We start from the raw sequence: 144,179 nt of genomic DNA on the forward strand, positions 1-144,179 counted from the left end.
TCTTTACAGTGGCCAGTAGGGGTTGAATGGTGTAGTTGAAAAAAAGATCTCAGGTTTATGGATTTCATCTTTAATTTTGAGCCTTACAACATGGTTTTTATTTTGCAAATTATGGTCTCTGTTAGGGGTGAGAAGGATGGAACAGCAGGCTGTGCTTTAGTGTGACCGACAAGACATTATTTTATATCTGTTAAACTGTTGTCATTGGCATTATTTACAGATTGAACCACAGAAATGGAAGCATGGAAAAGTTATTCCCTACAATACATAACTTTGTTTCACAGCCAGATCTGCCCTTCATTTGTGATTTCTGCTTTCAAAAAGCTATGATGGTAACGGTGAAAAGACTGGCTTCAAAACATTACTTCTTTCATAACAACTGCGTCAACACAATCCACTGATGAAGACCACAGGGCACAGCTGAAAGCTGGTAAGTGCTGATTTCAAGAAATCAGGAGTGAACCATCAGCTTTATCTGGAGTATGGTTTGAAACTGCTGCTGTAAAATAATTTGTTTTTTTCTTCTTTGTCAGATGAATAAACTGGAGTGCTGTGCAAAAGTTTCGAGCCACCTGTCATTTACTTTTATATTGTGAAAGGAAAATTGTAAATAGGTGCAGTTTGAAAGTCAGTATTTGTTATGACCACCTTTATTCTTTGACAGAGCCTGAACTCTCTTAGGTAAGCTTTCTTTATGATCCCACACTGCCTCAGTAATGTTTAGGTCCAGGCTCTGTGGGAGGTCAATCCATCCATCCATCCATATCCTGGAGACCGATTCAACCACAGAAATGGAAACTGCCTGTTAGTAAGAAAGTACAATTCTGTCTGTTATGCATAGAAAAACAGGTTTGAATAACTGCTTATATAATTCATAGGAGAGTGATAAGTGGCTTGACTAACAAAACATTGCTTCGACAAAGCAATGTATGTCCAAAGAAAACTCTGAACCCCATCCAGAAAGCCTGGAGAGCTGTTGTCTCTTTTAAAAAGAATGTCTGGCTCCTTTTATGTAAAATCTAACAAAAGAAAAGTGGTCTTTCCTTTTTGTGAAGCTTGGTTTTTAGCAAATATTCATTTATAATTTCCAAATTTTTCAATTAGGCGTACCATGACAGTATATTTAGCCCTACTTTGGGCTGACATGGAACTGAGTCACCTCTTGCACATCTTCGTCCAGTAATTGCTTGCAGAGTATTATTGAAAAAGATTTGTATCAGTATTTTTCATAAGTCAGTGTCAACTATTTTAAAATATGCGCTCGCAAAAATCCACTATGTGTCTCATAAGTTCTGGCTTATCCTGAAATATTTGTGCCCAGATTAGATCAAGCCAAGTCAAACTCTTGTTCTTCCTATCTCAAATTCTTCCCCTTGTGCGTCGCCTACACTCTTCTTTTTAATGTTAAATGTCAAATTAATATTCAGCATTTTCAATGTCACATTAATAAGCCGATATTCCATCTAGCTCATTTGCTTTATTGCGTTTTTCTCACTTCGCACCTCACCTCAGTACCCTTCGCAGGCTTCTCTGCTTTCCATAAAATCCCTAACCCTCCCATCCTCCACCCTTCTCCATCTCTACCGCCCTCTCCAGCTGAAGTGCTGGCTTGACTAATTAAAAGCCTTAATCAGGATTCATAATTAGGTCTAATCAGTGCCTTGTACATCATTCCCTTGCATTCTTCCTTCGCTTGTGGTAAGGGCCGAGATGCTTATGAAATAATTTAGGCGACTTAATGTGTCCAAATGCGGAGCTGGGAGCAGGGCTTCAGCTAAAAAGAAAAGGAGAAGAATATGATTGGGACCAGGCGGCTGATTACTTCCCCTTCCTCCCCCTCTGCTTTTCTACTTCACACATTCAAATTTGTTCTCTCTCCTTCTCTGCCCTTTTTCTGTCTCTTTTTCCTGGTATGTGGTGTCCTCATGACAAGACAGTAGGGTAATAACGGAGACAGCCTTTCAGATTACAGCTCCCTCCTCTACCTCTGTATCCACCTGCTTCATTACAGCTGAGGCCACAGCACACTAAACCCAGCAACAGCCTTTCTGCTCTTTACTGCCTTCTGTCCACCTGAGCTCTCATCTGTTCGAACGCCCGATACAATGCATTACAGAAATAGAAAATTACACCGTTCATTATTCAAAAGGCCGCTGCTCAGCTAAGACTGCAGCCTCCCGGTTTGTTTCCGTGTCCGTGTGCTGCTCTCATCGCATCTACAAAGCGGGAATATGATCCTGCTGCAAAGTAGCTGCTCCTTTTGAATTTTAGTGGTCTGTATCATGCTAGCTCGTAGAGTCCCGACCGTGCAGAATGTTTCTCCTGTGCCTCTGTGTCGGCCTCCTGCTGTCTGAATAAGAAATTGTTAAGGGGGAAAAAAAAAAAAATTAAAAAAGAAAACACCAAACAGTGGGAGTCTGAGAAAAAAGCTGCATAGAACAGATTTCAGCATGGTGCTTATTCTACCCTCTTTGTCTGTGCTGTCAGAGCCAGACCATTTAAAAAATATACACCAGGTGCCCAGGTATGTGTTCCTGCTGTGGTACACACATGTAATCGCAATTACGATGACAATGATTTTCCAGCAAGCCATACAGAAATTTGTCAAAATTATGACGTGCATTGTTCTGCGCAAGCTATTAGGCCTATAATGGAGTGGTTACCTTGGCGACTGTAGATCAAACAAGGTAGTGCAAGAGGATGAGGGTTATTAAAGGTGAAGAAAAAGTACAATTGGTCTCATTTTCTGAAGGAGTTGCTTTTTTTCTTTTTTGTGGAGAGTTGTGTGATGTCCTGGTAGGTGATGTTAAGATTTGCTTATGTACTACTCAGGAAGCTAAGTGTATCTGCGGTGCAAATTATTGTTAGGCTCGTAACGAAACAGGAACATGTTAGATTGCATTTTATATCTTTGCATATATAAGAATGTCCGGAACGTAGCTTATTAAAAGCATCCTAAAGAAAGGAACTCTCCACACACCCCAAAGAAGAAAGCAGAAGAGGTTTAAAGCATCATTCGAAGCAGATGATGGAAATTGATGATTTGGGGAGAACTCAGAGACTGAACAGAATGAACACCAAAATCAGATAACGTCAGCTATCTGTTTAAAACCAGTCTAAGCCTGCAAGAAAATGGACTGACTGACAGCCAATGTCAATGGCAATGACAGAGCAGATAACCTTAGAAACCTAAAGGAGGTTGAGACCACCCTTGATCTAAGATAGAGGTTAACTTGAGGATCGTGAAAGCTTTTAAGAATCCCTTTTCTCCACAGTGCCTATTATAAATCCTGCCATTCAAGAGATGGGGGATCAAATCCATAACGTTTGCAGTAGGAGGCCTTATTCCAGTAGATAGTTATCACCTCATTCGATGTATGCAGTTGAGGCCTGGTGAATGGAAGTACAAGGCAATGTGTTTCAGGTTAGTACAACTCCAGGTTCGGATGCCGGAAGGGTGGGGAGGTCATTGTTCAGCAGACTCTCAAGAGTGACGTAATAAAAAGGCAACTGGACTTCTTTAGGCTTGTAAGCACATTTCAACTCTCGTCCAAAACAAAAGGTAGAGAATCTGGTTAACTCCTAGTGGGGGTTTTCCAATTTGAAGTCCTGAGGGTTGTCGACCTTCTACTGATCATCTGAGTCATCAATGACTCCAACGTGTAAAAAGCGGTGTGGGTCCTTACCATCATCGAAACCACTGCGAGACCTTGCTCCACCCCATGGTGTGAGCTATTGAAGACACCTGAGGCAAGGTGTCAATAGCGCATATGACATCACACTTTGCCTCGGTACTAGTTTTGGTTAGAATATACATTTTTGTCAACGACAAGTTAGATTTCATCATCCTTCTTAACCAAGCTGCCAGAGGTCTCTGTTATAATTTGTGTTGCTCTCTGGTACAGAGATACATGAAGCCTGGTGCTTATATAGCATTACTACTATAAGTTTAAGAGTTTTTTTTAATCACACACCATATTTACACACATATGCACACAGCAATTCAAGACACACAGTCATATGGATGTATCAGGGGTTCAGTATCTTGCCCTTGGGGCGATCGTGGCTCAAGAGTTGGGAGTTCGCCTTGTAATCGGAAGGTTGCCGGTTCGAGCCCTGGCTCGGACAGTCTCGGTCGTTGTGTCCTTGGGCAAGACACTTCACCTACCGCCTACTGGTGTTGGCCAGAAGGGCCGATGGCGCGATATGGCAGCCTCGCTTCTGTCAGTCTGCCCCAGGGCAGCTGTGGCTACAACTGTGGCTTTCCTCCACCAGTGTGTGAATGTGAGAGTGAATGGGTGGATGACTGGACGTGTAAAGCGCCTTGGGGTCCCTAGGCGGGACTAGTAAAAGCGCTATACAAATACAGGCCATTTACCATTTACCCAAGGACATTTTGACATGTGAACTGGAGGAACCAGGTATCAAACCACCAACCTTCCAATTGGTAAACAACCCAGTCCACCTCCCAAGCCACCAATGGTTCGATCATATCAGAATCAAATTTAAGTCAGGACCAGACATTAAGTGTACTTTACTCTCCCAGCTTCTTAGTACATCTTGCAGGCTATTGCCTAATTTAGCGACTGAGTGTGTTATGTCTGCTGAATGTCTACTCCACCTTTCATCTCAACTAGAATACTTCTAATAACGAGAATGCAGCTGACACAGACAATCCAGACAATTTGCAGATAGAGTTCATATATAAAATGGCTTTGTATTAATGCAGTGGTCTGAATGACTCAGTTCATGTAACTTTTAGTTTTCAGAAGAAACTATAGAACACATTTTTTCGCATAAAGAGAACAATGAATTTTGTCCCTATTTCTCATGATTACATGGTTTTAGCACTTTGCACTGGTGGTGCCAAATTTAATTTTATGCATCTCCACCAAAAAAGAAAGACAAAAACAGAACTGTTTGGCTCAAAGTTGGTATGACTGATGTCATTTACAATTGAAAGGATAACCGGAAATAGCAGAAAGTGATGGATACAGCCAACAGGTGTTATCTATAAATGAACTCAATTTTTCTAGCAAAGCCAATCAGCATGTGGGCTGAGTCTCAAACAGCAGCCGAGTGGTTGAAATAGAGAAATTTGACAACAACACTCTTTTTCAACCACTGAGGCGGTGACACGTGTTCTGCAAGGGCTTTTTAATTTGTGCAACCTACTTATTTCTACTCATGTTTGCTGGACAGCTGTTAGTGAGATGAACAATCCTTATATGTAGGACTGATTCCACCTTGATTGGCAAAATTAAAATGTTCCTCAGATTTTTGTTCAACAATAACTTAATGCTGTGACATAAGCCTTCTTTAATAAGCAAACAAACTATAATTAACTTGCTAATACATTTTTTCCCTTTTACTTAAGAACTATTTGAAAAGGTGGACTCGCATTTGAACGATCTGAATAGTTTTGTTTTTTGACCTCTGTTTTTTCCAATAAGCTTTAATAGAAGGAAACACATAACTTGTGAAGTTACAATTGAAAGGAGGACAATGCAAGGACACTTCAGGGAATAGAAATGAATCACACCCAATCAGATAGACCTTGTGACAACTGTTACAGCTTGGTTGAACAATGTCATCTTGAAACTGTAAAATGAAAAGTATGCGGACATAAATTACTGTACTCGAGAAAGATCTTAAACCGCTGCATCCAGAAATCTTAATGTTTACCACATCAGAGCATCATTTAACGTTCACATTTGATAAATACTTCAATCAGCTAAGACAAAAGCAGAGATGATTGGTACCATCCATCTTGCACCCTCCTCCATTTCAGCACATAGTGTTGCATAGAAAGCGTATTATGGTGCACAGAGGCCAATAAAGGCTGTTGTTCCACTCAGCTGTGGTCTTTATTGGTTATGGTAATGGCTTTTATGTCTCAAAATGAGTGTGACACTGAATTATTGATGTTTAAATGTCCACATGGAACCAGTAATTTTGGGACCGTCATTCTCAAGGAAAAGAGAACATGCGCGTTTAGGTTAAACCTGCAGTGTGTTGAATGTACCGCGGACGGAGGATTGCATCCCATTCTGAGGTCCTGTGAGTCTATTTATTGCTCATTGCATCAGGAGGGAAGAGACATGAGCGGAATGCGCACATCTCCATCACAACACCGTGTAATTCAACAGTTTAAAAATTCAAATGCACTTTAAATAAATGCATGAGGCCTGCACCTGCGGACGCTTTAGAGTTACAAGCCTCTCGGTGTACGTCTTTGACTTCACGCTGGGCAAAGCTAAAACTGATGTAAGTTTGGTGAATTGTTTTTACCCAAACACATGATCACACCTTGAATAAAGGCCATAAAATACCCTCTTTTGTCCTCTTTATTTAAAAAACCTCACTGCATTTGCAGTCTTTAGAGAAAGAAAGGGGCCAAAGTGGAGCTATAAACTAACAACACGTTCTCACTCCCAAAGCGTAACATTTTACGCTAGGTGACAAATTGTCAACCACGTTCCTAAATGACGACCTCGGAAAAATGAGGAAATATGAGAACCATATGGACTCAATCTACACATGTTCGCCCTTTTTCTTCAAATCGCTTAGAAACACGCTATTTAACATCATTAAAGTCCTGGTTAAGGTCAAGAAAAAGGTTATGGTTAGGGCTAGGGATAAGGTTAGGTTTAGGGCTGGAATACAGGGCTGGAATGTCTATTACCGCAGGAGCGTCATTGCACTGGATTTTGGCCATAACCCGCCACGTACCATAAGAACGCCAAAGGTCTCCTTTCGCGTTCCTCGGGAACGCCGCGGGACGTGACAAAACGTCGGCATGTTACGCCTCGGGAGTGAGAACGGGCTCAAACTAAAGGTCAAAATCATTCCGAGGCTGGTTGGTGTGCAAATGAATGATCAAAAGTGTGTGTGTGTGTCTCGGGGGTAGAGTGTGGGTGTGTATTTGCTGGATGCAGATGAACTCCCCAAAAAGTTTTTCCTTTTTGAGTCTGAAAGCATGATTTTGAGTCGAAGCATCGTTATTAGTTGATGTCATGTGACTGTGCATGGTGGTCCCATTGTCCTGCTGATGTGACACACACACACACACACTCTCTCTCTCTCTCTCTCTCTCACACACACACTCGGCTGTCTGAGCAGTCATTTTCAGGGGTATTAGAAGCCCTGTAACATGGTGGGCCATTAACAGCATAGTAATATCACAAGTTGACCCTTGACCTTCATAGCAGCTTATATCTCCTTGCTGATAGATGCAGGCTCTGCATATAGCGCTCTGTGCTGGAAATGAACTGACATGTGGGAGAAGAGGGCAAAATCCCTCCATCTTAAGCCTCGCCGGAGCGAATAGCAGAGCAGCTTAGGAGGCGCGGGAGAGTGGCAGAGAGACAGACAGAGGAGCTTTGATAGAAAGTGGAGAGAGGGGGAGATGATAGGATAATGAGAATGGAGAGAACAGATTTTTTCTCTCTTTTGTAAGGCTGCGGTTACATTCCCTCTACCAATCTCAACCTTGTCACCCTAAACCCGGCGCGATTGGGTTTCACTCAACCACATGACATCACCTGTTGATTTGATTGCAGAGCCTCGGTGATATATAACACGTCTTACTCTTTCTGCCCCCCTTTTTTTTATATGCCTTCTTCTTCTGCCCGTACATGCTCACCTCATCATTCCTGCGACATTACTCATCTGCTTCTCACTTTGCTCGCTGCTTAACAGAATTCCCCCTATTTTGAGATTGCACCTTAATGTGCGCGTCTTTGATTTCCGCTCATCTATCACAACCTCTACCTTCCCCATAATAAAGCAATGCCCAGTTTCTCGTTTCTTTTCCGTGCCACGACATTCGACCTTTTACCCTTTCCCCTTCAGCCTTGGATCTTTTCCTTTCCCACATTATTTTGGTTTCCACCCTCGATCGCTGTGCCCTTAAGCAGCGGTGGAACCAGTTTCCCATGAGGCATGAGTGGCAGCATGACCGACAGTCTACCTTTACCTAACTTCGTCTCTTCCAGCCCTCCCTCCTCTGAAATTTTCCACCGATTTCCCCTCTAACCATGCACCTCCCAACACCCGCAAATGACTCAATGCCCACCTGCCCTGCAGCCATCATCTATCAGTCAATCTGAATCTCACAAACACACACACACACACAATGGTGTGTGCACCATGGAATACACACATAATCACTGTGAAGGACTTAAATGACAGCTTTAACCCTCGGGGATATGCTGAACTTCTATGCATGTCTTTTTATATGTGTGTGTGTGTGTGCACACATATGGCCAGGGATGTCTGTGTACATGTAAATGTAGTTATGTCTATAAATATGTATGATAATGCACAGAGAGGGGTTGTGAATAAAACATGGAACAGCCTATGGTACTCTTTATGGATGTTAATCTCCTGCCTGTGATTGTGAAGACTTCACAATACCTTGTTCAAATGTCACCGTATCGTGTGAGTTGTGTTGAAGTGAATATGTGCTCTTTGACTGTCCTGTATGATAAAAATTATAATAAGAATGACTGTTGAACATATGCACACTCTGGGCGTATAAGGAATATCAGGGATATTATTTAAACAGTCACCACAAAAAGTTGGGCACTAAAGTTTAATTATATTATTAGATGGCAGGAAAAAAGTTCTGACATCAAACAACACTCTGAGGACTTTTATTTGCAGCTCAGGTACTTGTAATTCTGCATGGATAACTCATTTTGATAGACATTTCTTTTTTTTTTACTTGATGCGTGTAAACATCATAACCTGCTTATAATGACCTAGATAAGATGTTCTCCCAGTTATGAAAAGCCTGATTATCATATCTGGGATACATCTATATTGATATCATACTTTTCTAGTTTTTAGATTTGAAAGAATGAGTTGTTGATGGAGGAAATTAAAAAGTGTTTAAACTTAAAAATTAACAATTCTGTTAGATGGTTCATAACTTTGGCCCAGACTGAAATCTGTCAGCAACCATCTGACCTGGCTGACCACAAAAGTTGGTTTGGGCACTCTGAGCGGATTTAGATCAGTTTGGTGTTTTCCAGGCTCTTCCTAGTCTTCCAAACAGGCCTAAATGATTGCTCTGCTTGTGAAATACGGTACTGTGCAAAGGTCTTAACCCTTTAAAACCGGTCGGAGCGGGCACGCTCTGTTTTGCGTAACTATTTTTAAATCTCGGTAGCTCTGCAACCACGTAAGCTAGCGCAATAAAAAAATTTTCATATGAAACCTGAGGAGTTGTACTTACATCTTATGCCATCAGCTTGTCCTCGGTCACAGTTTCCTTCCACATATAGCTTTGCAAAAATTGCATAAAAAGCGCTTGCAGCAACAAAAACATAATATTTCAGAAACACGCTTTGCCGATCCGATCAGCTGTTCGTAACACTTCCTACGTCCGTCAGCGCGAACTATTGCATGTCCGCCATGACCTGCCCGAAACCGGAAGTGACGTCATTTTGCGGAAATGTAGTTTTTACCATCGGGGCCTCATGAGCCTATACTGGTGTTTTTGTTATGTTTGACTTTATGACTTTCTGAATAGTTTCTGGGATGCTTAGGACTCATATTGCACTGCTGGAAATAGTTTATTTTGATGCATATGCTGCTTTTTTGCAAATTTGCACTATAATATTTATTTTCGTTTTTCCTGCAGTGTATAAAAATTGGTGTATTTCAAAAATAAAACTATGAAGACACTTACTATTTTGTGCAACTTTTTTGTATTTACAGTTTTAAGGGATAAGCCTCTTAAATTTCTCTAACTAGAAATATATTTTAAAAAAACAAAAACGATTTTCAATTTTTTGGTAGTTTATTGCACTTTTTTGCAATTTATGTAAGTACTATGCACTTAATGCATGCATATTATTAAAATTTAGGCTGTAATGGTTGTATTGATGTGTATCAACTTGAAATGCTCCCAAAAATGGCACTACAGCATGTAAAAATATAATATAAGCTCTGGCGGACTTGGTTCTATGGTAGGTCTTAAAGGGTTAAGCCACGCCCATTTGTATGTTTTGCTTCAGCAATTTAAAGAAATTTGTCCTAACATAAATATGTTGGTATATTCATGTTTCTGCCAATTTTGACAGAGTTTGTGTATTTCCAGTGAGCTTAGAGTTTAATATTTGGCATGACCACCTTTATTCTTCAAAACAGTCTGAACTCTCTTAGATAAGCTTTCATGTAATTTCTTAAAGTAGTTTTCGGGAATAGTTCTCCAGGCTTCTTGAAGGACATTCAAATCTCTTCTTTTTGGATGTTAGTTGTCTTTTGTTGTGTTCTGTGTCAAAATGATCCCACACTGTTTCAGTAATGTTGATATACAGGTTCTGCGGAGGCCAATACACGACTGATTGTGTTTCTCTAACCAGATCTGTTTTTACTGCATTGGTAATGTGTTTTTGGGATGGATGGCAAGCTGAAAAATGAAGCTTTTTCCAATCAAACGTTATTGCGTTGTGAATCAAAATCCGACTTTACATTCTGCATTCATAATTCTAACACCACTGGCTGAAATGCATCCCCAAACCATGACAGAGTCTCCACCATTTTTACAGAGAGCTGTAGACACTCACTGTTGTACCTCACTCCTGATCAATTTAAGGCGAACTATGGCTACAAATGATTGATCTTTTCCAACAGACTTTAAGGGCATAAAGATATAATCTATATTTTGCTCATTGATAAGTTGCCTGTTACATGGGAGACACAACATGAGTTCATCACTTGAGTTAGGTGCCTTTTTCATGCCTGAAAGATTCATATGTCAGTGTTAAGTGGCTTAGCAATCAAAAAGTGCTCCAAAAAAAATTTGAAAGCCCTCCAGAAATCCTGAAGAACTCAAAACCAGGTAACGTCTGGCTCCTCAGAAGCAAAATATAAAGATAAAAGGGGTGGCTCAAGACTTTTGCACAATAATGCATGTCAACATGGACTTTCTGTAGATGTACCACTCGAAGCTTTTGCTGCTCTCCTGATAATATATGTTAAAGACTTTGGAGTTTTCCCAACTTTTTCAGCTTCATTTTTGTTTCCAGGTCCAAACTCGTACACATAGGCTAAGGCTTTCATGTTTTGGGTTGCAGTGTGTTTTTGTCCCTTGTTTTTTGAGTTGACACGAGCCCCAGAAGACCCTTCAGCTGTCATTCTATCCTTCTACGGGTTTTATAGCAATGTTGATGTGGAGCATGGCTTTAAGCTTAGCTTTTAAAACCTGACGACATACTACAGCTTAGTGTGTCTTAGACAGCAGTTTTAATGCTTCAGGAAACAGTCACTGCCGGGCTTAAAATTTCATTTTGATGACAGGGAGGAAGGTTAGGGTCATGGCTTTTTTTATCATAAAATGATCAACCCATGCAGCGATGTACTAATCACTAACCTTTTGTTGTGGATGTTGTCATCTCACTAATTTCAGTCTGCAGTTTTCTCCATTTTTAGTGTCTCCTTCCTGTTTTGTCAGGGTAATTGACAGCTGTGTGAACATAGGTGCTGTACCTACATGCTGACCTTCAGTTATTAGGAACAAATTAATCCTTTTTTTTCTTTTTCTTTTTTAGAAGATACCTGTACTTCTGTGATTTTATATTCTCCTGAGAACCAAGAAAAAAGGATTCGCCCCATCGAACTAGATTGTTCCATTGGCATATCAATAGCAAGCAGTGTTGGGAAGGTTACTTTTAAAATGTATTCCATTACAGAATACAGAATACATGCCCCAAAATGTATTCTGTAACCTATTCCGTTACGTTACTCAATGAGAGTAACGTATTCTGAATACTTTGGATTACTTAATATATTTTCATGCTGTTTACAACTACATGAATGTACTATTGCTGTGATTTATTACTGTTACTGAAGGTCCGCGGCTCCGAACCGTAGTAAAGGGACCTCTGGCTAATACGGTGGGTTCTGTGTCGGGCTCGTAGCCGAAAAATAGCTTTACTTTGTTGTCTGGGTCAACTTTGCTAGCAAGAGACAGAGAGAGGCGTTGAAAGGCTGCTCCAACAGAACTTATTGTTTTTGGAGGAAAACACGAACACGGTGTACAGTCGAGTCTTAATAGCTTACTTACAACTGAGCTCGTCAGGCACTCTTCTTGGCTGCAGTGGTTATTATTATATTTACATGCTTCCAGCTCCCGTTTCTGCTCGATGACAGCTCGTACTTTTCCTTTTTCTCCCTCCCTCGCTCACAGACACATAACGTGTATGGCAGTCCATTCTCCCTGCAGCACGGACTACACTGCCTATGATGCTACATTCTTTAGAGCTATACCTGTAGCATTCTGCCTATTAGCTTAGCACAACAACAACAAAAAGGCCTCTCTCACCCAGGAAACACGCAGAGAGAGAGCGTCACCCTGTAATCATGGCAACCGTAACGCTGCCGCCTGCAACAGCAGAACGTAGCTGTCAAACAAAACCCAAACAGTCCTGACCCGCCACAGTATGAAACAGGGAAGTACCGCCGTGTAATCCATTTATTTCAACAAAGTAACTGTATTCTAAATACCACCTTTTTAAACGGTAACTGTAACGGAATACAGTTACTCATATTTTGTATTTTAAATACGTAACGGCGGAACATGTATTCCGTTACTCCCCAACACTGATAGCAAGGATGTCGTCTATTTAGTAAAACAGGACTTAGCAGGGTAGCCTAAATAAAGCAAAAGATATAGACCGAAAACAAATGTCCATTACAGAAGACACAAATAAATAGGCTGGTTCTCAGGATGATACTAAACTAATAATTGCATCAGCCAGGACAGGGTGTAGCGTCTTCAGGTGTCCCATAACCAACCCACTTACTAACTTTTAACTTTTACCATTCTTAAAACCTCTTATTACAGCTGCCGCTGGCTGATAGTAATACCTAGAAAATCAGAGAAAATCTTAAAGGATTTGAAAGAATCTGGAGCTATGATTTGGGAGACCTAAAGCAGCAGGTTGGCACACAAATTAGTTAACTTTGTCTCAACTTTCAATGAGTCGCCAAGCAGATGGGTTTGCTGTTTGTGCTGAGTGATTGTCTGGACTTCTGGATGCTGAGGCAGCTGTTACAGACATATTTTTCTCAAGGTGAACTGTAAGTGCTCTGGGGATATGCATACTTTATCATCAAGTCAATTTCAGGTATCCTCTTTTTTTTTTTTCTTCAACAGTTATTTTTGTCTTGATGCGTGCTCAATCATCCAGGTAAGAAAATCCCTGAAAGCTGATTCTGTTTATGTGGGTGTAGCATTTACATTTCTACCCTACATGTGTCTAAGTGCTTCCTCTGAATGCAACTTCAGGTTTTATACCTTGCCTGAGGATACTGCACACTTCGGCATGGAGACTGGAGCAGCCAGGGTTTGAACCCCGAACCTTCTGATTAGTAGGTGACCTGCGCCACCTGACGAGGCCCAACCAACTGAACCAAATCTCATAGTTTAACTTCAACAAATACAACATCACCTTTAGAGGAATCTATAAGTGGTCTTAACCAGTTCTGAATGGTGATACATACACTATGCATGAAGCTTTTATGTCCTGGTGACAATTGAAATTAAAGGTCTTTTAAATTATGTTTCCAAATAACTGCTCATATATGTGCAGTGTTGGGGAGTAACGGAATACATGTACCGCCGTTACGTATTTAAAATACAAAATATGAGTAACTGTATTCCGTTACAGTTACTGTTTAAAAAGGTGGTATTTAGAATACAGTTACTTTGTTGAAATAAATGGATTACACGGCGGTACTTCCCTGTTTCATATTGTGGCGGGTCAGGACTGTTTGGGTTTTGTTTGACAGCTACGTTCTGTTGTTCCAGGCGGCAGCGTTACGGTTGCCATGGTTACAGGGTGACGTTCTCTCTCTGCGTGTTTCCTGGGTGAGAGAGGCCTTTTTGTTGTTATGCTAAGCTAATAGGCAGAATGCTACAGGTATAGCTCTAAAGAATGTAGCATCATAGGCAGTGTAGTCCGTGCTGCAGGGAGAATGGACTGCCATACACGTTATGTGTCTGTGAGCGAGGGAGGGAGAAAAAGGAAAAGTATGAGCTGTCATCGAGCAGAAACGGGAGCTGGAAGCATGTATATATAATAATAACCACTGCAGCCAAGAAGAGAGCCTGACGAGCCCAGTTGTAAGTAAGCTATTAAGACTCGACTGTACACCGTGTTCGTGTTTTCCTCCAAAAACAATAAGTTCCGTTGGAGCAGCCTTTCGATGCCTCTCTCTGTCTCTCGCTAGCAAACTTGACCAAGACAACAAAGTAAAGCTAGTTTTCGGCTACGAGCCCGACACGAACTCGCCGTATTAGCCAGAGGTCCCTTTACTACGGTTCGGAGCGCGGACCTTCAGTAACAGTAATAAATCACAGCAATAGTTTTATAGTTTCATTTTCATATAGTTTCACATTCACTTAGAACTTCTAAATCTAAGTGAATGTGGCAAACATGAAAACATTGCACCTGCCGAAACATCAGCATTTAGATTGAAGCGCCGCTCTGTCTGAGCATCGGTTTGCAGAGCTTCTAGCACAGCTGGAGGCGTTTAGTGTTATTTAATTAAACGCTTTTACAGAAATACCTAAAACTTTTCATTCTGGGAACGATGAGAAAATTGAACAAATTGGACCCAGATTCATTTCAGAAACAGTTAGATTTCGGTTGTTTGACCTTCATTACAAAAACACAGCAGAGCATGTGCCGTTTTTAGCTGTGTGTGGGAGTTATGGAGTTCTTTTTTTTTTGGCTTAATGATGGGTGAAGCGGTTTCTTTTTGACTTCCTATACAGAGCCAAGCTAAAGAATAAGCTTGTTAGGCATAATAATATTAACAACAAAATCCCTGCAGAACATTAAATCATCCGGGATCTTCAAGAAAACACGCAAACCTTGAAGAAGGACAGTTGTACTGGCTTTGGATCTAAACGGCGATTTGTCTTTAATGGACAATTGGTTTTACATTAAGAAGTCTATGACCTTTCCTGGCTTCGGTGAATGTGGCCATTAACTCTCCCAAACACAACTCCACATTTTTAGATTAAATGCAAGAACAGCCCGATCCAGACGCAAATGCAGACATAGATAAATACTGAGGTAGGGTTTTGTCTTCTCTGTTTTGTTGTCTATTACAAATATGAGCTTTTTTCCCCCCTTTTTTTCTGAACCAGAATGAACAGCGCAGAATAATTGAGTGATTCGTCTTGATCAACAACATTTTAATTATGTTTTGTCTTGCAGGGCAGCGAAAATCAGACTCGCTTCCCTTTTATTAAAAACAACATTTCTTACATGAACTGCTACAAAAACACTTTCTCTCACTAATGCTGGTTGTCAGCGCACCATTCATCGCCGTCGCGCTAATATTTATTTGCATAAAAATTAGAGAATTATGTAAAATAAAGACCGGGTGGAGGGGAGGAGGGGGGCACACAGAGGGCAGGTCATTTAAGAAAGGAGGAGAATGAGACAAATGTTCCGCTGACGACTGGGATGGAGGGATAGGAGATACTCCCCACGGACCCAAATGAGACAGTGTAATGAGTTGCCAGGCTTTGATACAGTCTTCCTCAAATCAGCAACACACTCATCCAGACAGACAGGGTCTTACTAATACATTCTGCTGTAGACGTTTTTCCCAGCTTGCTTCCCTCCTTCCTTCTTTTCTCTCCCGGCCTCGTCTCCGTCTCTGTCTCTGTTCCAGCCTATCAGACATGACAGTACCAGCTGGCTCCTGGCAAACTCACAGCCAGAGGATATAAGCAGCATGTGTGTGTGCGCGTGAGTGTGTGTTTATGAGCTCGTGTGTGTGTGGTGAGGGCTGGTCGGGTGGGGGAGTCAACATATCTGTGTTTTTAGGGTGTGCGTCCACACTTCTGACAGGCTTGGGGTTGTGTTTGTGTGGCAGATTAGGTTTGGGTGTCTTAAGTGTGGAAAAAAAGAAAAGCGGACGTGTTGATTTGGTGTCACGGAGTCTGAGTCTGAGCGATCTGAGTCACAGGTGTGCCGGTTACTTTGGGGTGGGGCTCAGAGTAATATTTAATTCCAATAAAGATAGTTGTCAACACTTGCTTGAAGCAGCTGTGTACTCTTGTGGGTGCTTGGCATTTGCTTCACTTGTCTGACTCACTGAGCACATTAAAAGCCACTTATTTGCCTTTGTTGCCGTGTAGCTGTGTGCCGGCGGAGATGATGCACTCGCTCTTGCTTTTGTACTTCCTAGCATTTCACCAAAGTTCTAGTATTTTATATAAATTTCCGAACTGTTTTCTTACAAAACCCCCCAAAAAAGTCAAACATCAAACCTATTCTGCATTAGCAGGCGTTCACGTGGTTGCAGGAAACCTTTAGGGCTTATTGAAAACCTTTAAGATGAACACCAGATGCGTCTGTAATTTTGACACTTTTCAACATGTTGAACCCGACCCCGAATACCGCTGGCCCTCCTCACCTTTCCTCCGCTGGCCCCTTTCGTTCCCCTCCATTGATTAAATACACATATTTCTCTTTCCATCTGCCCGCCCATACCTCCTGTTGCCTTATAAAGTTTTGACCTAGATCCATAACGGGGAGGGAGAACATCCCCGTCGGGGGGGCACACAGACATATCCCACTCCCCAAACCCCCATCGAAAATGTGTATTTTTAGCTACTCACTGAAGCAAACCTAAACATCTTTTCAGAAGTTACAGCTTCATATTTGTGCGTTTGCTTGTGTTTCTTCCATCTCCTCCTTGGCCGTTTACGGCCTATTACACCGAGTAATGAGCAATCCCAGAGATTAGAAGCTACTCATACTAAAAAATGCAAAAGCCAACATCCTGGTGACTTTTAAATATGCTCGTTATGTGTTTCGGTTTAATTCACAGAGAAGGTTTGGCAGCAGATTCCCAAACCAGGATGAATCTGGGGTTAAAGCAGCGCTTCAGTACAAATCATAATTGCAGCTTAGCAGCTCAGCCAGACATTAAGAAAGAGCCCCTAATTTTAAAAGACCACAATGGAACTTGATGGAAACCAACAGCATCCCATGGGTCTGTCCAGACGGGGTCTGAACCAACTCTCTATTGGTTGAAACAGGCCAGACCTGATGACAGACAGGCAGGCCAGAGCTGACAAACTGGGGCTCACATGTTACATGCTGTTTGTTCTGTACAGACTCCAAAAATATGTGAGACATGGAAGCATGGGGTGATATTCAGACGGAGGAGAGGAGAGATGGGAATTGAGTAGGAGTGAATGAAATGAGAGGAGGTGAGAAGCGGAGGGGAAATGGGTTGACACTGAGTAAGAAGAGGTGGCAAATGTTGCAGGGAAGGTGGAGGTGGGAGGACATTTTCACATATTCATAAGGAAAGAGTTTGTGAGTTTTGGAGAAATAGTAAAATGGTTGCAGTTTTCTTTATGTGTCGATGTGCTCGTCTCCAATCCAACCCTCATTGGAGGTAAAGCAAAAAGCACAATATGAAGTCAAAACGTAGCGGAAGGAAGCTGAGCAGGCGAAACATAACGTGGAATTGATGTAGAATACACTTCCTCAAAAAATTTAGAGTTTAGCATCAAGTCAGTTAAACCTCTGGGATATTGATCTGGTCAGTTAAGCAGCAGAGGAGGTTGTTAATCAGTTTCAGCTGCTTTGCTGTTGAGATGATATTAAACTCAGGCGCACTAGAGGGGCAGCAATGAGACAACCCCCAAAACAGGAATAGTTTTACAGGTGGAGGTCACTGACATGTTTTTTCACTAGTGTTGCATTTGGCTAGTGTCAGTGTCACCACTGGTAGCACGAGGCCATATCTGGACCCTGCAGAGCTCGCACAGGTCCAACACATCCAGGATGGTACATCAATATGTGCCTTTGCCAGAAGGTTTGCTGGGTCTCCCAGCAAAATTTCCAGAGCATGCAGGAAATTCCAGGAGACAGGATCCTTAACCCATCAACAGGACCAATAGCTGCTCCTTTGTGCAATAAGGAACAGGATAAGCACTGCCAAAGCTACATAATGACCTCCAGCAACCCAGTGGTGTGAGTGTCTCTGACCAATCAGAAGCTCTATTGGGCCCTGTCCTCACTGCCTGGCACTATGTAGCCTGATTGGCATTTGCCATAGAATACCAGAATTGGCAGGTGCCCTGAGTTTTCACAGATGAGAGCAGGTTACATTGCTCAGCATGACCGGTCTTCATGGTTGGTCACTGATGATCTGGGACGACACATCCATGGAGAGATCCACAGACCTTTACAGGCTGGGCAACAGCGTCCTGACTGCCATTAGGTATCAGGATGAAATCCTTGGACCCTACGCTGCTGCAGTGGGTCCTGGGTTCTAACAACAAAGCACAGCCACATGTGGTGAGAGTATGCAGACAGTTACTGTAGGATGAAGTAACCGATAACACTGACTGACTTCCCACACTCGCCAGACCTAAATCCAAGAAAACACCTCTGAGACATTATGTTGATGAAATATAAGCAATGTAAAAACAAAACGTATTGTAATACTCTATAAAAATTAAATATAGGCCGACCTAAATTAAATATAGGCCGTGTTGTTCCATAGCACCCAAAGTAGAAAATAGTGCATTTAGAGTTGTTTGGTATGTTATGAAAAGGTATGTTTATAAAAGCAGGGATCAGGGCAAATATTCTGACTGAAGCTTTTTGATCAATAATTTATGTCCTTTCCATTTAATACTATTCTATGCTGTCAATTTTTAATGGAGGTTTTTTTTTTTTATCATCAGTAGTAAAATAGTACAAATGTTACAATATGTGTGAAACTGCAAAGGGGGGGCTGAGAAGAAACACAAGAAATAAATGAGAGCAAGAAGTGCGCGTGGGGTGAGTGGATAGCTCGAGGCCAGTTGGCAGTGACCGTAAGTGCTTTCATTGCAAGGTGCTGCTTCTGTAGCTGAGCCCTTGAGCCAGGTCTAACAGCAGCACAAATGGATAATGTGTTAAGCACATTGCTACATTTTCTGCGAGGGACGCTGACATCTGAAGCTGGGAAACTGAATCGGGGCTCAGGACTTGGACAAGGTGCGGATAGGTGAGGGCAAGCAGGGCAGCATGGAGGTGGGCCTTTTGGAGGCGGGTAAAGGGGAAGATGTTCAGCCACATCGCGGTTAATGTCCTGACTGAGCAGCTTATCGCATTCCAAAGCATTATCCCCGGGGACTCGTTTAACTGAAGGTGCAAGCCCTGGTTTCTATGAATCACTCGCAACGTAACACTGCTCATTACTGCAAAGACTGACTGCGGTGCGACCCTGGGAGGTCTCAAGGGACGGGTGGTGACGCCACTGGCAGGGTTACGACCTTTGTGGTTGCACCGGTCGACTCATCACCGCCACCGTGCATCCCCAGGCCGTCGAGGGAGCCTCACTGGACGTTTGTGCAAATGCACATACATTGCACCTCCAATGCGCCTTCTTGTTAGCTGCAGATGTAGTTTTGATATGTTGCTGTTTTTCTCTTTCTGTTTTCACTGAGGATGCTCAATAATTAGTTGATTGGTGTCTTATTTCTAAGGAAGCCTGATAACTAAGTGTCTCTGAGGGAAGTGCGTGTGTGCGTTTTCAAAAGAGACAGAGAGCGAGAGTGGCAGCGAGCAGAGTGCTCAGTGTGTGCTTGTACTTTCTGCTGCGAATGTGTTCCAGATAGTGGTGCTGATGGCTATCTTTCGGAGAGAGCTCTATTGATTTGGCTGGGGTAAATAATTGGTTGGGTCTACAAGCTGTCATGTTCGGCCTGATTGCTAAGCATTGGTGGTCTCAAGCAGTTATCTTCCTCCATATCCCTCTCTGATCCTCCTCTAGCCTCCTTAGTCTATCTCTATATTTATTGATAAGGACCCTATATGGTCATTCTCCATCCTTAACTTTGGGCAATAATCCCTGTGCCAAAGCACTGTTTACAAGTTATCTGCTCTCTACTCCTTGTAGTATTGTAGATGGAGGGCAGGTACAATTTAAGGAGGCGAAATGAGGAGACTACAGAATGAGGACATTCGGAAGGGTCAGCTGTAATACAGCCTTTCATAGTGTGCCCTAGTTTTCCTTCATAGTAGGCTACTGAAAAGTGAGGTGTGTGTGTGTAGGGGGCTTCCCTGGAAACTCAATTTAAAGCACTTATAAAGAAAATAAAATGCTCTCCGTAATCAACATGCCAAGATAAAGTCAGATTTAGGACATAATCAGAAGTTTTAAAAAAGAAAAAACATCTTTAAATTGACAAAATAAAAAGAAATCTGACTGCCAGCGCTGTGGTCTGTGTCCTGCGCAATGGGAGGCCTGGGTGTCAAGTTTGGGAGGCCCTGGACCACATGAGGCAGCCTCTCACGGGGTCACTGAGCTGGAGCGATGAGAAGACCATTAGCGACCCCGCTTGAGTGCCTTTGGGAACTACAACCCCCACTGAGTCCAGAACAAGAGAGTTTATTATCCCGGCAAACCCACAAGGGTTTCTTTTGAATGGAGAAACGCCTCATTTGCTGCAACCGGTGGATTTTTGTCCATTTTGAAAACCTGTACCAAGACCAACACTGCACCCACATAATCCCTGAAAAGCCCATAGGGAACCGCTGAAAGGTATCCCATCCCAACAATGACTTAGCCATATTTAATTATGGGTTTTGTAAAGTATAAATGTGTCATGCCGGGGGAAAAAACACGAGTTGAATAGCAGGACTGACACAAAGTGGCAGGGTTTAATGGGTTTAAAACGTTTTTATACCATTAGCTGCATATTTACATGTCATATATAGTAAAACTGAGTTCAGACTGGATTACATGTCATTCATAGAACTGCTTTGGAAAACAGCGTTATAGTTATTTTTCACACTGTGTGCTAAGTGTGCCCTATTTTAGGTTTTTAACTAAATTTCTTTCTTTTTTTTAATGCTTGTTTAACATGGAGCCCACAGCTAAACAGCCCAAAGCAGTGTTGCCAACTCCTCAGTAAGGAAAATTGCTATTGGTTGTCGCTAAATGACGTCATCACCTAATTTGCATAATTGGTCATGCTAATGTAATTGTAACCTACGCTGCTGGAGAGAGAAATAACATCGTGGAAGAGACATAAAGTGAGCAAAAAACGTCCTAAATGCATTTAGAATTTATTTAGAACTACAAATTAAATTTCTTTTAGCAATTATTGTTTTTTTTTAATGTCACAATTCCAACCCTGCTCCTTTATCCTGGCTTGGACCGGCAAAAGTGACCCGAAATAGGCACTCTGGTGGAGTTACTTTGTGTGTGTGTGTTTATAAGTAGTTTTAAACCTGATCCACAAAACAGCATAAGAGTAAAAGAAGAACTGACTGCATTACAGCACCCGCTGCTTGTTGAGAGTAAAAGCGATATGCGTCTTTTTTTAGGGGTCTGAAAACTCGCTAAATATAGCGACAAAGTCGCTAAGTTGGCAACACTAGCCCAAAGCTAAATAAGCTCACGGTGGCAGCTCCTCATGGAAGTTTCGGGAAGAGCATAAAGCTAACCGGGAGCTGAAGTTAGCGGGGGACGGTAAACTTCCTCTGCCACGTCTGAGCAGCAGCAGCAGCACTTCCTCCGGAGCTCACAGCCGCGGAAAAACGACAGGAACACACGTGAATTAATTAACGGTAAATTAATTAAACGAACATTTTTCTCTCTTTCCCTGACTTTTTTACACTTTTGGTTAATTTTGAGAGAGTATAAGCTGAAGTAGACGACAGGTGTTCGCCGTCACTTCTGTTGAATTTCGGCAAAAGTAAGGAGTCAAAGTTTTTTCCTTTTTTTTTTTTTTTTAAGGAAAGATTGAAAACGCACATTTCCCCCCTCTCATTCGTTTGTTCGGTCCCAGCCTGAAAACTTCATCAGCGTTAATTGTCGCACGTTGCTTCTTTCGCGCAGCGGGTGAGATAATAACCGTGAATCCGAGTGGGGAGGAATTTAGAAAATCAAGTTCTCACTGCTGTGGCTCTGTAGGAGCGGTTTACACAAATCACACTTTTACAGAAAAAAAAAAGCGCCCTCAGGCTGTGTTTATATTGCTTTATCTCAACTATGAGTGTTGCAGTGAGTATTACACTATTAAAAATGAGATCAAAATATGCGCAATGAATAGTTGTGGAGGGGGGGCTTTGCTTGCCTTGAGAGGGGTGCATTCTCCTCATTCCTCTTGCTGTTATGTATACACAGACAGATTATCTCGTGCGAGCAAATCCTCATACTGACTCTCCTTCCCGTGCTCTCTGTTCCAGAACTGCCATGCTGCCCAGGCTCCCTTTCTGTCTCCTAATTTCTCTGCCAGTTCTCCTGGTGCAAGGGAGCACAACTAATTCATCCAAGAAGAGCGCCGATGCCCAGGCCGGTCCAGCATCTCGCCCGCCGCCACTGCCTCCTCCACCTCAGGGTGACCCGAGCTGGACCCTAGGTCTGCGGCTCTACCAGGCCCTCCGCTCCGACTCGAGCTCCGTAAATGTCATCTTCTCTCCTCTGCTGGTGGCCTCCTCTCTCGGAGCACTGGGGAAAGCTTCAGCCGGTAACACCTCCAGCCAGGTCCAAGGTATCCTCAACACACCGTCCCCCGACAAGGCGGGGACGCGGGTTCCCGAACGTCTTGCCGAGGCGTTGAAGAGCGTCAGCGAAGCCAACGGAACCAGCTTTCACCTGCACGCATCCTCGGCTGTATTTTCCAAGCAGGTCTCTCCAGTCGACCAGGCCTTTGTGAAGCAGAGTCAGGCTAGGTTCAGAGTGCAGCATCAGACTCTGGGGAAAGGAGACTCCAAGGCTGACCTGAAGCAGCTTCAGGACTGGGCTAAGGCCGGCCTTAGTGGACTGGAAGGCGCTCCTTTGGAGGCCGAAATCAAGTCCAAGGCCGGAGCTTTGATCCTGGCGAATGCAGTGCGTTTAAAAGGTGTGTAGAAACAACATTACTGTAAATTAAATTAGTGCAGGGTTACTGAAATATTAAATAACAGCGAGCATCCAACTGTGGGAGCGAAAAAGCTTGATGTCTTTTCCCGTTTCAGTTGAGAGTATGGCGTGCAGCATTTTTAGTGATCACACAGCACAGACAGTCTTTGCTCGCTCTGTGGCGCGTGCCAGCAACCCCACCTGTGTGCGCCCTGCATCTCCACGGGTGTGTGCGCGCGTGCATGCGTCGGACTCCAGCTGGTGGACACAGCAGATAAAGGATGATTCTGGGGTCTATCACTGAGAGCTTATTCATCTTCCATTGGGGGGTGATGTGTCATCTTAAATAATTGAGTAACAAGTGTCCAGACTCTCTCTCCCGCGATGTCATGCCTAACATCTGTGCTCGGAGCGCTCCAAGTCTGCGGCGGCACAGCTTGGCTCGGCTCGGCTCTTTGTGACAGGCTGCAGTGGTGGAAAGCAGTCAATATTTCTGCACGGACGCAGTCGGTTAGAAGCTCCATCTGCGATTTAACAGTTGCATCCCAAAAACATATCCATCTAAATCCTTATCTGAGGTTCATTATGGCACGCTAAATGTGCCAATAAATATCGCATTTTATTTGCGAGGGTCGGCAATATTTGTTCATCCGCACTTATCATGAGTCAAGGAAATGCCTTATTTTCCTTTTTCTTATGTTTTTCCCTTTTTTTGTGTGATTGTGGAATTTAATCTACCATCTCCTCCTTCGTGTCTCAGAGCACAGCCAACATTTTGAATGCCCACTGACGTAGATTCTCATTTTTTGTTGTTCGCGGTCTCCACAAAAGATGCTGATGATGATGTGTTAAATATATCCTTCTGTCTCGCTTGTTCCTTTTTTTTTGCAGCGTTGGTCTCTGTTTTTGTGCTTTTGTCACTCTCTATCACATGTCTAATCTACCCCTGTCTCCTCTCCCTCTCCTTCCCACATGTCTCCTGTTCACATCCTCCTTATCGGTGTCTATCTGCCTCTGTTCCTCCTCCTTCCTCCTGCAGGTAGTGCCTTTTTTTATTTTTTATTAGGTAGAAAAAAATATTTCCTGAAGTGAAAACAGGGATCCGGCAAAGATAGACGACCCTTCAGAAATAACATTCCCTGACAGACTATTCATTGATAAGCAATTTAATTAATTCTCTTTGTTTGATATTTTTTTGACTTCATTACAAAATTAGTTTTGTTTTTTGGTTTTTTTCTGCGAGCCCACCCTCATTGGTCGGTTCATTAATTTCGTGGAGCAAATATACAAATTAGATTATGCAGCAGATTGCAGCTGCAAATTAGATTACGGAAAATTGGATTCCTTTAGTTTTGATTTATAATTTTCAGCGTGGTCGATAGTTTGCTCCTTTCTCAAACCAGCAGCTCCAACTTTTGTTTTTTTTTCCTTATGTTTGGGATTCCGAGGACTTAAAGCAGTTGATGATGTGTTATTAATGGGATGTTTTCAGAGATCTCGGGTGTTATTTTATTTTTAGTTTGGCACTGAGCAGGCATCTCCATCCGTCCGTCCGTCCCCCCTCTCCCCGCTTTTGTTTGTTTCCCTTCTCCCTCCCTTCACTTAATTATTGAAGGAAGAATTTTAAAAGAAGGAAAAAAGCTCTTTGCTGTCGCTCCTCCCTCGGTCTGTACAGAGCTTTCAAAGAAAAGGAAGGTCAGGGCCAATTAGTAGCGGAACATGTTTATAGCGGAGAGATGCGAAAAGCAAAGAGGGCCAAAGAGAGAGGGAGAGAAAGAAAGGGTAAAATTAAATGAATAAAAAGGGGAGATTTCTGGGTGGAAAGGGGCAGAAGAAAAGCAAAGAGATGGGAGTGATTGGAGGAAACTGAGAAAAGTAAAGCGGGAGAGGTTGGCCTGCTGAGAGTGAAAGAGGTGGAGGGGATTGTAAAAGGGTCTGCCTTTGGGAGTTCCAGTCCACTCTGGTTAATTAATTCATGCTTTGTTTTGCTTTAGACAAACACCAGTGACAGCAGAGGAAAATAATACTGGATAAAAACAGTGGAGTGAGACTTATACAAGATAATGCGACAGCACTGGGGGACTGAAAAGGGAGAGGCGGCACATGAAGCCCCAGCTTCTTTAAACTGTAATAACAGCTTCTGAAATAGCACAACTGCACGCAATCACGAGTCGATGAGGGAAGAGAGCGAGCCGCGAGCTCGCATCGATTCTCCGCTGGGTTACGCTTTAAGTTAACAGGACGACTCGGTAGCTGTGTGAGCGCCGCGCAGTTGTCTCGCTGTTTGTTGCTGACAGCTATTAAAAGGTTCAGGTTTAAAGCCGCCGCTCTGCTGCTGCTGCTGCTGCTGTTGTGCAGGTCTGTTTGGAGGTCGGCAGGTCATTAACCTCCCCGTGCTTGTTTTTACACGTGTGTACTGTGGAGAAAATCGTTCATCGTCGTGACATCATTTCAACAACACGGTTGCCGCTTCAGGTAACCTTCAGCCGGCCGCTTTGGAATTCCAAAGCGTGTTTCCCAGGAAGCGGACTGAATGCCTGTGATGCGTGCTAGCATGCCCGGGAGGGAGAATCACACGTCTTTTCTGCTGCGATTTGTGTTTGGCTGCGATCCATTCGAGTCTGGTTGGCTTTTGGAGATGCCACCCATAGTGTTGAAACAATTAGTCAGGCAGCAATTAATAAAAAAAAAAGAATAAGTGTGGAATTTAATAATAAGTTAAACAGTTTAAAGAAACTGACAAAGTGTAGTAACGAGGCCTAACAGTAAGATTGTGAAAACAGTCTTCCTCGTCTCTGTAACTTCCAAGTCTGAAGATAAATGGAGCCAAACATCTTTGAGGTTCACCATAATGGTGTTTGTTGCTTTTATGATTATTTACTTATTTTACTTATCCAGAATAACTTTCATCCAACCAACTGTGTGATCCTCAGTACATAAGTGAGTCGGTGTTTCTTTGTAACACTTTGGTAATGAAGTGAGTGTTTTTTTTGTTTTGTTTTCTTGTGATTAGAGAAAGAGATTTGCAGATAATGGACTTTAAACCAGTGGATGAATAGATGATGGCTGAATATGTCTTGTGTATATAAGTGTTCCCTACCAGTGAGGTAACACAGTGACGATGCTATGGCTGTATCCCAATTCAGGGTCTGCAGCCTTAACCCTTTAAAGCCGGTCGGAGCGGGCACGCTCTGTTTTGCGTAACTATTTTTAAATCCCAGTAGCTCTGCAACCACGTGAGCTAGCGCAATAATTTTTTTTGCATATGAAACCGGAGGAGTTGTACTTACATCTTATGCCATCAGCTTGTCCTAGGTCACAGTTTCCTTCCACATATAGCTTTGCAAAAACTGCATAAAAAGTACTTGCAGCAACACAAACATAATATTCCAGAAACACGCTTTGCCGATCCGACCAGCTGTTTGTAACACTTCCTACGTTGGAATAGACGTCAGCACAAACTTTTGCATGTCCGCCATGACCTGCCCGAAACCGGAAGTGACGTCATTTTTGCGGAAATGTAGTTTTTTACCATCAAGGCCTCATGAGCCTATACTGGTGTTTTTAAAAGTTATGTTTGACTTTATGACTTTCTGTGTTGTTTCTGGGATGCTTAGGACTCATATTGCACTGCTGGAAATAGTTTATTTTGATGCACATGCTGCTTTTTTGCAATTTGCATTGTAATATTTATTTTCGTTTTTCCTGCAGCATATAAAAATTGGTGTATTTCAAAAATAAAACTATGAAAACACTCAAAATAAATTTCCTGTGGTAGGAAACTATTTTGTGAAACTTTTTTGTATTTACAGTTTTGAGGGATAAGCCTCTTAAATTTCTCTAACAAGAAATATATTGCACTTTTTTGCAATTTATGTAATTACTATGCACTTAATGCAGACATATTATTAAAATCTGGGCTATAATGGTTGTATTGATGTATATCAACTTGAAATGCTCCCAAAAATGGCTCCACAGCATGTAATAATATAATATAAGCTCTGGCGGACTTGGTTCTATGGTAGGTCTTAAAGGGTTAAAGTACGCAGCCTCAACGATCCTCAAGGGCCGCGTACTTAAAGACCGCTAAGGCCGGAAGTGCGAGGCTTGTGAAATGGGACGGTCTAGCCTCCGTCGTGCTGCCCAGGTTGCCTAGCAACCATGATACTAACAGCTGAAAACATTTCATACAGCTTTGTTTGACAGACATGAAGGAGAAAATCTTTTGTTCATTTGTTTGTTTGTTTCTACATGAGCTTTGATCATTCTCTGATTAAGCTCAGCTATTGAACGGCGTTTTTAAAGTAAAGGCTTTAAAACCAAGTTAGTACAAACGTCACTAATGTCACATAACTTTGCCGACATGTGGCCAACAGTAATGTTTTTAATGTTCTTCGTTATTAAACACTTGCACAGAAATAAGTGACATAATATTCAGTACTTACTTAAAGTTTACTCTTCGGGCGCCCCTCATCCGCCGTTTTTTTTCCGGCAAAATTATCCACACCCACCACCGCGCTATGCATTCTGGGATATGTTGGGTCACGAAGTCTACACCGCCACGTCCTTAAAATTCAGGGAAATGAGGGCCGCATTTCGAGCAGCCTTCGAATTGGGACAGCCTTCGTCGCGTCGCCGTGACGTAATCGGCCTTAAAATGCGGCCTTTAAGGCTGCAGACCATGAATTGGGATACAGCCAATGTTGCTTATCTGGTTTCATCTTGGTTAATTTGTTAGCTTTTCCGCTACACTTTAGTACCAAACAGCACTGTTATTTTGACCTGCTGCTGGTGAAAAGGTGAGAGGCTCACAAAAGTCTTTAGAATAGAAGATAATTGTTGACGGTGTTGATATTTCTGTAAGGGAAAAGTCATTTCTCCAAAATGGGCAGCAGATGCTGCATCCACAGACTGTATGATCAGAAACCAGAGTGCAGGCTTATTGGTTGGGTGTGTTAGTCACATGTAACTGTAGTTTGTTTTTGTAAAATACACATAGCTGCAAGTTTCTTGGGAAAATGAGAACAAAATTGCACAAAATTGAGCAGAAGCAGATGCATTGTGTCTTGTTTTGTTAGTGAAACCCAGTACAGTGTATATTTATCTTAGCACTGTGTAGGAGTGTTTTGACTAAATCAGGCTGAGCATGATTTATTTTCCCCTGGCATCTGTCTTCACAGCTTTTGGCATGTGAGGTATATCTTTTTGTCTTAAGGTAAATTATGGGGCACAGTGTCTCGTATTGATCTCTCCTTAAAGTTCTTGTGCTTGTAAGTGTCACCTTGTGCTCTGAGAACTTGGTCTGTTTTTCTTTAGAGGAATTAAAAACAGGACAAAAGACGAGTCTGCGCACAGTTCTTAATAGAGGTGCTTAATAATAAAAACCAAGCAATCAGTCTGCAGGCTTTCACATTGCCAATTGAGGCATTTCATAGTTTTTGGCCTCCTTGAACCTTAGCTTTGTGTGACGAGAGCGCTGACCTTTTCAAATGATTTATCGATAATGAGAATCATCATTAGTTATAGCCCTAGCCGGCCTCATGTGTCGTTCACAAAGAGCGCGATGGGTACAAGTCATAATCTGCCGACCTCTACGCCCCATCCAGTGTCCCCTGCTCTATTGAATGGACCAGCAGCTTTCAGAGTGTGTTGTGAGGTTATTACAACGGTAATTCCTCCACTCTTAGCTCCTCTTAAATTGACAGCTGTCAGGAGGTTAGCAGGGCCAAGTGGGGATGTGTTGAACATTGAATAGGGGTCAGTAGCCTTAAGGTCTTCATAACTGCTGCAGTACAGCACTCTGCCTCAGCAGCTTTCAGGAGGGTATACATTTTTTAACGGGCAGTACACACAGATGATTCATGAGCGGTGCCAGCCAGTGTCGCTGTATATGTATTTTATGAACATGGCATTGTTTAACCTATTGTTCACTTTTTCTCCTGTTTCATTGTTTGTTTGTTTTTATCCCCTCCCTCCCCATGCAGTCCATCTATATGAAGCATGCTGTATTTAAAACTGCTTTTTCTTTCTCTTTGCTCAGGGCTGTGGGAGAGAGAGTTCAGCGAGGAAAGCACAGATCGTCGTACCTTCCTGGGAAAGAAATACACCAAAGTGGTAATGATGCACAGAGCAGGTAAAAAAAATAATAATAAAAAGCTGTACGCAGTCTGTCACTGCTCTATTCCTGCCAGGGAATAAATGCAGCGAGAAGGAATCCAGCTCTAAAAGGGACGTGAATATTTGTGAGGTCCAATGTGCCTCGCTCTAATTTATCAGTGTGTCCCTAATGATTTATTTAGCACATTTTCCATATTTTATGCATTGTCTTAAAACGGCAACAAGGCAGGGTGAGTTTCTTCTAGGATAACAGTTAAGAGATGTGGAACGGATGTATATTTCTTTTAATCTCATCTATAATGTCACTTTCAACTAGAGCTGGGCGATATATCGAGTTTTTAAAAAATATCGATATATTTTTATACGAGATATAAGATGTGACAATATCCTTTATATCGATATAGTCTATGTTACGTTATAATTATACTTGTGGAGCCGCAAGTTTGCCTCTCTTTCGTCCACTTTTGTCTTTACGCAACGTTACTCGGCCTCGCCTCTCCTTCACTGAACACAACTCCCCCTCCTCCCCCATCGCTTCACCTGCAGCGACAAGATGGACACGGCAAATCTCCGTTAACGAGTTACTGCGCTTCGCCCCATGCGTGGGGCTGGACGCCGTCAACATGTTAGCTAGCTAACCACGCTAACGAGCTAACCACGCTAACGAGCTAACCACGCTAACGCCATGCAGCCCAGAGGCGCTGCACAGCCTAAAATCCTTTCATTTTCTCAAAAGTTGACAGCGCGCCTTATGTATGAATTCTGGTTGTGCTTGATGACCGCGAACCGATTTTATGTGGTACACAGCGCTCAGCAATCTGTCAAAAATGTTTTAGTACGACTTTGCTAAGCTACGGAGCTGCACCGCTTGATGGATTGTCAGAGCATTACGGCGACCGAGGAGCCTCGCGGAGTGATACGCACTGTGCTTCAACGTAATATTACCGTCTTGTGTGTGTATAAGGACCATAAATGGCACCTGTTAAGAGACGTGGTTACAAAGAGGATTTCAAACTCAATGCTGTCAGTCACACAGTAGAAGTTGGGAACAGGGCAGCTGTGAAATCTGTCTTTGTTACTATGCTCAGCGTCTTTTAGTTTACATTTTGACTGCACAATTATGAGCTTTTTGTTACGCACAAAAACAACATTGTTTTCTTTTATTTATGGAGCATGATTATTTAATAAATGCTCATAATTTATTTTTGAGTAAATTTTATGTACATCTATGCTCTATGTTAATAAAAGTGCCTGTGTGACATCTGGGACACAGCTTTGACTAAGAACTCTCTTTTTGTTCTTACTTTATGGCTTTAAAAAAAATATCGAGATATATATATTGGGCGATCGTGGCTCAAGAGTTGGGAGTTCGCCTTGTAACCGGAAGGTTGCCGGTTCGAGCCCTGGCTTGGACAGTCTCGGTCATTGTGTCCTTGGGCAATACACTTCACCCGTTGCCTACTGGTGGTGGTCAGAGGGCCCGGTGGCGCCAGTGTCCGGCAGCCTCGGTGGCTGTGGCTACAATGTAGCTTGCCATCACCAGTGTGTGAATGTGTGTGTGAATGGGTGGATGACTGGATATGTAAAGCGCTTTGTGGTCCTTAGGGACTAGTAAAGCGCTATATAAATACAGGCCATTTACCATATCTTATATTGCCGTCCAGGTAAAAAATATCGAGATATGAATTTTGGGTCATATTGCCCAGCCCTACTTTCAACTCACGAGTGAGACTTGTGTTACGGCTGGCTTGTTGTCGTCCTGTCGCAGCTTGCGTTTCCTTTATGTATGAAGCAAAACTAACTCCAGCATTCCCTCTGCGAGTTCACTCGGTGATAGAGGGAGGTGGCGCCGAACGACTGCAGTGACACGGCTGAAAGTGCAGCTCTGAACCAACTTCCAAGAGAACTTCTGCATTAAACTGCTGCTAAAAAAAGAAAACGTTACTTCACAGCACTGCTTCTCTCCTTGACTCTCTGATCTTTGCCTGCCCCCTGCTGTCCCCCTGCTACAGGTTTGTACCGCTTCCATGAAGACACTGACAACATGGTGCAAGTTCTAGAGGCGCCTCTGTGGGGAGGCAGGGCCAGCGTCGTGCTCCTGCTGCCCTTTCACGTCGAAAATCTGGCTAATTTGGAAAAGCTGCTGACCCTGGAGCTGCTGTCCAAGTGGCTGGAGAAGGCCAGTGTAACCAGTGTGGCCATCTCTCTGCCCAAGGCAAACATCACTAGCACGCTCAGTCTGCAGGTTAGTTCAGCAAAGTTTGTTTTGGTACAGTGGCATAAAAAGATTCTTGCATGTCCTTTAAATTCAGCTCATATTGCCTTTCATTGTCATATAAGTCTCAAACAGGTCATGCTAATGCAGTATGGCATAAGTATGGCTCTGAAGTGCTTAAATAGAAGATTGAGTTAATCTTATTTCTTGGAAATGCATTTAGGAGTCCTGGTTACACCTTGTACTGTTTCCATGTGTTAAAGAGACATCGGTAGGCTTGGATAGTTTTTTTTTTTTTCCCCTTATTTTCCTAATATTTCACAACTGTATTTTTATGCATTACTTGTGTTTTGTTTATTTTTCATTATTTAAAAAAACCTCTTAATTAAAGCTGTAGTTGAGTGATGTCATCGTTGCTATGGATTGTTAATTACCGTTGGCTACCGAGGTAGCAAGGCTTGAAGTAGGAAGAATGACATCCTGTGTCATTAAAGCCTGGCCGTGTTGTGTAACCACATACAATGCAAGCACGTTGATGTTAACCTACAAGAAAAGAAGGCTGCTGATGCTGCCGCTGCTAATATTAGTCATTTTTAGGTCTGCTAGTTTTGCTAATGTTAACTGGTTACAAAATCAGGAGCTAGAACCCTCCAACCTCCGTCCATAGATTGTTGCTGAAGGAATCTGTGGCCCTGCTGTAATGGACACTAATGCATTGAGAGGTGAATGAAGAAGATGTGCTGATGATGATTAGCGAACTGGCATTTTCAAGTGTTACACTCTTTAGACAGGGGCGCCACCAAGGAGGGGCCGGGGGGCGCTGACCACCCCCCAAAATTTGCCGGCCCCCTCCCTGGGCATGCCTGTCCTACGTTGGTAATAATAAAAAGAGGTAAAGGTAAAGCTGGCACCAATCCCTGGAGAGATCACCGGTGCATCTCTGGGCCAGCAGTTCACACTCTTACAGGATCTAACGCTTATTTTTTCTTTCCTCAACAAGTTCTGGGAAACTGAGAGAATGAGCCTTAAGCTGCTTCTGCTCAGCTCTGCTGAGGATCATTAAAGCGATGGTTGGGACTTCCAGTCAATCAGTCAAAACAGATGATTATGGATGGACAACATGCCACATTCACCCCATTCATGTTCTTCTATACTTTTCGGTGCTTCCTAGCCAACATTCACACACATTTATACTCCAACGGATGCATCAGAGAGCAACTTGGGGTCATTGTCTTGCCCAAGGATACTTGGCATGCAGTGGGAGTCGGGGATCGAACCACTAACCTTCCGATCAGTAGATGACCTGCTGTACCTCCTGAACTACACCCACCCCAATATCTAGGCATATAATTTTTTTCTTTCTGTTTTTTTAAGTAACCTATATTTGACAAGAGCATAATAAAAGTGGAAATTCTGTTTTTGATGTGCCAGTATTTTTAGAGGCCACCCCTATGAAAGTAATTCTGGAGGCACCGCTGTCTTTTAGGTATAACTTTCCCCAAATTTCTTGGGTCACAATTTCCTCTAGCTTCTATGGTCACGATGCTGTTGTCCTTTTTTTTTTTTTTTTCTGTTTTCTTTCTTTTTTTTTGCATTTATACCCAGACCAGTAGACCAAGTTGTTTTTTAAGTAAGTTTAAAGTGCGGTGAAGTGGGAGCTGTGCAGCTGTTTCAAACCCTAGTTGAATTTGACAGAGTGGATCCCTGCGTACAGCTTCAATTCTAGTTTCTTCTTCCATTCATTTCCTGTATCTGCGCACTGCATCATTTTTCACTCCACCTGATACGCTTTCTCATTTCACCCAGCAATGCAGTCATCATTCTCATTGTTTCTTTGCCTGCTTTATCCTTCTCTGGATTTTCCGCATCTCTTCATTATTCCCTGCCTCTGTCTTGGCCGGCTGCTTTTCCTCTCTTCCTATCTGTCTACCCTTTTCGCACGCATATTGGCACCCCCTCCCACCCCATCCTTTGGTCTTCCTGCTCTTCCTCTATGCTGTGTCGTGTTTCTCGCTTCTATTTTCCTTCTTTTTCTTTCTCCTTCCATTCGGAACGTGACCACTGTGTCTTACTTAGTTTTGTGCCTCCTTCTTCGACTGCTTTTGTTTTTTCTTTTTTACTACTGGCTGTAATTGAAGCCTCAGTGCAGACGTTGGCTAAGGTGAGTTCAAATGTCAGTCCTTTCCACTATTCTCTTCTCACTCTTGAGGTGAAGGGTGCCCAGGTGTATCGAACCTGGGCACCCAAACCTTCCTGCTCGGGGGCTATGCCACGGCCCAGCTGGTAATGTGGATCTCTGCTCCTGCTACTCCCAGGGCCAGCAGGTAGCTGGTCTAAGATACTGAGAAGTGAATAGGACAGCCAAGCGGACAGAAAGCAGCTTAGTGGCAGCTGATGCTAATGTGAGTGCAATAGGGTTGTTAAGGTTCATCCAGGTCAAACTGGAAGCTGCTGACTGGGAGGCTTGAGAGTTGTCGGGCTGGTGGAAGAGCACGTATTTGACCAGGCCGAGAGGTGTCTAACAGGGACACAGAAACATACAAGCTGCTAGAATCACACGGGCCTTTCACCTTCAGGAAATTCCTGCTGAGGGGGGGAAAGTGGAAGGAAAGCTTTCTGGTCAGGTTTGTGGAATTGACATTAGTTGCAGTCACATCAATAGTTTAACTTTAATACTTTTCACTTCTCTTTGTGAAATACTGTTCTTCCACGTGATGTTCCATGAGCATCTTGTAATTATAAAAAATCTAACTCAGATTTTCCTTTGTGGCTCCAAGTAAACTGTTAAAAAAAACAAATAGAGGAACATGGCTGAGATTTCTAAGTATCTTGAGCAAAGCACAGGAAGTAGCCTGTGACAAACAGCCAGTTTAATTGTGCTCTGTTATTACTAATGCGACGTTATTATTATTGACAACTGATGGAGCCTTTCAAAGAAGAAGTTTGCCATTGAAACCAGAACAGCTATGCGGAGCGCTGGCTCTGAAGGACAGGCTGCTACAAGAATCTTTGCACCTTTGCAAGAAATGTAGGATAAAGGAATTTCCTACCAGAGATCTATGCAGGTATGAATGCAGCAAAGCATGAATAAGGAGAGTAAAGAAAGGAATGGCATTTAAGATCCTTGATAGCCATTAAAATATTCCTAGATTTAACTCAATAGTGGATTTCTAGTACTCACTCTTTTCCACCAATAAGATGTAGATGTGTTTAATTTTTACCTCATATTATCTTCATAAAATTGAAAACTGACTTGGGCTTTCATGGGGTCTGATTGTTGGGCCTGGATCTGTTAAGACTTGACTTCAGCCTGGATCTTTTTTCCAATCTCTAACTTGAGCTACGTCAGAAGCAACGAATTTAGCGAAAACACAATGTGTTGTACTTTGAAAGTGTGCATACTGCAGAGCAAGTCATATTATTGGTGAGATAATCTGATTAAATATACTCCAAAAGACACCAGCAGAAGATGCACCGTTGATAGATCCAGTTCTGTGATGTCCACTGAGTGAGGAAAAGCCTCAAAGCAGCCACACCCCTTGTTATAAGACTATAAGGAAAAATGTTTTGTCGCAGTGCTGTTGGTATTGAGAGTTGGAAAACTGGTTTCAGAAACTAAAAATATTGTACCAGGCTGTACGTATATTATTTTCATTGCTAACGCTGAGCATTTTAACATCAGTTTATGGAGTTTACTCTCCTCAAGTGGCCATTAGAGGAACTGCAGCTTCTGGCACCATTTTTTTCTGGAGGTTGCTTTTTTCACCATTTCAAACTTTTATTACTTGAATTATTTTTTTTTTTGCATCTTTTCAATGATTTGCTCTACTTTGAAAAATTGCTTAATCTTCAATCTGACTACACCCAGAGACCAGTTGATAACACAACAGTTGTGGATGAGCTAGAGAGAAGTAACAGGGGGAGGTTAGTTTAACCTGACAGAAGCAGAAGCATCCCAGTAAAACCCATTTCCCCACGGCAGTGGACACCGACTGCAACCTTTGACGACATCCTATCCATATGTATGCTGTAACCTCATCATGGACTGATGAAATCCACTTTGCCCTCGTTCTACTTTAGCAAACATCTCTGTAGAGCTGTGCTACCATGTTATTCTGCTAGCTGCGCCCCAGAGAACAAGCTTTTGACATTAACATTGTCAGGAGACTCCCGGGAGGAGGATGTAATCTAGAACTAAAGCTTGAAATGACTTCTGACACGCCTATGACTTTGCCAGAGAAAGAGCAGAAAGCATCCTGTTGCACAGACCCTCCTTTATTTCTTCGAGGCAGTTTTACAGACAGAAAAAACAGAAAACGAAAAACTTTGATTGTCTTAAATAACTAAAAGTAGCTGTACAGTGTTCTCATTATGCAACCTAATTATGGGTGAGCACGTTTTGGCCCCGTTTGACTCGTGATGAGTTGTCTTCCTCCATTTGCTCTCTCAAGAAAAATAAGCGCATTTGAGAAATCATTGCGAAAGGACTCAAGCTCCAAACAAAACCCTCTACCCACTGATCTCATTGCGTCTGCCTTCCCAAACCCTCTGGCCAGCGACAGTTCCGCGTCTTCACTGGCAATCATTTTTCCAATTGGGTCAGCCAAATAATTGCTCATCACCGTGCGTTAATGCTGTTTACCACTTTGTCTGTCAGTGCCACGGATGGCCATGGAATCCTTAGATTAGAGGGCAGCATTTGGAAAAAACGATGATCTTAGCAGTGTGTGTGTGTCTAAGACTTTCATCTTGTGTGCGTAGCAAATGAGCACAAACAAAATCGCGCACCTCTGACTCATGTTGAGCGGATTTGCCACATCCAAAAGCATCGTTCGCTCCTTCACCCCAGTCCTCCCCGTTGTATCAGTCACAGGGATCTAAATCCTTTTTGTAGGTCAAACATGTGCCTCTTGTAAACCATCGCTAAGCGACTGAACCTTGGCTCCGCTGACCTAAATGGGAGTGACACTTAGAGCAGGGCGATATGACCAAAAATATTTATCACGATATACATTTGAAAATTTGCGATAACGATATAACTGACGATGTAATTGACACTAGACAAAATACTTTTCAACTCCTCAACTTTATTGGATGATCTGATATCCTCGTGTTGGTGTTGTTCCCAGATCATCATGAAAATGTTGTTCCAGGTTCAACATTGCAAGTGACCAATCACATTATTGTGACGTTATTCTTTTGCGCACCAACCCATTCGTGCATTTATGAAATTCCAATGTTGCAAGGACAATATCAATTCTGCTTAGCGTTTATTAAAGGGTTAGGGTCAGGGTTAGGGTCCGTTGATCGGCGGACAAAGGCGGTTTCTCGCAGCTTAAGTACAGTTTTTTGTTTTACGCCGGTTTTTCCCGAAGTCGCAAAAGTATGACATCACAACATTCTGATTGGTCACTTGCAATGTTGATCCTGGAACAACCTTTAGTATGATGATCTGGGAACAACACCAACACGAGGATATCAGATCGTGCAACTTTATTAGTGCAAAAAAAAAAAAAATCAACGTATTTTCACTTAAACAAGCAGCTGATTTTTTTATGTGAATTACAGTTGTATAAAAATTTAACAGTGCAAATGCAAATTCCTCGCTGACAGTTTAACCAAAAGGCATTTTCAGTGGAATTTGGCCGACATATCCTCAGCATAACCATGTATAATATCCACAAAACTTAAAAAGAGGTTATACACACACAATACGGTAATATTATGTTGAAGCACAGTACGTATCGCCTGCCTACGATAACCGTAATACTCCAACAATCCATCAAGTGGTGCGGCTTTGTAGCTTAGCAAAGTCGTACTGAAACATTTGACAGATTTTCGAGCACCGTGTACATAAAATCGTTTCGAGGTCAGTAAACACAACCAGAATTCATACATAAGGCACACGGGATTATAAGGGGCACTGTCGACTTCCAGAAAAATCAACGGATTGATTTTAAGTGTGCCGTACTTTCCAAACAACACGGTAATAACGACGGCCTGCTAGCATGCGCTACCAAAAACAGTGCTTTGTTGTGTATCTCACGGACGAAAGCTAAACCAGTTCCACACCACTGAAGTTGCAGCATTTTTACAAACCAATTCTGATTCAGGACTCTTTGCTTAGGCTGCTGACCCGGCCCCGGACAAAGCGGATGAAGATGGATGGATGGAATTCTGATTCATCCGTTTCATTCAACAATCAACTTTTGCTCTTCTCATTCTCTGTCGCCGCCATGCTTTTTCCACCGTGTGCGTATGAAAACAAAGGCACTGCACATATGCTCCATATTCTATCGCCATATTTTATTTTTCTATCGTTGCCCAAAATTATACCGGTATTACCGTGAACGGTATGATATGGCCCAGCCCTAGTGACACTGGCCGGGAAAGTGAGCAGGAGAGGTGGGAGAGAATGAGAGGGGTCAATGATTGCTTGGGGACGAGGTGGGAAGCACACGAAGACCCATACAGAGCAGCAAAGTGTGGCATTTCTCTTCCTTTCTGTCTCGTTGGTGGTGGCGTTTTTCTCCGGTGAAGAATAGGAGTGTGACGGGGTCTGCAGCCAGAGACGGAGAACCCTCTTAACAAGCTTTGCCCAGAGGTCACGGAATAAACCACCCTCATTCCTTTTCTCTCTGATCCACTGCTGACCAGGCCACACACATGCACGCACACTCACTAATGGCCAAACTTGAGCTCCTCGGTGGCTATATCTCCGATTGGTGACTAAGACATACGAGTGTTCACCAGAGAGCTCACTCAGTCATGGATAATGAGGTCAAAAGGCCATCAAATATTTACAAGAGCGCACTCTGCAGTATACAGTGTCGAGGGGCAGCTGTTTTAGCACAGCTACCATAGCCCTGCATCATATGAATTAATCAGATGTGTTTCATGGCCATTAGTTAAACATCTCGCTGAAAGCTAAGGCTTTATTTTCCTTTTTTTCTTTTTCTCTTCTCCAGTAAAATGGTCTCATAGAATAAAGCGCTACTCATGTGTCGGTGTGAATGAGACACAGAGCGCATTGACTGTGTAGAAGAGGTAAAAGCCCATGTAAATAAGATACCAGTAGGAGTGATGCTGATGAGACCTTAATAAAGCGATGGTGAGGCTTTGAAGCCTCGAGAGCTGATAATGTGTGAAAAAGAAAAGGCTTTCTTTAAAGCCTGCATCAAATGTGTCCATGAAATGGTGCTGCGATGATGCCAGTGCCGCACACTGCACGCTTCAAACCACCCACGTGGGGATGTTTAGCTGAATTAAGCAGAACGTGTTTGGAGTTACTTAAGGTGGCAAAATCTGGGAAATCAGCACCAACACTGGTCCTTTATTTCCCAAGGGGTTGCCATAGTAGATGGATCTGCATGTTTTGATTTGGCGCAGATTTTATGCCTATTGCCCTTCCTAACACAAGCTTCGCTTTTATGGTTTGAGACAGGGACAGCTAGTAGTTTACTAGCTTGTGAGTCTGTGTGCCCTCCTGGTGTGCAACCACAGACGTTTCAGGTGTATGGAGAAAGCGTTAACCACAAGGAGATGATAGAAAATTAGAAATTCTTTTAGTTTTTATTTATTTATTCGCTTTGTTGGCTTTTAATATAGAGCTGAGCCAAGAAGGAAACAAAAGCAGAGTGAGGAGGATGATGTGCAAAAAAAAAAAAAAGCACTCCAGCTAACAGTGTTCATGTAGCATGTGCTTTTAACAATTCCACTCACTTGAAATGTATGGGAAAGTGGAACCATTGCTATAGTGTGGGAGAAAGTGTAAAAGGCAATGTGAAAAGATAATGAGGAGCACTAAAATAGAAATGAAATAACACACTAATGCATAGTTGACTGACAGAAATTAAAGTGTTTTGATAACTGATGAATTATTTCGGTGATTACGGTGGAAAAATGCCAAAGATTACTTGTGCCAGCTCCTCATTTGTCAGGATTTCGGTGTCGTCCCAGCACTTTTCTACTGTTGTTGTTGTTCTAGTAGGAGTTTGGAAAGATAACTTTGAATAGTGAACCTCATTATTTCTCTGTGTTCTAACAGTTTTAGACCAAAGACTCTAAAAGTGAAAGTTGTTAGTTTAGTACAAAGTACATTAGATTGCACAGTGAGAATCATTTTATTATCCAGTGTGTTATCTTTTGTCCAGAGGCACAGCTCGGCCTCACTCTCACCTACCCTTTGCTTTCTGTAGTCCCTCTTCCTTACCTGCTGTGTGATCCAAATGAAGTGGGTTTTTTTTCCCATTTTACCTGCTTTTCTTCTCTAATTGTCAACTAAAAAAATCATATTTTGCAGGATTAGAAGAGAAACATTGGCTTCACTATTTAGTTTCTGAAATATTAGATACAGTATGCAGTTCACAGACATAAAACGTCACAAGAAAATAAGAATTTGCAGTGAACACATTCAGCACTACAGACAAACCACTTGTTGTTGTTTTTCTTTTCCATTTTAACTGTCGAGGTAAAACATCTCTGTGTTGGTAGAAATAGTCTTTGTGTGGTGTGAGGTCTTCATAGAGTTGAGTCATCTTAAGGTCTTTTCCCCAAGTTCAAATCGCATCATTTGCATACAACAGCTGAAAGGAGCGCTGCCTAGCAGCGACCTCCCTTTTGATCTTTGCTTTTTTTCTCTCTCATCTTTTTTCTCTTTAACTTCATCATTATTAAAGCTGTTCTGCTTTTTTTTTTTTAAAGCATCCAGAACGACTGCTCGCTGATAGAGCTGTAACGCGTCCGTGTCCGCCACAACCTTAAAACCCCCCCACAGGTACACCCGACAAGCTTCTTAGTGGGCCCGACCACCGAGGTGAAATAATGTGATGCTGAGTGTTGCATGCCTCAGGGCCATGCTACCTCGGGCCTGGTTAGACTGCACTGCTGTAGGTAAAGGTAGCCCTGGCCACACATACGCTCTTAGATGAAATCTCCAGGTGACAATGCCTGTGGCTCCCACTCGCAGACAAATAGCTCGTTGATGTTGTGCGCGAGGCATCAGCAGTCCACCCAGTGCTGTTCCATCTAAGATTCATGCGGTGCGTGCGAGAGAAAGGGCAGCCAAAGAGCACCTCCCAGAGGTTTTTCTCCCCGTATAATGCAGTGCCACACCTCTGCAGCGCACAAGGCCTCAGTGGGCTGACATGCCTGCTTCTTCTTAATGTGCTGCCACTGGGTCCTCTTATTTATGTATATAGATAGGTATAGATATAGAGATAGAGAGATGGATATAGAGATAGATAGATATGGATATAGAGATAGAGATATGGATATAGAGATAGATAGATAGATAGATAGATAGATAGATAGATAGAGATATGGATATAGAGATAGATAGATAGATAGAGATATGGATATAGAGAGAGATAGATAGATAGATAGATAGATAGATAGATAGATAGAGATATGGATATAGAGAGAGATAGATAGATAGATAGAGATATGGATATAGAGATAGATAGATAGAGATAGATAGATAGATAGAGATATGGATATAGAGATAGATAGATAGATAGAGATATGGATATAGAGAGAGATAGATAGATAGAGATATGGATATAGAGATATGGATAGATAGATAGATAGATAGAGATATGGATATAGAGATATGGATAGATAGATAGATAGATAGAGATATGGATATAGAGATATGGATAGATAGATAGATAGATAGATAGATAGAGATATGGATATAGAGATAGATAGATAGAGATATGGATAGATAGATAGATAGATAGAGAGAGATATGGATATAGAGATAGATAGATAGATAGATAGAGATATGGATATAGAGATAGATATATGGATATAGAGATATGGGGGATATAGAGATAGATATCTATCTATCTATACATATACACACACACACACACACACACACACATATATATACATATATATATATATATATATATGTGTATATGTATATATATGTATGTATATGTATATGTATATATATATATATATATATATATATATATATATATATATATATATATATATATATATATATATATATATATATATATGTGTGTGTGTGTATATGTATAGATAGAACCTCTCTCATAGAACCTTAGGCCACAATTGTGCACATAGGTGGAAAGAATGTGTCATGAGTGACAGAGAGAGATGCCAGGTAGTTTCTTGTTAAGTAACTTAGGGGAGGAAAAAAATTGAAATGATCTCCAATGGAGACTGACAGTTTGCAAGAACATTGTAAAGCGGGGTGAGTAGGCCTGCCCAAGAAAAAGGAGAAGGATCGAGTTAGAAAAAGAATGGGATAACACGGAGGCACGTGGGCCAGATGAGGTAAGGAGACGCTGGGCGAGTGGCAGAGCTGCAGAGGAAGACAGTGATGTAGTGGAACCGTGTGGGGTGGGTGGGGGTGAGAGAAGAGTAGAGGAATAATGGATGAGGACAATAGAAGTGCATTAGAGAAGGAGGTGGTGCTCGTGCTCTGTGGACACGAACGCATGAAAACACTGGAATTGGAGTGACAGATGCCTACAAATGTATATATACTGTATATACATGCACTTGTTTTGTGTTTAGGTTTAACCTGTGATGATCGGGGTGATTTTTTGTTTTCGAGCATGCACATCTTAGCTTTTAAACGAAAAGCAGATGTTCTACGTGGTTTATTGCAGTTTTCTATTAGTGTGTGGTTTTAAGACGTGAGCAAAAACAGTGTGGTTTCGGTTCAGCGAGGGAACACCCACAGAACAGCCGGAAGATCTTAGTTGTTGTCTGCTAGTAAAAGACGTTTCCAGTAAGGAGTTTAGTCAGCTAAAGTTTAAAAAAAATGCCGGAAAACAGTACCGTCACCCACCCATCTTCCCCTGCAGATATTCTGTAGCCGTGGCCTCGCACGCATCCGCACAGATGAGTCCACACAGCCCCACGTCCACACCCACACATGCTCTCATCTGGCCCTTGCAGAAGCCTGTCACTGTGAGTGGCCCTCTGCCATGGGAGGATAAACTACCTGTCATGGCGACGACTTTCTGTGGAATTCATATCAGAGGCAAAACAAAGGAGGTGTCGAGGTCACGGGGCATCACTCTTAAATTATTCATCCCCTGCATCCTCCTTCCGTCTCCTCTCTGCCTGTCGTCCACTTTGTTCTGCCAGCTCACAACAAGGGCAACTGTCAGCCTCTTTTTCTATCTCACATTTTTGGGTATATAAAGTAAATAAATATTATGGTAAGTAAAGAAAATGCCGCTTGTGAAAAGTTACTCATCGAGTGTTTTTAAGCACATCTTTATGTGTAAGTTAATCATATTGCAGGGTTTGGTCAGGGCACCGCTCGTCCCAAACTTCTGAATGTCAGCATCATGAAATTTTAAAATCTGCTTTCCCTCCTGCTCCTTGTTTGGTCCCCTCGCGTGCATAATTGATCAGCATCCTGGCAGCTGCACTTGCAGAGCGTGTTTATCTACGATGGCACCAAGCTTTGAGAACTTGTTTGAGAACTTACTCAAAGCAGCCAATAAAGTCTTATCATCTTTTTTTCTCTCTCCAATTGCAGAAACAGTTGGTTACTTTAGGTTTGACCGATGCCTCGGACCAGAAGTTGGCTGACTTCTCTGGGGTGTCAGCCAAGAGCAAAGGAAAGCTTCACCTTGGTGGCGTCCTCCACTGGGCTACCCTGGAGCTGGCTGCTCAGGCAGGGAAAGAAGACGCTGACCTACAGGAGGAACACATTGATCGGCCGAAATTGTTCTACGCCGATCACCCCTTCATTCTCTTCGTCAGAGACAGCGCCACGGGAGCCCTGCTGCTGATGGGAGCTCTGGACCACGCGGAGGGAGAGCCCTTACACGATGAACTGTAGCACCCTCCCTCCTGTTGCGTTATCCTTCTTTTCTCATCTTTGGTGTTTCTTTTCTTTTCGCATCCCCCTGTCAAAGACTGCACACTGGTTTCTGAGTGGAGACATTGTCATTCACTGTTGCACACAATCACATCAGACTACGCCTGGCTGTCAGACTGACACCCCGTAGTCTCACACTGACTGACACTGACACGACACCGCCATACTCGACAGAGTCACACTTGCACAGTATCACCAACATGGCATATAGAACAAAAATACTGTAAGAGACATTACTAAAGTTGACGGATACACCAAAAACACTAACTTTGAGAGACTACTTGCCTTTTTTTCCCCCCTCCTTCCCCACACACACACACAAGGACTCGATCATCAAGTCAACACAATACGAGATGACAAACACCAACATGCTTGACAAGCACAAGTAGTTACACTGACACAACATAAGCAACCGACAAAGAACTTCAACAAACAGAAGCTCGCAGTGACACTTGAAACGCATTTGTGTGTTTGCGCAGTGACCGACACATCAAGGGTAGCCCTGTGGCCAGTCTCTAAGCTAGCAGGGACCAATGGCGGGGTCCCCAGGGCTACGTCCAAGGAAGACTGATGGCTCAGCCAAGTGCTTATTGATGAGCCAGCTTAATGCTAATGACTGTAATGCGTTACAACGCTTGTCAACAACACGGAGAGGACGGGGAACCTTTTAATCTCTTAATGCCATCGTGGATCAATGACACCATTATGCTGTTGGAAACAAATGTAACTTACATCACTTGATGTAAATGTAACAAGTTTATATTTAGAAAGATTACACAAACTCTATGACGTCTCCATGTTGAATATATTTTTTAAAATTTAGGACAATGTTTGAATAAAGGGCTGTTTTGGGGGGATTTTTTGAATTCTTTATTGTCTCATCATCTGATCACTGATTCAAAACAAACAAAAGTGTCCTGTTGATATGTCAGATGTCTGGTACAGGGTTTTTTTTTTCCCCTCAACTTCCACCCTGAACTAAAAGGCCTTGCATGCACCGCCAGGGTCTATGGAAGTAGATTTAAAGCCCCAAACTGAATCACTTACTGAATTTTAGTGGCAACACATGATAGAATTGCAGTGAATTTGAAAGTGTAGCAGCGACTTTGTCAACACAGTCACAGAATGCTCCCCAACAACCTCAGGTAAAATGTGTTTCTTCCATTTCCACCGATAAATAATTGAGAAATCAAATCTATGGTTGAATAAAAGAAAAAGAAGTCCCCTGCTTGCCGTTCCTCTTAAAACAGCGTTCGTGTTTTGGTGTCTTCGGTGTTTGAAGTGTTTTATTTAAAGCACCCGAACATTTTAGGAGACTTTTGCGTTGCACCGGCCGCCCATCTGTCTGCACAAACAAAATACTTGATGTGTGATGGTTTTATCCCAGATGTGTTAAAAGCCTAGCGACAAACACAGAAAATGTAAATGTGAGATGCATCTGTCTTGTTGCAGTGGTCTAGAGGCACACAGCTGGACTGTCTGATTCACAGCATTCGACAAAATCCCTCTCAGGACCACTGTGCTATTCCATCCTTGTTCCTAAATTAGCCACCTGTACAGGTCTGCTCGGCAACAGTGCGCGGCGTGCATGTGTACTGTTCCTGTGAAGCCGCGCACCTATAACAATATCCTCTCTGCAGTGGCCGTCTGTGCAGCACAGATTTCTAAAGGGCACTATATAGCGGGTATACTTCATACTGAATAACCCGTGGACTCGATTCAGACAAGCCGATGATGGATCAGTGGTCGTCTGCTGTGAGCTCATCAATCCTGCTTATTCTAACACCGGCTCCCTGCTGGCTCACCTTCACATTTCATTCAGAGCACCTAAAACCGCATGCATGTTCCACATCTGCTCCCAGGTAGCCAGACATAATCAGATTTTTAAAGAAAAGGGTAAGAAAGCCGCAACTCGATGATGTGGAGCTGTAGCATTCAACCTAGCATAAATCAATGTAGTAATTCGTGATTTGAAGGGAGTTCTGCCAACTAATAATATTTATCCTCCCTTTATAAAGATGTTTTAGGGTTTTCCATTTATTTAGTGTAGTTAGGACCTGATATTTACATCTCATTTAATGTAAATTTGGTGGTATGGCTCTATTTTGACACACTCCTGTGTGTGAAATGCAGTAGGCAGGGACATGGAAAGTGGGAGGCATAAAGACCTCGAGCACAGAAGTGATCCAGCATCAGTGACAATATATTGTTCAACATGTGACACTGATTAATTCACACACGGGACGAAAGAAGGAGCTCAGGTGAAGGTGGGCTGCAGCGACTTGTAAAGGTGCAAGTGGGCAGGTAAAATCAGCTTAAATAGCATATATGCTCATACACAGTGGCCAAATGGATATGTAGAAGTGTGCTAACAAAACCATCACCTGGTGAGGGCAGGCAAGATGGAGTTATTGCCTGTCTGAATTAATTCTGTGTCTCATTTCTGACTCGTTTTATTTTTCTAGTGCCCAGTTATTTCACAAAAAAATTTCCAGTGTTTTAAAGCAACAGTCCGTGATAACTAGTTCAAGTTAAAAGCACCTGAAAGAAATGTTCAGTTGCCTCAGAGTAGTGTCTCTGGGAGCACTCTGGCAATACAGAGCAGCAATATTTTTGGGCAGGAAGTCAAGGCGAACTGCTTCATGAGCACTACTTAATAGCTTGACACCATTGCCGATGGTAGTCTCCTTTCAACCATTTCACCGTCACGTGACAGAAAAAGGTTTCGAGAACATTTAATGTTTAATCGCCTGTTTTTAAATAAAATATAATGTGCAAGAGCGACACGAACTTCCTGTCTCCTCCACTGGCCTACGCGATGGGTTCAACCGTCGGACAGTCCAAGTGGTAGAGAAGAGAGCGTTTAGAGCAAAAGAGCACTCACAGTAGAGCCATGGCAGTTATGGTGCAGTACTTACCCTTTAGAGAAAATCGTAGAAGTGACTCTTTATAACTGTGGGTCAACTTTCTCAGTGTATCGCCTCGCTCTTGTTAAAAGCTTGAGATGGGTCATCAGTGAGAGGCAGGCATGTTGTACATGGAAAGAGAGGTTTATGTGGTGAGCTGGAAGGATGGCTTTCTGACATTCTGAAAAGACACACAGGTGGTCAACTTCACACCATTTATAGATGATTCACATGGGGATTTAAAGGGAACTGATGGAATAAGTGATTGCGTATCAGTTTTAATAAAAGTTTACTTTTTTACACGTTTCTTGCACTGGGTTGGATTGAAGGTTGCCTTCAAAATTTCATTAGCTTTCTTAGCCCTAACCCCACGGGTTAGAGCAATCCTATTCAAATGGCGGCCCGCGGGCCAAATGCGGCCCAGAAGCAACCTGCGAGTGGCCCTGCCTGTGGTTCTGGCAGAAACACAGAGAAAACGCAAAAATTTATTCATTAATTAATTTAAAAAATAAAAAAATAATAAATAAAAATTCCTACAGCGTAGTGTAGACTGTGAATGCAACACTCTTAGTAGCCTAGCAATATTTAACCCACAATGCACCGTGATGTAAACATATTAAACAATCATCGTAATATATGATGCGACAACAGCATGTCTTTCTCACTCCAAAAGCGCAAAATTGACAATGAAAACTGTCGGTTTAACCCTGCCTGGACTGACAAATACTTATTCATTTTACCGAGTTTAATAATCTTACAACCGGAGTTGTACTACCATGGTGAGGGTCCTGTACAGCCCAAGAGACAGCTGCAGCAGCTTCCCTTCGTGTTTACTTCTTGGCGAAGAAGAAAAGGCCTTTCACAGATTCTGAAACAGTGAAATACTGCATGCGTGGTGGATGCGGTGAAAAGTGATGAAAAAATTAAAGTAAGTGTGACATCTGCTATTAAAAACGTACCCCTGTAGGACAGTTCAAATATTCATAGAGTAGAGGTTCTGGCGTCAGACGAGTTTGAAATGCTGTTAGATGACCTGAAGAAAACTGATGTAATGTCTATAGCAGGAGATCACAGACAGAACTGATAATGCACAGTTGTGCGTATATGTCCGTTTTTTGGATGGGAAATTGCTCGGCTTACTACCGTTAGAGGGACACACAGCTGGCGAAATAATGTTTGAGAAGATTTCAGCTCTTTTTGAGGAAAGTGGTCTGGATGTGTGTCTGTATACTTGTGACGGATGGGGCTCCATCCATGGCAGGAAAAGTGAGTGGTCAGCGAAATATTTATTTTAATTTGAAAGGGAATTATCAAAATGTTTTTTTTATTATTATTGTTATTTCAAATGTGCAAAAAATAGTTTAGTTATAGCTCCCTCTTTTTTAAATGGACCTTTTGGTGTGCATTTGTGAGAGGTCACCAGATTTACAGGGGAAAAGGAATAAAAAAATTACTTGTTTTTCAATACAGTTGTGTGGGTTTGAAATTGATCATGATCTGCTGCTTACTGGCTTCAAAAAAAATATCTGGCCCAGATAAATTCCTCGGTTTGAAAATCTGGCCCAACTAACTTCGTAGTTGAATAGCCATGGGTTAGAGGTTTCTCTCCTCCGATTAAAGAATTAACTCTAAACTAGCACTGAACTTTTAAGAACAAGTTATGCGTGGCTTTCAGAAAAAAACAAAGGAGCTTATAGCATCTGGTATTTCAATTTTCGCATCCAAAATGACCAGAGTTTACCCCGCTTAACTTGGTGGTCAGGGTAATCTGTCCATAAGCTGCTCTGTCGAGCAAAGACCGGCATTTTATTGACTCAAATGGTACATCGGGCCATCTCTGCGCTCACTCAGAAACTCAATCCTCCCAATGTGCTCCAACCTTAACGCTAGCTGTAACCTCATGGGTCAGAGGATCCTCTGCTGTGAATAAAGAGTTAACTCTAATGCCAACACTGAACTTTAAAAACAAGACATGTATGACTTTCTTTATATATATAAAAAAAGACAGTTGACAATCAGACGGGGTCTCCCATCCAAGTACTGACCAGGTCCCTACCCAGCTTAGCTTTTAAGCTCTCAAGTGATCCAACATGGTCAGTGCAACCTGCTATTAAGCAGCTCCTTTGGGTACAAACAGGCAATTAATGGATTCAGACAGTGAAAATAGCTGTCTGTGTAAACCTGACATAACTATAACCCTAGCTGTAAACCTAACCGAGGTCATAACCCTAACCCTGTCCCTTACATCAGCGGTCCCCAATCCGCGGGCCTTGGACCGGTACCGGTCCGTGAGTCGTTTGGTACCGGTCCGTGAGAGTTGAGGCTCAGGTGTGAAATGTATAGTTTTCAAGGTTTTTATCGGTTTTCAGCGTTATTTTGTTATCGTTTTTATCGTTAATTCGGTTTTCCTTGGTCTTTTCACGTGTGTTATGAATAAATTTTCTTTTTTCCGTACTGGTACTAGTTTTATTTTGTTGTATTTATCCACGACACCTTAAACGCCGGTCCGTGAAAATATTGTCGGGCATAAACCGGTCCGTGGCGCAAAAAAGGTTGGAGACCGCTGCCTTACATCATGGGTCAGAGGTTTCTCTGCTCTGACTAACTTTGGCTATACTCTATACCCAAAACTAAACTTTAGGAGCAAGACATGTAAGACTCTAAAACAAAAAGAAAAAATTAGAACAACTGTTTTTGGTCATCCATCAAAGCACTAGCCAGCCCCTATCCAGCTTAGTTTCTGACATCAGAAATAGCACACGCTCAAGGAGGTATGGCCATAAGGAAGTCCCAGGCTTTTCTAACCCAAGTCAGCCAAGTGGAGGCTAAATCGGCTAGTCTTTTAGCATCAATTCATATGTAAATTAGGTTACCTGAGAAGTGGGGGAGTGGGGGTGTGTGAATGATTGCTGATTTCTAACTGCCTCTTTGTTTGTGTGTGGGGGTGGGGAGCTGCTAAAAGCTGTGAACTTCCTTTTGTGTTGAGGTGGATGCAATTGTCATCTTGCGGAGGTTTACTAGGGTTCCATCACTACATGACTGCTGGTCAGCAAACCTGGGAAACCCACAGTATAACCCTAACCCTGCAGTATATTGCAAGTAAACCTGACAAGTTTGGGATCAAGTTTTGGGTGGCTTGCGACCTAAAATCCAAGTACATTTGCAATGTCTTCCCATATCTTGGCAAGGACCCCAATCGTCCCAGTGGGGAGAGACTGTCTGAAAATGTAGTGATGAGGCTGATGGAACCATTCCTAGACAAGGGCAGAAATGTTACCACGGACAATTTCTTCACATCGCTTTCACTTGCGCAAAAACTTCTTAGACGGAAAACCACCATCCTCGGCTAACTCTCATATGGCTGGGAAGAAGGCGAGAAAAGAACAGTTGCTTCGGACACAACCCTCCACACCTAGCCCTGGAAAAAGAGCCATGTGTTAGGTCAAACACAAATGCAAGAACAATCATGCCACTGTGCGATGTGTTCACTGCTACAGATACACGTGTGGTAAATGCAGACTACAGATACCATGGCAGTGCCAGGATAGTGAGTGATTGCTGAAAATGTTGAAATGTACTCACTCACTTTTTATTATTATTTGTAAATATGTGTACAAATGGTTGTTTTTTTGTACTGTTTTTATCAATAAATTTCCGCAACAAAGGAAATACACCCATGTGTGTTGATTTCTCCCTAAGATGGCAAACTGGAACACAAGTTTCCTTGTGGCCCAGGAAACTAACCACTCCAAGTGGCTCAGCATGGCCCCACCTTATTTACCAAACAAAAGCAGCAGTTCACCGGTGAATACAAGATATTAGCTAAAAGCCATTTGGCTGGTAGGCAGGTCTTAAAGGTAGAAAAGCCAAATGGCTGCTCTCTGGGATAAGCTGCTCCTTGTTTAACAGACTGGAAATTTTACAGATTCAAATGGCTGTCTCTGATCTCATTCAAAAGCCCAACCCACCCAAAGTACTCCAATGCAAACACTAATTATGGTGATCCATGAACAACACCAGCAAAGGGATATCAGATACACAAAGCGTGAGTAGGCAGGTGAGCTGATGGAGTCTGTTTTACAAGGAAGGATTCCAGGTCAAAAGGATTAGCTTGACAGAGACAGATAAGTAGATCTGACAAGAAACCCACGGAGGGAAGCTCCCTGTAAACACTTATTGTGCTGATTTTAACTCAAGAAGAGGTTTGAAAGTCTTTAGTCATCGACTGATCTCTCTGCAAACCTCTCCCAGATAGCAAGGAGACATTGAACAGATGTTGATTTTCCATCTGAACCATCAGAATCGTCATGCTTGAAATGTCAACACAAAACCAATGTTGAAACAACATTGAAATACTGATGAAACCTGACACTGACATTGAAATAACATTGATTCACTGTTGTTCTGTCATCGTTGATTGTTGATCTATTTATAGTTGACAAGGTGACAACAATCACGTTGAAAAACCATTGATTTATGGTTTCGCGGGAAATTAAAGCTGCTACCACTTGGACTATTCCATAGCCCCCCCTCTCACAGTGGTACATCCCTTCAGGTAACCATTGTCTTGTACAGTAGAGCGGGACATTAGATTTACTCTCAGCGGAATTGACCGGAGAAGGCATCAGTTCATGCACTGCACTGGCCTGCACCACGATTAATATAAGGTAAGAATGAATGACTTTTGTTCTATTCGTTATTTCCACGGTTGCATTTGAATAACAGTAAAAAACAAACAAACTTGTTAATGTAAAGTTTCGGACAAAATGTGGGAGCCCTGTGACTTTAGGCGGTCTGAGCTGAGCTGTTGTGGTTGCTAAACACTTCCACTTTCCAAAATTACCACTTACACTTGATTGTGGAAGATCCAGGAGGGGAAAATGACATGAACTGCCTTGTTGCAATTGTGGTTTTTACATTTGAAGTCAGAGAGCTCTATAGAAGAACCCATTCTTTCTCAAATGTTTGTGAAGACAGGCTGCATGGCTTGGAGCTTGATTTTTACACCTGTGCCAATGGGGCTAAAACACACTAATATGCCCTGACAGGCAGGTTGGAGCTTTACTGACCAATGGGGCTAAGCTAGCCAGAATAGTCATTGCACTGTCCCTGCAGTATTCCAAGAGGAAGCTGTAAGTCAAGTCGAGCTTTTCTGTGTGTCAATATGTGAACTGTTTGAACTAGATGGTTTAAATATTGAAAGGTGGGATCCCCCTTTCAAATCACAAGCCTATAAAAGTATTTTCAAGACGAAATATAAAACAATAGCTTTACTCTGTCACTGTTGTCTGTTGTCTTTCTCACCAGGAGATAGTTAATCTGCTCGAAGCAGGCTGTCTGCGGCAGCCAATATTAATGTTATTGATCATTGTCAGCTCTTGTGTTTCTTCCAACCTCAGATCACACTGTGGTGTGCAGTTTCTTTGCTTTTCTTTTTCCAGTAAAAGCTTCTTTTTTCATTAGTCCCCTTCTCTGTTCTTCTCCCCAATAACCTGTCTACTTTATTGCACACAGTCCTTAGAAAGTGACAACTTGGGAAACTGAATCAAAGTTTCAATAAAGCCTGGACTGCTGCAGGCTTTGACAAGTAAGGTGGATGGAGTGTAGGAGTACAGAAAGAGACTGAAGAAGGACATATCGGTTCCAGAAAGATAAATAGTTCATGAAGCTGTTGACTCCACCATTTTATTACTTTTGGCTAAGAATTTTCCACCCGCCTGCAGCTCTTTCTGCCCACAAATTATTCATCGCACTTCCCACAGGCCTTAGCTGTCAATCCCAGGATTAGGGGTTTGTAGGGAAGATGGGAGCTGGAAGTTTGTCGCGAGATCAGGTGCATGCATACTCAGAAAGAGCTTGATAAAACTATAAAAGCTATTATAATACCATACAATCGTTTCAGCTACACTTTCAGACAAACTCTGAATGCACAATCGAAGAGAAACACAAAATTAATAAATATATGGATAAGAGACTTCAGTTCAAATCAATTTTATTTACATATCACCAAACCACAACAGCAGTCACCTCAAGGCTCTTTATATTGTAAGGTAGACCCTACAATAATACCTAGAGAGAAAAACCCAACAATCATATGACCCCCTATAAACAAGCACTTTGGCGACAGTGGGAAGGAAAAACTCCCTTTTAACAGGAAGAACCAGGCTCAGTGAGGGGCGGGGCCATCTGCTGCGACCGGTTGGGGTGAGAGAAGGAAGACAGGATAGAAGACATGCTGTGGAAGAGAGACAGAGGTTAATAACAGATATGATTCAATGCAGAACACAATTAAAAATGAAAGGGTTAAAGAATACAGAAGCAAATTTGAACAAATGCAAGAATTTAGTCTTCATGTAAATTTACATGTACTATTAATTTGGTGCATTTAATTGTATATTTTCTGAGTGATTTATGTGTTTTTATTTATTTATCTATTTTTATTTAGTCATTTCAGGTGCTCAAGGACTTAACAGCATGACCGCAGTCACCAATAATTTGCTCCTGATGCGTTCCCCAGCAAATCTTTAAACAAGGATCACTCATAAAAAATGCATAAATATGGATAATGTGATAATGTTGGGAAGACATGCATTTCTTACAGTTCATATTTTAGGAGTCAAAATGTTCATTTGAAGAAAAGTAGCTCGCAGCTCAGTTTTGAAAAGTTCGGACTGTTATGACTGTTTTGACAGTGCGACTGTAATCTTTTCGCTGCATCTGTCATTGCATATTCAGTGTGTGCGTTTCCACTCACATGCTGTAAACCTCAGACAAATTGAAAGTGCAGAATGTTCACACTGGGTTGGTAAAGCCATCAACCTGGAAATGGAAACCTTGTCAGCGGTGAGGAATTGATGGTCATGGCTTCCCAGCCACCCACAGTGACTCTCTCCGCAGGATTAGAACAACATTATTCATATTGCAGATGAACATTAGACTGGGATATCGCTCAAATCACGACATACCGTATGTGCTCTACCTCAATCCAGCCAGTGTTTGTGAACATGAACAGCTGTCATCCAAAGCCAGAAATAGCACACTTCCAGGACTTACCTGCTGCGTCGAGCAGACTCGCTGCCTCAGCGGTGCTTCATAACCAGATTTTGTGAGCCGGCAGATGTTTGCTTTATGTTTTTCTATTAAAGCTAAATGATTAATTATTCAATTATTCAATTATTTATTATAAATTATTAAAGCTCATTTTTGAATAGAGACAATACCAGTGTTCAACCAAACTTTTTTCCAGTATGTAAAAGCGATTGCTGTTCTTTCCCTTTTTTTCCTTCCTCTGATGCACTACATATATGTAATATTGTAATATTGTATGAAGTATATACAATAACAGGGCAGCATGGTGGTTAGCACTGTTGCCGCACTGTTGCCACACAGCAAGAAGGTCCTGAGTTCAATTCCAACATCAGGCCGGGGTCTTTCTGTGTGGAGTTTGCATGTTCTCCCCGTGTTTGCGTGGGTTCCCTCCGGGTACTCCGGCTTCCTCCCACCGTCCAAAGACATGCAGCTTGTGGGGATAGGTTAATTGGATAATCCAAATTGTCACTAGGTGTGAATGTGCGAGTGAATGTGAGTGCGAATGGTTGTCTGTCCCTGTGTGTTGGCCCCGCGACAGACTGGCGACCTGTCCAGGGTGTACCCCGCCTCTCGCCCTATGACAGCTGGGATAGGCTCCAGCGCCCCCCGCGACCCTGAAAAGGATAAGTGGAAGCGAATGGATGGATGGATGGATAGATATATACAATAACTTCTTCTTCCACATCATCACCCAACCTGTCATAAATACAAATGCAATCTAACATGTGTTCAATCTCAATATAGAATAATATAATATAAGCTCAGTAGGTAGAGTGGTCGCCCCATGATCGGAAGGTCGGGGGTTCGAATCCACTGAACGGCTACCCTGAGGTACCCTTGAGCAAGGTCCCGTCCCTACACACTGCTCCCCGGGCGCCTGCTTAGTGGCTGCCCACTGCTTCACTGAGTGAATGGGTCAAATGCAGAGAAAAACAAGTAATTTCCCCACGGGGATCAATAAAGTATACATTATTATTATTATTATTAGATTTATTGTAGCTTTGTCCTGATTTCAGTATACCAGCAGGTCATTGGGTCAAGACAGTGTGCACAGTATATACTTCTGTTTTTTTCTTTCTTATTTTGTTTGTTTCTGGAGATGAAGGGAAAACAGGCAAAAAAGTGTTTAGTAACCAATTCGTCAAAGATTGCACTAATCCCCTTATGCAGTGGTGGTAAATCAAGCTACAGGCATCACCTTAGTTTAAATGATAAAAAACAACATTTAAATATTAATATAGAAAATTTCCACAAGTATCATACCTAGCAGAGATGGGCAGTAACGCGTTACAAGTAACGTGTTACTGTAATCCGATTACTTTTTTTCAAGTAACGAGTAAAGTAAGGGATTACTATTGCAATAAAGGTAATTACATTACTGTTACTTTCCCGTAAGAACTCTATGTTACTGCGTTACTAACTAACCGCGATTTTTTTGCGAGAGTGTCTCATGACAATGATGTAAGCGAGTGCGACGTTCGTCGCACCAGCTGTGTGCAGATCAAAAATGGATAATATAACGAGTGCGACAGAGTATGAGCGTGCAGCGTTTAAAGCGTGGAAGTACTGACCTTACTTTGAGTTTGATTCTGTAAAAAGTGACAAAAACATTAGTGTCCGTTGTGCGTGGGAAGAAAACTGCTTTTTACAGCAAAAAACCTCCTAAACTTCCGAGCAAGCACCGAATACGCTGCCGCTGGAAGGTGAAATTCACAGAGAAACTGCCGTATCCTTCCACTGACCGCCGCGACACACCTGCACCAGGGTAAACCTCCGCCTGCCCCACTCCTGCTATACAGGTGAAAATAAAGCAACTGGACCACTGAGTCTTTGATTTTATTTATTTTCTGCTGTGTTTTACTTGCATCTATTTGTGAGTGAGTGTAAACACAAAAAACTATTTTATTTTATGTGCTGGAATGTGTAGAAAATAGGTTTAAATGTTAAACAAATTTCTTCCAGTCCAAATGTAAAGTGTCTTTACTTTCTTTGTCTTTAGAGGCATGTAAATTGATATGAAATTTGTGTGTTTTGTGTCAAAATTAGCCTAATAATTATATGCAAATTATACTTTGCATATAATTTAATGTTTGCTTGATGCATAAAGTTAAATGATTAAACTAATTAAACTAATAAACTAATAAAACCAGTTTTAAAAGAGATTTATTTTCATTTTATAACATTTTATATGATTGATTATGCAGAAACAGTAGAATTGGGCTGAAAGATCTATTGCTTTATTACTTATTTAGGGTGTAAATCCTGTTTTGAAAAGTAACTAAGTAACTAATTACTTTTGAAAATAAGTAATCAGTAAAGCAACGGGATTACTTTTTTCGGGAAGTAATCATTAATTAGTTACTAATTACTTTTTTCAAGTAATTTGACCAACACTGATACCTAGCCCGAGTGCCGACCCCGACCTATGCTCTGACAACCCTCACTAATATTTAACACAAGAAGTGCGCAAATAGGGAGGGAATAGTATTGTATTTTCTGTAAAGTCATTCAGTTTTTTCCACTTTTTAAATGTACTTTAGGAAGTTTGTAGTGCAATGGAAACATATGCAACATACAGGCTTTTCTTATTTGCCCTGTTTGAAATCCATTTTATACTTTTAAATATAATTTTGAGTATAATTATTCTTTTTTTTCATGATTTAAAAATGTAACACATTTTAGGCAGATGTACAACATAAAAGTGAAATCAGAGGTCAAATGTTACATGATAATTTTTTATATGCTGACAATACACACCACTTGTAAGAATCATAGTTTCTAAATTACAAGGATTTCAGTTGACCTTTAAGACCTTAAAGCCTGTTAAGCCTGTTAGTTCTTCATCACGCTGTCTGTGAACAATTAGCCACCACAAAACTGACGGGACAGTAAGGCTGATATGCATAGCTCTGTTCCTATTTAGGCTATATATAAGTATAGGTTAATAATAGACATGGTCAAATAATTCGGGTTTTGGTCTAAATGTGCTCCATGCAAGAAGACTAGTTTAACTGTATCATACTTGACACATGAGACTATGTGAGTGTTTGACTCCACATCCTCAGTGTGATTTTCTTTCCTGAAAAACCAGAATAAATTGCACAATACATTTTTTAAGCAACAACTTGCACAGAAATGCCAGATTAAGCAAAAAGATACAAATTTAAAGTTAAATATGCAAATTTATTATTATTATTATTATATTTTTATTTTATTATTATTATTATTATTATTATTATTATTATTATTTTTTTTTTTTTTTACATTTTTTAAAAGAAAGTTATTTGATGGTCCAGGCTTTACAGAGTTAAGAAAACCCTCTGACATCTTCTAATTTTCCTAATTTCACTCATATTTGTCCCTTTACAGCGTTGGTCGTTTATTTTTTTAACCTAGCATAAATTATGCAAGCAATTTCAGTGAAGAGAATAGGCAGAGAAAAAAATGCCAGATTCTGAGAATATGGTGGCCAGGTTGAGATTGCAGGCATGTGCTCAGTGAACCTGCACAGTCACTGTTCTCTCATCAGTTGAATTAACAGAATTAATTATGACTCTCTGCCTGGGAACACTCTGCTGGCATTTACATGCGGTGACCCATAATCCCTTCTCTGCAGTGTTTATGCGTTTGTGTGTGTTCATGCACCTTACCCTTGAAAAGAACAGCTGCTAAGCATGGACAGTGATCACACACACACATACCTACAGTCACACAATGGCGCACGCACATTTTGCTGTACCTGCCTGTTAGCATTATTGGACAAGACAGCTCCCTGTGTAATTTGCATAGTGATATCATTTGGATAATATTGCAGCTAGCTTAGGCGCCACCTGCTTCTGTACTGAAATTGCTGGTGAAAAATGGAGGCCAGGTGGGAACAGGGGTGTGGGGCTTCATGGAGCTAGAATGCAACCATCTCCAATTATGATATACATCGTTATAATTGGGGGATGCGTGTCTTTGGGTGTAATTGTGCAAATCTTTTTTTGCCGTTTGACTGCGGTGTTTGCCCTTACGTGTTGACATCATCATAAACTGAATAAGCAGCTTTCTCTCACTCGTTCACTCGGCTCCATCGTGCATTCAGATTTTCTAAATCTGTACAGTTTCTGAAATAGTGAAATGATAAAGTCCCATTGACTTTGACTGGAGAGCCAGTTGTCTCTCACCTCACTCTTAGGCAACGTTCACACTGAAGGCTAAAGCGCATCAAATACGACTTTTTTGACCCTATGCGACCCATATCCGATCATGGTATGACAGTGTGAACAGCAGAAATCCGATATTTTCAAATCTGACCTGGGTCACTTTCGTATGTGGTACTGAATCCGATACATATCTGATGTTTCAGAAAGCGACTGCTCTTTGAACGGTCATGTCGCATTAAATCCGTCTTTTACGTCACTGACACAAGACAGATGCCAATCCGGTCGTTAAGTCTGACGTCACTAGCCGTGTCTGGACCTAAACTCCGCTGCAGGTCCATATATCAAACGGTCACTATGGCATTACTGAGAGTGGAAAAACTGTCTAAAGTCTTTCATCTTTAATAAAATGATCAGCGTTCTGCTCTACCAGGTGTAACAATTGAGTTTAACATCCAGGCATCCATGAAAACGGAATTTATGACATTTAACGGAGTTAGAAGTTAGCAGGAAGTTAGCTCGCTAGCTTCTATCTAAATACAATATAGCATGTCCTGACTGCGGGGTTTTGGAAACAAATTAAAACGTACAGCTCTTTTATCACTTCCAACATAAATGAAGACAGAAAACTAAACAGCAGTGACGTTTGTAGGGTTACTGAAGTTTGGCTAGCTGGTATATAATGATGTGCTACGTGACCGCTAGCGACACAGCTATGTTAGCATAAACAAGCTAACTTTTTTTCCACTGGATAAAAGTTAACGTGAGTGTTCTCGGTGGTCAGGAACAAATGTAATCGCATGGCAGGATGCTGTAAAAGGACCAAACTTCAGCCAGGAGACCAACTGAGATAATCCATCCACAATACGAGGTTAGTCATTCATATACTGCTGCATGGGCTGGGCTGTAGTTACATCCTAAGGTTTTAAAAACTGAGCTTAAATAAATGATTAGCGGTAATAAAAGCCGAGGGAGGTCAACAGTGATCACTGACTGTTTTAGGAGCTTTTTGAGATTAAATAGAAGAAAATACAAAACATTAAACATGTTAACAACACAAAAGCCATATTAAACGCAGACTACTTTAGGCCCGGAAGTAGGATTCGTCACGTCATCACTTGAAGACAAACAAGAAAGCATGGCGGCCATTGTTAAAGCACGGGCTCTCTTTTTTTCTCAGTGTCCTTCTTTCTCTAACTAATTTGTCAAAATCCTGTCGGTTACGACTGTGCAGAAATTGATAGACTGCTGCAACAACACCTACTAGCTCTGTAGCTGCTATTTTTACTTCCATGAACAGAGCGCGTTGTGTGTGACGTCTTCTTTTGCGCATGCGGGACGCTTTGAGGGCCGTGAACCGTTCACACTAGAGCGTGTTTGGTGTCAGATTTATGTGTAGTGTGAACAACCAGACGAAAAAAAATCAGATTTGATCAAAAAATCAGAATTGAGCATTAAGACCTGCAGTGTGACCGTAGCCTTAGAGGCCCAGTGGCAGTATTACCACATGCTCACCTCTCACTTACATACTGTCATGAGTTCAAGTATATCATGCACTTTCATGATTTAGTTTTTGTACTGTAAACATTTTCCTGTGTGCCAAATCATTCCATACTGCAGAGGGACAGCTTTACTATAACAGGTTAAATGTCCCTGAACTGTGGAAAAACTTGTATGACAGAGATGATTATGACCGCTTGGATCAATTCCCAGTGGTAGCAGATTAGCTTCCATCTCAGGTACGGCACTTTTGTGGCCTATTAAAGTGGCTGCCCAGTGTTTATGAGCTGTCTCCCTTCAGCTTTCTTACCCAACATCTTTGCCTCCAACTTTTTATCTGTGCTAGAAGCAAGCTCGAGCTCAAATCCAATCCAATCTTGCAGAATTGGCATAACTTAGCTGCTTTTGTTCTCTGCCGAACCGTTCCTGTGACTTCAGAGAGGAGGTCGCCATAACAAAACAGCAACTGGAAGAACCTCTTTGCCCTCACAGCTTTCACTGACCTCCCATCCCCCTCCTATCCAAATGTGGCTGCAGCGGAGTATGGAAACAACAGATAACGACTCAAGCCCTGTGAGATGTGTTATGGAGCTCTTAATGAAAGAGTTGTGCCCCATTGAGCCCTATAATGAATGTTCTGACATTGAAAATCCCAGGAGGAGCAGCTTAATTCCTGGGAGTAGGTTCAAGCAGCTAAACACACTTTCATAGAGAAAACAGTGACTAAATGATGCTTTAAAAAATTGGCATTGTGTAGTTAGTTTGGTATGCATGTATCTACGTGGCCCCATCAGAGAAAGGTGTTCCAACACTTTTGTTCCGGCTCTTTATGCAGCCTTGTCCAGCTTGTCTGATACCTGTTTAGCTTTTATCCTGACTAATGGAAATGTCAAAAACACTGTAGAAAAGCTGGACTGCCCATTCTCCTCAGAAGCCAAAAGATGTGAAGCCGAGATTGCTGCCAAGCCTCGTCAAAGACGCACGCACACCCTCACGCACACAGTCAGAGTGCTATGCGGTATTATAACTGATAAGAGCTTTTGTAGATTTTAGTAATGATGTCCCTGAATACCAAGTGAGCTGCATCTAAAGAGACCCACAGGAATTAATAAAAATGTCTCCAAATTCATGGCCGCAGTGGTTTCCTGCTTTTGAGAGATCACAAAAGAAAATCACTGAATGCCACAGTTTAATTATGTATTTCAGGGTGTCTCTGGATGTATTGCTCCTTTTTGGAAATTCTGCATCCCCATTCTGGTCCCTCTCTTTGTCTTTCCCCCATCATTCCACGTCACGCTTTCATTTTTCTTTTACTTTCTCTCAGCGCTCATTTCCATTTCTTTTCCTCTTTTTTTTTTTCTTATTTCAAATTTCTCATTCAGCTCTCATCCCCTGTCCTTTCTGTCTTGCCCGGCCCCCTCCTTTTTTTGTACCCTTGTGTTCTCTTTTATATTGCTGCCTCTCTTCACCAGTGCTCTGATTCATTCCTCCTCTGCTTCACTTTTTTACATGGGCAGGTGGCAGAGCAGCTGGCCTACTATGGCCATGTGTCAGAGACAGTAATCACAGAGGAGATGTTTGACGCCGCTGTGCAATTTGGCACAGTGCAGGGTGACCCCACCCAGAGCTGAGCAAGATGACCTGTTTGGATAGCCCCTTGGTTGCCCCAAGCACCGACTGGGAAAAGAGCATCAAGGACGGCTTACCTCACACCTCAACGGCCTCACAGGTGGGCTGCTCAGGGGAAGAGGGGGAGACGGTTGGCTGTCAAATGACACGAGGTGGCAGATCTACAAAAGGTTGGCAGCTTTGTAAAATGAAAGAAGAAAATTTGTAGGCCACTTAAACCCTGCATTAATTGGAAACAGCACAAGTACAACAAAAAAAGTTTTTGTATTGGATAGACTGAATCTTTCAAGATGCTTCGTTGAAAGGCTTGGTGGGCAGATGGTTCAGTTACTTCAGAATCTGCTTTTTCAGTCTATAATAGCAAAGCATAGTCATATGGTTTATGTGAAATAATCATATGGCTATTTAACGATTCAGAAAATCTAGACAGCTTGGAATAGATCCAGTATTTGGAGATCTGCATAATGCTTGTAATTTTTCCTTTATACACCACCACAGAGGATTTGAAACCAAACTACAATTGTATTCTCAAAATGCAGAGTCCATCCGTCCATCCATTCGCTTATCATTTTCAGGGTCGCGGGGGGCGCTGGAGCCTATCCCAGCTGTCATAGGGCGAGAGGCGGGGTACACCCTGGACAGGTCGCCAGTCTGTCGCAGGGCCAACACACAGGGACAGACAACCATTCGCACTCACTTTCATTCGCACATTCACATCTAGTGACAATTTGGATTATCCAATGAACCTATCCCCACAAGCTGCATGTCTTTGGACGGTGGGAGGAAGCCGGAGTACCCGGAGGGAACCCACGCAAACACGGGGAGAACATGCAAACTCCACACAGAAAGACCCCGGCCTGATGTTGGAATTGAACTCAGGACCTTCTTGCTGTGCGGCAACAGTGCTAACCACCGTGCCGCCGTGCTGCCCAAAATGCAGAGTTTTTATTTTTATTTGAGGCAGATCCGGGCTTTGTACAGCCAACAGGCCACATCAGGTCCTTCTTTTGTCCCTGACATCATGCAGTTTGCCCTCTTTCAGCTTCCTTGCTGGCTTACCGTTCTTTCTGATTTTGTGTGAAATCAAGTTCACTGTAAATGTTTTGCATCTGAAGTTTATAACCAACGTTAGATCGCAAGACACGGGCGTCTTGCTATTTATTTACTCAAGTTCAAGGTAAAGCTGTGTTCTTAGTTTGCTGTCTTTACAATTTGAATCACTATTACGAGACGCACGATCTGATATCCTCGTGTTGGTGTTGTTCCCAGATCATCATACTAAAGGTTGTTCCAGGATCAACATTGCAAGTGACCAATCAGAATGTTGTGATGTCATACTTTTGCGACTTCGGGAAAAAACGGCGTAAAACAAAAAACTGTACTTAAGCTGCGAGGAACCGCCTTTGTCCGCCGATCAACGGACCCTAACCCTGACCCTAACCCTTTAATAAACGCTAAGCAGAATTGATATTGTCCTTGCAACATTGGAATTTCATAAATGCACGAATGGATTGGTGCGCAAAAGAATAACGTCACAATAATGTGATTGGTCACTTGCAATGTTGGACCTGGAACAACATTTTCATGATGATCTGGGAACAACACCAACACGACGATATCAGATCATCCATTACGAGACTGAGCACATGGAGAAATACAAGAATTTGACTGACGCAGAGCAGGAATGGATATCTGAATGTTTGCAACCAAAGCTCCAAAAGAAACAAGGACTTTTTTATTTACCGAGCTTCGCACATCCAAGGACGGAGCAGCCAAGACCAGCTTTGCAATTTCCCATAAAATCACAAAGAGCGGTAAGCTATTCTCTGATAGGGAGTTTATCAAAGAGTGTCTGGTAGCCTCTGTTGTGCTAATATGAACTGAGAAAAATTATTTGAGAACGCACCCCTCAGTAACAAGATGGACCGAGCACATTGTAGTAAATCTGGAGTTTCAGTTAAAAAGTAAAGCGGAGAATTTTGGCCTTTTCTCCTTGGCTCTCGACGACACCTGTGATGACCATGACACCCCAGTCACTCATCTGTATATGTAGGACAAGTTTGAGATGATCCAGGAGCTGGCAGCAATGCTCTGAATGAAAAGTATTACAACAGGAAGTGGTTCAATCACGGAGGCCGATTCCTTGGATGGGCTGGGGCTGAAATGGGACAAACTGGCAGCTGATGGCTGTCAAAATTTGACAGGGAGCATTTTTGGACTATATATAGCTCATACTTCATTGTTGTTTTCCAAAGCTATTGTAACTTGCTGCTTCTAATGGCCCGGAGTGAATACATAATGCATAAAGAAAAACTACACCGCACTGCTTTGCATTGTAATTTCACTGTAATTGTAATTTTGACTTAAAATGATAAAGGGGAAGTGATATTAGTCTTCAAAGCTTTGCTGGTGATAAGAAGATGAGACAAGAAAATACATGTAGACATAGACAGACTTCTAAAAGAACCACTGCTTTGTTCTACCGAAGAGAAGAGCTCACAAATTCTGCTTATAAGCAACAACTTAAACCAAACTCTGTGCCTACAAAAGAAGTAAACACCTTCAAGTGAATGAAAATTGCTTTGAGGACGGTGAAAGACAACTCATTTTGTAATGTAAGATGCTAATACGCTGGAATCAACTCTGATGCACTTTGGGTCAACTCCTCTCGGTCTGATTATTCTTGACAAAACAGACTAATAAATATTACAATATACAGTTTGTGCCAATACATAACAGCTGTCTCTCGAGTAAATTCATCACTGTGAGTAGACTCTAACTCTACCCTTATTTTGTGATGGTAGTTATTGTTCTGCACTACAGTCTCAGTGAGTTTGATGTAGCGACACTTGAACCAGTTCTCTACCTGCTGTAGTTTGTTTTTAAGAGTGCTTGAAGCTTGCAGCTTTTCAGAGCAGGACAAGAACTACTGCCGCTGGCTGCAGGCCATGATGGAGAAGTTGGAGTCCATCCAACTGCTGAATTAGAGGATCTTTGGGGATCACCACAATAGCAACCTGGTCAGCCTAACACTGGGAAAAGTAAGACAGTCACTCACAGTTAGTTGGAAGCAACTGAATGTTAAAAATAAGAGTGGGGAAATTGTTCACTAGTAAGTTAATTGCCTTCTCCAATTGTGATATGCATTACTATATCTGGGAGATACTTGTATTGGGGTGTAACTACGCAAACATTACTGCCATTTGACTTTACTGTTTACACGAGCATGGCAAAATTATTATAGCTGAATAATCAGATTTCTCTTTTATCATTGTGTCAACCATGCAGGAGAAGATATTGGTTCTGTGGATCATCGCTTTTGTTTATTGTGCAAAAGTGCAACGACTTTGAGATAAAGGAAAGAAATAAGGAATTGTATGTGACATGATACTTAATCACTTGAATGCCAACACAGGTTGTGCAGTTCTCACACTTTTTTCTTTATGCACACACATGCAGCGTGTTAACGAAGATGCCCTGCTGTTCAGCTCGGCCCAGAGTTCCCTTTCAAGGCTTCTTACCTGGTTTCTGCAGACTGACCTGTAATGCATCTCTCCTCCGACGAGCTACTGAAATAGGGCAAAATAGTGATTAGCCAATGCACAACAGGTGTGCCACCAATCTGACATGATGCTGCCCCCTAAAACATCCAGCTCCACCTCTCCCATCTGCATCCAAGTAACGGCTACACCCTGTCAACAGACTGTTTAATTTAGCAATAGCTATCACCAAAATAGCAGCCTGGTCATAACTAACAAAAAGGGAAAAGCAAGACATACACATGAGACCTAGCCAGTTAGCAGCATCAGATAAAACAATACTCCCAGAGTAAATAAAGGTGGAATAAAGGCTAACATCCTGAACTCAAATCAGGACTGTAGCACATGAAAAAGTGCGAACATGTTTATTTATTTCATATATTGTTGCTTATTGTCAGCAGTTTAGACTAGCAGCCATCCATTTTCCAGACAGCTGACAAGAGCTGGCTAAACAAAAACAACAACAGCTGATTTTAAGCTAAGATTACGCCAGCTAATGTTAGGCTCAAATGTCCTTAAACTCACACTTTGCCTTTGATAAACAGTTAGATTACATTTTTTATATTGTATGAGTAACTAAGCATCAAAGCTGAACTGTAGATCCACTTCAAAGAAAGTTTTACTAATACCGGCTAACAGTAGCTAACAGTAGCTAACAGTAGCTAGCAGAGGCTAACAGCGACACTAACAGCAGGGCCAACAGAAAAGTTCAGGACACCCTGAAAACACAAGTAAGATTCACTGACTCATGGACTCCTTTTACAGCCTGTTGCCGAGTAAATAAAAGGTTGATGCTTCGCACTTTGCATTGACAGCTGAGGTTAACGTTGGACTGACAGTATGCACAGATATGCAAATTCTTCAAGGCGGATCCGTTATGCAGTCTAAATGGATTGTTTTTGATCTCTTTTGGCTGACTAAAACGTGTTTGACCTACAGCAACCATAGCTAGGAAGTATGCACTTGAACTGGAAAGATAAGAAAACTCAGTCCACTGCAATGTGCAATCTGCTGACACCTAGTGGTGAACATACTGTAACTTTAATGCACGATCTGATATCCTCGTGTTGGTGTTGTTCCCAGATCATCATACTAAAGGTTGTTCCAGGATCAACATTGCAAGTGACCAATCAGAATGTTGTGATGTCATACTTTTGCGACTTCGGGAAAAACCGCCGTAAAACAAAAAACTGTACTTAAGCTGCGAGAAACCGCCTTTGTCCGCCGATCAACGGACCCTAACCCTGACCCTAACCCTTTAATAAACGCTAAGCAGAATTGATATTGTCCTTGCAACATTGGAATTTCATAAATGCACGAATGGGTTGGTGCGCAAAAGATTAACGTCACAATAATGTGATTGGTCACTTGCAATGTTGAACCTGGAACAACATTTTCATGATGATCTGGGAACAACACCAACACGACGATATCAGATCATCCAACTTTAACAACGTCACTTTTAATCGGTTTCACTATAGCTACCTAAAAATTACCCGCTCACTCGTGCAAAACATTTCCTCTAGAGGAAGACAGAACATCACAATAATGGATATGGTGAAATCCTCTCTGACAAAGTGTCACATTGACAGCCAACAAGTGATCTGCCTCATGCGAAATGCCTTTTTTAGACGTTTTCTTTACATCGCAGCCAAAGAAACGCTCTTTGTTGTTCGCAAAGCTCGAAAGGTAAACGCTAACAGACAACTCGAATTCAAGCACGCGCAGAAGTAATCATACAGCGTACTGTTGCTTTGTGATGGTTCAATTCTCATGCTAATTATTTCAATCAGTGTGCAAAAATGCCACTGCTTTTCAAAGAAAAAACACACACTCGAAGCACAAACGCATGTTCATACAGAAACTGAAACTGCACACCCCCAATTACAACCTCCTCTACCTGACACCGCTCCATGTTTCCTGGATAATCAGACAAAGATTGGATAATCCTGACAGAAATCCTTTTCATTCCCTCAGCCCCCTGCAAATTCTCATTTTGCAATATCATTTTCAGTCAATACGCCAACAATCAAATGCATTTCAAGGATTTAAAATTCCTAGACTGTCAAGTCTGGCCTGTGGGGGTAAACTTTTTTTTTTTTAAAGCTGTATTCTTAACTTTCCAGATTGACTAACAATGAAGTCACAATAATTTACTCTCCGTGACTGTGGAAAAGGAGAGTTAGAGCATAAATATGTATGTAAGTAGAGAACACAAGTTATATTATAGCTCCCGGGCATACAGATTTCCCTCCCATGCCAGAGTGAGTGGTAACAATCATGCAAAGCACTTTTGCTCTGAGCAGGGCTGAGCCTCAAACGCTGCTTACATCCCCTCATTTGAGGTTCCTAAAAAGGTCAGCTGACCCACGAAAGCATGCGCATTGAAGCGCACGCTAAAATTGTTTCGCGTACAGCACGATCAGGTTTGAGACGAAAACAGCGCCACAAAGTTTGAAGAATAGCACGCAGGTTTCTTTGGCGTACAGTTAACCTTCAGTGCTCTGAAACAGCTCATTATTTTACTGTTTTCCTCCATCGTTTTCTGTCCTTGTCTTGTTTATCTTCTCTGTTTAAAGGCTAATGGAGGGCATGTTGCTGCCGCTGGGTTTGAAAGAGTGTTTTGATGATGGCCAGCTACCTGCTCTATGCTGAGCTTGACTGTTCCTGCTGTTAGAACTGATAAATTTGAAGTGAACCGTGAAGCTGTTGTCTCACCAGTACGCTGGCCTTTAAAGTCCCTCATTATCCATTATGAGCTCCTACACCGTTCCCCTCTTTCAACCACCTACTTGCTCTTGATTTATGACCGGTCGCTTTATACCTTTTCCTACATGAAGTTATTTCTCACCTTGCACACCTCTTTTTCAGATCCCAAGCGGCACATACTGAACACACACAAACTTGTCCTGCTTAGGGATGCAGATTGAAATGTATTTAATGTCAGTGCAACGAGCAGGTTATACATTTTATTCCAAGTGACTCAACAGCTGTTTTCCATGAGCTTTATAGACACAGAGAACCTATGAGTGCCACTCTCTCTCTTTTTCTTGCCGTTCCCATTCTTGCACTTTGTAGGTACGCAAACATCAGAGAGCAGTTCTCTCTCGAGATGAGATATACGATTTTACAGCATCTGCTGTGTTTTGAAAGGAAATCCTTTTTTCTGCATGATCTGCGTTATGTCACGCCTAAGCGTAATCCAGTGAAAGCCTCGATGCGGCTCTGTGATGTGGGATGTCTTGAATGTTATTTTTGAACAGATATTGTGTGTGCAAGTTGGTGGGCAACGTAGCGATGTATATCGCAATGGAAGGCCTACAGCACAGCCCTGAGGACGCCACAGAGGATAAGAAGCCAGTTCAGAGAATGTGTGTGTGGGTGCCTTTGTCTTTCCGTTCGCCTCCCCGGGGACGTTGTCTGAAAGGTCACACAGACTTTATCTTTTGATCTGTGATTCTCTGTTCAAAACACCATTGAAGCTCTAGCATCTGCTTCCTGACTCTGACTCTTGAGAGTTTTTATTTAATGAGGCACTGGGCTCGCCACCTCTCACCTTCAACTATCCACATTCTTTGTTTTCTTTTTCTTCTCTCCCTCTCTGTGTACCTCCATCATCTCTTCAATTCCATTTCTAAACAATCTTTTTCAGTCCATGCTTTTATTTTAACCTTCCATTGTGCACCATTTCTAAATGGTCCGGCCTTCTTCTTTACTGCCTTTGTCTCAACTTCTTATGTTTCCCTATTTTCACATTCCAAAGAATTACACTTAATGGCCAGAAATTGATGAGGATGACGGACACATCTGTTTTTGTGCAAGAAGCGACCTTCTGCTGTGCCAGTCTGTTGGATGAGCAGCTGCGGGGGCAAGAGGTAAAGTGTAGCCAGAGGTCGAGTACACTGCCAGTTTGATGCCGCATCAAAATTCTCCAAAGAGCTCCATGAACGGTGCAGCAAAGGGTGTAAAACATATTTCGTACACACCGATCTGGCATACCATTATGACCACGAACAGGTGAAGTGAATAACATCAGGGAATATATCAGGGAAAAAAGTGAACATTTTGTCCTTAAAGTTGAAGCGTTAGAAGCACGAAAAACGGGCAATTGAGAGTCATCGTGCGAGTTTGAGAAGGCCCAGATTGTGATGGCTAGATCAGCGGTCTCCAACCTTTTTAGCGCCACGGACCGGTTTATGCCCGACAATATTTTCATGGACCGGCCTTTAAGGTGTCGCGGATAAATACAACAAAATAAAACTAGTACCGGTACCAAAAAAAAGAAAATGTATTCATAACACACGTGAAAAGACCAAGGAAAACCGAGTTAACGATAAAAACGATAACAAAATAACGCTGAAAACCGATAAAAACCCTGAAAACTATACATTTCACACCTGAGCCTCAACTCTCGCGGCCCGGTACCAAACGACTCACGGACCGGTACGGCCCGGGGGTTGGGGACCGCTGGGCTAGATGATTGGGTCAGAACATCTCCAAAACTGCCGGGGTGTTCCCACTCTGCAGTGGTCATTATCTATCAAAGGTTGTCCAAGGAAGGAACACTGGTGAACCAGTGACAGGGTCATGGGCAGCCAAGGTTCATTGTGGGAAATGAAAGCTAGCCCGTGTTTTCCGATTCAACAGACGAGCTACTGTAGCTGAAATTGCCAAAAAATGTGATGCTGAAAGGTGTCAGAATACACAGTGCATTGTAGTTTGTTGCATATGGAGCGTAGGTGGGCAAAGAGTGCACGAGCATCAGAACTGGATCACAGAGCAATGGAAGAAGGTGGCTGGTCTAATGAATCATATTTTCTTTTACATTATGTGGATGTTCGGGTGCGTTGCTTACCAGGGGAACACATGGAACCAGGATGCACTGTTGAAAGAAGACAAGCTGGCAACGTCAGTGTGATGCTTTAGGCAATGCTCTACTTGGAAACCTTGGCTCCTTCTATCCATGTGGATGTAACTTTGACATGCATCTACTGTAAGCATTGTTGGAGACCATAAACACCCTTTCATGGAAACAGTCTTACCTGATGGCTGTGGCCTCTTTCAGCAGGGTAATGCACCCTGCCACAAAGCTAAAATGGTTCAGGAATGATATGAGGAGCACAACAACAACCTCCAAATTCCCCAGATCTCAATCCAATCAAGCGTCATTGGGAAACGGTGAACAAACAGGTCCAGTCCATTGAGAAACTCACAAGTTACAGCACTTAAAGGATGTATTGCTAACATTTTGGTGCAGATACCAAAGCACACCTTCAGGAGTCTACTAGAGTCCATGCCTCAGTGGGTTGGGGCTGTTTCGGTGGTCAGGTGGTCATAATGTTGTGCCTGATCAGTGTAGAGTCACAACTAAGGTTGCCCAGGTGAAAAGACAGTGTTATTGAGCAGTAAACTAACTGATTTAAACAAAATTAGCAACCAAAACATTTGAACTTCAATGCAAAAGGAAAGTCAGTTTGTAAGTTGCAGAAAACACCTCCCATCATCCTTAGTTTTGCAAATGATATGCAGCTTTAGCTGAGTTGAAGCTGCCTTCATTTTAACTTGTAGGTAAGCTATCACATTTTAGTGATAGGCTGCTTTATTTCCAGGACAGCTACCAAAGTGCATGCAAAGTGTGGCTTTCTGCTCAGGGCACTGTGACACAACACATGGCTTCGGACAGCAAAGCATATTGGCTGGTGTAAAGCCGCCACAGAAGCACAGTATGATGAATTATGGGCAAACTGAGAATTTTGAGGCTTTAGCTGCTGCGCTTTACAGCTCTGGGTTGGCTTAGCCAGCTAAACAGTCCATTTAACACTGTAGGGCCAACTCTGCCCAACAGCACCTGCTTGGATGTTGAATTTAGGCACTGCATGACTGATGACACTGGCTCGTGGCCCATCACATACACATGGCTCGGTGTCTACAGAATACCAGTGTGTTCCTTACTTTTTGAACGTTTAGTGTGCATCGGTACAAAGATGCCAGGTAAAGGCTCACGATGAGTATAGAAGAAGCAGAAGCACCCTAGACTCTGTCAGTGAAGTCTCTTTTATGTGAAGTGTTACGCAGAACTTGACATTTGGCATTTCTCAGACAGAAAACCTGTAGATTATTGTATATACAGGAACTTTATATAGGAAGGAGTTTACAGAAAAGAGCGACGGATGGGGATGAATAAATCTTACTCTTTGCTGTTGACTTTACCGTCCAGTGCAGCGAGTGGGTAGGTCAACACTCTGTGTACTCACCTTTGAGGGATTTTGTGCGTGTGTGTGTGTGTGTGTTAATGGGATGGCCAGGACTGTCTTATGCTGGTTCAGTCAAACATGTCCTTGTTTATACTGTAGCAGCCCTCCAGTAAAGCATGTCCAGCTCAGCCCTGACCACCATGTGGCTTCCTTATTACCAGTTAACAATGCATTAAGTAACATTTAATTAATCTTTTTATAGCCACCAGATCTGAACTGAGAACAATGTTTTCTTAAGATGATCTGGAATGTGTGTTAAATAGGATTGCTCGCATTGTTTCTGCTTCAAAAGAAAAAAGGTGTTAATAATGTTAATGAATGCATTGTTATGTGATAATAAATGTTTATTAATGATATAACACTTAAACATTTCATCTTATAAATGCATATACACAATATGCCTTTACATGACATAGAAACACCTCATTATCTACTAAATAACGATGCTAGCAGGAAGTCTTACCTCTAGTTAAAGTTCTTTTTTAAGTTTCCATTTGCGCAACATAAAGGTCAAAAGAATAAACATGGAAAAAATAGTGACAGCAGCATATCTTAGAAAATGGAAAAATAACACAACTTTTAAACGTCCTCGTCCATTTAACCATCCTATTGCACTGGGACCATACGTGCACTTACGGCGAGCACTGCTAATCCTTGGTTGCTCATAGTGTGAACTGAAGGCATAACAGTGAACTCTGGATGCTAACAGCGATGCCTGTCACAGAGTTCAGTTTAAAACACGTCTGCCGCGCAGATCAGACAGACATCTTTGCATATACACAGGCTTGTCCAACAATCCCCCCATGAATATTTCAAACACCTTTGTTGTAGAATATTTGGAGATGTGATACTTCAAAGTTCTTTACTCGAGCAACCCTGCATTCGGCAGATAAGTCGGCGGTGCAATATTAGCAGATAACCTTTCGCTGTCAGAATGTCCTTTCCCCAGCTGATCAGCTCTCCATTTGGATTAGGGTTTTGTCTTGTTCTGATAAAGCAACACCACCACTGATGCTCCCTCCCGCTCATCCTGGGTGTTCAGACAGCAGAGATACAATACCCTGCGACTGAGTGCACCGAATAAAAGGCCCCATCACAACTTTCATTACCCCAGCTCTTTTCATTTCAATTGACAGCTCCGCAGTCCAGGAGAAAAAATGTTTAACCTCAAATAATTATGTCCTGAACCCTCATTGTTACAATCATTTGCTGCCCTGTTGCATGACTTTTTTCCTTTTTTCTTGAAGTCTTTTATGTGTGCCTTCATTTTGGCATCATCCTCATCATCTTCTTTTCTGCCTCCCCCCCCCCCCCCCCCCCCCCTCTCTCTTATTCCTGTGATAATACATCAGAACTTGCTGGTTCAAACAAAAAATTTGGTGTAATTATTTTCTAAGTGTGGATGTGGCTTCATTAATCCGACAGGGCCAGACTTCAAACCTTTCAAACCAAGGGATACGCACCTTTAAAGTACATCAGGGCAGAGCACGTTGCTGGTTCTGCCACCTTGGACTAACCACAGGAGTTAAATGGCTCGCAGTTGGATTGTTTTACTCAAAAGGAGAAGGCCGGGAATACGCAATGGCTTTCTAACCTAGTCTATCAGAATCACAGCCGTGAGAGCATTGCATCCGTTTAGATTTTCATCATCTGACATAATGTTTTGATATCTTCTATAGCTCTTCAGTGATGCCACAAAAGGCATTACTGAGCCCTCTGAGTCCTTAAACTCACGTATAGTTGTTGATATCTGAAGAGGAGGAAATTCACAGCCACTTAGATGCCTTGCAGAGACTGAGCTTAAATGCAATAAAGTTGCCCTGCAGGGTCGCAGTATTTACTCCTGACCGCTGACCCCAAACTATGCATGTTGCATATTGAGGTATGCAGGTTGAAAAAAAACAAAACCCGCAGATCTTGAAGTACAACCACATGTGTATTTTTGCTCCCTCTGCACTGACGCACGTGATTATGTGTAATGCAGGGAATGGAAACCTGTGTGGCTCGCAGCTAAAATAGCGACAGCCTCTCCCGCAGCATTGCTTACTTTATGTTTTCCATCTCCTCAGGTGGACGGGAGGCTTTCTCTTCCCCCCAATTGTGCGATTGAAATGAATTATTTCCATTCCAGGGCATCGGAAACCTCTTCATGTTTTCTGAAGAAGAACCAGATTGCTGATGTGGTTTTCATTCGTGTATGCAGTGTTGGGAAGGTTACTTTTAAAATGTATTCCATTACAGAATACAGAACACATGCCCCAAAATGTATTCTGTAACGTATTCCGTTACGTTACTCAATGAGAGTAACGTATTCTGAATACTTTGGATTACTTAATATATTATCATGCTGTTTACAACTACATGAATGTACTATTGCTGTGATTTATTACTGTTACTGAAGGTCCGCGGCTCCGAACCGTAGTAAAGGACCTCTGGCTAATACGGTGGGTTCTGTGTCGGGCTCATTGCCGAAAACTAGCTTTACTTTGTTGTCTGGGTCACTTTGCTAGCGAGAGACAGAGAGAGGCGTTGAAAGGCTGCTCCAACAGAACTTATTGTTTTTGGAGGAAAACACGAACACGGTGTACAGTTGAGTCTTAATAGCTTACTTACAACTGGGCTCGTCAGGCACTCTTCTTGACTGCAGTGGTTATTATTATATTTACATGCTTCCAGCTCCCGTTTTTGCTCGATGACAGCTCGTACTTTTCCTTTTTCTCCCTCCCTCGCTCACAGACACATAACGTGTATGGCAGTCCATTCTCCCTGCAGCACGGACTACACTGCCTATGATGCTACATCCTTTAGAGCTATGCCGGTAGCATTCTGCCTATTAGCTTAGCACAACAACAACAAAAAGGCCTCTCTCACCCAGGAAACACAGAGAGAGAGAGCGTCACCCTGTAACCATGGCAACCATAACGCTGCCACCTGGAACAACAGAACGTAGCTGTCAAACAAAACCCAAACAGTCCTGACCCGCCACAATATGAAACAGGGAAGTACCGCCGTGTAATCCATTTATTTCAACAAAGTAACTGTATTCTAAATACCACCTTTTTAAACGGTAACTGTAACGGAATACAGTTACTCATATTTTGTATTTTAAATACGTAACGGCAGTACATGTATTCCGTTACTCCCCAAAACTGTGTGTATGATATATATATATATATGTATTTTGGCTAATACTTTCTAATCAAGGTTGGTCATTTCTGCCCTGATACCATGTGGAGGTCTGCCTCTTTTTAAGTGTGTAATGCATTCACTTTGTGTGTTCTCTGTGTGGGTTCTTTTTTCCTTTCTTTTTCAGGTCTGTAACTGTGTGAGTCGGCATTGTATCCCAAGATTTGTGTGTGTGTGAGACTTGCCACTGCCCCTCTCTCCCCTTCAGGGCCTCAAAGATTTTTTTCATTTGTTGCAGCTTTGTGTTTCTTCTCTTTTTTCCCCCTGCTCCTCTCTTTGCACTGGGGGAACACAATGTCTGGTTTAATATCATTTTCCAATCACCAAAGGCTGCAGGGCAAGGACTTTTGACTGGGCTGTTTCGTTCCAGCTAATACCAAAGAGAGGCGAGAGAAAATAATAACCCTACTGGTTGATAATAGCCACGGCGATCATTCTATACTCATTTGCTTCTGGTACACTCTGTATCTGCGGCTGATGTTGCCTTTCTACACGGAGCGACGCTACTTTTACAAGCTGCCTGACATCCTTCATCTCCTTAATGCCCGTCTGAGATGTATTCAACACCATCTGTGAAAAACCAAAGAGGAGTGATGTCTGGTTTGAAGAGGAGGACGAACTAAAGGTCCAGTGGATATGTACTTTCAAGACTCGGCTGTTGTAATGTCTTTCTGAAGAGTTGCAGATTCTGAGGAAACAGATTATACAAGAGCTTAGGGGGAAAATCCCTGGAGAGTTACGACTCAGGGACATATGTTGTCTTCATCGTGTCCCTCCTCTCCTTCCTACACATACTTTATTTTTTTCCCGAGAAAGAGAGAGAGATAGAGGGAGTCAGACCAATAAGGAAAAGAGAAGGGGGTGAGGAAAAGAAATCATTATTAACTCATAAGCTGGTTAATGCTGTAGCACTCTCAACCTTCAGCTCAAATGAGAATTTCTATCATTTACATATCAATTTAATTTCCTGCGTTTCCATCTTCTCCCCCCCACCGCCCCTCCCTCATTAAAAGCAGCATTTGCTTGCCGCTGTAATCAGCCTGTGCAGCACATTTTTCAGGGCGGCGAGCGCTCTCACGCACACCGTTGCATCCTACACACACACATAAACAGAAAAACAGTGTTCGGTTTGACACAAGAAAAGGCAAAGCTATGCACGCCTACATATGCTTTGTGTCACCCTATCACATGCACGCTCACAGGTGTACCAGCACGCACACACACACACACACACACAAAGGCAGCGTGCTGGAGCCTGAGCAGGTAAGCAGACAGAGCAGCTCCGTGGCCTGCTGCAGCTCTGTCAGGATTAAACCAGTGATCAGAGAAATGAAAGGGAAGCTGTCATTCCACATAGGCCTCTATACACATCATCCTCAATAATTACACCCTCTCCTTCCTTCGCCTCGCTTCCTCCACTCTTATAACCTCCTACCTGTGTGCATTTGTGTGTGTGCGTGACACAGGCAACACGCTTGACTGACACCAGGCACATCAAATAGGGCCTTTTATGAAATGTGCGCCTGCTTGAATTATACTCACTTTAAGCCTTACCCTTTTTCCCTCTGTAGTTTAAAGCCACACCTGAAAGTGTGTGTGCGCGCGTATGCGTGTGCACCGATATTAGCATGCATTTGCGAGCGTCTGAATTGAATCGATACAGATGTGCCTACCCCTGCGCAGCCCACATCTGGCGGTGCGACCGAGCCTGCAGGGGATATTTGCAGCTAACCGCTTCAATCTGGGCCTTGAGACTCATGAATACGATCAAATATTGAGTTCAAGCTAAGTGTTACACGGCAAGGCCTCGAGTGTAAAGCAAGTTTAAGGTCTGTCATTTTGAGTCAATGCCATATGTGACCTTTAGTGGGAAAGTCAAGAGGTACCAGATCCGAGCTGTCGAGCTAGCCTGATCCCTTTTATTTCTTACGACTTGGATTTCTGCATTTGTATTTTCACTGTGCTGTCGTCAGCCTATTACACTCCTCAAACACACATGATTAGGGTGGCTGAGGAATGAAATGAATGCATCCTATTGAAGCGTGGCACATTTCTTTGACTTATTTTCAAAGTTTGTTTGTCATTTCGCGTTTTCATTTGTTAGATTTACTTCTTTGAATCAGTATTTCTTTTTATTTTTGGCAAATTGTCAGTTGCATTAGCGAGCAGAATTTATTTTACAGCATTGTTTGTCACCTGCGAAGCCTGTGTGCCATTCTTATGTTCACTCTAATACAAAACAATCTGCTTTTCAAACCTTTTTTGAGCCGTGTCGCTTTGTGATGTCACTTTTAGGAAACTTTTATTCATTTTTGCCAACAGTAGGAACCCTGATCACTTACTAATTAACAGTGAGACTAAATGGAGCTAGACCTAACATTCATGCTGAGTTAGTCCAGTCTAACCGCTGTAATAGTTCTGTCTCTTCAGCAAAGCTTTAGAAAAACCAAAGTGTGTGCTTTGGAGCGAGTAATGAATAAGCTAATACCTTGGTTTTGCTTGCTGTTTGTCCCCCTTTTTGCAGCTAATGACTTTGTACTGTAAGACTACTTCGTATCCAGGGTTTTTGTATAACAGTGACTTGTTATTATAGCTCAGCACTTGAGCGTGTAATAAATGTAAATCTCAGTGTCTGTAACTTGGTCCCCCGAAGCTCATTATTTGTGACAAGTGTGTGAGACAGTGTTTGTTTTCTGCTATGTTGCAGATGAGTAATGAGATCATTCGCCTGTGCTTCCAAAGCATCTCCCTGGACAAGATCTTTAAGGGCTATGTGATCCCCAGCAAGCAAAACCTCAGCAATTTCATCCAGCGATTCCACTCCTGGAAGGAAAGCTACTCGCACGCCTCACAGGTTTACCGCAAGTGAGGAAATGATCGACGGTCACAGGATGTGATACGTTCGCAGTACTTTTAAAGTCTATGAATTAAATGATATACATTTTAATGGAGTAATTGTGGCGCTTGTTGAAGTGGTAATATGGACAAACCAGTTTAAATCAGGACATAATAAAAATGATCCGCTCCGTATTTGTTTAATACAAGACGAAGGCATGAGGTGTTACGCTGTGGTACTGTTTATTTAACAAAATCTAGACGCATGGTGTGAAAATCTTACCGCTTCTGAAGGAATTAAGATGCTAACTAGCAGCCAGGTGCTGCTAATCAAATGCACTTGATTAACTGATAACGAGTGAGTGTGAGGACCTCTAAAAAAAGCAGTTTGTTGTAGGGATGCACCGATACCGATACTGGTATCGGGTATCTGGGCCGATACTGTAAAATGTGTGTAAAAGTTAACCGATACCATGAACCGATACCAACTTATTTCATTAACCAGAGGGTGGCTTGTCATTTCTGTTGTAGTTTTTTAGATTGGCCACTAGGGGGCCAATTACTATTTTATTTATTATTTATTTAATAATAATTATTTTGTTTGTTTGTTTACAATATGGACACTCTGCAATAATTTAAAAGTTTATTTTATTCTCAAACCTAATTTGCATTTATTTTATTCCAAACAGAAATGTTTATTTATTATTCTGAAAGCTCGAGACAGTGCCAATAGTTCAGTGATATTTTGTTAAATTACAATGTGGAGACTCTGCAATAATTTAACAGAAGTGCTTATTTTTCACTTTAAATTTTTTTGTGGTCATTTTTATTAAGATTTAATTTTTTATCGACAGGGAATATAATAAAACCTGTCTTCCAATTAATTGTATGTGTGTGTGTGGTAGAAGTATCGGTTTTTGTACTCGGTATCGGCAAGTACTCAGATCCAAGTATCGGTATCGTATCGGTTTGAAAAAATTGGTATCGTTGCATCCCTAGTTTGTTGTTCTGGAGCCTTCAGGTGTTTGTTAACACAAAGCCAAGGAGGTATCAGTAATGATCTTAGAGAAGCAATTGTAGCTGTCCATCAACCTGGGGAGAGTTATAGAGCCATTTCCAAACAATCTGAAGCCCGTCATTCGTAAGCGAGAAAGATTATCCACAGTAGAAAACATTCAGTTCTCAATCTTCCCACAAGTAGACGTCCCTGCGAATTTAGCGCAAGGATCAAGGAGCTACGGTGACCCAGACCTCAGGCTGAGATGCCAAGGTGAGAGCTGGACATAAACTGTCCCGGGTCATGAGAGGCTGTCATGAGAAAGTCACAAAATGATTATTTCAAGTTATTGCTGCTAAAGGTGGTTTTTACAAGCTATTAAATCTGCCTTTAGTTTTTCACACACTGCTTTTTGGTGCAGTTTTTGTTAAATAAATAATGACACAGTGGACTCTGTCACGTTCTGCAGTTCATCTCTGGAAGTATTTATCTAATTTTAAGACCTGCTAAACACCAGATTCGTTTTATTATGTCCTGATATATAAAACCCTACAAATCACTGCATAGCAACACTTTGTTTTCAACAGTTAAAAACTAAACATTACAAGTAAACGCAATCCTGACATTACAGCTACAAACGACTCATCAACGACAGACTGTTCGTCGAATTTATTACAACCTTATTTAGAAAACATAGATTTTAAGTGCGCTGAAATATTGAAAATACAGTTTCTATATAGCAGTTTTACTCTGAGACACCATGAAGGAGGACATGCAGATAGTTGGTGTGACACAGGAGGATGCTACGGTGAGATTAGAGGCAGATGATCCACTGTGGTGACCACTAAAGAGATTATATATAGTTGGTAGGACTGTTCTGGGAACAAAGCAGCAGAGAGGCCCTAAGGCACAAAACAAAGCCGGTTTTAGATACAGCAGGAAGTCAGGTGGAGATGGGTTGCAAAGCGGCTTGCAGTTATACAGCAGCTGGCTGTGGAAGGGTATCAGCTGAGCCATTAGGACTGAGATCAGCTGATCTGCTGGGCGGGCTATTCCTCGTTCAGCTACGTATAAGACAACATATTTTCATTCAGATTGATTCACTGGAAGTGTGTTTTTTTTTATTGTGTGTGGGGTTGTTTGACCCTGAGCCTCATTTGGGAAACAAACGATTTGTGTTTGAATCTGAAGTCACTGTTAATAGTGTTCGCTGTCCTTGGCCCTATTTTGTGCAGGCTGCTGCAGACACGATAATCTAGAAAATCATAATTTGGGTTCCTTTGGGATTTGAAATAGTTTAGTGCGGTTCCATCTGCAGCTACTTAACACGTATGTCTAGTCCACAAGGCTAGACCTGCACAGACGGGGTTGAACATATGCAGAACCTTTCTTCTCCTGTTGTTTTATTATTTCAGTACTTTAATCAGCTGTGTTTATGCTTATATAATTTGATTATGTTTTTTTTTTCCATCGGATTTTCTGAAAGCATGGAAGCAATCACATCACCCATGAGATTTTCAGGGAGTGAACTTGTGTGTCCGATTAGCCAGCTTCAACAACTCATTCCAAAGGCTAATTTAATTTAATTAACAGTCATTTATTTCTTTATGGCAGAACAGAATACTTTTCCATCTGTGGGAAGTGCAAGAGAAGGCGGACTCTAAATGAGGAAGTCAGTTTTCAGCAGATAAAAGAAAAACCTATCCCAATAAAAATAGGTTGCAGCTAGAATAAGCCCGCCTCTATGCTGCCTTTATATAGAAATGTGATTTCAAATCACATCCACTGCAGCGGTCCTGTCAGCTAGTTACTTTTCTCGCTGTGTCCTTGCATTAATTTACATCGTCTCACTCGAGCTATCCTAGTAATGAAGAACAAAACTAGACGCCCGACATTATTAATTCAACTCCCAACAAAAGTCAAATGCAAATGCAGTGCAATACAAAAAAAATAGAGCATTTTTACCGGGTCAGTGGAAGACGACGACCAAGAAAGAGCACTTCAAGTTATTTGTTTCTTTCACTTGTCAGTTAATCAGCGGGTCAGTGGTTTTCTGAACTGCAGATTTTCACTTCATTACTATGATTGCCCTAAGAGAGAGTCTGAAGGGCTCGCAGTGTTTTCACTGGCTTACGCACACAGACACACACACTTTCCAGAATCTCCAATACCCCTTTGGGCCTCTCACTGTCTGCACGGGCAATCGACCTCGTCCAACCAATTAAAGACGGCGCTTAGTTCCTGATCGATGGCTGAGGTTGGTGTGGGGCAGGATGAGGACAGATGTGGGTGGGTATGTGAATGGGGGAGGGGGTAATTGGGGAGATCCGCTCCATGGCCTAATAAGTTTTTATTTGGTGTCACTATGTAAAGCTTTTCACCCTAAAATCTCATTTAATGTACCAAATGCTTCACCTGCTCTCTCTGGAGGAATTATCTGAAACTAGTGAAACTGTGATTGCTTCACTACTTATACACTCATCGAGTCAACGTGCAATAGGATCTCTTACTATAACGATTGCAGCATATGCATGTTTATGCATGTATGCAACCCATGTCCTCTTCCTCGAAACATCATCGCACATACATAATTAACCCTCTGACTTCTAAGTCATCGAGCGCTAACTCTAATCCTACCTCACACATTGGGATAGCAGCACCAACCATATCAAACCGTCAGGGTTTTAATAGTTTTGCAATTTTCATTAGTTTTTATTTTTATTTAGTTTTGACTTCAGATTTTCAATTTTATATCAGTTTTAATTCGTTTTTACCAATTGTTTGCTAGTTTAGTTTTTATTTTTTTGAAAATCCTTAGTTTCAGTTTAGTTTTGATTAGTTTCAGTTATAGTTTTAGTTGTGTTTGCAATAATTAAGTGTAACAAAATCCCAGTTTCATCATATCAGTCATTCTGCTCATCCTTGGGTATGTTGCTATTCCAGCTACCATACTGCACCCTGGACAGGTCGCCTGTCTGTCGCAGGGCTAACACGCAGAGACAGACAACTCACATTCCCACCTATGGGTTCTTTAAATAAATAAATAAAGGCAGATGAACAACCATTGATACCAGGCAACTATAAAATATATATCTTGGCCCCAATGAGACTATTAACTCTCGCAGCACCGGGTGTTCGTAATTTTGGTTCAAGTGAATTGATAAACTTTTGAAGGTAATTGACTCACACAGTTGTGTAGATATCCCCGTCCTGTTGTCTCGGGATGCATCACGCTGCCTTGCCTGGGGTTAGCTTCTGTTTTCTGGGGATGAGGGTTGAGTGTGCTCCCTTACCTTCTCAAGGTAAGCTAGGTTAGCCTTCTTGTGTGAGCTTTTCAAGTGCACTTTAAGGTTTGTGGGATTTTTTTCCCTTTAGAAATGTCCCTCATAATTTGTCTGTTTCCACTACAAGACACTTGCTTTATCCAAAACACAGTCATATTCAAAGTAATCCCAAATTGGACTCTGGCGCTTTCTTCCGACTTTTCCTGACATGATTCTGCGCGTGGATGGAGCAGCAACACAGACGACTCGACTAACGTACTGCCACCTGCTGGCATAATGAGACACAGCAAGAAAAAAACCTGTAAACTAAACTCCATTTTCACCCTTGACTATTGTATGACACGCACACATCAATGAAAACTAAACACATTTTTGCTATAAATTCAGTTAATTTTAGTTAGTTTTGTGAACACTCATTATAGTTTTAGTTAGTTTTCCTTTTTTTGTTTTTATTTTTATTTCCGTTAACTTCCGGAACTTCTGTTAAATGTTTTTTCACTTCTTGTTTTCGTTAACGATAATAACCTTGCAAACCGTATCAAAGTAAAAATATCAAAGTGATCTAATATGAAACACTGAATGCAATTCAGATCATTTTCGCTTTTTATGTAGCATTAGCATGGCTATTTTGTTGGCTTCGATCTGTTTTTGCGGTGCAGGAATTACACGCATCAAGCTGACAGTCTTAATAAAAAACTAGTAAAGACGTCTTTAGCTTTGACACAAGCTGAAACAGGAGCTATTAGGTCATCTTAACTCAGTCATGTGATTTGGACGTGCTGGCCTGTCGGTTGACTCCAGACAGTTAACGTCTATGTGTTTTTAAAAAAATATTCACTATACATTTATTATAAATTCCAGTTCTTTCGATTTACTTGTGCATAGAGTGTAGCAAAAAGAATCACCTGATTTCAAAAGGCTGTTTTGTGAAACACGCAAATCTCGTGTTTCTAACATCTTCTAACATGCTGCGAATGTAAGCATTTTGAAATCGGATGATTCTTTCATCATCCCTCCTCTTTTGTTCCACGTGTAATGTGTAACCTAAGTATAATTTGCATACTGAACTGAATTTTGCTCACTGCTAAATATGAAATGAAGAACTTCAAAATGCTCTGCAGGCCTGACAAAATCCACTCGTACGACGGGTTGTTGCCAGTGGTTTATTGTGATGTCTAGGTTAAGTCGTCAGTGTCTGAGTCAGTGAACCCTGCAGACAGGAACACACTGCAAGGATTTAATGAGTAAGAGTGGCCTGGTAATTTAGTTTTATTTTTGCACTCACTAGCAGAGGAATGCAAGTACGAGGTACGGAATTAAATCACGGTGTTGGGTGTTGCGACTCAGTTTATGCATGGAAAAACCTGGTAGATGGTCTGTATAATGATGTGTAGGAGGGATTTATAAGGTTGAGAACACATCAGAAGTTCCACACATTTCAAACTCAGAGTTGCTACCTTTTGCATCAGTTTTTTTTCCCCCCCTCACTGAAATTTAAGGAAACATTAAACTCAAAAATGCTCTCCAAGACAGATAGCCACCGTTTGAAAAATAAATGAAAAACATTCCCTGCTATCTCCACTAAGTCCTTCCTCCATCAGCGGCTGGTGAAAGTGGAAGGGTGTTAAGTAAAGAGACGCTGATATGTTTTTCTCCCCTTCAGATATCACACCAGCAAGCCTGTCACCCACACAGCCAATATCACAGTCAGTCCACACACTGGGTTCAGTCACAGGGCAGGGAGAGAAAGCAGCGAGGAGGGAGGGAGGATGAAATGATGAAGAGAAAGGGAAAAAAAACGTGCCACTGTGGCGTGTCCCAGGAACTCGGAGCAACAGGACACATTCCCTGAGCTCGCAGTGCAGCGTGTTTCATCCCCGACCCGCGGCTTTCCAATCTCTACCCTTTATGTTATGTTGTAAATACATGCAAAAACTAAATAAAGAGATAAAACACTAACGCTGCCAGCAGAGTTCACGCATAAATAAGAGATGGGTGGTAGAGGAGTGAAATGCAGGAAGAGCAAGGAGAGAAATTGTCTTGGAACGATAGAAGCGCTGGAATAGAGCTACAGACGACGGCGGTAAATGGATGCAGCGTTAATAATCAGTAAAAAGCACGATTCTAGGAAACAGGTGACGTGACATCAGATGAAATGTCAACACAACAATCCAGACAGCTCGGAAACCTATTTATCAGTCCCCAAAGGATTGCGCTATTTCTGAATTTGTCACAGAATTAGGGATACATCGGGGAATGCGGGCCTCCTCTGTGGCAAATGGAACGAGCTGATTAATAAAGTCATAAATTGAACTGGCAAATTGTCCCCAGCGCCGCGGTAGCCAGACTGTAGCATTTGCGTCCTTCTCACCTTCCTGCTCTTAAAGCACATCTCAGACACACGATTTTTTGCTCATGTTTCTGACTTGGTCCCTCCCACGCAGTATTAAGTGCACATTAACACAGAACAGGCTGTAATTGCAGTTAAGTAAATCTGTTATTTATTTATTTATTTATTTATGAAGGTCTGTTTTTGAAGAATTGACATTTCAACTCACTTTAGTCAGTTTAACTCATGGACAGAGAGTCAGTTTGGTAATCTCATTGGTAACAGTCATATGTATAAATTAATGGTGTTTTCTTTTTTGGGTTTATTTATTTATTAATTTTTTTTATAATTTCTTCAAGGAGCCGTTATGAGATGTGGTTATCAAGGAGTTATGTTGATGATCTCTACTCGAGCCAGACTCGTGCTGTGCTGGCTGTCTGTCTTTTGACATCATTGCACAACACCTGCTCTTCATAAGGTAATAAAGCACGTGCGTCTGGCTCACACTATTCCCTCATTCGGACTTACTTCTGTCGCCTTTTTTATTTTTGCTTTTGCCTTCTTCATCATGTTTTTTTCCTCCGATGTCTGCAAATTTTGGTGTCAATCTGATGCTTTTGGTATTGTGGATACCATACCGAAACTTATAAGGGAGATATATAAGGGAGAGCAGTGTTTTATGATTTGTGAGATGAATTGTGAACACATTTTGATAAACGCTAAATCATTATAATTTTTATTTTGGATCAACTTCGGTTGGAACTACTAGAGGAACTACCGGACCCCCGTCATCAACGAGTGCCCAGTGGAGAGAGTGGACAGCTTCAAATACCTCGGAGTTCACATCACGCAGGACCTGTCATGGTCCTGTCACATCAACACCGTGGTGAAAAAGGCCCGACAGCGTCTCTACCACCTCAGACGCTTGAGAGACTTCCGACTGCCCTCCAAGGTGCTCAGGAACGTTTACTCGTGCACCATAGAGAGCATCCTGACGGGAAACATCTCAACCTGGTTCGGGAACAGCACCATGCAGGACAGACGAGCTCTACAGAGGGTTGTGCGTTCAGCTGAGTGCACCATCCGCTCCGAGCTCCCTGACCTGCACTCAATCTACAGCAGGCGGTGCTGGACCAAGGCCAGGAAGATCGTGAAGGACCTCAGCCATCCCAACAACAGACTGTTCTCTCTGCTGAGGTCAGGAAAGCGATTTCCTGAAGACCAACACAGAGAGACTGAGGAGGAGCTTCTTCCCGCAGGCGATACGGTCTCTCAGTCACACCACCACACAGTACTGACCCACACATATAGTTCTTACACACACACTGGACATTCTGGACTTTGTTTTCACTAATTCGATTAGATGTGTGGTCATCTAATCGAATCACTTCATCACTAAACCACTTTAAGCATATTTGCACTGCACAAGACACTAAATAATGTGGATTGCACAACACTGGACATTATATTTCTTCATTTCCATTTAATACTCGTACAGCTGCTGTTATTGTGTGTGTATATATATATATATATATATATATATATTTCTTCATACATTCTTATATATTTCTATACTGTGTATTGTGTATTTTGTTGTACAGTTATTTTATTTTCAACTTTAATTTTTATATTTTATTTTATTCCTTCCTAGTTAAATTTACCCCTTTGTAATTTTCATATTTATTTCCTATCTTATTCATAGCCTCTTCTCTTTTTTTCTTTAGGTCACGAGCAGTTGTCTAAGCATTTCACTGCATATCGTACTGTGTATGTGACAAATAAAATTTGAATTTGATTTCGGTTGCCTGTTTAGACCAGGGGTGGGGAACTCCAGGCCTCAAGGGCAGGTGTTCTGCAGGTTTTAGATGTCAGCCTGGGTCAACACACCTGAGTCAAAAGATTAATTCATTTCCAGGCCTCTGGAGAACTTGATGAGATGTTGAGGGGGTAATTTAGCCAATTAAATCAGCTGTGTTGGATTAAGGACACATCTAAAACCTGCAGGACACCGATCCTTGAGTTCCCCCCTGGTTTAGGCAATCAGTACAAAAAGGTTCAGACATTTTTGTTGGGTTTCATTTCCATAACAATATTTATTTAACACAATTGAGTGGACTACGTACTAAATTTAGAGCATAGAAATAAAGCATCTGTCCTATCATGTTACAGTAGTATCGATCCGAATCAATACCAGCGTTGGTATATACTGATACTATCACTGATATACTGATACTATCAGTGTACGTTTTGTGTGTGTGTGGCGTACTAACGCATGATGAATGTGAGACTGACCACAGTCCCCCGTCCCTCCTCTCTGACCTCCCGGTGGCCTCTCTTCTGCTTTCTCTCCCCCTGTCACCATCAGCCTTTCTACTCTTTTGTTTCTTCACGTCATAAACTGCTTTCGAGCATCGACTACTCGCTGCGGTCTTTGCACGTGCATCCATGCGCAGCACGCAGGCAAATACAGTCATGCGCACACACCTCTCTGTCTTTATTTAATCATTGGCTCTGTTACAGAGGATATTTTCCCAGACAATGCCTGTGAAGGCGGTGAGCCAGGCAGGCCGAATGAGAGGGGGAGATCTCTCTATCCCTCATCACATGGAAGCCTCGGTACTGGCACTCCCACTGACTGAGATGAATGAATTTAATATATCTCCCTTTTGAAGCGCAGATGACCTCCCGATACGGCAGGAGGAGTTTTCTTTTTTTCTTCGCGCCGCCTGTGAAATCAGGAAATGCACAGGAAGGCATCTGAAGGGATTCTGACAGAGACTAATTTGTTTTGTGGCATGACGTGACTCGTGTATATCTTTGTCCGCACAGAAACAGCATCATTTTTTGCCACAACCTTTTTATCATTGCTAGATAATGCTTATCATGGGTCTTTATGTTTGCAGGGAACCTCAGCTGTTTATAGTGGAAGCAACAAGCTGAGCTTATGAGGAATATTGCGTTAAAGTCGGCTCTGTCAGGACCACTCGAGTCAAAATATTATTCTTAGTCCGTCTGCAATAATTTAGTTGTCTTTTGGGGCACATATGCAAAAACCCAAAATGCAGGGAGAGCAGTATTAACCCTCTCAGGTAACGGGGGGCTAGAGGTGGGTTGCAGAGCAACTGCATGCCAGCTAAATCAGCATCGGTAACACATCCCATTTGACATTTGCCATTTAGATATTTAATAGGGTGTCAGATGAGCCGTCAGATGGAGTGCGCTGGCTTTGAGATCATCTGATTTGCTGGGTTTGCTGGCTGAGCTCGACCTTCTACGCTGGGCTCAATTTAAACTGCTGCTGCAGCTCATAATTTGATCATCTAATGCGATACACAAATTAACCCATTTAGGTGTTCAGAAATATATATTCTTATCTTCTAAATCTTGGGGGAAAAGTATTATTTTAACCTCTGCTCAGGGTTAAGTAGCAGCTATGATTCTCTGTGGTGAGGCAAAAACATGGCAGGAAAAAACACTTAGTGCAGCTTTAATCCTGCATCTCTGATTCCCCCGAAGCTCTGTCAACATTTCTCTTTTCTTCGCCGAACTGCATAGTGTCTCGTCTTTGTGCTAGAGCCTGTGCAAGCACACTGCTGTGTTTGTCAGTCTATTCTGCTGATGTGCTCCCATACCAAAGTAAGCCACAGTGACCCCTCTCTTATTTCCATCCTTATTGGATCTAGTGCTCTCCTGAGACGGCACAGACATTGATGCCTCCGGTCATTTTTCTGTCCCTTATAACAGACTGTCCCAGGGTGCTATGTAAGTCCTACTTAATTAGGCCTTAAATTGGATGGATTTATGCTTATCCAGACTCTAAAATGTCTTTTATTGAGTATTTATCCCACGAGGTTAGGACCACACCGATCAAATTACACTGCTTCAGACTTAGCTGCATAGCTAACTAACTCTCCTATGCACTGTCTGTGTTGCACGCATGGGTAAATTAATGTTGCACACACATACAGTGTTATGCATACATATTAGTCTGTCATATGGTAGACATTGGAAATGTGTTTTTGATTCCCAAGCATCAGCAAGAGCCTTGACATCCCAACAGAGACCCCTAGAGGCCGGGCTTCTCTCTGCAGCCAACCACACACAAGTGCATGAGAGTAAATGAGTATATTTTGCTATACTCTGAGCTATATTCCATGTTTCATGCAATGAATGGGTTTGCAAAATTTGTCCTGAATAGTGGAGGAGTGGATTTGTAGCTGGCAGAATTTTAATGCTTGCTTTGAGTAACGAGTGTTGAACTCAGTTGCAGTGAGTGTCATAGCGAGAGACGGGGATCCCATTGATCAAACTATATGTAATTTATAGGGATGCACCGATACCGATACTGGTATCGGTATCGGGGCCGATACTGTAAAATGTGTGTGTACTCATACTCGTAAAAGTTAACCGATACCATGAACCAATACCAACTTATTTCATTAATCAGAGGGTGGCTTGTCATTTTTGTTGTAGTTTTTTAGATTGGCCACTAGGGGGCCAATTATTATTTTATTTATTATTTATTTTATAATAATTATTTTGTTTGTTTGTTTACAATATGGACACTCTGCAATAATTTAAAAGTTTATTTTATTCCAAACAGAAGTGTTTATTTATTATTCTGAAAGCTCGAGACAGTGCCAATAGTTCAGTGATATTTTGTAAAATTACATTGTGGAGACTCTGCAATAATTTAACAGAAGTGCTTATTTTTCACTTGAAATTTTTTTGTGGTCATTTTTATTAAGATTTTATTTTTTATTGGCAGGGAATATAATAAAACCTGTCTTTCAATTCATTGCATTTGTGTGTGTGTGTGTGTGTGTGGTAGAAGTATCGTTTTTTGTACTCTGTATCGGCAAGTACTCAGATCCAAGTATCGGTATCGTATCGGTTTGAAAAAATTGGTATCGTTGCATCCCTAGATGTACTTGGATCTGAGTACTTGCCGATACAGAGTACAAAAAACGATACTTCTACTAATAAATAAATACAAATTAGGTTTGTGAATAAATTAAACTTTTAAATTATTGCAGAGTGTCCATATTGTAAACAAACAAACAAAATAATTATTATAAAATAAATAATAAATAAAATAATAATTGGCCCCCTAGTGGCCAATCTAAAAATCTACAACAGAAATGACAATCCACCCTCTGGTTAATGAAATAAGTTGGTATTGGTTCATGGTATCGGTTAACTTTTACGAGTATGAGTACACACACATTTTACCGATACCAGTATCGGGTAGGTAACAGTATCGGCCTACCCAGTATCGGGTAGGCCGATACTGTTACCTACCCGATACTGGTATCGGTATCGGTGCATCCCTAGTAATTTATTGACATGCTTTAATTTAATATGAGAAAAAAACCCGTAGGTCAAGTTAATGCCCATGATGCCTTCGAAAAGCCTAAAGCATACCTTAATAACACAAATACAACTGAACGAGCATTAATAAAATGTATCCTCATGTAAATACACAACACTGTATCTTTAGTTCTGTTTTTACAACCCCCCACTACGATGAAATGTAGTTTTAGACTGTCATCACTTGGAGATTTAGGTTGTAGAAAGAGCTTTTTTTTATTTTTCCCGTGAAAGCTGTTCCCCGTCTAGACTCAGTATCACTGTGTGTGCTTTCAAAATGGCAACACAAAGTAAAGTACACGAGACTGTCTCGTGGCAAATGAATACACGAGCCTCTATTTACTCTCAGCAAAGAAGAATTCATTCCACCACCTTTACTTTCAGCAGCCGCTTTCTTTTCTTTCTCTCTGTTTTTTTTGCAGCATTGCTGTGTTGTCTAGCTTGGAGGTACCGTGGAGCTGCGCCCTTCTATTGAGTTTGCTGTGTGCACGGGGTGCATGTCACTGTGCACTCCACAGCTACAACAACTCGGCCCCAAATTCTTTTTGAGAACCTAAATTGACAGGCGGGCTGAGATTGAATTTGCGACCGCGTGGCCTTCTCTTACACGTTGGCTCTAAACTCTAGTTTTTAATCTCAAAATGACGGTGAGAATGTCAGCGCAAGCACACCGCCTTTACATTCTGTTCTTTTTAGCTAGCGCCTCTTCCCGCGCACACTAATTTTCTCTGAGCATATCATCATTAAAAGTTGTCTGAAGGATCATCTGTCATTTAAATTATAATCAACCTGGTAAATAAATGATTCATCATAATGTTTTAATGGCATAGTTTAAGAGTCTCGACCTCCTCCGGTAAATGAGTTTGATGAGGCTGACGCTGGGACGCAGTTTAAAAAAATCATAATCCTATGTTCCTTGAATTTAAATTAGCTGTAACACACAGTCTGCATTTCTTTGTGTACAAGCAGAACTGTGCATTATTGTGCTCGTGTACATATATATGTGTGTGTGTGAATGAGAGGGTTGTCTTTATGCGCACACACACAGGGCACCAGAGTGCTGTTAATTTCCGCCTGAGCATGGGAGCGGCCACTAAAAGTATCATTGAAGTGATGAATGCGCCGCTCCGAATGGGTATTAGTGTTTAATCTGAGTCATCTGAGAAATAGCACCACATCAACTTCAAACGACTTCCTTTCATCTGCAGTTAGAGACGCAGAGTCACAGATGTGGACCCTTCCCCCCCTTCTTGTTTCTTTTCCCCTGCACGTTCTTTTCAGATCACATGAATTCTTCAGCGTGATTGAAATGAATGCGAGACATCCTTCACACTTTGCTGTTAAATATACTGTAAGTGCAGCCACAGCATCGAGTTCACAGGCCCGGTGAAGCGAATGACACTGATTATCTTGTTACGATGGCACGTGACGAGAGATTAGATGTACTGGGAAGCCATTGAACACCCAGAAAATAAGCCCAAGGTTGTGAGTGACGTTGATATGAGCTGTTGAGATGTGGTTTATATTACTTCACTTTATTGCGTTTGTGTTTATTCTGCGATCCTCGAGGTTACTCGCACTTGGACTTGAGTAGAAGGCTCCACCCCTCATCAGGAACTAATCATTTCAAATATACCGCTGGACTCCCATCTCAAGAAACCCAATCAAAGGCGATAAAATAAAACAGCCAGAGGTCTGTGGTCACTCCTCGCATTGTAGGTGGATAATGGAAAAGATTACAGTGACAACAATGAGGTTGGTGACCATGACAACAATCGTGGTCTCAACAGAGTAAATGGAGGATGAAACCACAGACTGGAGCGAGGGGGGGGGATTGCAGTGACCATAGCAGGCTGGAAGTCAGAAAAGGAGGTGATAACAATGTATGAACCAGGCTGTGAAAAGACAAAAACATTAGCTCTTCGGTCTTTTCCTGGTACATTTCCTTGACAATGATGGAGACAGTGTGTAGGTCAGAAGAAAGATGTGAAGGGGGGATAAGGCTCTAAAGAAACCTTAGAGAGTCAAGCTTTAGCCAAATAACGGGACAGTTAATCACATTTTCTGCTTTTTAAAAATGTATTTATTTGTTTAAATAGGCTAAAATGGGACTACAGCTTAGTGATCACAATAGTAAATAAAATGAAATGGTACCGTTAAGAAATTATGCTTCCCCTCTGTCCACTAACTTCCTCTCCACACTGAAAAGATTGATAATGCAGCACTAACTATGTGTACATAGTAATCTCACTTTGATTATTTGAACATTGTCGTTATTCATAACGTTAAACCTCTAAACTTTATGTCAAGCTGACTGTTCAGAAAACACCTGTATTTAAAAGCTAGATGGTTATGTTTTTTTCAGATAGTGTGTTGCTGTGAATTTTGGGATAACATTACTTCCCTCCAGATTAGATGGTGTATCTTTTGGAAAAGGAGGTAAGAAAGGAGGTGTTGAAGCAGCTTTTCACAGTGTTTAAATCTTTTTATGGCCACCACTCGGATACTTCCTTCACCCATTTAAGCCACAGTCACACAGGCCTGTCAGTAGCTATCGCCTGGCAACCACCGTTGCTTGGTAAAAATGTTTATTCCCTGATGGTTGCTGGAGGGTGCCCGCTGTCGCTAGGTGAAATTTGTTACAAAGTGGTAAATGGTGCTACACTTTTTACAAGTGAACTCGTCTCTTTCCATGTAAGCCATGGTTGACTGTGGCAATGAAAGTAATCGCGGGAGAAATTCATTGCTGCTCCCTCTGTGTGGCCGATTTCCCCAACTGACAGCCAGCAACCTCCAGCAACCATTTGCCTACCATTTAGGGAGCACAATTGGGCTGGAGACATCCCGTGTCACTGAAGACTCAAAAGCAAGATGTGGACACAAATCGTTAATCGGAACCAAGATTGTTCAAGAATTTCATTAAACAGTTGAAAATGAAATGTTTTAACTACCTGACATGGAAAAGCCACACCAAAATAGGGTTTACATAGGGTACCACCATGTTCAGCTATAGGCTAAGCTAAACACATTTTGTTAATTTGCCCTCGCTAATCCTACTCATCTGTTTTTATTTAGATGCATTTTGATTCTACTCTGTTTCACCTTGGATTCACCAAACTCCCTCTTTCAGCCTCCCATTTCCACTGTGAGCTGCAACTATAAACTTTTGTCTCTTCAGGATTACCTTTCCATCACGGGATGAATGAAGTGTGAAAAGCAATCTGAGAATCGCCAGGCCTCTGATACACAACTTCTGCGGATGCAATTATGCCAATGGCAGATCATTTTCTGACCTTTATCCTCCAGCCAGTGTTGATGGCAGTATGCCACTGTGACAGACTGCTTTTTGTTTTCATGTATTTTACAGTTGTGTGACAGCTGAAAACCGGGCTCTTAAAGGCTGAGGTGCTCATCCGTTTGAAAGACAGCCTGACTTTTTGTGCTGCTCTTCTTCTTTCGCTCTCTATTTACTTATGTTGTGTATGTCCCTGTCAGTGTAACATTCTCATTATTTCTTTACTGCCACTTCTGTCTCCTTCCCTCTCTCTCTTCCTCTGTATCTTTTGTCCCATTTCTCTCTTTCTGTCTTCGTATTACGTGTATTTCTATCAGGTATTTTCCAAAGTCTGTGTCCAGGACCAAACCAGTGTTTTTGTTCTGGCTGATGCCTTCATTCAAAGGTTCACGGTCCTGCTTCAGGTAAATTGCTCCTTCTGACAAACAACCACGAGCACACATACAGACACACACCTTTGAACGTAGTGTTGTAGTCCAGTTTCTCAATTCTGCAGGTTTGTGCTTTTGAAATGGATTCCATCCATTTCATCTTGTTGTCAAGCTGGTTTTGTCACATGTTGTATTTTTGCATGCATTTGCACATATTCCTGTTTACCTGTGCTCATGTGTTTGTGCTATTTTGCAAACTGGTGAGCTGTCATCTCTCATTATTTTTTTTTAATTCCTGTTTCCCTCAATTAAAATCACAAATACAAAATACATTTCTCCTAAAAAAAAATATTGATTCGATTGCAGTTCTGTGACATAAGTACATTTCACACTGATTTCCAAATTGGTATGTCTATGAACTCCCCATTCTAATTGTATAATTTACACTCTTTGGCTCCTTTACATCTCCTTTGATGTTGATTTCACCCTTTAGAAAAGGGGATGTAAAAGTAAGTAAGTAAAATTTATTTATATAGCGCTTTTCACAGATAAAAATCACAAAGTGCTTTACAACACAGGAAATGGGAATATAAAAACAATATAACAGTAAATAAAACAATGTAAAACAATAAAACTATAAAAACAGCATAAGAAGCAATTAATCAAATGCTTTTCTAAATAAAAATGTCTTCCACTGTTTCTTAAAAGAATCAATGGAGTCCGTGCAGCGAAGAGACAGTGGGAGAGAATGCCACAGTCTGAAAGGCCCGATCACCCCGAGTTTTAAAACAAGTGCGCGGTACCACCAGCAGTCTCTGATCTAATGACCTTAAAGCCAGAGAAGATGTATGTGGTTTCAGCAGGTCAGATAAATATTGAGGAGCTTGACCATGTAGGGCCCTAAAGGTTAGAAGTAAAATTTTTAAATGAAACCTAAAATTTAACCAGTGAAGGGAGGCCAAGACTGGAGTGATATGTGATCTTCTCTTGGTGCCTGTTAAAAGACGTGCTGCAGCATTCTGCACAGTCTGAAGACGATTTAAGGCTGATTTGTTAAAACAAGTAAAAAGGCCATTACAGTAGTCTAAACGAGAAGAAATAAAAGCATGAATAATCATCTCAAGTTCAAGCTTTGATACCATTAGTCTGAGTTTAGAGATATTCTGTAAATGATATAAACAGTTTCGGCTGCTTAGAATGTTGCTCGAGCGACATCGAGCTGTCAAATAATATTTCTAAGGCTTGATTTTACATAAGGGTCTAAGAAGCTGATATGCTGTCTAATTTCTGGGACCATGTGGTCTGGAGCAATAATTAGAGTTTCTGTTTTATCAGAGAGTTGGAGAAAATTGTCATATAACCATTTGTTGATTTCTGTCAGGCAATTACTTAAATTAGATGTGTGCCGATGTGACGTTGAATATGTTTATCTTCAGACTTTCTCACATTACATACATACATACATCATACATACATAACAAATCCTTACTTTTTTGCAGTGTTTTTGTTTTCAATTCAATTTTATTTACAGTATATACAGCCACATCACAAGAGTCACCTCAAGGTGCTTTATATTGTAATGTAAAGACCCTACAAAAATACAAAGATAACCCAAACAATCGAACGACCCACTATGAGCAATACTTGGTGACGGTGGGAAGGAAAAACTCCCTTTTAACAGGAAGAAACCAGGCTCAAGGAGGGGCACCCAGGTGATGCAACTGGTAGTGAGTGCTGTGAAAGAGAGCCAGTATGGAAGCCCGTTTCCGCCACAAAAAAAAGCATCCATTACTAGAAATTTTGAGTTATTAACTCAAAATTTTGACTTATTAATTTGAAATTTTGAGAAAAGTAACTCGAAATTTCAAGTTAGCTCTGCCAATCAGTAATCTACGAGGAGTGCGCACTCAAAACCGGATCGAAAGAAATTGGTGCTTTCGAGGGTACGTTTGCTGATAGTGATGCCATTCAGCTAATAACACAAGGATTTCATCATTTCTGAAGCTACGCTGAAAATAATCAGCAATTTGTACATTCATGACTGGCTGTAATACTCGTAGCTTAGCTGTAGCATTTGTAGCTGAGGGCTTCAGCTTCTGGGTAACAAGGAAATTACTTTATTCATGTACAGGGTGGGCCATTTATATGGATACACCGTAAAAAAATGGGAATGGTTGGTGATATTAAAGTCCTGTTTGTGGCACATTAGTATATGTGAGGGGCAAACGCCTCAAGATGGGTGGTGACCATGGTGGCCATTTAGAAGTCGGCCATCTTGGATACAACTTTTGTTTTGTCAATAGGAAGAGGGCCATGTGACACATCAAACTTATTGGTAATGTCACAAGAAAAACAATGGTGTGCTTGGTTTCAACGTAACTTTATTCTTTCATGAGTTATTTACAAGTTTCTGATTACTCATAAAATGTGTTCAATGTGCTGCCCATTGTGTTGGATTGTCAATGCAACCCTCTTCTCCCACTCTTCACACACTGATAGCAACACCGCAGGAGAAATGCCAGCACAGGCATCCAGTATCCGTAGTTTCAAGTGCTGCACATCTTGTATCTTCACACCATAGACAATTGCCTTCAGATGACCCCAAAGATAAAAGTGTAAGGGAGTCAGATCGGGAGACCTTGGGGGCCATTCAACTGGCCCACGACGACCAATCCACCTTCCAGGAAACTGTTCATCTAGGAATGCTCGGACCTGGCACCCATAACGTGGTGGGCACCATCTTGCTGGAAAAACTAGGGGAACATGCCAGCTTCAGTGCATAAAGAGGGAAATTGCTACAACCCTCATGTAGCAATTTCAAATATCCAGTGGCCTTGAGGTTTCCATTGAAGAATGGACCTACTATTGTTGTACTCCATATACCACACCAAACCATCACTTTTGTTGTTCCAACAGTCTTGGAGGGATCCATCCAAGGTGGGTTAGTGTCAGACCATTAGCGGTGGTTTTGTTTGTTAACTTCACCATTCACATAAAAGTTTGCCTCATCACTGAACAAAATCTTCTGCATGAACTGAGGGTCCTGTTCCAGTTTTTGTTTTGCCCATTCTGCAAATTCTGTGCGCCGATCTGGGTCATCCTCATTGAGATGCTGCAGTAGCTGGAGTTTGTAAGGGTGCCATTTGTGAGTAGCTAATATCCGCCGAAGGGATGTTCGACTAATGCCACTCTCCAGTGACATGCGGGGGCTCTTGCTGAATGAATCTAGGACAGCCACTGATGTTTCTTCATTGGTGACAGTTTTCTTACGTCCACATTTTGGCAAATCCAACACTGAACCAGATTCACGAAACTTAGCAAGCAGTTTGCTAACTGTAGCATGGGAGATGGGTGGTCTCGTAGGGTGTCTTGCATTGTAATCTGCTGCAATAACCCGGTTACTGCGTTCACCAGATATCAACACAATTTTGATCTGCTCCTCACGTGTTAACCTCTTCGACATGTCAATGGCTGTGAACAAAGAGAAACTTGTAAATAACTCATGAAAGAATAAAGTTACGTTGAAACCAAGCACACCATTGATTTTCTTGTGACATTACCAATAAGTTTGATGTGTCACATGGCCCTCTTCCTATTGAAAAAACAAAAGTTGTATCCAAGATGGCCGACTTCTAAATGGCCACCATGGTCACCACCCATCTTGAGGAGTTTGCCCCCTCACATATACTAATGTGCCACAAACAGGACTTTAATATCACCAACCATTCCCATTTTATTACAGTGTATCCATATTAATGGCCCACCCTGTAGATTACTAATTGGTAGCGCTAACAGGAAATTTCAAAATTTCGAGTTATGGATACTATTTTTTTTTTTTAAGTGGCGGAAACTTGCTTCCATAAGCCAGTGATAAATGGCAATTTTATAATAATTTTTTCTCCATCTAATTCCACCCTGCTTTTTCTCCCTCCTGCTTCTTCTCTGGCCCACCGGTCACTATTTTCCATGTAGAGCAGTGTTGCTACTTTACATCTCATTCATACTTGTCTTTACCTTAACCTGCTTCTCCATAACAGCTTTGCTATGTGGGATATAATTTGCTATGACCATAGCAGCTTGGCCAATAGAAACAGGGTCAGCACAGGGCCCTGCCTGCATCTCTTGGTGAGTCCCAGAGGCCAAAGCTCACTCTGTGCCAGCTGGAGGTGCAGAGCTACTTCCACCCTTGTTTACAGATTCTGCAGCTCGCTGGCACAGGAATCCTGGACGTCAAAATGCCACCTGGTGCAATAATTACAACAGGTAGTGCTGTTTATCCTGAAAGGGCAATGACATTTTTTTCCTGTTTTCTATTCCTTTGTCGTATCCTCACATATGGGTAGCCTCTTCGGCCTTGTAAGTGTCAGCATGATTATTACACTGGTCGAAGGTGGAACCTTCTTAGACCAAAGCAGTGGTGTTGCGTGTTATTGAATTTCAATAAAGACATTTACCACATTGAGTAATGACATTTACAACAATCTACAAGGAGCAGCATTTGCACCAGCATGTGACAGCTACTTTATTTCCCTGGCGCTGCAAAAAATTATTTTAGAGACTTAAAAAGTGAGCCTATTGTATTTGATGACACAGAAGCTGCTGTCTTAAGATTCTCTTATCTGTACAGAATCTTTTCCTTTTTTAAAAAAGTTTAGAACTGCGTCAGCAAACTCCTTCACAATGAGTCTCTTGAGTCTCATAGAAAATGTCTTACCAATAATGTTGTTACGAAGGACTTGATGACAATAAAAACACGCAAGAGAAGTCATACACACATTCCCTTCCACCCTTAATCATCCTACTGAAGCTGCAGTATGCTCACTGTGTTAGGTACAATGTAACACACGGCCATCTTTCTAATCAGTGTCAATCTGGTGTTGCAATCTTGTAGCCATGTCTAGAATGCACTACAACTGACACAATTAATGCTGGGTCAATTGATTATTACCATCTTCTTGCCTGGTAATAACACGAGAACTCTAATTATATAGAGTTTGTTTTTCTCCTTTGACCTCAGAGATTCAGTACCTCCAATCAAGAGATGTAGGCTATGTCCACACGTACCCGGGTATTTTTGAAAACGCAGATTTTTCTATGCGTTTGCACCTTTCGTCCACACGTAAACGGCGTTTTTGGTCACTGAAAACGGAGATTTTTTAAAACTCCGGCCAGGGTGGATATTTTTGAAAACTCAGTTTTTGCATTTACGTGTGGACGAGAAAAACGGAGAAAACGCAGCATCAAAGGTGTGCGCTTTTTTTGACGTCACACTGTGCGCCACGTTATTGTTTGGGTGAAATGAATTTCTACAATACTGTTACTGTTAATTGTTCTCTCTGCAGTGTTTAAATGCTTACATATACACACACAGTTACTGTCCCTCCACACATACGACTTGGTTCTGCTTCTATGCCCCAGCTTTGTTTACTTTTTCCCAAAAGTTTACTTCTAGACTTCTGATTGACCAACATTTCTGCACGGTTAGGAATATATCGCCACCTGTTGCTTTGGCATGTTCCTAGCAGCGTTTTCCTTCATTTCTGCCTTTACGTGTGGACGGGATTATTTTTTAAAACGAAAACAGAAAATCTCAGTTTTCAAAAATACCCGTGTACGTGTGGACGTAGTCTCATGTTGAACCCAAAGAGTTATAAAAGGTGGCTGTTTCCACTGTGGTGTCACCCATTTTTTTGGCTGCAGCCATGTTGGTTTTTGTGAGCCAAGGATTGAGTGCTAAGTTCAATTCAAATCCATTTTATTTGTATAGTGCAAAGCCACAATAGCAGTCACCTAAGCAGGACAAAAACATACTTTGGATGAGAGCCAGAGATTAATAATAGCTAATGATTAAATACAGAGGGGTGTATAAAAACATGGAGAGTGAAAAAGGTGAATGAAGAAGAAACACTCACGGGAAGCACCCAACATCCTAGGCCTATTGCAACTAATGGACGATTCAGTGTCACCTGATCCAGCCCTAACCATGTACTTTATTAACCCTTTTAAAACCGGTCAGAGCGGGCACGCTCCGTTTTGCATAACTATTTTTAAATCCCGGTAGCACTGCAACCACGTGAGCTAGCGCAATAATTTTTTTTGCATATGAAACCGGAGGAGTTGTACTTACATCTTATGCCATCAGCTTGTCCTCGGCCACAGTTTCCTTCCACATATAGCTTTGCAAAAACTGCAGAAAAAGCGCTTGCAGCAACAAAAACATAATATTCCAGAAACACGCTTTGCCGATCCGATCAGCTGTTCATAACACTTCCTATGTCCATCAGCGCGAACTATTGCATGTCCGCCATGACCTGCCCGAAACCGGAAGTGACGTCATTTTCGCGGAAATGTAGTTTTTTACCATCAAGGCCTCATGAGCCTATACTGGTGTTTTTAAAAGTTATGTTTGACTTTATGACTTTCTGTGTCGTTTCTGGGATGCTTAGGACTCATATTGCACTGCTGGAAATAGTTTATTTTGATGCATATGCTGCTTTTTTGCAAATTTGCTCTATAATATTTATTTTCGTTTTTCCTGCAGTATTTCTATATACAATATACATTGGTATATTTCAAAAATAAAACTATGAAGACACTTAAAATAAATTTCCTGTGGTGGGAAACTATTTTGTGCAACTTTTTTGTATTTACAGTTTTGAGGGATAAGCCTCTTAAATTTCTCTAACAAGAAATATATATTTAAAAAAAACAAAAACAATTTTCAATTTTTTTGTAGTTTATTGCACTTTTTTGCAATTTATGTAATTACTATGCACTTAATGCAGACATATTATTAAAATCTGGGCTATAATGGTTGTATTGATGTATAGGAACTTGAAATGCTCCCAAAACTGGCTCCACAGCATGTAAAAATATAATATAAGCTCTGGCGGACTTGGTTCTATGGTAGGTCTTAAAGGGTTAAAAAGGAAAGTTTTAAGCCTGTCTCCCTAATCCAAGCTGGGACATCTACCTCCCATTCTACTTTTAAATGTCCCTGGAACAAAAGTAAGCTGAACGCACTATTGGGGTGATAAGGTGCGATGAGGTCTTTAAGATAAGATGGGACATGATTATTCAAGACCTTTTATATGAGAAGAAGGATTTTAAATTGAATTCTAGATTTAATAGGGAGCCAGTCAAGGGAAGCCAATATAGGAGAAATATGCCCTATAAGCTACTGGTTAGACCCCAAGTCCATGAGATGGGCTCACAGAGTCAAGTTCTTCTCCAAATTAGATTACTCAATGACTTATCCCAAATTATCCACTCCCTTTCCAACTTGCCGTCTCCATATGTGGTATTGACCTCCAATTCCTATTCCCTTTTCATATTTAATGCATTAACTCCTCTACGAATCCTGAAAATCCAGTAAGTTCTTCTTGATTTTGCCTATTTCTTTTTACCCCTGTGTTATTTTAATGCAGTATCGTACTAGACCCGAAGTGGAGAAACTTTTTGAACATTCATTAAACAATTGATTTGCTGTCATCGGGCTTTTCTCTGCCCACTTAATAATACGTTTAAATTTTGGCCGACAACAAATTCACATATATATATATATATATTTTTTGTTCCTTTTGATTACAACATGACTCACTAAATATAGATTCAATTTAGTTTTCACTTCTTCTAAAACCCTTAGTGTGTGATTTACCCATTTAGTTTGTGTCTGAAGTATCCTCTAAACCATTTCTTTTAGAAAGGGGAGAGCAGAAATTGATATGTTCCCACGTCTTGTTCTATCTGAAGCTATTTTATTTCAATATCTTTCTATAATGCATGAGACCAGCATTCTGTGGTTGTGAGTTGTGATTCCCTGTAGTCATTTCTGAAAGGAACCAAGCTGCCTATCTCTTTGTAGGAGCAAAGAATTCAAACTCTCACTCTGGGCCCTTGTTTTGCCATATGAATTTGGATACAAATTGTCCAGAAACTTGTACAATTACTGGAAAATAGCAAATGAGAGAAGGCACCCATGCAGTAAGGGAGACCGGGGATAGTTGTAACGTGGGTCAGTTGTAACACTTCCAATTTCTCCAATCAGGGCTAAGTTTCAAATGATGTGACTCATCCTGTGCATGCCCAATTCAGTTCTGCTATCACATGTGAAAAATCAGCACATTTTGTCAAACACAGACAATTTAACACAAAAAAAAGTCATTTGTATGCCAAAAAGTAAGTTTTTCTACTTTATTTCAATTTCTAATAGCATTATCTGCTTTGCAGTTAAACTAATCAAACTTAAATTATGTTATTTGTATGTCTATGAGGATATATTCTGTGTAGGTCTTTAGTGCTAATGTTTTAGCTGTTGGCTGTAATGTTAGCTAGTTCATGGCTATAGGAGTCTGGGTCAGTTGTAACAGCAACAGGTTAGTTGTAACAATAATGCAGATGTTACAACTTACCACACTATTACTTTAACTTATATTAAACAAGTTGGGGCAACGACATCAGCAGAGAGAGGTTCACTGGTCGCTTTTGTATATGCGGTTAATACCATTGGCAACACAATTCCTCCACTGTTTGTGTTCCCACACATACATTATGCAGACCACTGTGTCAGAGATGGACCAGTAGGAAGTATTGGTAATGGAAATAAATCAGGAGGGTGCAAGAAACCGATTTCCTCATCTTTCTGAAGCACTTTGCAAACCACACCAAGGTAAGCCATGATAAAAAGTAATGGAATTGCGATGCTGGTGCACAACTACATTTTTTCAGCTTCATTGTTATGTTCAAAATTGGTGCAAGAGTTGGAGGTTATAATGCCCACTGAGCCAATGAGGCCAAACTCAAGGAAGACCAAACAAAATGAATGAAATATTCAGTTGCAGAAAATTCCATAATTTGTCTTTTTTGGGGGGTTGGAATATGTTCAAAAGCTAGATTTCTGCATTCTGTCACACACACACACACACACACACACACACACACACACACACACACAGCTACATAAATGGCTCTAAGTGCATTCATGTGTTGAATAAACAAAGATTACATGTTAATATTTTGTTAGTACCCTTTTTTCATTGTGTTACATTTCACCCCAGGATATGTTACAACTAACCCAGACTATGGGGTTAATTGTAACATATCACTCTTTGTGTTTGAGGCCATATCATGCAATGGGTAATTGTGCTGCAGAGAAAATAGCTGGACTATTTAATAGCAGAGACATGTAAATACTTTGCATTACATTTTGAATCCTCTACCTTAAAAGAGCTCCAATTTACAGACAGAAATGTCAAAATGTTACAACTATCCCCGGTCTCCCCTACATTAATTCAGGTAGTTTCCACCTTTCGTACTAAAAACAGTGGATCCTTCCAAATCTCCTTTTCCAAAGAAACAAGTTTAACATACTTGTCAATGTATATTTGGACAGAGTTATTAGTCAAAGGGCCCCCTGAGTTTTTGGAGTCTAGTTTGTTTTTTTAATGTATTTAACTTTCCCTCCTGGTTGTTTGTGTTAAATTTTCTTGAATAAGTCATACCCTGATATATTTACTCAGACATTGCTTAAGAGCAGGTATAAAGATGAATACATTTGTTATAAATGGAAGAATGTCATCTGTAATTTGTGCAAATCATTCTGTAGGTATTATTCCAGCTAATAAATTATGAATCAAAACCTTTTTGGTCTTTGTGCCGACCCAAAAAAACATCTAAGAGTGGATAGTCTCGTACCACTAATTTCACTTCCTGGAGTCAGTCCAGCACTAGATAAGTCTGCTTTCTATTGGCCAATTATATTTATAAGAATCTCGGGTTTTTTCCCAAGCAGGTCTAAAGAATCCCACTCTATAACTGTCTGCTAATATTGTACCCTCTGCCCAGCTTTTGAGTGGGTCTTTATTTCTAAGGCATTCACAAAAGATGCACAAAATTCACAGATGAACCCATTTGTACCAAAGCACTTATTGTTTTTTTTTTTATGGATTTCATGTTTTCAGAGTTTTTGGAATTGGAGCTGCTTTGCTTCCCCTTGAGTAAAATAGACTAAATGATGATCTTTAAAGACTTATTATTTATTTTTGTCACTGTTTGAGCCTCCTGTGCATTATGAAGGTGTCTTTGTCCCAGGATGTGGGGCATATCTTATTCAAAGAACTGTTTGACTTAGATTTAAAGGGAAGGCGACAACTCGCTTGATTTGCCTATCTCTTGATATTTTCGACTCGTGTATCTGAGAACTCCTTCATCTTTACGAGTCACTAATTAATCCGACGACTCTACATTACTGGAGTCATGTCAGTGTGTCATCAGACCTTGTTTTATGTGCATGCCCTGATCTTTTTATATCAGCTTCAGTTGTTTTTGGAGGCCCTTTGTTGGCTGTCATAGATATGTTGTCTCTGTGTTTTTTGTTTAGGCGGGGTTTTATTTGTTTGTTTGTTGTTGTTTTGGTTTGGAGGGGGGGATTCATATGATGTGATATCACTCTACTACTTTTGAGACCCCTAAACTAATGATTACAGCACTATGGGTCCACATACTTACTTTTTGGTTTTAAAGTAACATCTACATCTTAAACTAACTCTCACATTTCTGTATCCTTAGTTCTTTAATCTCAGCTGAAACCAGGAGCAGATGTAAGGGCAGAGATTGAATAGCAATACTAAGATGAGTGTCGAGGTTAAGCTACAGGAGCTCAGTTTGTGTCTCAAGATTGTTGCCTCTGCCAAGGAGGTTCTGTTTTTACTAGTGTTTGCATGTCATTCTGTCCGTAATCACGATAGCTGGAAAAGTTCTGAATGAATTCTGATAAAACTTTCAAGGTCAACTTGATGATTTCCATCCATTCTCTTCTGCTTATCCTTATCAGGGTCACTGCAGCCTATCCCAGATACCACAGAGCGAGTGGTAGGGCACACCCTGGACGGTTAGGGCTAACACAGAGAGACAGACAACCATTAAAAAAATCGATGAAAATAGAAATATACAAATAATATCATATGAAATATAATATAAATGTTTAAAACATCCTGTCACATTTCACCTCCGACCTCACATTTACATTTCACATCTGCCTTTCTTTCAAACTGATCCCAAAATGCATCATATTTTCAAATAAAGTATTGTCAAGAAAAAGAGAATGAGTGGCCTAGATAAAGAAAAAAACACTGTAGTATGCTGTTATATAACAATCAATCCATATTATCTATTTTCTACTTAATGTCTATATAATCAAGGAAAAACATCTATTGTGCTCCCCTTATCTGGCTTTTATTGCAGTACACGCTTCTTAACGTACATTTAAAAAGAACAAAGAAAACATAATGAATACATACCATGTACAATACGACTAAAAGTAACTACCACCCAGAGAGTGAGCTGCCGTGGTGGAAGTTTGTGCTTTCAGACTGGTTCTTCTTGTTTTAAGAGTCAACTTTGTGATGTAGCACTGGTACAGGTTTCAAACACAGAGATGCAGCTGCGTCCTTCATTGGGTCACATTCATGTGAACAGAATGAGAGAGTGGCTTTAGCAGGATTTAGCTAAGTTTAAAGCCTCTGTCTTACTAATGCACTTGGTTCAGAGTTGCTGAGGACTGATGCTGAGAGCTGTGAACATGCACCACTTCCAAAATTAGGAGTAAATAATGCTGCCTACTCTGCAATTACTTAAGGTTTGAGGACCATCCTCTCCATTCTGTTTATGCTCCTGAAAAAAAAAGTCTAACTTTGAGACAAGCAGAGAATTAAACATTTGATATGAGAGGATTGCGCCTGTAACTGGTATAAAATCCCTGGGCTGTCATCAGTAGAATTTAGATGCCTGGTGTTGCTGGAAGTAATAGAGATAAATGTGCCATGGCTGAAAATCTATCTTGTTTCTTCCCTCAGAGTCAGTGGCTTGCCCCGTGAGCCAAGATAAAATATCTCCTGTTATGCTAGTTCACACACAAATCCAGACAAGGGCGTTTTGTCATCTTTTTCACCATTTTTCAGTTAATAATGAGAAGCTGTGCGCAGTTGTCGGGCAGGACAAGACTCTTTCTTCCCTTTTACAAACACAAAAAAATACCAGTCCGGTCACATAAGATTTGCAAAATCCTTCGTTCCTTTAGTTTCCTGGAATAATTATTTGTCTTCTATGGCAGTCCACATGTTGTCAAAGAGGGGTTAAAAAGATATCTGAAATATCTTCTAATAATGAAAATAACATTGAATAAATTCCAAAAAGAAAGAAACGTGCAGCGCTGAGCCGTTACGTGTGGAGCTCTTCCATTTGGACTAATGGCTTTTGTCCACTGCTCACAACCAAAGCTCAGCAAATTAGTGCTGCCTCTAGATAGCCTGTCCACGAGGATGCGCGTGTCTATAAATCTGACATTAAATCCATGGTTGGTGTGTCTCCCAGATAAATGAGCTTGCATTTCAATTCTTTTATGTTTCTGTGCATGTGTAATTTATCTATGTTGGAGCGCAACATGAAGAAACGCCCCCTCATTGTCATTTAGAGCTGCCAAGACGTGCACCCCATTTGACTTCTTATCTGAATAACACGATCAAAGATGGCCAATTTGCAGATGTGTGACTTGTGCATGTGCATTTCCAGGGTGAAGTCATGGACAAAGACCCTGATCCTCCAAGGAAGGGCTCGCGCTCGCCCTGTCCTTTGCCTGCTCATCCGACGCTTCACTCGGGAAAAGGCGTCCTCGCGTGTGCGTGTTGTTTGTGTGCAACACGGGTGATGGATTGGGGTCATTTCGGGTTAGAGGGTTGTGATTTTGCTGCCAAGGCAAACAGCTGCGCTCATGTCTGGGGCAGGTGTTTCATAGCGACTGCAGACACAGTGAAATCAGTCAAATCAATAGACCCCCTCTCTGCATATTTGTGTGTTTGATTGTATGTGTAAACTGCTGCCTAGGTGTGTTTCTCCTCCTTTACTTAATGACCTCCTTACTCAGCTAATCGTTTTGTTTCTGTGTTTTCACATGCACATAAATGTATGGGATTTTTTTAAATATATGTATATATTATTAATGGTACCAGAGGCGCACTTTACAACCTCTCTCCCTATATTGTGTTTACACTTACCTGGCCGTAAGCTGTAGAATGCCTTATATCTTTGTAGTTTGCTATGGCTCACCTACACCATAGTCCATTTTCTCCCCATAAATGGACCATAGAGAAGTGCCCATTCTATCACTTTAATACACTGAGAGCAAAGGCACTTTTCCCACAATAGTTTTGGTGTATAGATTATCCACCCTTCGTTGATTTCTGAGCTTTCTGAGAGCCCTAAGGTCTGCTTCAGTTTCCCAGTGTGTGCTGCGTTCACTGTTCTCACGCTCAGCCAACTTTATGTATTCAGCCATAGATATAAACACTGCTCCCCTGAGTAAAGACTCTCTCTTTCTATTGTCTTGCTCTTTTATTTTCTATATTCTCATCCTTAGCATTCGCCCTTACTCTTCGTGTGCTGTTTTGTTTGCTGGCCCACGCTGTCCTACGTCATTTCTACGAGTCGTCATTTTATTCTGGTCCATCAAAAGTTCCTCATGAGTGCACACCAAAGAGAGAAGTAGTAGAGGATGTACAGCATCATTAATAGCTATGGACTAGACTGCTGAAAAAATTAAAGGAAGACTCTGAAAAGACATCGGATCTCATGGAAAGATGGATCTCTACACTGATGTCTAATGTGTTAGGAATGAAAGGATGACACATTATTCGACGGAATTGAAAATTAACCTTAACCTTAACCCTTAATTAACCTACAGAAGCTGAATTCAAAGACAAAGTGAAAAAATGATGCACCAGGATCGTTGATTTTGCAGCAATTCCATTGCAACAATTCAAAATGATACTCAGTAGTTTGTATGGTCCCGATATGCTTGTATGAATGACAACTTTGGGGCAGGCTACCTGCAGGCTACTTGAACCATGCAGGATCAGATGGAGATGTCGGTGTTTTGCTTGAGTAAGGTCGGGTAAACGTTGTGGCCAGTCAATAGTATCACTTCCTTTATTCCCCTGCAACTGCGTGCTCATCACATGAGGCCGGAAATTGTCGTGCACCAGGAGGAACCCAGGACCCACTGCACCAGCGTTGGGTCTGTCAACTGATCCAAGGATTTCATCCCAATAAATAAGGTCAGGGTGTCATTGCGTAGCCTGTGCTTTCGTCTTAAAACGCACAGGGTGCCATTGCTAATTCTTGCTTATTCTGGTATTCTGTGGGAAATAACAACTGGGCTCCACAGTAGCACAAACAATTTAAAAAAGAACCCACTAGAGGACCTCAGATCACCCTCATGAAGTCTGTTTCTGATTGTTTGGTCAGAGACATTCACACCGGTGGCCTGCTGGAGGTCAGTTTGTAGTTCTTCGCAAAGCTCATCCTGTTCCTCTCTACATCTCCTGAAGTCTCCTCCTCCTCCTCCATGCTCTTGAGACTGTGCTGGGAGACATAGTAAACCTTCTGGCAATAAAGGTAGCACCGCAGTAACGTCCAAAAATCTTTACTAAAATACAAATTAAGCCATGGCATACATTTCAAAAGGGATCGTCAGATACTTTTGGTAAGAAACGCCCATCAGAAGTACATCAGCTGCATGACTAGGAATGGGTATCGTTTAGGTTTTATCCGATACCGGTGCCAAACCGGTACTTTTGAAACGGTGCCGGTGCTTAAACGGTGCTCAAACCGGTGCTCAAACCGGTGCTTAATGAATGGAGAACACAAAATTGGTCCAAAAACCTCTCATGCTCAGCTGTATTTTTGTAAAAGGATAACAATGTTAGCCTTTTCTGCAGCTATGGGGCATATATGGTATCACTCTGGGCTGGAAGCAGCTTAAACAATGGAAAAAACAAACGTTGTCCAAAAACCTCTCATGTTTAACTGTTTTCCACTTTTTCTTTGGTCATTTTAGCCTTTTTGTCCAGGGTGAAGGGAGTATCTGCCATCAAACAAGAAGACAGCCGCATGTAGCTATGATGATGTTTGCTAGTTCACCTTACATGCATTAATGTAATAACGTGGTTAGCCTACTCAACGTAAATTACACACGAACAACATTAAGCTACTCACACAGAGAAGAACGGCTGCTGCTGCATCATCATCCTCATCATTTCTGCTACACTGGCAGGGCTAGGGGCCAGGACTCTCCTCTTCGGGTTTTTGGGGGATGTTGCAAACTCCGGGTCCAATAACAGGCACCACACCCGCAGTAGATGTGCACGGTGTGAGGTCTCGCAGCAAGCTATCAAATACGGCGCATTTCTCAGCTTTAAAAAAAAAAACGCTATGCGTCGCCAGGTGTTTCATCGGATTTGAGGTGTTACCTCCTTTGACAGTATCACAGTATCAGCTTAAAGCACTTGTTGCAGGCTGCTGAGTTTGCATCTTTTGCTGTGAAGTACAGCCAGACTTTGACCGCTTCACCTTGGGCATTTTTAATCTGTAGCTCTGCTCTAAAAGAACGTATGTATGTACCTGGACCCGCCTACTATCCTCGGAAACGTAAAATGATTGGCTAGAATCTAAAGTGTATCACATCTCAGGAAAAAAAAGCACCGAAAAAAAGCACCGAAATGTTCGCTGCTTTTCGGTCTGGTTACTACCGTTTATATCAGAACCGGTGCCATCATGGCACCGGACACCGGTACCCATCCCTATGTATGTGTATTGGCCTAATATCTGAAGAAAATATATAACCTAAGGCAAATGGACATCAGTTGGTAATCTGTTCATATGGATAAATCCACAAAACTTTTTAATTGAGGCTATAGTTCTTTCTTGAGATGAAGTAAACCAGGTTCAGAAGAGTATTTTATCTAATACATTTGAGCTCCTGGATGTCCAAAACAATTCACATCGTTAAGGTTTCCGGGGCAACATATGAGCCATGGTGCTTTGTTAATAATTCCACAACCACAGGCCGATCAGCGTTATCACCTCATTTGCTCGGTGAACTTTTCACATCGTGTGCTTTTAACCGGTGCATGTGTCACATATTGACATCGCAGTGGATGCATAGCTGGTATTTTTACTGACGGTGTAAGAAGACGTCGGTTCCATCAAGCCATTTAATGCGACATCACATTCCTATCCAAAGCTGCGGCTGCTAAAACATGTCTAGGCAAAAAGAAATGTATCATGTCAGTCCTCAAATAATTGTGAAAAACTCCGCTGTCACTCAGCTCCACAACATTGCAACAAGGGAGCTGTCATGCTGTGTCCCACACTAAATTTACTATTTTTTCTAGCAAAGTTTGTGCTGTGTTGTGGCTGAAATGCTCGCTGCATATAAATGTTGTTTTTCCTCCTCACTTTGAATTGTTCTTTGGTATTATGGTGAAAATCCATTCAAATCAGCAGGCTTCCCTTTGGTTTAGTCTTGGTACTGTTTGATAACATAATAGACTGTGTTTACTGATTTATACCAGAAAGAACACTTTAAAAAAATAAAAAATAAAAACCCAAAAAACTTCAATCTGCACTTAAATCCAAACTGGAAAAGCTGAGGATGGACTCATGTTCAAAACTTATAATGAATGAATTTTATTATTTTTATTTTCCACAATCTGCCTCTTTCTTTAGTCTCACCTGCTCGTTGCATAAATAGTAACTGTGAATCAGCAGCGAGAGGTCAGCACAGATAGAAATCTTGTTAACGCACAGAGCAGACAATGAAGCCTTTCAACGTTAGCGGTCAACTTGAAAAGAACATTAAAGCCACATCGCTGTACTTAGTAGCTCTGGAAGGGAAAATGTCTTTACTCACACATAATCACTGAATGTGATTTCTAGTTTGTCGTTATTCAGTGTGTGGACGAGTGTGTTCGTGTTCAAAAAGCCAGCAGTAAATGGGTTAGGCCAAATTTCACTGCAGTGTGAACCAGACCAGCCTAGACCTCCTTTGGGCTTAAATCTGGTGCCTACACAGGCTAAACCAGTCTTAGCTAGTCCAGTCCAAACCTTTCCACCAGCACAACTCACAGTCTGTTCAGTTTCCCATCCTGAGATACATCAAATATTTAAAAAATAGAAAAGCTTTTTTGCACACAAATATATGGAAAAAGAGGGTTTTCTGTTTAGCTGGAAATATGAGGTGTAGCTGTTATTCTGAACAGTATAATATATACAAATGAATAATGTATTCTGTTGTTTGGGGCTTATGTTAATATACAAAACATTTCAAGGGTGTAAATTCGACCTTCTTAATTAACCTCCTTAATTAAAAACTATGACCCTTGACCCTGAGCTTCTTTTGTCAGAATTCTGATGATTGAGATGGTACGTAGCAGATTCTCTTTTAAGCATTAAAACAACAGTTTACATACAGAAATAGCAGAATCTGAATATACTCTACACATTACATGGCTTCATATTGACTATCAAAAGACAAATGGCTGTGCAAAGCATTTAAACCTCTACTTTGGAGGTTCTGCTGCTATTAGAGCAGATGATTGATAAAAGTCTTCCCGTTATCAGTAATATTGTTTTGGTGTTGTGCTTTTGGTTTTTGGTTTGGCACGTTCTTTACAACCAATTTCACTTAACAGCAGCAACCTCCTACAGTCACATTTGTCCCTAACAACCAGTGGTTACCATGGACATAATGACCAGTCAGTAGACCTATTTTAATCAGTTTAACAGCAGCTGCTCACAACTGGCTATAACTGGTGATCGCCATCAGTGTTGGGCAAGTTACTTTGAAAAAGTCATTAATTATAGTTACTAGTTGCTTCTTCAAAAAAGTAACTGAGTTAGTAGCTGAGTTACAAGATTCTAAAAGTAATTAATTACTTGAAAAGTAACTATTGCGTTGCTTTAAAAAAAAAAAAAAAAGCTTAACCCTCTGGGGTCCAGGGTATAATTGGCCATTTTTAACTACTTTTGATTTTCCCTCCACATTTCACCTTTAAAACTATTTACTTTGCCTTGTTTGGTATCATCCTTTTCAGCACAACCTCACGTGTCTGAATTTACAGTTATGTTTTCATTTTGACATACTGTACTTACACAATTGATCTAAAATCAGAGAAAAAACATAAAATCCAAGTAGAAAAAGTTATATTTTTTACTGTAACAACCACAAACATGTTTAATGAATCATATTTCATAACTTTAAATGCAAATATAAATTGTCAATTTTAAAATCATATGTACAAGTTTTGCAAACAACAAAGTTATTTGGAGCCATTTACCTTTTACCCTTTTTTAAATAACCACTCCAAACTATTTACAGAACCATCAGCTGTTCTGCATTCAATAAGATGCCACACAAATTATTTGTGCCACTCCAAAAATCACAGCCTGACACCTGCAGGTCTGACAGCAGCAGGTGTGTCACTCCTGGAGACAGCAGTCACCTCATTGTTCTGACACACAACACAAAACTATCCACAACACTACACACTAACTACACACTCCAAACACGCTAAACGTCACAAATCTCTCACATCTCAAAACTCGCTCTCTCTCTCTCTTTCTCTCTCTCGCCGTCACTCCTAAAACTTCCTCCTCTTCCTAAACAACCAAATGTCATGTTGCCATATCATTTTTGATTGGTCGACATGGTGCATTTTTCCACCAACACCAACGGGCTGCTTTTTGATTTGTTTTTTGGTCATAAGCAGAGAGTGCTTGCTAGCGCTGTCCTTAGACAGCAAACGTGACGAAACTATTGAGGAAAAAACATATATATTGTTTATCATGACTCTGGTTTTACGAGGCCTATCAACACAATTTCAAAACTGGTATCTATCACCTTGTTGCTTTGTCATGTTGAAGTGATCGTGTGATTGTCTTACCACGACTACTTTATTCTTCCTCAGTCAAACAGCAGCGCTCATACGATTGTTTTGCTCCCTTGCTACCGGTGTTGTGCCAAAAAGTGATCGTCTGGCAAAAAGTGATTGCCGTCTGCGGGAGCATGCGCAGCTGCTTAAAGCTGTAGCGCCCAGATTTCTTATGTAGACAGCTACTTCCGTGCAACTGATATAAGTCAGAAGACAGCTTCAACTGTCTGTTTGTTGACTGTAACACGACCGCACCGCACTTTCTTGTTAGTAACGGTAACAGCGTTGTAACGATAGAAATAGTAATTAATTACATTACTTGTTACTGACAAAAATTAACCCCGTTAGTAACACCGTTACGTTAACTTTTATTGTTTAGAGATTCTGCTATCTAAACAGGAGGAATAGAAGCACATCTCAAACTGTACATTTCTCTTTATAAAATGCTGCAGGCTGATGGGTCATTGGTCTCATTACTGATTTGTTGTATCAGGTCAAATAATTGTTGTTCTTGTGTTTCCTGAAGTTGTTTTTTCTCCTCATTTTTTGCATTCCTCATTTCTCTTTCATGTTTTTCCACTAAAGTCTTGATCTTTTTGATGTTTTCATGAAGTTATTAATTTCCCTCACATAGTTTTCCCTCTGACTTTTTAATTCCTCCTTGTGTTTCACTTTGAATTCATGAAGCTCTTCAGCTATCTTTCTGATTTCCTCTTTATATTTCTTCTCTAGGTCCTCCCAAAATTTCTTGTGTTTTTTCTCCAGTTCTTTTATTTTCTGTTCTTCCTGCTCTCTTCTGATTTGATCCTCTTTTTGTTTCTTGTTTTCATATATTATTTTTTCTGTATTATATTTTTCCTCAAGTTTTTCCAGTTTTTCTTTCTCCCGTCGTCTCAATTCATCTTCTTGTTGTTGTTTCTCTCGCTCTTCTCCTCGTTCTTTCTCCCACTCCTCTTGTTTTCGTTGCATCTCTTCTCTGGTCTCTTCCAGCTTCCTGTCAACACTTTCCTTTGCTTCTTTTTCCAACTGAATTTGTCTGTCCAATTTTTCAAGAAGAAAATGGAGCTCCAGGTGTTGGAGCTCCATTTTCTTGTTGGTAATGGTAACGGCGTTGCAACGATAGAATTAGTAATTAGTTACATTACTCGTTACTGAAAAAAGTTACGCCGCTAGTAACACTGTTACTTGTAACGCCGTTATTCCCATCACTGATCGCCATTTGGTTACCAACTGCTCTCTAGGCCGGTGTGCTACACATGTAAGGCTAGGGAGGAGAGGCAATGTGCGATTTTGCGAAAAATGAAGTTCAACCAGAACAAGCTTGAAGACATTTAAACCAAGACGTAGCTCAGTCATTCCTCCACTCAGGTCTCGTGCTCATAACACCAAATCTGGGGTTGGCTACAAATGAAGGCTGAAAACAACAAACTACTTTAAACTTAAAAGTGCCGTACTCTGCTAAAAAAAAGAAGCCAAGCACAGTGTTGGGAAGGTTACTTTTAAAATGTATTCCATTACAGAATACAGAATACATGCCCCAAAATGTATTCTGTAACGTATTCCGTTACGTTACTCAATGAGAGTAACGTATTCTGAATACTTTGGATTACTTAATATATTATCATGCTGTTTACAACTACATGAATGTACTATTGCTGTGATTTATTACTGTTACTGAAGGTCCGCGGCTCCGAACCGTAGTAAAGGGACCTCTGGCTAATACGGCGGGTTCGTGTCGGGCTCGTAGCTGAAAACTAGCTTTACTTTGTTGTCTGGGTCAACTTTGCTAGCGAGAGACAGAGAGAGGCGTTGAAAGGCTGCTCCAACAGAACTTATTGTTTTTGGAGGAAAACACGAACACGGCGTACAGTCGAGTCTTAATAGCTTACTTACAACTGGGCTCGTCAGGCTCTCTTCTTGGCTGCAGTGGTTATTATTATATTTACATGCTTCCAGCTCCCGTTTTTGCTCGATGACAGCTCGTACTTTTCCTTTTTCTCCCTCCCTCGCTCACAGACACATAACGTGTATGGCAGTCCATTCTCCCTGCAGCACGGACTACACTGCCTATGATGCTACATTCTTCAGAGCTGTACCTGTAGCATTCTGCCTGTTAGCTTAGCACAACAACAACAGGCGCTCTCTCACTCAGGAAACACACACAGAGAGAGAGCGTCAACCTGTAACCATGGCAACCGAAACGCTGCCACCTGGAACAACAGAACGTAGCTGTCAAACAAAACCCAAACAGTCCTGACCCGCCACAATATGAAACAGGGAAGTACCGCCGTGTAATCCATTTATTTCAACAAAGTAACTGTATTCTAAATACCACCTTTTTAAACGGTAACTGTAACGGAATACAGTTACTCATATTTTGTATTTTAAATACGTAACGGCGGTACATGTACTCCGTTACTTCCCAACACTGGCCAAGCAGCGCGTGCTTTGAGGCACCTGCTTTTCATTTTCTTTGCGGCTTCTTCATATTTACTTTAACGTAATAAACAACAGTTTGATGAATTCATAATACTGTGAACGGGCTTTGTTTGTAGCTCTGAAACTGTTACTGTTTATAGTCTTTAACTGAATCCCTTTTTCTTTGACCTTCCAATCTCTAAACCCTCTTCCTGACTGTTGTTTGCTATATCCTGAGTAGATTTACATACCAGTAAATAATTAGAAGACAATGAAGGCAAATAATGTGTTTACACAAAAGCACACTCATGGTGCTATATCATTTTCAAGAATCAGCCATGTCCGTGGGTTGTACACATCATACGAGCTCATCTGACTTTGTCAAGTCCTTGCTCAGTATTAAATAAGACATTATGCATCCTCCCCCAGTCTCATGGGAGAGCAGGAGAGTGGACCAAGGGCTGACTAACTCACTAACACCCTTATCATGCAAAGGTAATAGTGGTGTAGCTGCACAGTGGAAGCGACATCAGAGTGCTCATACTCTATGTATACAGCTGGTACCCCTTGCCATGTACACTCATCTGAAAATTAAACCTCCATTTGAAGAGTGAAAATGAATTTCAGTGCTGCCCTGCAAGTGAGTCAGCACAAATCAAGCTAGCCATGCATGCCGCGAATGTTCATAACCCAAGAAGATCCCCAGTCTGAGGTCAAGTGGATGCACTAACACGGCTCATACTGACAAGCTTGCGCCTGACATTTCCCAACCAATGAAACAGGAAATCTTCGGGGCTCTATTCAAATATGCAAATATTTACAATGAGATGAAAAAATGTTTTTTATGTGCGTATGTGACAAAATGCTAGATTTCATTTTGTGATGTTGTTCATTCAAATGCAGTCAAAATGCTCTAGTACTAAACTTACCTGTGTGTTTTATTTGTGTGGTTGCAAGTGAGTAAGCAGATAATTGGTGCTCTGTGGACTGACTAGTTGGACCTGATTCAGATGCAAACACTTTCTATACATCAGGAGATTTTGCAACATTTATAGTTAAAAGAGTAGATTTTGCATTTTTCTTCACTTTCTGTTGCAGTGGTTGATGCTCATATGAAGCATGGCCGAGCCAAAGGCTGAGGCTTCAGACGGCTCTCAAAGCTATTCCCTTCTCTCAGTGTATCACACGTATAATATGAATATGAGTGAGTATCTCCATCAAGGGCGTAGATTTCGCATGGACGCAAGGGACATGTCCCCACCAATATCCATATGAGTGCCTCATTAGTAATGTTTGTATAGTGTGCTTAAAATGTTGCATAATTTTGCTGAGAAATCTTTTACTTTGTGGTAATCTTAGATGAGTAGTTTTATGGACAAAACCCACCTGGTCATTCAGTGTTCCCTTAGTGCTAATGTATATAAGAGATGTTGGTGCAGTATAACTGAAGTAATGTAAGTAATGTTGTTAAGTCCTTAAAGTCATATTCTTTTATTGTCATGACTGTATTTGAAGCTATTTGTTTTATTTTTGTATGATACCCGATTTATATGGAATATGGCTGAGGTAACCTAAAGTCTAAAATACATTTGTTTAATAGTAATTTAACATTATACAATTCACATATAAAACTATGAATTGTAATTTTAAATGGTTTAAAAGCATGTAGAATAGCATATGTAGGCAAGTATATTTACTTCTTTTTATTAACCCTTTAAGACCTACCATAGAACCAAGTCTGCCAGAGCTTATATTATATTTTTACATGCTGTGGAGCCATTTTTGGGAGCATTTCAAATTGCTATACATCAATATATCACCATTATAGCCCAAATTTTAATAATATGTCTGCATTAAGTGCATAGTAATTACATAAATTGCAAAAAAGTGCAATAAACTACAAAGAAAATTTAAATCGTTTTTGTTTTTTAACATATATTTCTAGTTAGAGAAATTTAAGAGGCTTATCCCTCAAAACTGTAAATACAAAAAAGTTGCACAAAATAGTTTCCCACCACAGGAAATTTATTTTGAGTGTCTTCATAGTTTTATTTTTGGAATACACCAATTTTTATATACTGCAGGAAAAACGAAAATAAATATTATAGTGCAAATTTGCAAAAAAGCAGCATATGCATCAAAATAAACTATTTCCAGCAGTGCAATATGAGTCCTAAGCATCCCAGAAATGACACAGAAAGTCATAAAGTCAAACATAATTTTTAAAAACACATGTATAGGCTCATGAGGCCCTGATTACTTCCGGTTTCGGCAGGTCATGGTGGACATGCGATAGTTCGTGCTGATAGATGTAGGTAGTGTTACAAACAGCTGATCGGATCGTCAAAGCGTGTTTCTGGAATATTATGTGTTTGTTGCTGCAAGTGCTTTTGATGCAATTTTTGCAAAGCCATATGTGGAAGGAAACCGTGACCGAGGACAAGCTGATGGCATAAGATGTAAGTACAACTCCTCAGGTTTCATATGCAAAAATATTTTTGCTCTAGCTTACGTGGTTGCAGAGCTACCGAGATTTAAAAATAGTTCCGCAAAACAGAGCGTGCCTGCTCCGATCGGTTTTAAAGGGTTAAGAAGCAAAAACAAAAAGGAAAAAAAAGAAACAGGGCAGGGTTCGGTGGTTGAATCATCCATCCCCACCAATGCCAAAACCAAATCTACGCCCTTGATCTCCATCACGGTCATCTCGTGCACGCAGCCCTGGCTATTAGCTTAAAAATGAGGACCTACAATGACTTGCTTAAGACAGTGAATTAACAGTGGATCTGTATAAAGTGACAGTATAAGATAAATAAGGATTTTTTTGTGTGCTGTGATTCATGGAAAGTCACTCTAGTAGAGTCCAAGAATGAGAAAAATGGAGTCCAAAATGAGCACAATAATTCCTCTTTAACCTTCCATGAATACACGAAAAGGATTTCTCATAAAAACGCTTTGCCATCCTTGCAAAAAATAAATAAATAAAAAAAAGGTCTGGATCATTTCAAGTGCCTGGACTAAATTTATAGTACCGGCCCGCTTAAGAATAGCAAAGCAAAGCTGTGCGTGAAGCAGCATCTGTTTGTGCTCGTGTTCGATAAACAAGTGGGACAACTTGATTAGGTCTAGTTTATTGTGAAGACGTGGGCCTAATGAGGAATATTGGTTTCAGTGTGCTAAACAGAAACAATGGCATCATAAAATGAGAGCTGAGCCTTATATACAAGGAAAGATCATTTGGTAAAGATCGCACTGAATTATACGTTTAGCATACTACATTAGCATTTATCATCGTAGCTCTCAGCTTTGCGAGCACTTTGTGTCACTTTGAAAACAGATAAAATACAAACAGATTTTGAAGTACACGTATTCAGGTCAAGTCATCATGCTTTGATCTGTATGTAGGTTATGGATTTATCAGGAAATGCGTAAAGTAGCTCTGACCTCGCTGCGCTGTTTTCGAGCCCAGCTGGGGACGCGAGTACATGAGCGGCTGAGACTCCCGGAGAACGAATGAGATCCAGTTGCGGTGCCTTGTCCTCCATCGCTCCGTTTCACATAATATTTCTGTCTTCCACACCTGAGAATTCACATTCTCGTCGTAGCCTCTTTCCCATCTCCTCATTTCAAATGATCCCTTTCACTTAGTCACTCTCTCACACTCTCCCGTATTTGTTCTGGCTGCTTAGCTGTCATCATTTTGTCATCTGCATATTTGACCCTATGCTGGAAAGAAATCAGAGCAGGCAAAAAAAAATATATAAAATAAAAGCAGAGCAGCAGTGGAGGCAGATCGGCTCGAGTCCAAGCTGTGATGCATGGGCTGTTTGGGGTGAATCAAGTGTCAGACCTCACAAAGGTCATAAAAATGGAAAGATGGATGCAGTGCTGACTTTCAGCACAGTGCTCAGTTATGACCAGAGGGGAAATACGTGGTTGCGTGTACAGTATGTGTACATGTCAGTTAGAGCATGTGTGCTTAAGTGCAAGCATGTCAATATGTTTGTCTTTTCCTCTACGCTCGTTTAACAGTTCATCAGGGAGCAACGGCCTTTAACTGTTAGAACGGCAAATTTATTGGAGGCGACAGGCGCGCAAACACACGCTGAAACACACCTACACACACGCACTACACGAATGCCGTGCACACTATAGAGCTTCCCTATATGGGTTGATGTTGGCCTGTAGTTCAAAAACAATAATAAAAGCCTCGGGATGAGTTGCCAGGGGGGCAGCTGGAGCCGCAGCAGGTTGAGCATGCCTAATGAAAACTTAATGCTCATTGGCAGGGATTGCCACTGCGCTCCTCTCCAAGGATTTAAGATCAGGCCGACATCAAGCCAATGTCAAGATCCGTGGAGCCCAAAGTCAAAAGCCTGGCGTGGAATCTCTGCATTTCTAGGTGCATGGACGGAGAGGAAGAGCGTGAGAGAGAGGGGGAAAAGCAAAGAAGATCTAAACTGGCACGGGATAGTTGCCCTCCTTCCTGACCAACAAAATTCCTTTCAGGGGCTTATTCTGCACGCAGTGCCTTATCCCCACAAAAGCTATAAAATCCAGAGATTGGCACATGGATCTGGAATTTCAAGTGAGAGGAAAATTACTCTCTCCTCAGGAATTAGGTGCAACAGTGTAGCGAGAGAGGGAGATAGGGAAGCTGGAAACATACTGTCTAGAGACACGGCTGGAATGGAAGAGCTGGGGAAGGGAGATGGCAGCCTGTTGAATCTCGGTGGGAAGCACGCTCTCTGGGTTCCCGTAGCCTAAGTAGGACAATGGTGGACGTATGTGGTGTGATCCCGTCTGGATAAGTCCTGCAGGCAGTAATTCAAACCAGAGTGCGAGACGCAAGATATGAAGCACTTTTGTTATATTTGAGACGTTCGAGTCAAAATCTCCCGACGGAACGAGCTCCTTCTGATCTCCACAACTGTAACAAGATGCAAAGAGGGAAGGAGAAGCGGACTAGGGAATAGAGAAGGAGAGAAAAATGAAGCACTGTCAAAGTCTCAGGAATTCCTTGTGCTTTCCAATATCCTCTCCTTTTCTTCTTCCCCGTTCACACATGCTGACAGAAGGTCACAATAATAGTTGATTATTACAGTATGTCTGCCTGGATTTTTAGCCAGATTGGTGAAAACAATATTGTGCTGATATACAATGTTATACTTATAAAAAACATATAGTTAGGTGATCCTTTGTTATGCTGCAATAGGTCTAGGCTCCTGGGAGAATCCCATGATGCCCTGAATGTTTCTTCTTCACGCCATGTGTTTCCACGCTCTCCTCCACAGCGTCTCCCCGAGCCTACATCTGCTGGAGGTTTCTTCCTGTCACAAGACAGTTTTTCCTTTCCACTGTCGCCAAGTTCTTGCTCATAGGGCGCCATTTAATTGTGTGGTTTTCTTTGCATTATTGTAGGGTCTTCAAAATATAAAGGGCCTTGAGGCAACTGTTGTTGTGATTTGGTGCTATATAAATGAAACTGAATTACCATGCACATGCATTTAGCTTACCCTTTGTTGTGCAGTCATGTCTGCAGCTGTAGTTGGCAGAACTGCAGTTACCAAACCGGCACAGCTCAATAAAGTGAAGGACGACAGATTAAGATGGCAAGATATTAAGTATTAGAAAAGTGTGTGTGCATGTGTGCATTGTTGGATGTAATCGTACACTCCACTGAACAATCTGACTGCTTTGAGGAATGACAGGGATGAGCACTTCCACAGATGTATTCCAAGAATGAGGCTTCTACCAGCTGTGCAGAGCGCCGTCCAAAAAAAATCAGGATGATGCCGATAATACATTTTCCGAGTGTCATTAAGGATTCTGTGTCTTTTCTCTGCTACTCCAAGAGGTCTGTAAGAGGCTGAGCCAACTAAGTCGGTGGCTGTATCTAATGAGTTGGCTCTTTCTCTCTTTCCCTCACCGCTTGAGTAATCTTCCTGGGCGATGTGTCTTTTAGGCCCGATCCTATCTGCTCAGACCACAGCAAAAGCTCATAGAATTATATTCACACTGTATTGTAGTGAAGAAACACAACTTTTTATTAGTTTTTTATTGGCAGTGGGTATCTGCTACGAGGCTCAACACAAACTCCAAAAACACAGTTTGGTTTTTTTTCCAGTGATAGACTTTGTGAAGTCCTCCTTTGAGGTCTCAACTTTAGCTTTATTGCTGTCGTTATAATGATTTGGTTGGAGTCTAAAGTGACAATATTTGGATGAGATGGTGGCGCGCTAATCAGCTAAAGTTAGCAAACTTGGTTAGCAAGCAGCATCCAAATTTCACTCGCCAAAAGTGGGTGCAGATTTCTTGGATGAGCTGCTAGTACAATTAACCACGAAGCGAGCCAATTTATCCATCCTCATGAAAGCATTTCAGTAAGGCGAGATCATTTGAAAGAACTGAATTTAATTTGTTGAAGTACAGAATTTCAGTAATAAATTATTTGGCAGTTAGAATCTGCTTGCCCCGCCCCCCCAGCAGAGCTGAGCCCAGCTATAGAGAGGAAGCCATGGTGGCAGAGATCAAGCAGAAGTTGGGCAAGGAAATGACACAGTGAAGAAGAAAGGACCAAGTTTGACACAATGAGAAAGAGGAAGTGATGTAAAGAGTCGACTAGCAGCAGAAATGATTGAATACAGATCTTCCTCACTCCGTTACTGAGCCTCATTAAAGAAGTTGTCAGCACCACAAATACGGGGAACAAGATCAGTTTGATTGTCTTGAATAAGCTGAGCTGACACACAGTCACATCCAGCTGTTGGTCAAGTGGCCAAGCCCATAACTATGTAATATTTAACCCACAATAAAGAGTAAAAACATGTTTAAATCTGCTCTGAACTTGTGCATGTTGACATGGGAGTGTACGGCTATTGCCTTTCCATCATCTGGATCGAGTTTTAGTTTTGCCATCCAACTCTTTTTTCCTTTTTTACTATATTAACTTTAAAGAATGATTTATCAATCCGTCTATTTTCTTCAACTTTTTCAGTTAAGGTTGGCAAGAGGGGCTGGAGGCAAACCCAGCTGCTATAGAAGGGGCACACCCTGGATGCACGATCTGATATCCTTGTGTTGGTGTTGTTCCCAGATCATCATACTAAAGGTTGTTCCAGGATCAACGTTGCAAGTGACCAATCAGAATGTTGTGATGTCATACTTTTGCGACTTCGTGAAAAACCGGCGTAAAACAAAAAACTGTACTTAAGCTGCGAGAAACCGCCTCTGTCCGCCGATCAACGGACCCTAACCCTGACCCTAACCCTTTAATAAACGGTAAGCAGAATTGATATTGTCCTTGCAACATTGGAATTTCATAAATGCACGAATGGGTTGGCGCACAAAAGAATAACGTCACAATAATGTGATTGGTCACTTGCAATGTTGAACCTGGAACAACATTTTCATGATGATCTGGGAACAACACCAACACGAGGATATCAGATCATCCCACCCTGGATAGGTGTCCAGTGTGTCGCAGGGCTAACACAGCGAGGCAGATCACCATTCACATGCACACCTACGGGCAGTTTATTATAACTGCATGTCTGTGGGAGGGAGCCAGAGTCCCCAGAGAGAATCTACACAGACACAGGGAGAACATGCAAACTTCACACAGAAATAAAATGAAACCAAAGTTATGCGCAATCATTATGAAGCTGTAAACGGATGAATAATTATTATCAAGATATATATATTTTTATTCTGGAGCACTTTAATAGGCAGAGTTCTCCGCAGTGTCCTCGAATTAATGTGCAGCTTTCACCTTTCACTTGAAAGGGACTCAAAAAATGTTGAATTAGTCTAATTGAACTTATAACTATGCTTTTTTTTTTTTTCACCAAACAAAGATGGTTTAATGACACGTTTCATGATGTCAACGAGATATCAAGAAGCGCGGATGACGAAAGGGGTCGTGGCCATCTATCCTTTGAATACTTAACTCAGGAAAGCATGAAATCATTTGCTTCCTGGTTTGTAAGATTATTATATCCAGAGTTTGTGATAGAGGGCAGACACACACAGACAGTCTGACACAACATGTGCACTGTCGTATTTTGAACTGTAGATATGATGCCAGACATGCTGACACATTATCATACACATAGTCCCCGCCGCAGGAAGGTTTTGCATAAGGAATGCAATATAACAATAGGCAATAAAGGCTTGTGGGGAAATCTTTATTTATCTTGCTCTGACATTTACTTCAGACGGGGGAGTTCTACCAATATTATTCTTTCTCAGACACAAACACGTACACATATACAAAGGGGAGAATTTCATATTTTCAGGCTGAACAAAGTCATCTATCTTCCCTGTGTGATGCCCCAGCTTTCTTACAGTTTCAAGGTCTGAGTCACATTGAGAATCCCGTGCAGACAGGGCAACACTTTCCACATAGCATGACAGGATAGGAGAATAGCCATTTTGTCCTTGTCAAACAGATCAGAACACACACAGGCAAAAGAATGCACGCAGCAACTGGATTCAAATGGAGAATATCTAGTAAGTAAACACGTAAACAGACAGCATACAGCAATACTTAATAAAGTGAGACAGCATTAGAGGTGACAGGAAGCTTCCAGTGCAGGCCACGGCCAGGTATAAATCAAGACTGACGTGTGAGTCGCACCTTACTCGTGCTGTGTGATTGTAGCTTGCATTAAATAGAGACGCCATAGCACAGATCAGCGTGCCGCAATCTGGACAGGATAGGATAACCTCAGCGTGGAGCAGAAGGAACTTTACCTGGAAAAATATCTATCCGGTCGTTAAGTGATGACGTGACGAATCCTACTTCCGGGCCTAAAGTAGTCTGCGTTTAATATGGCTTTTGTGTTGTTAACATGTTTTGTATTTTCTTCTATTTAATCTCAAAAAGCTCCTAAAACAGTCAGTGATCACTGTTGACCTCCCTCGGCTTTTATTACCGCTAATCATTTATTTAAGCTCAGTTTTTAAAACCTTACGATGTAACTACAGCCCAGCCCATGCAGCAGTATATGAATGACTAACCTCGTATTGTGGATGGATTATCTCAGTTGTTCTCCTGACTGAAGTTTGGTCCTTTTACAGCATCCTGCCATGCGATTACATTTGTTCCTGACCACCGAGAACACTCACGTTAACTTTTATCGAGTGGAAAAAAAGTTAGCTTGTTTATATTATGCTAACATAGCTGTGTCGCTAGCGGTCACGTAGCACATCATTATATACCAGCTAGCCAAACTTCAGTAACCCTACAAACGTCACTGCTGTTTAGTTTTCTGTCTTCATTTATGTTGGAAGTGGTAACAGAGCTGTACGTTTTAATTTGTTTCCAAAAACCCGCAGTCAGGACATGCTATATTGTATTTAGATAGAAGCTAGCGAGCTAACTTCCTGCTAACTTCTAACTCCGTTAAATGTTATAAATTCCGTTTTCATGGATGCCTGGATGTTAAACTCAATTGTTACACCTGGTAGAGCAGAACGCTGATCATTTTATTAAAGATGAAAGACTTTAGACAGTTTTTCAACTCTCAGTAATGCCATAGTGATCGTTTGATATATGGACCTGCAGCGGAGTTTAGGTCCAGACATGGCTAGTGACGTCAGACTTAACGACCGGATATATATGAATGATGTTGGAGATGGGATTGGATGCGTTACTTGGTTTTACCTGTATAGAAAAAGAAGCACAGGTTGAAAGATGGATTGACGTTAATGTTAACCTCCATGTTATTAATAACTTTTCTATCTGTCTGTGCACTCTGTGATGTGATTGAATCTGGTTCGGTGTTTTAAAGCCATTTTGGACTTCATGTTGACCTTTTCAACACAGTTTTTGTAAGTTTTGTATAAGAACTTTTCCTCGGGGGTTTACGAGTAAGCAACAGTGTGCAGATCTAGGTTTCTCTGACTTTAGTATGACTGGAGTGGGAGAGTTTGTTTAATAGATCCAGACCCCACTGCCTGCTTTTCCAGTGTTTTGATCACCACGGTCTTCATCATGCAAATCAACTTGTACAATTACAGTAAATGCTTGGTAGCTTGAAATACATTTGTTACAATTTTAATCAAACCATCCAGACATTTTTTTTCTCCAGACCCCAAATTAACTGCTTTAAAAACAAACCCGCACCACTAAAATATGTTTGTCTTCACTTTTCATGAGCCGGGAGGTTGGAATTAAAATAAAAATAGCTCATAACTGTCAATACCATTTTTCCTTGATATAAACATTCCTCTGTGGCTTCTAGAAACCTTTGAACGAAATCCAAGAAGAGAAATGCCTGTTTGTGTTTGCTTGACTGCTTTTAATGTGTTAGTTGAACAGGAACCAAACAGGTGACAAAGTACTGAAAGACGAAAAATGGATCGTGTCCAGGCAGCTGCAATTATTTTAATGCTTGGGACACATGTTTGATCAATCGTATCATATGATACCCCCCCTTTCAGTGCTCAAACCATTTCTCTTTCCCCGTTTTATAGCTCCCTGGTGTACTCATGAAAAAATGCCTCATGACATTATTTCTGCATCTATACATGTATAAAGTTTCTGTTTAACCGGTGCTCTGACTGTTTCACAGCGGCCAGTCAGCATTCAGGTAATTCGGCTGATCTTCCAGAAACATGCTAATTTTTCTCTGGTTGTCTCCGGTGGCCTCCATTCCTCCTCATCTTTCTATCTTGGGGATATTTCAAGAATAATACCCAAGCATCTGTGCTGTTGTAGCTACATTTTTAGTAGTGCAGAGTACTTAAAGAAATAGTCAACAAGTGTGACTCTTATTCTTTTATTATTAGAATATTGTCATTGTATCTACCTGAGACAACAAATGTGACTACTGAGTTTGTGTATTTCTCTTAGCCCGTGTTTACATTATGAAGAGTCAATTCAAACAGCTTTTTTCTACTATGACGGGATGCAGGGCCGTGCAGAGAGGTTTAAATGGGCGGGTGCTCAAAGTTAAAAAAGGGGCAGATAGAACAGGCTGAACAACGACAACTCACATTCATGACGAATCTAATATGGAATTGCATCGTTCTATATGACTGTCATCAGGTGGGGACAATGCAAAGCAAATGTAGCCTTTGTTTTACCTGATGGCGTACAATGTTGCTGTTGAGGGATTACTGCTGTTCCTGCTGCTGATAGTGCTGGAGGGCAGGGCTGTGCTGTTTTGAGACTGTAGACATTAAAAAGTCCATAGGTAGCTGATTAAACAATTGCTTTGAGATAAAAATAAAATGTAAAAAGATAAGGCAACAGATTTAAAAAAAAAACTGGGAAATAAACTGAAACCAGGATATTAGTAGTACAAATGACAGGGGTCATGGTAGGGTGAGAATGTATTAAAAAAATCTATACAGACAGTGTGTGTGTCCTGTTAGCACCTTTTAAACATCACAGCATCAACTTTACATGGGAGGGATTAGATTGTAGAACTGTAAAATCTTCTCTTTCTTTCTTTCTTTCTTTCTTTCTTTCAAATATTAAAATACAACAGTAAAAAAATAAACCAATAGGAGGATGAATCAAACATTTTATTAATCAGAAAACAAAAACAACACAGGGTATGTTTTGGAAAGAGCAGGAAGGAATAAAATGCTCTTCATGTCCTGTCCCAAATTATAACAATAACTTTCTGTTTGCCATGTCCCGAAAAATGTCAATGACATCACTGTGGTTGACTGGAACATCCTTCTCAACTGCCAATAAAAGAAGGTCTGACAACCTCTCCTCTGAGCAAAGGGTGCGAAGCTTGTTTTTAACTAGTTTTAGTTTTGAGAAAGAACGCTCCACAGTTGCTGTGGACACTGGGAGTGTGCCATATGTCTTCAGCAGCTCAGTCATGTTGGGGAAGATCAGGTGTGCATTGTTTTCTTTGACCACTGAAAGAATGGATGCCACACTGACTGGTGGGGGGCATGTGTATGAAGCATGAAAGACCTTAAGTTCTGTCTGTAATTTGTCTTCCTCCTCAATGTCATAGAACTGGCAGAGTTTCTTCACAGCTTGGTGTGCCTCTGTTGAGATTATTTTCCAGTTGTCTGGGACTGTCAGGGTATGTAAGGCATTCAAGATTTCCCATGTGGAATTATCTCCTCCTTTAAAGCGTCTCAGAAGCTCCTGTGTCATTGTGTCAACAAAAACATAGAACACTTTAACACGGTAGTATTCTTGGGGAGTTGTGAAAGCATGGTCATCAGCAGTAGCTGTTGTGGCAGCAAACTTAAACTTTGCTGGCAATTTCCTCCTCCGAGCTTGTCCAGGGACCTCAGATGGGGGGTCCAGGCCCACTGATGCAGCCTTCTCTCTAGCCTGTTCATAAATTGTCTCAAACTCTTCCTCTGTTCTGCTGTGGTCCAGGCTCTGTAAAACACCATCAACAATCTTGTATGCTGCAGCCAGGTCAATGTCTTTCTTCTGCAATGCATCAGATGCAGTAGAAGTCACTTGGAAGATGGGACAGGTGATCTCCAGACAGAGGATGAATTCAAAATTGATGCTTTTGAGAAGGATCATTGCATCACCTGCTGAAGAGTCTGGAGGATCTTGCTGTAGTATTTCCTCCAGAAACTGCATGACAGCTGGGAGGATCTTCCTCATTGTCTTGAGGGCAGCTTCTCTGCAGGCCCACCTAGTGTCTGACAGCTTCTGCAGCTCCAGTGGGCGTTGCTCGGGGTACAACTTCTCCTGCATTTTAATAAATGCAGAGTGTCGTTTCGATGAATTGGCCACAAAAGTGTAAAGCTTTTCGATTAGGTTGAAAAAGCTGACAAAACACATGTTTGACTTTGCGCTCTCTACTAAAACCAGATTAAGGCAGTGTGCCTGACAGTGGACATATAAGGCCTTTGGATTTTTTTTTTGTATTCTTGACTGAAGTCCTTTAAAGCGCCCGCTCATATTTGCAGCCCCATCATAACCTTGACCCCGGATGTTGTCAATCTTCAGATTATTTTCTTTAAGTAGAGCTATTACTAGCTTTTCAAGAGCATCTCCAGTTGTTGACTCCACATTACACACCTGAAGGAAGCGCTCCTTGATTTCCATGTTGTGCACATATCTGACAACAAAGGAAACCTGCTCTGTGTGCGACACATCTGTGGTTTCATCCATCATGATAGAAAAGGTTTCACATTCTTGAATTTCTGCTTGGATGACACGTCTTACTGATGTGGCCAAAGCTTTAATTATGTCGTTCTGACTTCTGTTTGAGAGAAGCGAGACGAGAGGTCTTTTTCCAGGTCCCTGTCGCTCTTTAATGGCATCAAGGTGTAATTTAATTACACTGTCATACTTGCTGAACAACTCAACTAACTCTAAGAAATTTCCTCGATTTTGGCTTGACAAGGTCTCATCATCTCCCCTGAAAGGCATACCCTGTCTTGCCAGGTAAAGAGTGATGTCTATCAAACGAGACAAAATTTCTCTGTTTCTCTCTCTTTCTTTGTCCTTTGCAGCTTGTGACACTTGGTCAGCTACTTCAAAAGCTGCCTCCAAGGTTTTTTTTTTAAATGAGTTCCACCTCACCATACTACACATGTGAGACTCTGATGCACTGTGCTCTTTAATCCTTTCTAAAGCCCTTCTCCACCGACTGAACCCTTCCGTTTTCCAGGTTTTGCGACTTGTGTACTTTTCATCATTTAAGAAAAGACGGCAGCTGAAACAAAACATGGCATCAGCACTTGGAGAATACTCTAGCCATGGATTTTTCTCATACCACTTCTTTTGAAATGATCGTCCCTCTTCATTCTTTGGATATGATGACAGTACTGGTTGGCAGGGTCCAATATTATCACACATTTGAATAAAGGCCTCATCATACTGTATGTGGAATTGTACGACATGGGCAGGATCAGTTGGGTGTGCAAGTCCAAGTAGGTTTGAGAATGTCCTCCCTATGGCTTCACTAGCTTCACTCTCCTCCTCTCTGGGCTCTGACTCACTCTCTGGCTTTCTCACTCCAGTCTCTTTCTCCTGGCTTGTCCTTTCCTCTACATTCTCTCTAGGCTCTGCCTGCGACTCAGTCTTTGCCTCGCTTCCTCCTTCTATCTCCTCATCTGAACTATCACCCTCCACTTGCTGTTTATCTGAGAACAACGCACAATTTAATATCTCATTAATCTATTATTTAATTATCTACACTTAACAACTTTTGCACCTAGTCCATGATAAAGTAATGATAGAAAATGCTATAGAACCAAAACATTGCAACTGTTTTAATTACTGTTTTTATCCTTGAATACCTCTACAATGCAACAACTGGTACATGTGTTATTGTTACCTGTGCTCTTTTTAATCCAGCTGGTGAGGGATCCACTGCCTTTAGCAGCCTCACACAGCTCCTTTTGTAGCTGTTTCTTCCTCCTCTCCTTACGAGGCATTTCTGGAATATTTGTTATATTATTAGTAATAATTTTTAAAAATCTATACACATAAAACACACACATGCTGTGCTTATTAAATGTTTAAACTGTAGAGATACAATAATTTTACTACTGTAAAATCAGCATTTTATCTAATTTGAAATATAAACTTAATATCATCTGTTACTTAATATATTTTCTTTAAAAACAGTGTGTGTGTGTGTGGGGGGGGGGGGGTGAATATCATAAATATAATAATCCATAATTATGTGGATATCCATATTAGATCGTTTTTAGTGAAATAAAAGCCCTCCAGAAAAGAAGGGAAAAGTCCTGTAACTTACTTTAAAACAAAACATGTTCCCTAAAACTGTGGACAGAGCTACAGACCCCCTTGTAACACCCTTACCCAGTTAGCTAGCAGTTAATGACCACCACTACTTGTGCAGTTCATAAAAGGACATGTAATGTTTGTCGCGCTGTTGCACAAACAGCACGCTCATTTATTTCAATTTATTTGTTGCTATAGATTTTAGTGTGCGCTGTACACCCTACTTACTGTTTTGTTGCAGTCAGCAGCACCTTCCAATTAATTTGCCTCCTCTAGCTCCGCACCACCTAGCCTGCAGAAAATGCGCGTCCACTTTGCGAGCTCGTACCCGGCTCGTAGCGAGCACGCTCTGCTCTCAAGGGCAACCATTGGTTAATGGTAGTCATGTGACTGATGCAAGCCAGATCCTTTTATTTAGCAAAATTTAGATTAATAGTTACATTTTATTGTTGAGGGGCAAAGACAGAACTCCATACACACATACACATAAAAAAAAAATAAAATTAAAAAAAAATAATTAAAAAAAAACCCAAGAAAGGGGCACTTGAGGCATCCTGGAGGAAAGGGGCGGGTGCTCAAGCACCCTCCGCCCCCCCCTCTGCACGTGCCTGACGGGATGGGAATTCAGGTTAAATCATGGATGGTTTGATCAAATCTGGGGGATTGAAGAGAGTAAGCAAATGTGCCAGGCTCACAAATCGCATGTATTTGCATGAATGTGAAAATATGGTCCAAAGATTTCATGAGGCTGTATCCAGACAATCTAATCTGCAGTCTTTTCTGACAGTTCTCCACTTTTTCCCTTCAAAATATTTAATCAGTGAACTCTATGACCCGAGCAAAGCCTTTTTAAACTCTCATATGCTCTCATCTAAAAGCTTGGGCGCTACCCTTCTTTTATGCCACTTTCTTTTTTCTCTCTTCATGGCTCGTTCACATATCCTCCTATCCATTTTAACCAGTCCGTCTGTGCCTGTGTATGAGGGTAGAAACCTACATGACCAAACTGAGCTCTGTATGTTTGACAGACAGTGGGAGCTCTTGGCTCCCGCTGTCTATCTTAATGAAAATGAAAGAAAATGTTTAAGCTTGGGAAAAGGAAGCAGTGCTACTTATACATTATCTTTGGACACTGGCTGCTTTTACGCTCAGTTTCAATCCGATCCCTGTACGTTAACCCTTTAACACCTACCGTAGAACCAAGTCTGCCAGAGCTTATCTTCACATTTTACATGCTGTAGTGCCATTTTTGGGAGTATTTTAAATTGCTATGCATCAATACAATACAATACATCCATCCATCCATCCATCCATCCATCTTCATCCGCTCCTCCCTCTCCCCAGCCACCTCCTCCAGCTCATCCGGGGGAACACCAAGGCGTTCCCAGGCCAGCCGAGAGATATAATCTCTCCAGCGTGTCCTGGGTCTGCCCCGGGGCCTCCTCCCGGTGGGACATGCCTGGAACACCTCACCCAGGAGGCGCCCAGGGGGCATCCTTGTCAGATGCCCAAACCACCTCAGCTGGCTCCTTTCGATGTGGAGCAGCAGCGGCTCTACTCTGAGCCCCTCCCGGATGGCCGAACTTCTCACCCTATCTCTAAGGGAGATGCCAGCCACCCTTCAGAGGAAGCTCATTTCCGCCGCTTGTATCCGCGATCTCGTCCTTTCGGTCACTACCCACAGCTCGTGGCCATAGGTGAGGGTAGGGACGTAGATCGACCGGTAAATTGAGAGCTTCGCTTCTACACTCAGCTCCCTCTTCACCACGACGGACCGGTGCAGCGTCTGCATTACTGCAGCTGCAGCCCCAATCCGTCTGTCGATCTCCGGCTCCCTTCTCCCATCACTCGCGAACAAGACCCCGAGATACTTGAACTCCTCCACTTGGGGCAGGACCTCATCCCCGACCCAGAGTGGGCACTCCACCCTTTTCCTGCTGAGAACCATGGCCTCAGATTTGGAGGTGCTGATCCTCATTCCCGCTGCTTCACACTCGGCTGCGAACCGCTCCAGTGCGAGCTGGAGGCCCTCACCCGATGAAGCCAACAGAACCACATCATCCGCAAAGATCAGAGATGAGATCCTGAGGCCACCAAAGCGAAAGCCCTCCGCCACTTGGCTGCGCCTAGAAATCCTGTCCATAAAAATTATGAACAGAACCGGTGACAAAGGGCAGCCCTGGCGGAGCCCATCACCCACCGGGAACGAGTCCGACTTATTGCCGGCAATGCGAACCAAGCTCTTGCAACGGTTGTATAGGGATCGAATGGCCCGTAACAAAGGGCCAGACACCCCATACTCCCGCAACACCTCCCACAAGACACCCCGAGGGACACGGTCAAATGCCTTCTCCAAGTCCACAAAACACATGTAGACTGGTTGGGCAAACTCCCATGCACCCTCAAGTATCCTCGAGAGGATGAAGAGCTGGTCCAGTGTTCCGCGACCAGGACGAAAACCGCATTGTTCCTCCTGCATCAGAGGTTCGACTAGCGGACGAACTCTCCTTTCCAGCACCCTGGCATAGACTTTCCCGGGGAGGCTGAGGAGTGTGATCCCCCTGTAGTTGGAACACACCCTCCGGTCCCCCTTCTTAAAGATGGGGACCACCACCCCGGTCTGCCAATCCACGGGTACTGCCCCTGATCTCCACGCAACATTGCAGAGGCGTGTCAACCAGGACAGCCCTACAACGTCCAGAGCCTTCAGGAACTCGAGGCGGACCTCATCAACACCAGGGGCTCTGCCACCAAGGAGTTGTTTAACTGCCTCAGTGACCTCGCCCCCGGAAATTGGCGGGTCATTCCCCTCATCCCCAGACTCTGCTTCCTCCTCGGAAGACGTGTCAGTGGGATTAAGGAGGTCCTCGAAGTATTCCTTCCACCGCCTGACAATTTTCTCAGTCGACGTCAGCAGCGCTCCGCCAGCACTATACACAGTGCAGGTAGAGCACCGCTTTCCCCTCCTGAGACGCCTGACGGTTTGCCAGAACCTCTTCGAGGCAGTCCGAAAGTCTTTTTCCATGGCCTCTCCGAACTCCTCCCACACCCGAGTTTTTGCTTCAGCCACTGCCCGAGCCGCATTCCGCTTGGCCTGTCGATACCTGTCGGCTGCCTCCGGAGTCCCACAGGCTAACCAAGCCCGATAGGACTCCTTCTTCAGCCTGGTGGCTCCCTTCACCTCTGGTGTCCACCATTTGGTTCGGGGATTACCACCACGGCAGGCACCAACCACCTTGCGGCCGCAGCTCAATGCAGCAGCTTCGGCAATGGAGGCGCTGAACATGGTCCATTCGGACTCAATGTCCCCCGCCTCCCTCGGAATGCTGTTGAAGCTCTGCCGGAGGTGTGCGTTGAAGATCTCGTGGACTGGGGCCTCTGCTAGTCGTTCCCAGCACACCCTCACTACGCGTTTAGGTGCACCAGGTCTGTCCAGCGTACTCCCCCGCCACCTGATCCAACTCACCACCAGGTGGTGATCAGTTGACAGCTCAGCCCCTCTCTTTACCCGAGTGTCCAGAACATATGGTCGCAGGTCTGGTGATACGATTACAAAATCGATCATCGACCTACGGCCTAGAGCGTCCTGGTGCCACGTGCACTTATGGACACTCTTATGTTCGAACAAGGTGTTCGTTATGGCCAAACTGTGATTAGCACAGAAGTCCAATAACAAAGCACCGCTCGGGTTCAGATCAGGGAGGCCGTTCCTCCCAATCACGCCCCTCCAGGTCTCGCTGTCGTTACCCACGTGAGCATTGAAGTCTCCCAGCAGGACAACAGAGTCTCCAGGTGGAGCACCTTCCAGCACCCCCCCCAGGGACTCTAAGAAGGCTGGGTACTCCGAACTGCCACTCGGCGCATAAGCGCAGATGACAGTCAGGACCCGTTCCCCGACCCTAAGGCGCAGGGAACAAACCCTCTCGTCCACTGGGAAAAACCCCAACGTACCGGCAGCAAGCCGAGGGGATATTAGAATACCCACCCCAGCCCGCCGCCTCTCACCAGGGGCAACTCCAGACTGAGACAGAGTCCAGCCCCTCTCCAGGAGACTGGTTCCAGAGCCCAAGCCGTGCGTAGAGGTGAGCCCGACTATATCTAGCCGGTACCTCTCAACCTCACGCACTAACTCAGGCTCCTTCCCCACCAGAGAGGTGACATTCCATGTCCCTATTGCCAGTCTTGGCAGCCGGGGGTCAGTCCGCCAGGGCCTCCGCTCCTGGCCGCCACCCGGCACACAATGCACCCGACCCCTATGGCGCCTCCTGCGGGTGGTGGGCCTGCGGGAGGATGGGCCCATGTCTCCTCTTCGGGCTGTGCCCGGCCGGGCCCCATGGACTAAGGCCCGGCCACCAGACGCTCGCCCTCGGGCACCCTCCCCGGGCCTGGCTCCAGGGCGGGGCCCCGGTAACCCTATCCTGGGCAGGGTAAACTGTTCCCTCGGTGTTTTTTTCATAAGGGTCTTTTGAATCGCTCTTTGTCTGGTCCCTCACCCAGGACCAATTTGCCATGGGAGACCCTACCAGGGGGCAAAAGCCCCCAGACAACATAGCCCCTGGGATCCCTGGGACACACAAACCCCTCCACCACGATAAAGTTGCGATTCACGGAGGAAGTATACAATACAATACAACTTTATTTGTATAGCACATTTAAACCCAGCGGTACACCAAAGTGCTTTACAGTAATGCAATAATTTAGAGAAAGAAACATTAACATGGAATAAATACACCAACAGGTGGAGAGCACTAATTAGCCGCAGCGCAGTGAAAATATGTAAAAAAAAATACAAACACAACTCAACTAAGAGATTGTTCAGCAATAAAATAGAATAAAATGATTAAAACTACATAAACGAACATTTGCAGGATACAGGCACTAATTAGGGAAGGCTAGATTGAATAAGGCTAGATTGAATAAATGGGTTTTCAACCGTGATTTAAAAGATTGAACCGATTCAGATGCACGAATAGCAGTAAGAAGATTATTCCAGAGTTTGGGTGCAGCTATGGCAAAAGCGCGATCACCTCTGGTCTTCAACCGTGACCTAGGTTGCACTAAGAGCAGTTGGCCGGTTAATCTTAGTGCTCTCCTAGGAGTGTACAAGCTGAGAAGTTCAACAAGATAGCTGGGGGCACTGTTATTTATAATTTTATAGGTAAGCAATAGAATTACAGCAATAGAAACACAACCATTATATCCCAAATTTTAATAATATGTATGCATTAAGTCCATAGTAACTAGATAAACTGCAAAAAAGTGCAATAAACTACAAAAATATTAAAAATCGTTTTTGGGTTTTTTTACACATATTTGTAGTTAGAGAAATTTCAGAGGGATATCCCTCAAAATAGTTTCCCAGCACAGGAAATTTATTTTGAGTGTCCTCATATTTTTATTTTTGAGATACACCAATTTTTATATACTGCAGGAAAAACAAAAATAAATATTATAATGCAAATTTGCAAAAAAAAACAAAACAAAACAGCATATGCATCAAAATAAAGTATTTCCAACAGTGTAATTTGAGTTCTAAGCATCCCAGAAACTATACAGAAAAGCATAAACTCAAACATGAATTTTAAAAACACCAGCATATCTTTGTAAATGCCCTATAAGAAAAAAAACTACATTTTCCATGAAAATGACATCACTTCTGGTTCCGGGCAGGTAATGGCGGACATGCGACACTTTATGTGGTTGCAATTCTACCTGGCTTTAAAAATAATTACGCAAAACGGAGCGTGCCTGCTCCAACCGGTCAGACAGGGTTAATAGTTTCAGAGAAGTGTTTTGTCTGTTTGTTAAGCCACTTAACGCTAACCTAAGTTCAATTAGATTAGCATTAGCATTAGCAGCCTGTGTTGCAAAAATTTAATTTCCTATTTGTTTGTTAAATCTACAAAACAAAAATATCAAATATAAACAGGTAAGCTTTAAAGGGCATTATGTTTTTGCACCAACAACATGATTCCCAAAGAGCAATTCCCAAGTTAGCCCAAAAGTGTCACTAACAGCAGCTAACAGCAGCTAATGGCAGCAAAAAAGCAATAGAAAGAATCATATACACAACAACTCACTTCATCAACTCATATTTGACTCCTTTCACAAGGTTTTAAAGCCTCCTCTAGACTGAAATAGATGCTATCTTACTACACGCTCATTGGCACTGCTGTCTTATTAACAGCTGAGTTAAGCAGCGGACTGACAACCTCCACTCAGATGAGTGATGGCTTAAGTTGTTTGTCCTACAGCAGCTACCATAGGTAAGATTATGCACTGGAAGTGGGAGGAGTAAGAAAACATAATTCAGTTGACCGCATCTACTGATGAGATTTTATAAACTGTACCATTAAGAAGTAGGAAAGAAGTCTAGTAAAGTCTTGACAATGAGAGACGCCCCTTCTTTTGATCAGTCTCTGGTTCACTGAAGCATCATCAGAAATGGTCTCAACTGAACGTTGGTCTCAAGAAATCATTCTTTAAAAAGGTAAACACAATAACAGGTCAACAAATCCACATGAATCCAAATGTGATAATGAATGGAGAAGGGTGAGAGAGGTAAAACACTGAATGACTACAGCATCTGTAAAGCACGATGGAGCCTCTGTCATGAATTGGGACAACATTTTAGCCAGTGATGTTTGGAATGCTGTCAAAATTTATGGAATTACAAACGCAGAAAGATACAGTCAGCTTTCGATCCACCTCGCGGTACCATCTGGAAAGTGCATGATTAGCAACAATTACATTTTCCAGCATGCTAATGATCCCACACACACTGCCAATGCAGTAAAAGCATACCTGGTTAGAAAAACACACAGTGGAGCACCATCATTCATTAGTTGGCTTCTCCAGAGCCCAGACTTCAACTTAACAGAAACAATGTGGGATCATCTTAACACAGAACAGAAGACAGCCAATATCTAAAAAAGAGCTTTGAATGTCCTGAAGAACTATTCCTACTTAATAGACTACTTAAAGAAATCACAAGAAAGCTTACCTAAGAGAGTTCAGGCTGTGCTGATAACCTGATATCATGTCAAAGCTTGTAATAGACACACCAGGGTACCTGTATGTGTGTCTATTTCATGTTGTGGAGACGCAAAGCGTGAAATGAACACAGTGGACCGACGTGTCTATTGTGCATTTTGCCGTGATAGTGGGATGGTTTTGAAGACTCGAGTATCACAAATACACATCAAACTTATTGGTAATGTCACAAGAAAAACAATGGTGTGCTGGTGTAACCGGTGTGATTCCAAATTGTGTCTGATAAAAAAGGTAAAAGAAAGAAAGACCTCCAAGTAAATAATTTGCCCACTCCAGCTCCTCTCCCACAGGGGAATTGTAGAAAAGGGGCGGCATTTATTTTTACATTAAACATAAAGTATGCATTTACACGTAACATATTTGACATAAGATAAAACATCAACATGAAATCCGACATACCTGATAAAAAAGGTAAAAGAAAGAAAGGCCTCCAAGTAAATAATTTGCCCACTCCAGCTCCTACGACCAAATACAAACAGTGGGGAAGAGGGTTAGCTCAACCCACAACAACTTCCAAGCTAGCAAGAAATATATATCCATGCTAGCATTTATGGTGCCTAAAACACATTTATGATACACACATACTACACACTTATAACATCTAACAAAAACAGGCTTAATAATGACAATAATTGAACTAAAATCGCAATCAGAGACATCCAGGTGGCTAAATATGCATTATATGTGTGTTTTACAGTGTTGGAAAGAAATGACACCCACCTCTCCCACAGGGGAATTGTAGAAAAGGGGAGAGGCAAAAGGGGTACACTGTATTTATAGGATTGCACCAAAGAAGAAGAAGAAAAGAATGAGGAGGGGCTCTAACTGATAATGAACATAACTACAGGCTTGGAGGTCCTAAAAGTCAGGTATAAAAGGAACGGTTTGGGGGTTTAGGACACATTTTGGGTAATTATAACAATGTGATTTATGACCCTGTTACACTTGGTTTCAACGTAACTTTATTCTTTCATGAGTTATTTACAAGTTTCTCTTTGTTCACAGCCATTAACATGTCGAAGAGGTTAACACGTGAGAAGCGGATGGAAATTGTGTTGATATCTGGTGAACGCAGTAACCGGGTAATTGCAGCAGATTTCAATGCAAGACATCCTACGAGACCACCCATCTCCCACGCTACAGTTAGCAAACTGCTTGCTAGGTTTCGGGAAACTGGTTCAGTGGTGGATTTGCAAAAATGTGGACGCAAGAAAACTGTCACTAATGAAGAAACATCAGTGGCTGTCCTAGATTCATTCAGCAAGAGCCCACAGTGTAGCACTCGCCGCATGCCACTGGAGAGTGGCATTAGTCGAACATCCCTTCGGCGGATATTAGCTACTCACAAATGGCACCCTTACAAACTCCAGCTACTGCAGCATCTCAACGAGGATGACGCAGATCGGCGCACAGAATTTGCAGAATGGGCAAAACAAAAATTTGAGCAGGGCCCTCAGTTCATGCAGAAGATTTTTTTCAGTGATGAGGCAAACTTTTATGTGAATGGTGAAGTTAACAAACAAAACCACCGCTATTGGTCTGACACTAACCCACATCGGATGGATCCCTCCAAGACTGTTGGAACAACAAAAGTGATGGTTTGGTGTGGTATATGGGGATGGATGGCCAAAATTTTAAAAAGTATTTGTACAAAAATATTTACCTTATGTTAAGAGACAGCAATCACAGATTGTATTATATTTCTCTCCCCCGTATGCCACACAGTTTGGAACACTGGGTTTTAATAACAAATGAACCCTGACATTGAGTACACAGTCAGTATTAGAGTAACACAATTAGTCACACAAAGACTAGAAAACACACATTTCTACACCAATTAAAGTCCAAAAACAACTAGTCATCAACTACAGCTCTGCATTTAATACCATAATTCCCTCCACACTCACCACCAAACTGGAGCACCTGGGACTCAGCTCATCTATGTGTCAGTGGATCTCCAACTTCCTAACTGGCAGACCACAGGCAGTAAGGATGGGCGGACATGTCTCAGCCTCCATCACTCTCAGCACTGGAGCCCCCCAGGGGTGTGCTATACTCTTTGTACACATATGACTGTGTGGCCACTACCAGCTCCACCACCATCATTAAATTTGCTGACGACACCGTCGTGGTGGGCCTGATCTCTAACAACAACGAGGCGCCCTACCTGAAGGAGATTAGGAATCTGGAGAACTGGTGCCAGAGGAACAACCTCCTTCTAAACGTCAGTAAGACAAAGGAGATGATAGTGGACTTCAGCACTAAGCAGGAGAGGAATTACCGGACCCCCGTCATCAACGAGTGCCCAGTGGAGAGAGTGGACAGCTTCAAATACCTCGGAGTTCACATCACGCAGGACCTGTCATGGTCCTGTCACATCAACACCGTGGTGAAAAAGGCCCGTCAGCGTCTCTACCACCTCAGACGCTTGAGAGACTTCCGACTGCCCTCCAAGGTGCTCAGGAACGTTTACTCATGCACCATAGAGAGCATCCTGACGGGAAACATCTCAACCTGGTTCGGGAACAGCACCATGCAGGACAGACGAGCTCTACAGAGGGTTGTGCGTTCAGCTGAGCGCACCATCCGCTCCGAGCTCCCTGACCTGCACTCAATCTACAGCAGGCGGTGCTGGACCAAGGCCAGGAAGATCGTGAAGGACCTCAGCCATCCCAACAACAGACTGTTCTCTCTGCTGAGGTCAGGAAAGCGACTCCGCTCCCTGAAGACCAACACAGAGAGACTGAGGAGGAGCTTCTTCCCGCAGGCGATACGGTCTCTCAATCACACCACCACACAGTACTGACCCACACATACGGTTCTTACACACACACTGGACATTCTGGACTTTGTTTTCACTAATTCGATTAGATGTGTGGTCATCTAATCGAATCACTTCATCACTAAATCACTTTAAGCATATTTGCACTGCACAAGACACTAAATAATGTGGATTGCACAACACTGGACATTATATTTCTTAATTTCCAGTTAATACTTATACAGCTGCTGTTATTGTATATATATATATATATATATATATATTTATATTTCTTCATACATTCTTATATATTTCTATACTGTGTATTTGTGTATTATGTATTTTGTTGTACAGTTTTTTCATTTTTAACTTTAATTTTCATATTTTATTTTATTCCTTCCTAGTTAAATTTACCCTTTTTAATTTTCATATTTATTTCCTATCTTATTCATAGCCTTTTTTTTTTCTTTAGGTCACGAGCAGTTGTCTAAGCATTTCACTGCATATCGTACTGTGTATGACTGTGTATGTGACAAATAAAATTTGAATTTGAATTTGATTTAGTGAAATAATGAACAAACTGCAACTATATTATATATTTTAGGTTAAACATTAACAATCCAATGAATCTTTGCACTCATCAGTAAAGACGTTTCTTGTATTTAAATGATCAAGTTGAAATTATTAATTGGAGATTATGTGTCGGATTTCAGGAGCAGGACCACGCCTCCAAACACGCTCCTTCCAGCTGTCATCTATATAAGTTCCCCCAGTTCTGCAAGCTGATCATTCTCATTTACGTGCCCCACCCTCCCTCCGTCCCCTTTTCAATTCTTTAACTTCTTCACTTCTATTTAGTACATGGGGATCTGCCAGCCAGGCCCCTTCGAGGCCTTCCCCAAACCGCAGCTCAATTCATGTCAAGCATTCACCTTTACCTACTAAAACACTGTCAAACCTAAAATGAGGACGTGGGCCCAGCTAGTGAAATGAAACACATTTTCAAAGCTACACTTTGAAGCTACACAGACAAACCTAAAGACAACTCCATGGTGTGAAGTGCTCTAATATAAATTAAGTAAAATGTAAATGCATAAATGAGTCGTTTGGCTTTTTGGTGTGATTTTAATTCATCCCTCAAAGACGTGATGATTTTGTTTTAAACTAACCAAAGTCAGACCTTTCTGTTCTCAGCTACTTACATTAGATATACCAGTAGGGATTTTCCATGTTCTCTTAATTTTTCAAGGAGTGTATATGATTTATACATTATACATTAAAATACATTCATTTCTGTACATATCCAAAAGTCTGTTTTCTAACCGTGATTCCCCGTGTTTTGTTTTGTCTCAGTTTACTGTAATCCTCACAGAGATGGAGATAAATCACTGCAGTGACTGGTAGGATTGGATGACATTGGATGACAACCAATGCAGGACACCTGCAGCTACATCTTTAGACCTGCAAGTAACAAGAAACACACTTTTCAGTGTTTTTCTCAGGGCATGCGATCATGACACGTGTTATGGCCCGTCTAGGCGCGGCCAGACCACAACATAAAGGGTGATCCATCCCCGTCCAACCCCAAGCAGCACGTCACACACTTAATATTTTGTGACAGTGATTTATTTACAATAAGTGCAGTTAAACCAAGGAAGGGAGCATATCGTAACGTCAGGGTGAACCCAAGGCCAAAACAACAAACAAAAGGTAGCCTATCACAGGAATAAACAACTTACCTACTCAAAAAGAACTAAACCAAACGACAATCACTTTCCTCCCTGCCTAACAAAAACAGGAGAAAACTGATCAAACAAAAAGGCGGTCCACCCCTACATGCTCTTACATCAAGTAACATATCAACACAGTGAATGGTCTGCCGGTTGGGTTGGGCCGAGGATGAATGAAGTGGCAGTCCCCGGCGGTCTTCTTATCCGCTGCCTCCCGGTCCGCAGCCAATCGGTGCGAGCCATCCACCCTGGACGCACCAATCCCGGAGGAGCACCTGGACACTCAAATTTACATGTGATTACGATCACAGTCGTAACACACGTCACATACTGTCGAATAACACCTACTAACTTTCTTTAACGAACCCATCTCTTAATTTTTAAAAAGTGGAGAAAAAATAAATAAACAATTAGTGAATCATTTAGGTTACACATACATACATGCATGCACACCTACGACGAATAACAAATGGAGGTACTGGGAAAGCGACTGGAAAATGAGCTGCATGTGTCAGAGCGAAACAGGATGATCGGCCATGGCGGCGAGGTCAGCGTTGGCCAGTCCAGCAGTATTTTTGTTTTCTGTTCAATGAATTGAACTTTTATCTATTATTATGTACAATGACAGGTATTTTCAAAGGCTTGTTTAAAATGGAAAAACCAAATAGGAGTGCAGGAAGCAGTTGGAGAACACATAGGGCATAAACAGACAACCTGACCATGGGAAAGACTAAGACTGGACTATATATGCGCAAGGGTTCAAGCAATGGGCGAGGCGACAATCACCAAGAAGGAAAAGGAACCAAGGCAGGAGGAAAAACCAAAGCAAGGAAGCACGAGAAAACTAGATCACTAAGTAACAGTGAGATATGAAGACTAACACTAAACCTGATGGAGGAAACCCAAAAAAAACAACAATAACAGGACCATGCCAATGACTGTAATGTCCTGTACTGTACAGTCTCTACTCTGCTGGCTATTTGAGGGCAGGGAAATTTGATCAATTTCAACAGAAGCACACCGTTCATGCTGACCTCTGTGAGGATAGATCGTCTAATTTAGGGAGGGCAAGCATACCTAGCTGGGTTTCAGGTCCTCTGAAGGGCACCTGATTGTGGGCTGCTTTGAAGCTTCCAGTTCCTGAAATAGAAACACAGCTGCTGTTCCACATTTAAGGAAAAAGGAAAAGGGAAGAAAAGTACAGCACATTGGTCCTGTAATCAAAGGATGCTGGATGTTTTCTTTTCTGTTTTGTCTTTAAAAAAAAAGTCTGCTCAATTAAAGGAACAAAGTTAATGGAATCATTTTTGCCTGTGATACAAACCCCAATGGCCATGTGCTACATGAGGATCTGAAATAACAAAAGTGCAGCATGACAAACGCATAAATAAGGCCTTATTGAGACTGAAGGCTTTTCATTGATAACACACAAACTGTTTCGTGCAAAAACAAAAAAACACAACAAAAACACATATTGTTACATTGTGGTTTTTTGTCACGAAATCTCTAAAATGTCAGTTCCGCTTTTGCTCATTCAGTATCGATCGCTATGAACACTTGCGGTGGAAGTTGAAACCTGAGGAGTTTGAGAGTAACAGAGATTTGAATGAAAAAGAACTCTCGCTGCATCAGCGTACGGAGCTATTCATGGAAAACTGCGGAGCGGTCAGTACGAATGACGGAGGCGACGTGTGAAGAAAGAGGCGAACGGTGTTTGTGAGCACTTACGGCCCTGCCTGGATTAGCTGTGCCGAATTTGCATACTATAGATCTCTGGATCTTAGTTTAAGGACAATACAAAAAAAATATGTTTGTACGACTCTGTAGGACAGATATCAGAGGAGAGCTTTCCACCACGGTTTGATGTTTTGAATGCTTTGAAGCGTGCAGCAGCCTGGACGAGTCAGAGAAAAGAGAAAGTGCGAGAAATGTAAAGAGCGAATGATGAGTTAGGCAGAGAGGTGACAGGTAAGCTAAAGCAAAGAACGCCGTCCTTGTGACCTCAGTGGAATCTATACACTCGGGTCTAGTTACACAGTCTCTGCAAACATCAGAGCTCAGGAATAAACACACACGCAGGCATACTGTACATCCGCATTGCCGTATGGATTTGCGAAAGGCGTTATGTAAATTGTTGTTGTGTCAACAGAGTTCTGTGTGTGTGTGTGTGTGTGTGTGCGCACCGCAGCCTGCCTCAGCACTTTGGGTTTCACACCGATGTCGATAATACTCTTTCATCGATAAAACTAATCTGATTTCTCCCATTGCACAAATGAAGTTTGCATTGTATTCCTCCTTGTTGTGCTTTGTGGTATTGATGCTATTATACACAACTGCGAGATGGCACCAGCGCTAGTGTTTATCGCTTGTTTCTTTTCTAAATTTGGTTGCCTTGAATTTCTATTGCTAAACACTCTCTGGCTTGAGGCGAGTGCTTTTGATAAAAGTATAAGTAGGTGCTTGAATACAAACAGCTAGCGCACGCTAACAAAACCAGTGCTGTCTTTAATGGACGGGGTGTTGTCCAAAAAAAACAATCAATTTTAAAGCAGCGCAGCTGCTGATTAGACATAAAAATGTATAAATATGGACGACTACATTAAAAAGATCAGTGGATACAACACATTTGCCTTCCTCTTGGTATCTTGACACCCAATAAAGTTAAAGTACAGCGTTCCCTCGCTATAACGCGGTTCATCTTTCGCGGCCTCGCTGTTTCGCAGATTTTTTTTGTGCAAATATAATGGGGTTTTGGTTTTTTTTTTAAAAAGTGCATTGTGTTCTGCATCCTGATTGGCTTTAGATCACTGTCAATTAATCTCGTGCCGTGTTAGAATGCGTTCAGTTACATAAATCTTCGAACTCTAGCAGTGTGACTCTGAAGTGCTGAACTGTATGTTTGTAAGTTTTCTCCCTAACAAACACAACAATGTCAATGAAACGTTTTGCACCGTCACCTGCAGTAGCACCCAAAAGGCAGAGGAAGATGCTAACCATCGCACAAAACATCGGACTTCTGGACATGGTAAAGGAAAGTAGAAGTTACCATATTTTTCTGATTATAAACCGCATTATAAAGCCCATTATCATCAATGGAGCTCCAGTGGAGAGGGTGCAGTCCTTCAAGTATCTTGGTGTCCACATCTCCTCAGACCTGACATGGTCTGCCCACATTCAGGTCCAGACCAAAAAGGCTAGGCAGCGCCTGTATCACCTACGACAACTGAGGGGTCTCTCCAAAGATCCTCAGGATTTTCTATACAGGCGCTGTGGAGAGCATCCTCACACAGAACATGACATCGTGGTTTGGGAACAGCTGTGTGAAGGACCAAAAAGCTCTCCAGAGAGTGATCCGTACAGCAGAACGCTGCTGCAGGATTGCTCTCCCCCCGCTTCAGGACACCTACACCAGGAGATGCCGGACTAGAGCAGTGCAGATACTGAAGGACCCGTCCAATCCTGGCAACAAACCGTTCCAACTTCTGCAATCCGGTAGAAGGTTCTGCATCATCCGGGCAAGGACAGAGAGACTCAAGAGGAGCTTCTATCCCCAACCATCCGGGCCCTAAACACACACACCCGCCCTCTCACATCATCTATAATTGACTGAGACAGGACTCTCTTCCAGACACTCTAAACCCAGGCACAATGTACATTTCAAATTCCTTTAATTTTAAATATGTTTATATTATCTATTCTGTAAAATAGTCAGATGTCTATTCATAGTAATGTACAGAATTCACTACTGCACATTCACCCAATGTATATAATCTCTCTCTCTCTATATATATATATATATATATATATACAGTGGGGCAAAAAAGTATTTAGTCAGCCACCGATTGTGCAAGTTCCCCCACTTAAAATGATGACAGAGGTCAGTAATTTGCACCAGAGGTACACTTCAACTGTGAGAGACAGAATGTGAAAAAAAAAATCCATGAATTCACATGGTAGGATTTGTAAAGAATTTATTCGTAAATCAGGGTGGAAAATAAGTATTTGGTCACCTCAAACAAGGAAAATCCCTGGCTCTCACAGACCTGTAACGTCTTCTGTAAGAAGCTTTTCTGTCCCCCACTCGTTACCTGTATGAATGGCACCTGTTTGACCTCATCATCTGTATAAAAGACACCTGTCCACAGCCTCAACCAGTCAGACTCCAAACTCCGCCATGGCCAAGACCAAAGAGCTTTCAAAGGACACCAGGAAAAGAATTGTAGACCTGCACCAGACTGGGAAGAGTGAATCTACAATAGGCAAGCAGCTTGGTGTGAAAAAATCAACTGTGGGAGCAATCATCAGAAAATGGAAGACATACAAGACCACTGATAATCTCCCTCGATCTGGGGCTCCACGCAAGATCTCATCCCGTGGGGTCAAAATGATCATGAGAACGGTGAGCAAAGATCCCAGAACCACACGGGGGGACCTGGTGAATGACCTGCAGAGAGCTGGGACCAAAGTAACAAAGGTCACCATCAGTAACACACTACAACGGCAGGGAATCAAATCCCGCAGTGCCAGACGTGTTCCGCTGCTGAAGCCAGTGCATGTCCAGGCCCGTCTGAAGTTTGCCAGAGAGCACATGGATGATACAGCAGAGGATTGGGAGAATGTCATGTGGTCAGATGAAACCAAAGTAGAACTTTTTGGTATAAACTCAACTCGTCGTGTTTGGAGGAAGAAGAATACGGAGTTGCATCCCAAGAACACCATACCTACTGTGAAGCATGGGGGTGGAAACATCATGCTATGGGGCTGTTTTTCTGCCAAGGGGACAGGACGACTGATCCGTGTTAAGGACAGAATGAATGGGGCCAAGTATCGTGAGATTTTGAGCCAAAACCTCCTTCCATCAGTGAGAACTTTGAAGATGAAACGAGGCTGGGTCTTCCAACATGACAATGATCCAAAACACACCGC

The 144,179-nt window shown here is 41.8% G+C and overlaps 2 protein-coding genes across 5 annotated transcripts; one reads left to right on the plus strand and one right to left on the minus strand.

The window, feature by feature from the left end:
- Positions 1–20,952: 20,952 nt before the first annotated feature.
- Positions 20,953–77,441, plus strand: serpinh2 (serine (or cysteine) peptidase inhibitor, clade H, member 2). 4 transcript variants are annotated; one of them, XR_014872250.1, is made up of 6 exons: positions 20,953–21,617; positions 22,239–22,894; positions 28,934–29,026; positions 31,023–31,255; positions 76,059–76,572; positions 77,186–77,441. XR_014872250.1 is itself a non-coding variant. In XM_085150381.1 (5 exons), the coding sequence occupies exons 2-5, from the start codon at positions 22,246–22,248 to the stop codon at positions 76,218–76,220; spliced, it is 1,137 nt and encodes a 378-aa protein (XP_085006507.1). In that variant the 5' UTR covers positions 20,953–21,617; positions 22,239–22,245; the 3' UTR covers positions 76,221–77,441. The 4 variants fall into 4 exon arrangements, 3 of the variants coding, with proteins under 3 accessions (XP_085006507.1, XP_085006487.1, XP_085006494.1); XM_085150381.1 differs by having other exon boundaries at positions 76,059–77,441; XM_085150361.1 differs by lacking the exons at positions 76,059–76,572; positions 77,186–77,441 and adding an exon at positions 42,759–46,139 and having other exon boundaries at positions 20,954–21,617.
- A 47,019-nt stretch (positions 77,442–124,460) lies between these two features.
- Positions 124,461–126,125, minus strand: LOC146521619 (zinc finger MYM-type protein 1-like). The gene has a single exon (XM_085149081.1). It carries the CDS (start codon positions 126,123–126,125, stop codon positions 124,632–124,634), a length of 1,494 nt encoding a protein of 497 aa, XP_085005207.1. The 3' UTR covers positions 124,461–124,631.
- Between the last annotated feature and the right edge of the window lie 18,054 nt (positions 126,126–144,179).

Source organism: Neolamprologus multifasciatus, chromosome 3 (genome assembly GCF_963576455.1).
Source record: "Neolamprologus multifasciatus chromosome 3, fNeoMul1.2, whole genome shotgun sequence".
Lineage (NCBI taxonomy): Eukaryota > Metazoa > Chordata > Actinopteri > Cichliformes > Cichlidae > Neolamprologus > Neolamprologus multifasciatus.

Excerpts from the sequence above, each read along its gene's own strand:
- serpinh2 (XM_085150361.1), top strand. The coding sequence starts at position 22,246 with ATGCTGCCCAGGCTCCCTTTCTGTCTCCTAATTTCTCTGCCAGTTCTC. Across the intron at positions 22,895-28,933 it reads GAATGCAGTGCGTTTAAAAG|GGCTGTGGGAGAGAGAGTTC; the intron begins GTGTGTAGAAAC and ends CTCTTTGCTCAG. Across the intron at positions 31,256-42,758 it reads CTAGCACGCTCAGTCTGCAG|AAACAGTTGGTTACTTTAGG; the intron begins GTTAGTTCAGCA and ends CTCCAATTGCAG.
- LOC146521619 (XM_085149081.1), bottom strand. The coding sequence starts at position 126,125 with ATGGATGAAACCACAGATGTGTCGCACACAGAGCAGGTTTCCTTTGTT.